We start from the raw sequence: 144179 nt of genomic DNA, 5'->3' as shown, positions 1-144179 counted from the left end.
CAAGTCTTTAACTGAGGCCTTAATGACCGAAATTGGTGAATTTTTTCAGAATTTTTCCATGGTTAAAAATAGCAAAAGCAAAGAGTTGATTTCATTAATGGCTTGGGAGGTTCAAGAGTCCGTTTTTAAAGAGCCAAATCAAGAAATTAACATTACGAAAGAGCATGTGCTTGAGCTAAATTTGGCTAAGAATAATGTTCCATGCATGGCTCGGGGGTCTCAAAACCAATTTTTAGAGAGTCAAGTCATTAAAATAACATATTTATGGGTGATTTTCATAAGCTATTAATGGCTAACATGGAAAAACAACCCACTTTGCTAAATAATTATGAAAATCTATCCGGCAAAAGTCATGTTTTTAAAACAAACATGGTCAAAAATAATAAATAAGCCACTGTTCATGAATTCAAATTTTTTGACATTTTTCAAAATGCTGAAAAGTATGAATTTTCATGGTCACACTATACCATGACTTTTGTTGTTCGAAATCCATTTTGGATTTGTGGATCACACCAAAATATAATTCTGATGATGTGGCTAATAAAATTAACAAATTATTTTTATGAGTTCGAAGCACTAAGAATAAGGGATGACCATTTAAAATGCATGAACTTGGCTAGGAAATGCCTATGCATTTAAATAAGTGGTTGAGAATGGCTTATCTTTTCAAATTGATGGCCAATTATTTGTATGTATACAATCAAAACATCGAAGATACATTCGAAGCATCAAGAGTTGTTTCGAAGGTTGATTACTTCACCTTTGAAGCTGCATAAAGCTTTGAAGATACATTCGAAGCATCAAGAGTTGTTTCGAAGGTTGATTACTTCACCTTCGAAACTGTATAAAGCTTCGAAGATACATTTGAAGCGTCAAGCCTAACCTTGAAACTTCATTGTAAGTATCATCATCTTATATCAATGCTTCCAACCTTTGTGGGGTGATGTTGTTCTTTCAAAACTGTGCCGCAAGACCTTCGAACGATGAATTTGGTCTTTTATACCACCTTCGAAGCTTGTTATTGATCATATAGTCATAATTTCATACTTATTTGAAGCACTTTATTAGTGCTATTATATCATTCGAAACACTTTATTAGTGCTATTATATCATTCGAAGCACTTTGTTGATATTATTCGAAGCATTTTATTGCTTAGATTAGTCATGTGCTTGGTTCGGCCCTTCAAAAATTCAAGTAAATATCATTTTTAAGGGGCGCGGGGGGTAATGTTAGCACCATAAAATATTATTATTATTATTATTATTATTATTTTCAAGACACATGGCATCCTCTTATTCATTTGGAAGTTAAAAGAAGTTATAGAGATGATGTAGAATATGAAAGACAAAGTGGATGAGTGGAATGACACATGGCAAGACAAGAATGAAGATGGAAGAAATTGGTAGTTACTAAGTAGTTATTACTGTATTTTTTCCTCTATAAATAGCCATTAATGGCTACATTGTAAAGGACCCTGAATTCATAATTAAAGACAATTGATTTCAATATTTCTTGTCATTTTCCTTATCTTAGGAGTAGTTTAACATAGATTTATATTTCGAAAGCATTTATTTTCAGCATTTCCATTTCGAAGCATTTTATGCACTTCCTTTTCGAAGCATAGAAGTAGAGGGTAAATAATTATTAATTTGATTGTTCACTCAATCGTCTTTCTCCGTCTCCCTCATTCTTCTTTTAATTTTTCTTTTCTTTACACTTGGCAATTTTGAAGTCTTTTTTGTTGAGGCAAAAGAACCGTTAACGCAATCGTTTGATAATTGGCTTGAATTTAATCTATAAGGATTTTTTAATCTTTGCTGACACGCTCACATTTATGATAACTCAACATGTTGGCTTATTTTTCCTACGAAGAAAAATATCATAAATGCGAGCGTGCCAGCAAGGATTGAAAAATCCTTATAGATTAAATTCAAGCCAATTATTAAGCAATTGCGTTAACGGTTCTTTTGCCCCAACAAAGAGGACTTCAAAATTGCCAAGTGTAGAGAAAATAAAAATTAAATGAAGAATGAGGGAGACGGAGAATGACGATTGAGTGAACAATCAAAGTAATAATTACTTACCTCTACTTCTATGCTTTGAAAAGGAATTGCATAAAATGCTTCGAAATGGAAATGCTGAAAATAAATGCTTCGAAATATAAATCTATGTTAAACTACTCCTAAGATAAGGAAAATGACAAGAAATATTGAAATCAATTGTCTTTGATTATGAATTTTGGGTCCTTTACAATCTAGCCATTAATGGCTATTTATAGAGGAAAAAATACAGTAATAACTACTTAGTAACTACCTATTTCTTCCATCTTCATTCTTGTCTTGTCACGTGTCCTTCCACTCATCCACTTTGTCCTTCATATTCTCCACCATCTCTATAATTTCTTTTAACTTCCAAATGAATAAGAGGATGTTACGTGTCTTGAAAATAATAATAATAATAATAATAATAATAATATTTTATGGTGCCAACAGAAACACAGAGTCAATTGCATCTCCATATTTTCACTATTACTTTCTCCACTTCCCATTGAATTCCAAATTTCATTTTTTTTATTGCCATAGCATACTTATAATATACATGGTATGACCTCTGATAATTTCAAATACTACTTAGAGGGTGTTTGGGAAGTGGGTTTTTATGTAAGTTTTTTTAGTTGTAAGATATTATTAGATAAAATTTTTTTAGTGTTTGGGAAGATAGTTGGGTTTTTTTGTGATTGGATATGATGGTTGTGAGAGAAAAAGTGAAATGATTATGGGGTTAGATATGATATTTTGTTTATATTTGTTTCTTTTGGTTTTGCAAAACTTTGTCTTTTAGTAAAAAAAATGAGAAAAAAATTTGGGAACCAAGTTCCCAAACACCACCTAATAACTTTAATTTTATTGATTGGATGTATAAATGTGATTTTTGTTTTCGCAATTATAAAATCATGGTAGTGGACTTTTTACTTACAAATTGTATTAATTAATAAAGTGTACAAAATAATAGTTTAATAAATTATACACTATGCTCCTAATTATACAACCACAAAATTATACGAAATAATTGAGATAAATATTAAGAAATGATGAATATATTTATTATTTTTTCTTACTTATTTTTCAAAACACTTATGTACAATATTATTATTTTTTAAAAAGTATCTCTTTTTTTTTCTTTTTTTATTTTTAATACTAAATCTCGATCCTACCAAGAAACTTTTGAAAAAATAAAAAGAAGCATAATACAATTGATTTTATATACTTGGCCCTGGTTTGTTTGACTATCATTTTGGAGTTAAGAAAGCACAAAATGATAAAATAGGCTAAATAAATTAATAAGATAAAATATCATATTTAATTCATAATCATTACACTTTTTTTTCTTACAAAAGTCAAAAAAATTAAAAAATTTAAACCAAACGAGGTTAAAAAAGTCAGGCTAAAGGTTACAACATAAAAAAGTTGGCTATATTAGCCAATGCGAATCAAAACTTTAGTTTTAAAGGGGACAATAATCAATTAATAATATGGCAACATAACAAGGGGCAGAATTATTTGATTACAATATAATTTTTAAATTAAAACATATTCAGAAAACGTATATCATGAATAGTGACAAGAATTTTGGACAAAATTTCAAATAGGCCAGCAATTTGTGCTTAGACATTTAAATATGAGTTCTTTCTTCTGTAATTATTGTGAAGGAGTTTTTGAAAAATGCAAAGGTTGTTTTAATACTACTGAAAAAAATTCCATCAATTACCAAAAAATGTAGCTTGTTGGGTTTGAATTTTCAGGATTCACTTTTTAAAAAAATGAAATTTTTTGTTTTCCATATTTATTGTTTTCAGTGTTTTTTTTTTTAATATTTTAAGCAATGTTTTTTTTTTTTTAAAATTTTTAGATACACACCTAGCATAAATACACTTAAAAAGCATAATGTTTGTAAAAAAAATCTTTAGACAATTCACTGAATACAAAAAATAGAAAAAAAAAATAGAATTCAGTAAATTTTTCGTATTCCTGTGTATTTATTGATTTTTAAAAATATTTTACTTTTTAGATACATTTAAATAAGATGTATCTAAAACACTAAAAAAATTGCTTAAAATTTTAAAATATTTACTAAAAATAAAAAAAACTTGGTTTCTAAAAAATAAAATTGAGAAAATTGAAACCAAATAGTTTAGAAATTAATTAATTAATTAATTATTATTATTATTATTATTATTATTATTATTATTATTATTATTTTTATGTGTATAGATTCTAATGTGTTTCAAAAAATTGAAAATTTTTGCATGTGAACGATTTTCAGGTCCAATAAAGAGCGCACTTGCTTGCTTGAATAGAATTGGGCCCTTGGATAGTGGCCCTTACACCACAACTCTCAAGCATGTTTGGTTTGTATTTGTGAATGTATTTTTTTTGAATTTTTTAAAAAAAATAAAAAATAGTTTGATAAAAATAAATATAAAAAATATATTTTTAAAAATTAATCCCCCCCCCCCCAAAAAAAAAGAAAAGAAAAGAAGATAAAACTATTTAAAAATGATAAGTTTTTTTTTTTCCTTCATGAAATTAATTTTTAGTTTTTTAGAAACATTTTCTAAAACAAATTTATGAAAATCAAACCAAATATGAAAAAAATTTTATTTTTTATTTTACAAAATGAGAGTTATTAATTTTACTGATTTTTTTTTCCCACCTCATACGTTGATTCACACCACACATGATATGTATTGGACGCAAACTATATAGAAAACAATGGAATCCATCATCATTTTTTGAATATAGTGGGCCTCTGAGACGGTGCATGAATTCATATAGAAAGTGAAAAAAATCAATAATATTCATCCAATAATCTATGTCATTCATCCATTTTTTAGATCTCAGTGTGTAGATTATTGATGAAAAACATCATATTGATTTAATAATCGTAACTATATGATTTTATTATATTTGTTTTCAAAATAATAGTTGGCCGGTATGATTTTAAAAATATACCTACCATTTCTTTGAAAAACAAGTATGACGAAATTATATGATTACATTATCAGGTCAATTTGATTTTTTTTTGTGTGCACGGATGATCTACAGATAAAGACTAAAAAAATTATTGACTAGAATCATCAAAGTGAGCCTTATTTAAGGGACCCATTAGAGCAAAATTGGACTAATTTTCCAAATAAAGTGAAGCCATTTCCTAAAATTTTAGTAGGTTGTTAGATAAAAGAATAAATTTATCAAACATAATTTTCAAGTTAGCATTGAGGTTTAAACACATCTACTGTTAATTCATCTAAAAATTAAAAATATTTAAAAATATAATAATTTTATTATTTATATTCTTCACATCAAAATGATTGCTAGATTATGTAAATCCAGCTCATGTAGATTTGAAGTAGAAAAAAGATTTTGGTGGCAATTCCTAGTATGGCAGAATGCTGTAAATTCTGCTTTGTTTCTTTCCATTCATAATTAATAGTATAAAAATTGAATTTACAGAATGAGAGTTGGCAAAGTAGTTGAGGAGGATGATGGTAGGTTAGAATATATGTTATGTAAAGAAAAAAACCAATCATGAACTTATCATTTTGTTGGTTTTCTGGCAAACATTGAATAATTAAATAAATCCCACTGATCAAGAGGTTCATGTATTCTCCCCATTTCTATCCACATTATTCACTAGAGATACATAAGACCATAATGCTATATTTGGTTCATTACAGTAGAAGTGAAATAAAATAGAACAGAATGTTTATTTTTTAGGAATATTTACTAATAAACTTCATCTCACAAATAAGTACTCTAATTAGTCCCAAGTTTTTTCTTGGAGTACTTTTTCATAAATCTCTTTTCACCTACTTATGTTCCACTTAGTTCACATTATTTTCTTATATTCTAATAAGTCTTATTTACAGTGTGAATGCTCTATGATGTGAATGTTCACACCATCAATGTGAATGTTAACATGTCAATGTGGATATTTACATTATAAAATATGAATGTTCACATCATCAAATTACTAACCGTTCAAAAAATATTTGGAAAGGTAAAAATATTCATAAAATACTTTAAATATGAGAATTAAGATTTAGTAGATCAAATGTTCAAATAATAGGACTTATTGGAATACAAGAATATCTTATGGACTAATTGGAATACAAACACTCGAAAAAGGATTTTCTAATAAATTTTTTTTTTTCCTTTTATTGATATGTTAAGTCTTACTAGTGGAGAGTTTCTTTTCGTGTGATCCTATTTTTTATTTTGGTAATATTTTGGTGGACAGCTATACCCTTTTATTAATGTGACAGACATGCAGTAATACTCTAATGTGACAGGTATTAATGTGACATTCAACAACGTAACATTCCAAAAAAATTTAAAACTCCTTAGTGTATTTTTTCTAAATGTAACAATGTGACAGGTATGATGTAACACTCTAAAACATTTACTCCAAAAAAATAAAAATTCTTTAATGTATTTTTCCTAATGTGACAACGTGGTGGGTATGACGTGACACTTCAAAAAAAAAAAAACTCTTTAATGTACTTTTCACTAATGTATGTGGCGGGTATAATTTAACACTTTAAAAAAAAATAAAAATTTCTTAGTATACTTTTCTCAAACGTGACAATGTGACAAGTATGATGTGACACTCTATAAAAAATTAAAAACTCCTTAGTATATTTTTTTCCAAACATGACATGTGACACTCCAACGTGGCAAGTATGATGTGACATTCTAAAAAAATTAAAAACTCTTTAGTGTAATTTTTCCAAATGTGACACTCTAACGTGACAGGGTATGATGTGACACTCAAATGTGGTAGGCAAATGAGTCATTACACATTCAAATGGACTAAATAGATCACAAAAAAAATAATAATATGAGACTATAAGAACTGCAAATTCAAAATATGAGACTTGTTGGTCAATCTCTTTATTTTTTAACCTTTTTATGAAATGATGACTTATTTATAATAGTGAATGATAGATGTATTCATTTTATATTTTAAATTTTTTTGAATGAACTAAATATAAAATGAATATTTTGATAAAATAGTTATGTCATTCCATTTTCATTCTAATAAACTAAACATTTAGCTAAGGGTCAACTTGAATGATAAGCCATCTAAATTCAATTCAAGAGGTCATAAGTTCACGCTTTAATATTTTGTTTCTCCTTATATGTGGAGAAATTTTTGTATGTCAATAAGGTACACGTGACACTACCTTTCACTAATCACAATGTATATACCCACTATTGTTCTCCAAACACTTAACATAAATGTAGTAAACTCTACTATCAAAGTCAATCACAATAATAGAAGGTATTACATGGCATATACCCTTTCACATATAAAAATTTCTCTTATATGTGAGATTAGCATGTAGGGACAGACGAAGTATTCTAATATAGAGGGGGGCAAACATATATTATAGCGGAAAATTTAAAAATAAAGTGTAAACTACAATATCAATTTTTATAGACATAAAATGGTAAAAAATAGCATAATAAATATATATAAATAAGCATATTTTCCTATACTCACATTAAATTATAAAAGATCAATTGTAAGACAGTCTATTGACATCAATTGTGAGAAATCAAATTTTATTATTATATTTTGTTAAAATTGTTAAATTTTCACATTTCATATATAAAAAAGTGTAGGTGGTGCAATCATTTATTTGTTTTCAAATCTGGAGGGGGTGAATATGTTTAATTTAAAGATAATTAATAGTTAATACTAATATATAATGGGTTTTTTTGAAATCGTGAGGCGATGATCGCCCCCTCTTACCACCCTTTAGGTCCATCCTTGATCGCATGTACATTGAGTTTAGGGATAAGTACAAAGGCCTCGACTAGGATTGATTATCAGTTTTTTTTTTTTTCTCTCTGTCTTTGTCACTTGAAATATATGATAGATAATTAGTCACTAATGGTATAGGTGCAAGTGCATACACATTAATGTGACATGATTCGCTTAATCATCAGCAAAGGGCATTTTTCTCTTGTAGACATTCTTTTTCAAGCATATATACCACTTTGACAAGTTACAAGTACAAGATGTTGTGCTATAAATGCATTTCATATTCACTACAATCCGGATTTTAATATTTCTATAGAAAGGATATTAGAATAGTGGATGGAAAAATAGATAGACAGATAGAGGAAAGAACACTTTGATGACGAGTTTCAAGTACAAGCAATATGTTGGGCTATAAGTCCATTTCATATTTACTGCTTTGGTAGTAGTATAGTGGATAAGAGAGCAGAAACATTAAATATGCTAAGTAAAATGCAAAATTCTATTCAAAAAATTTATACAAAAAAAATCTGAAAAATAAGAATAATATTATGGACATAGAATCTGTACATACAAAATTCTTACAAAAAATTAATGTGGTTTATATTTATTCAAAATGTGGGCTTGTCATATAAGAATTAATTTAAATCTGAATCACATATTACTTAGCTATCTACATTTTTGTGCATGAATTTTGTCCACATATTTTTATTGTAAAAATAATGGTTATCATTTTTACAAGGAAATTGCTATGTATCATGAAATTGTGCCCACAATTCTACCTCGAAAATGAGGTGGATGGTGTAGATTTCAAGTCGGTGGGATGTACTCAAAATGATTGTGTTACACAAATACACTTTTCTGGATAGTTTTTTGAGTATTTTTTTTGTGAATATGTATTGTTGTTTGTCACTAAAGCATAAACATCTCATCAAAATTGTGTATGAAAGTTGAACAAAAATCATATTCCCAAATTAAGTATGAATCCGTTTTTTCCATTTTCTTATAAGAATCTCATACTCGTTCAGTAATTTAAGAATGAACAATGATAATTGAGCCTAACAATATTTAAATGAGTGCTGTTATTAGCACCCCTATAAATTATTTTGGATCCCTCAATTTTTAATCTTTTTTTTTATTACAATAATAATCTCAAACAAAATTACTAAAAAGGACATCATTAATTTTAGGAGACCCCATTTCACAATTAAACATACACACCCACTACATCATGAATTATGGTTTATGAGAGCACCCACCTCCATCACCACCTATCCGTCTTTCCCAATCCCACCTTCAAAACCTACACACCCTCAAAACTTTGAAAACCTTTTGGCGGTAATATTCTGGTGGTAACATTGACAACCATTTGACAACTTACACTTCTCTGGCAATGACAATGAGTGAAAGTTTTTCTATAAAACGAGAGGAGTACAATAGTAAAAGCTTAGAGGAGGTTTATAATTTTGATGTTGTTCTTAGTTCAGAGAAGATTAGTCTTGTAAGGGTAAGTTTTTTGAAAAAAATGGAAAAAATAATAAAATATGTTCGTCATTTTTTTGAGACTGAACTCCCGAACATATGATCGAAATTTGGGAACACAAGTTCGAACATTGTTTATTTGTTCGGAAATGCAGGTCCAAACATGGAAATTTCTTAATACATTGAATGGCCAAAATTGTTAACACTCGCAGAATTTTTCATTTTTTCAAGTTTGGAAATATAGGTCTGAACATGAAAATTTCTTAACATATTGAATGGTCAAAATTTTTAACACTTGCACAAGTTATCGAAAGTAGCCCAAATCCATTATCAAGTTCAAAAGTTATTCCTTCATCGCGTAGCTTTGATAATATTACTGCGTAGTTCTCAACTGAACTCATAATTTTATAATATCTATCAACAAAACCAACCAAACCAATTATTATAATTTTTTCCCTGCAAGAGAAGAAATTATTACGAGAAAACTAAGAAATTATGTATATATATATATATATATATATAGAGAGAGAGAGAGAGAGAGAGAGAGAGAGAGCATACCAACTGTGACAATGGTGGATGAAACAACAGAAACAATAATCACATTGATTCTTCTTCTTCTTGGTGGGTTTTGTTAGGATTTTTTGGAGGAGAGTTTTTTTGGTGTATGGGGGTGTAGGGGGTGTGAATTCAATGAGTGGAATGTTTTCACAAGAATAATTTTAGTATTATTTGGAGGGGGAAAATAAATTTTGAGGGTTTCAAAATTTATAAGTGGGAGCCCAAAGAAATGAGAGATCCAAATTAATTCATCGGGTACTAATAGCACCACTCTATTTAAATTTCTCATTTTTATTTATTTATTTTTATAGATGATTATTAACAAAACCAAATGCTTGAATAATATTGACTGAACAAATTCATTATCAATAATCTTATCTCTCATTTTGCATTAAGATTCCTATGAACCAAACATAGAGCAAGGATATATATTCATAGTTTCTTACACAATCTAATGCTAACTGATTTGATACAAGGCTAGTGTATCTCAGCTTGCAACCACAAAAAACCACAATCATTATATATGACAATAAATTAAGAGTAGGTACCATGAACTTGGACTATTAACAGATAAATGGACTCAATCTCATACTGATAAAGGCTAATTAAGAACATTATGTTAAGCTTTTAACTAAACATGGGCATACATCTTGACCATATGATATAGTTAGTGATTGAAGACAAACCATATGGATCTTCCAAAGAATGATTAGAATCACCATGTGAAGTTGACTTACACTAAGAGATAAATAGGGTCCTGAAGATAAAATCCGATAAATCATGAGTTAATCAAATCATTGCAGAAGCAGCTAAATTCTCATATTTATGTGTCAATCAAATCTTGTGATTATTGACATAATTTATGCAATTGATATATTTATTACAAATTTCATGTAATATAATAATATGAATAGATGATGCTCATATGTACAAAACATCTAAGCCAATCGACAACAATAAATGATATTTGGGTTCATAGACAAAGACATCATGTGCTGAACCACATAAATGTGTTCTTTCATTCTCCTTCAATTTGGTTTTTAAAACTTGTCATATTTGAATCCATAACCAACTCATCTAAAAAGTTTGAGGAATCAAGAAATGCTTTCTTGGTTTTAATTTTCATGTAAGTTACTTATCTCCTACTATACAATACATCCAAAAAAAATCATGGTGTTATCTATTATTTTATATAAAGCACACCACTCAAAAGTTTTGTCACGCTTTTTGTTTACCCAAACTATAACTCAAATTGGTAACTGCTAAAATTCCACATTCAATAACTACTAGACAATTTTTCAATTCGATTTTCATTTGTTAAACTGCCTAAAAAATTTAGATGTACAATTACAAACGCATCGTGTTTATACCCACAACCTAATACTATATTTGTTTTCAGTGAAGAAAACCAGAGCTTGAAAACTATATTTGTATTGGGCCCCTACTGAAGGACATTGTTTTGTGTCAAGGTCTCCATGACCTTAGTTGGTAGCCAGTAACTGGCATGAGTTCTAGTGCATTTAGACTGTTTAATTTATGAATTTAGGTAAGCTTTGAAAAGAAATAGAGAAAATGTGGGTGAAACATGCATGAAATATAGTTACATTTAACACACTTTTTTCCTTTTCATTTTCAAATCTCTATCCAAATTCATGATCCAAACACAGTCTCAAAAACTTTCTTTTTGGAAAGTCTTATTTAGCTTTCTTACATATATACCTTTGTAACAAGGTTGTGGTTGGCTCTATGTCCTGATCAGCAGAAATGTATCTTAAAAAGTGAAATCATGGAACAAATCAACTGCACATTGTCCACAATTACACAATACTTTCTAGAGTAACCATTTGCAAATATCGAAATAGTTACTTATTAAAGAAGAATTGAATTCATTTCACAAACATAAAACAGAGATACAATAGGGGTTGTATATGTGAGATACTAACTCAACTAGAGTTGCTTAACAAACTAGAATACAACTCACCTTCTAACTAATTCTTGACAACTGTAGTTAATTGTAACTTCCTAAGTAACTGTTTGTTACAACCGTTTGCTTACATGGAATCAATAGTTAAGGCTTGGAATCCTAAGTTTGAGCTGTGATCTTATCACTTATGATGCTTATATTTTGTTAAAAATGACTTCATAGTCTGTATTTTTCTTTTCTTTGTTTGTTGGCCTACTGTTCTAATATGTGGGTTGTGCAACTCTGCTGTTAAATACTTTTTGTGCCCTATTTTGATAGTCTCTATTTGAGAATTCTAACTTTTTTCGGGGATATGTAATAATTGGATCTGAATTCAAATTTTAAAACACTTATTTTTAAAATTTTAATATATTTCTAACTATTTAAAAAGATAGTTTTGGAAAATTAAACATTTTTTACTTTGGTTTTTTAAATAGGAATAATATTTTGGGACATCCCAAAATACAAAAAAGGATTAACAAAATTAGATTGATTGCTTTGAGTGTGGTTTTCAGTTGGAATTCTCTTAAAAATTTGCTTTGTGCAAGACATGTCATATAGGGAGGAAGTTTCATTTTTTAATCCTTGTTTTCTCAATGTAATATTATTTCCAGTTAATAAAAATGTTCTTATTGCCTATAATTTTTTTTGGAGAAATTACAAAAAAAATAAAATAAAATAAAATCTCAAAGTTTGACTTTTATAATAAAATAAATTCTGAGTTTTAATTTTATAAATTTAAATTCTAATATTTTGATTTGTTTTTAATCTAAACCATCTGCTATTTTTGTTAAGTAAAATTTGATTTAAAAAAATAATATTTTAGTTATAAAGGGTATTTGAGACATTTTATGTACATCTATATTGAGTTTAATAACAAAATTCCTTTTTTTAATTGGTTTTTATTTTACAAAAATATACAGATGATTTAAATTGAAAATAAATCATTAAAAAATTGAAATTTAAATTGATAAAATTAAAATTTTATTTTATTACAATGTCAAATCCTGAATTTTTTTGGTTGTAATTTCTCATTTTTCCCTAGTATTTATGTGATGAGTGTTGACCCCATCAATTATTTTGGACCCCCTATTTTTTGGACACCCATTTATAAATTTTAAAACAGTTAAAATTTCTTTTCTCCCCTCAAACAATACCAAAATTATCCTTATGAAAACATTTCACCTATTCAATTGAATGTACACCCCCACACCCCAAAAAGCCTTTCTCCCCAAAACCCTAACAAAACCCATGAAGGTGATTATTACTTCATCTCCACATACTTGTTCATGACCTGAGAAAATTAATGTTTGGTTACTTGTTTCTGAACAAATAAACAATGTTCAAGCCTGTGTTTTCGAATTTCGGTCATATGTTTGGGAGTTCAGTCTCGAAAAAATGATGAATAGTTTTTAATAATTTTGTCATTTTTTTTTCAAGAAACTTACCCTTGTAAGGCCAATCTCCAATTTCATTTGAGCTAAAAACACCATTAAAGTTATGAACCTCCTCTGAGATTTTATTATTGTACTTCTCTCGTCTCATGGAGTTGTGGTAGCTAAAAAAACTCACTCATTGTCATTGCTTGCTGGATAAGTGTAGGTAATCAAATGGTTGCCACTATTATCATTGGAATTGCCGTCAAAGAGTTTTAAAGTTTTGAGAGTGGATAGGTTTTAAAAGTGAGATTTGAGAAAAATAGATGGGTGGTGATGGGAGTGGATGCTCTCATAAATTTTAACTCATGATTCAGTGAATGTATGACTTTAATTGTGAGATAAGATATCTCAAAATTACCGATAAAAAAAAAAGATATCTCAAAATTATTGATATATTTTTTAATAATTTCATTTAAAATTATTATTATAATAAAAAAATTAAAAAATAAAATATCCAAAATAATTGAAAAGATACTAATAAACATCACTCATGTGACCCTGCCAAAGGCTCTTGATGATGGAATTTAGGCACAAAAGGGTAGACTTTTTCAGGTTAGGCATGCATAAATATGCCAAAACAGCGAAAAGACTAGAGGTTGACAAAGACTTTTGTTCTATTCAGTTGGTTCCAAGCAAATGTGGAAATGACATATGCCCATTTGTATGAAAGGTTTAATGGGTTGATTATCACATTTGATCTTAATCATTTTAATTAATTATATTGGAAGAAGAAAGATATACCAAGAATTAGGTGCCGTGATTATGAATTTTTAAAAATTATAAGCTACGATAAAAGAGTTTTGTAATAGTCAAATTTGTAATGTCAATTGTGAATAGATTGTATATCAGATGTGAATTGGATAATAAATTAATTATGAGACATATTGTAAACCAACCAATACATATATGATTTTCATTCATACCAATATATAAGAGTGTTTCAGTATGAAGAGGAAAGAAAACCAATAATTATTCACTGATATACGTTTTAAAATCATGCTTGTTATTGTAATAAGGATTTCAAACATTAGGTAATACGTATCAAGATTTTTGACTTTTGATACTAGTATTCATGAATATATCTATTGATATTGTTCAAATTAATTAATATATGACCGTATTATTGTATCCCTATTTTGTTATTTAAAACTATCTTAGAAATTGTCTTAATGGTCCTGGTTAAAAAGTTGATAATCCAAAAGCACCTCTCAGCTAACTTTTAAAAATTATTTTCAATTTATTTAATCTATTTCTGTCCAATAAACTATGCATAAGCTGTAATAAACAGTTTAGAACATACTCTCAAAATAAAATAAAATAAAATAAAGCTATAAACAGTTCCAGTAAACTACACAAAAACAACCTCAATAGCTTGGTATCACACCATACCACAAGAGAACAAAGGATAAGGCAATGCAAAGAAATGAACATAAGCAGGTAGCAGTACACTATCCTTTTTTCCCTCTCTTCTTTGTTCTTTTCCCATTTAGATAGGATTATAATATGCGAAACCATTAACTACTCATCCATAATATTGCAGCTCTTCTGTCTAGCTTTTGGTGGAAAGTTTTTTTTTCTCAAAAATGTATTGTGGTTGGGAAAGTGACAGTCCTAATGTATTGTGTTTCAATTAATAATATGAATTGAAACACACATATGAGGTACAATGAACCACTAAAGTTGTTGTCAATCTTGTAATGTTGAAAATGGGTTCTAAAAGTTTTTGCCCATCTAGATGTCATAAGGGAAATGATGTATAAAATTGGTCACCTTGACAATTTTTCCATTTTGTTGTTGTTTTCTTGTTTGAATTGGAAAAAAAAGCTAGTCTGGAAAATTACCAAAAAATAAAGTGTGGTTCATAATCAAACTCTATATTCAGTCTCTATTTGGTTTTAGCAATAAAAAAGGCCACTTCTTGGCTATTCAAGTCATAAAGATTTTGGCGGTTTGGTTTAAGCCAATTTAGATGACTTTTAATAAAAAAATATTTGAAATTAGCTAATTTACAAACACACCATTTGAAATTTACTTAAATTACAAATTATCCCCTATGATTCTACAAATTATAAGAACCCCCTTATCAGATTTTTTCATTTAACAAAATTAACAAAAAAAAAAAAAAAAAAAAAATTCTAACTACTCTTCTTTAGAATAATAAAATTATCTAAATTGTTAATTAAAATATATTTCTAACAATAGTAAAAATTATTAATTGACTTTGATAATTTATTAATAAAATGAGTCATTTGTTATGCAATTAAAAATTTGAAGAGACATAATGTAATTTTTAAACCACATAAGACATTTCATATTTTAAACAAATCTCATAAAGTGCATTTATAATTTATTTATTCTCATTTCAAACCTTTCTAGTCTACAAGGATATACAAATAAATAACTAAATAAATGAAATTCCAAAATAAATTTTTTTAGCATTTACAACACGTAGCAACTTTTTTATCAACTTTATCATTAAAAAAAAAAAAAAAAAAAAAAAGTAAAAAACATATATCAAATAAGTTCTTTAAATTTAATTCTAAGGGTTTGACTCAGTGGGAGGAGATTCAGCTAAATGACTTACTATGGAAGTGATTGTATGGTTGAATTCCATAAAAGCCAAACATCCCAAACCTTGGGGTTATTGGAGGCTTGGTTGGTCGTTAATTTCAGAATTATGAAATTAGTCGAGATGCGTCTAAACTGCTCGGACATCTAATTATATAAAAAAAAAGTCCTATAAATGAATAGTCCACACATTTTATTTTCTAATAATTTTTTATTAAATTTTCCAAGCACAATAGGTAGATTTACTGATCAACATTTTCTGTCTATTCACCCCAAAAAAAACATTTTCTGTCTAAGCAATGTCGTTTTTCTTAAACTATAACCTTCGTAATACATCAAAATAGTATAAAAACTACAAGTATAAAATCATTGGCCCTCCATAAATCAGGCATTTTCAAAGGTTTTTTTTTTGATCAGCAAAAAAGAACTTTATTGATGAAAGAGGCATAGAACATGCAAAATTACATCAACAAAGCAGGGGAGTGCAGAGAGCATCATAGCTAAACTTAACAATCCCAACTAGGTTGGCACCGCAAAGAAAGCGCAATCATATGCTAGCACTGGACCCGGGATTGGTGAGGAGCCAACCAAGGGTACCCAAAAGAGGGAACCCAAAGCAAAAAATAAAACCTATGAAACCAGCAGACCAACCCAGCAGACTAAGCAACTAACCAGCAGAAACAACCCTGCAACAACTGTGACTCACTGATAACCTCTTCTGATATCCTCAACACAACAACAGTAGCATCACAACAGAAGAGATTAGCCTCTACTGATACACCTTCTAATCTGAGGGAGATTGAAGACAAAATCATGGATAGGATACTGCCACTGCTTAGAAGCTGTACTTAGCCAAAGAGCCACTCTATACTTAACTAGATCAGAGAGGATCTCAACATCAGCTACTGCGTTATTGAAAACACAGTCATTTCTTTGCTTCCAAAGAGACCAAAGGGTTACAAGAGGGATACATCTCCAAATCACCTTCTCCCTCTTCTGAAACTTACCACCCTCCCACCACTGAAACAAACCATCAACTGTGCCAGGCATTGCCCAAGATAGACCCCACCAATCAAGCAAGGACGACCATATGTTAATAAACCTAGGACAATCTAATCAAATCATTGCAAAAAAGCAGGATTATCGGATAAACAAAGCTGATTAATTTGCATTCTGATAAAAAGGAGAGACATCTTTTCAACATGGGCCAAGCTAGGCATTTTAGCTCAATCAGAACATATACAAGAAACCAGTTTTGCAGATGAACCAAATAAGTGCAGCCTAAACATAGTATCTAGAGCACAAAATTGCGACATTTTTTTGTCGTAACTGAATTCAATTGCGATCAATTCTTATGATGCATTTATCTTATCTTGATGTAGATTATTATCAAGATAATAAAAAATTAAAAAAAAAAACTTCAACTTTTTAAAAGCTTTTTTTTTAAATTTTTTTTTTTTAAAAACTTGCACCTTAATAACACGAGCAATGTGTTGGAACATGTGTGAAAATAGAGTCTCACATCCGAAAAATAGTAAAAGAGATGAGTCTTAATATTTATTAGATGGGCTCTCCACTTTTGGCCTAAGTTTTAAGTGGGTATGAGTTCCAAATAATGTATGTTGGGGTTTGATATGATGTTTATAGACTCTAGAGTTTCTCCTTAATAGATTTGGTCGGTATTGTTATGCGCTTGGCAAATGATATATGGCCGAACTCTCTTGAAGCGTTGATGTTGGTGGGCTTGGGCTTGGTCTTGCACAAAAACTCTTGATGAAGTAAGAAAAATCCATGATAATTCTTGATAGAGCAAAGAAAATTCGTAGTGCACGTGGTAAGGTTGGACCGCGACAAGTTGGCTCTCAATGGAGTATGGTGGCTTACGATGAAGTGTGTGCTAGGGATGACAATTTGAACCCGGCCCAACGGGGACCTAACTCCCCAACTCTGATTTGAGTGGTTTGTCCCCGAAAATATCCCCAACAAAGCGGGAATGGTATTCAAAAATAGTTCCCGATCAATTTCGGACCGGGGACGGGGATAAGTGTCCCAAACCCGTCCTGTCTCCGTTTCCATTTGTCCCCGAAGTGAAATTACTATATATATAAATGAAACCCTCACACACTTAGACTCAGTCTCAACTCATCTCTCTCTCGGTCTCTCTCTTTTCATCCCCTTTATCTCTCTTCTCGCCGTTGCCGACCACCGCTCCCGTAGTCACCTAATCGCCATGACTACCACCTTCACAGCCGCAATCTCCTCTTCGCTTCTGCGACCTTATCTTCTCTGGTTCGAAAGCACACAGCTGCTCTACCGAACACGCACAGCCGATGAAGATCCAGATCTAGATGCTCAGTCGCTGGAGCTGCTCAGCCACAAGATCCAGATCCACCACCACCATCGGCTGTGAGATCTGATCTGATCTAATCTGTGTGTGCAAGATCCAGATCCACCACCACCGCCGCCTTACTTCACCTCTCTCTGTCTCTCTCTCTCTAATCTGATCCGTGTGTGCATAACAATTTCAGATTTTTTTTTTTTTTTGAGTTGATGATTGTTATTGATGATGATGATGATGATGATGATGATGATGAAACATATAAAAAAAAAAAAAATTGTTCATTGTACACATTGATTTAATTTTTGTTTATCAAACATAATTTTTTCTTTTTCTTTTTTTTTTTAAAAAAAATCTGTTTTCATTATACACATATTTGCTGTTCTACATATTTGATCTGTTTAATCTATTTTCATTATACACTTATCTATTTTCTATTTGATCTGTTTCATTATACACAAATTTAATCTGTTTTCATTATACACATCTATTTACAATTTAATCTGATTTACACATATTTGTTGTTCTTGTGTTGAACAAACTTCAAGAGGAAAAAAAAAAAAGATTGGGGATTTTTCGGGGTAGGGGAAACCTGATCCCCATTAGGGGGCAGGGACGGGAAGGGTGATGGGTTCTCTACTGGAGATCGGGGGCGGAGATGGGGATTTTTTAACCTTTGGGATCGGGGACAGGGAGTATAATCCCCGACCCTGCCCTGCCTCGGCCTGTTGCCATTCCTAGTGTGTGCAAGTGGCCCAAGCTAAACTCGATGTTGGAGAGTTATGGATCAAGATTAAAAGGGGATGTGAAATGATATATGATGAATTTGCTGATGATAGATCAAGACTTGAGGGGTAGTATGGAGAGGCCCAATGTTTGGTTCACACGTGAGGAGGAGATTATTGGAGCATGTATGAAGGTAGAGTCCTACATTGGATAAAGAGTAAAAGAAACGAGTCTTAATATATATTAAATGCACTATCCACTTATTGGCTTAAGCTTTTAAGTGGGTATGAATTCTAAATGATATATGTTGAGTCCCATATTGGATAAAGAGTAAAAAAGATGAGTCTTAATAAACATTAGATGGACTATCAACTTATTGGCTTAAGCTTTTAAGTGGGTATGAGTTCCAAATAATATAGGTTGGGTCTTGATATGACATTTGTGGACTTTAGAATTTCTCTCTAATGGATTGAGAGTTTCTTCTTAATGGATTGAGCCGGTATTACTGTGCGCTTGTAAACTTCCTAATTTCCTAACAAACATTAAATGAACTTTTTTTTACTGACTTATATCACCGAAATATATAATATTATTTCCAAAGATTGAACTTGATGACCAGTTTAGCTTAGACAGCTCAAACAATGACAATGCTAGCCAAACACTAGCCCAAAATAGTGATAATGCTTCAAGGCCTGCTAAGTCTAGCAGTACAAGTACCTGTTGTGCCAGAGCTCTATAGTGTATGTAGGATAAGGGTCACTATGCTTCTAAGTTGCTTCCAAAAGCAGGCATGACTGATTGTAAGCCTGCTCGTTCTCCTTTTAGTCTCTCTTCCTCTTCTTCTATCTCTCAACGTTTCTCTACAACTTTTTCCAATCCCTCTCCCTACAGAAGTCTTGTTAGTGGCTTGCAATACTTGACTATCACTCGCCCAAATTTGGCCTTTACTGTAAATCAGGCTTGTCAACACATGCAAACTACTTCTCAAGATGATTTTGCTCTAGTTAAACTCTCGCTCCGCTTTGTTAAAGGGATTGTGCATCATGGTTTGCATTTCTCTTTAATTTCCTTTAATCTTCATGTTTTTTCATATGCTGATTGGGTTGGTAATCCTTGTGACCGATGATCCACTTTTGGTTTTTGTATTTACATGGGTTCTAATTTGGTTTCTTGGACTGCTAAGAAGCAGCCCATTATGGCACGGTCCTCTTCTGAGGCTGAATACAGATCTATGGCTCAAACTTAAAGGAAAACTGAATCTGTTTCATTTCATAAAACTTTGATTACAGTGCATATACATAATTATAGAGAATAACTGTGTAACTACTATTTAACTACAGTTTACATGTAACTGAAATATAACCAATCAACCTAACTCTGATTAATTCATTACTGCCTAACTAATTCTGTTTTGAGCTGACTCGTAACTCTCCTCTGCTTTGGCCCTGCTTTGGTTTTCTGTTGTTTGGCTAAGCTCCTTAACATGCCCCTGCAAGCTGATGGGAGAGGGATAGCCCAGAAGCTTGGTCTGAAGATAAAGAAAATGAGGGGAGACAAGAGGTTTTGTAAACAAATCAGTAAGCTGATCCATGGAGGAGATGTGATTGATGTGCAACTTCTTGGCTGCAACCTATTCACGAACATAATGATAATCCACTTCAATATGCTTGGATCTTGCATGAAAGACAGGATTGTTCGACAAGGAGATAGTAGACATGTTGTCACACCAAAGGGTAGAAGCTGACACAGAGATGGACAAATTAGAGAGCAGCATACCAATCCAGCTAAGCTCAGCAGCCGTTTGAGCAAGGGCTCTGTATTCAGCTTCAGTAGAAGACTTAGAGACAGTGGGCTGTTTCTTTGCTGACCAAGAGATGAGGTTTGGACCTAAAAATACACAATAACCAGTGGTAGATCTTTGATCAAGAGAACAACCAGCCCAATCCGAGTCAGAAAAGGCATTTAAAGTGAGAGGGCCAGGACTAAATTGAAGACCAAGATGAAGAGTGCCCTTAAGATACCTCAGTAGTCTCTTAACCAAAGCAAAATGACTGGTAAGAGGGGTTTGAAGAAACTGACAAGCATGGTTGACAGCAAAAGCTAAGTCAGGACGGGTTATAGTTAGATATTGCATGGCACCAACAAGACTTCGATAGAGGGAAGGCTGAGAGAAATGCAAGTCTTCTTGATCAGTAGAAGATTTAATGGCCATATGTGAAGGAGAAGACTTACAATTTGTCATACCAACCTTGACTAAAATTTCAGTAGCATATTTCTTTTGAGATAAGAAGTAACCTGAGGAGGAAGAGGTAACAGCAATGCCCAGAAAATAGTTAAGAAGCCCCAATTCTTTCATTGAAGTGTGGGTAATGAGAGAAGAAATATAAGAGGAGTCACTCCCTGTGAGGAGGATATCATCAACATAGATTAAAAGAATGGTGATGGAGTGAGAAGTCTTCCTAACAAATAAAGAAGAATCACAATGACTAGCTTTAAAACCTTGAGTGAGAAGAAAGGAAGAAAAGGTGGAAAACCAAGCTCGAGGAGCTTATTTGAGGCTATACAAGGCTTTATTGAGTTTGCAAGCCATGGAAGGATGTGTGGTGTTAACAAAACCAATGGGCTGATGCATGTAGACCTCCTCCTCCAATACACTATGAAGGAAGGCATTTGAAATGTCAAGTTGTTTGATAAACCATTAAAAGTGAAGAGCCAAACAGAGAAGAATGCGAATAGTTGGCTGCTTGGCTACTGGACTAAATGTCTCAAAATAATCAATACCTTCAGTTTGAAGAAAACCTTTGGCAACCAACCTGGCTTTATGCCGAGCAATAGTGTCATCAGAATTTTTCTTGAGACGAAATTGCAACCAATAGCCTGTTTGTTGGGTGGAAGAGAGACTAAAGTCCAAGTCCCTTGCCGGATTAAAGCATCATATTCATCCTTCATAGCAGCAGTCCAGGCACTTGATTGAGAAGCCTCTTGATAGGACTGCGGTTCAGTAAGATCTGTGGTGGTAAGTAAACACTGTGGCTGAGATTTGGATCGAGTAATCATAGAGTGAGTATTAGTAGAAGGAAGAGAATGAAGAAGAATAGATAAAGAAGAAATGAGAATAGAAAAAGGAGCCTGAGAAAGATAAGGCAGAGTAGGAGACTGAATTGGTACAGAAAACAAATAAGGAGAAACAGACTAAGAGGCAGACTGGTGTACAGACTGTAGTGCAGGTGGCTGAACAGACTGAGGCTAGACAGACTGTAGTGCAGATGATTGAACAGACTGAGGCTGGACAGACTGTAGGGCAGGTGACTGAACAGTCTGAGGTTGAACAAAATTAAATTGACCAAACACAATAGGAACAGATGGAAAAGAACCTTTGGAAGGCATAACTGCAGGTGTAGAACTTGTAGAAGGTATAGCTACAGATGCTGCAGGTGTAGAACTGTTAGAAGGAATAGCTGCAGGTGTAGATTCTGCAACTGTGGAGGAAATGACAGCAGAAGCAGGTTATGAAGGCCAGAAAAAGGAGTTAAGCTGGGAAAAAGAAGAGGAAACAGATGGGACTGTAGAGGAATAAGCAAAAGGAAAATTATGTTCATAAAAAACAACATGTCTGGAGATATACACCTTGCCAGTGGAAGGATCAAGACACCTATAGCCCTTAGTAGATGGAACATAGCCAAGAAACACACAAGGCACAGACCTAGGTTGTAGTTTATGAGTGGTATAAGGTTTGAGCCAGGGATAACATCTGCAACCAAACGTCTTAAGAAATGTATAATCAGGAGGCTGCTGGAACAAGACTTCAAAAGGTGTGAGAAAATTAAGCGTGTCAGTAGGAAGCCTATTAATAAGAAAAACAGATGGGGCTAAGGCATCAAACCAATAAGCAAGAGGTAAAGAAGAGTGATGCATAAGTGCAATAGTAGTCTCTATGAGATGTCTGTGCTTCCTTTCAGCTACACCATTTTGAGCAGGAGTATGAGGACAACTTAATTGATGCTGAATGCCTTTACATTTAAAAAAATCAAGAAATTTGTTACAAAAATATTCACCCTCATTATCACTTCTTAAAACTTGTAAGTGAGTAGAAAACTGATTTTCAACAAAAGCCTTGAACTCCAAGAACTTAGAGAACACCTCTGTAACAACCCTCGTACTGTTTACTGATTTATGACCGATTGATTACCGTTAATCACCGATTACTGTTAAACGAAGCTGATAATGACTGATAACTAACTGATAATCGAACTGAATGAAATACTGAACCGACTGACTGAAGTTGAAACTGAATTGACTGAGTATATGTTAGTTAATTGCATTCTATCTGTTTGATTGTCTGATTATCTGTTCATGTTTATATGTTTAAACTGCTATTTGAAGGCCTTATCGGCGGCCGAATCTGAAACCGATTGATGTTACGTGACCCTCATATTTAATGTGATTTTATGGTATAAGTATCTGAAAATTGATTAGGTATGATTAAATTAGATTAAAATAAGCCAATTGAAGAGTTGGACTTAATTACCGTTTTGCCATTGAGTGGCCCACTATCTCACACACATACTTGAGCCAAGAACAACATTTCCTCAGCCATTTTCCTTCTCATTGCCGACCAAGAGGGAAGAGAGGAGAGAGAGTGAGAGGAATTGAATTCTACCTTGGGTTTTGCTTGGAGAATTGAAGGAATTGAAGTATAGATTGCATATTTGAGCTCCTAGTCTTCTAATTCAAGCTCTAGGTAAGGATCTTATCTTCTTATTGATGCTATTGAACTAGTTCTTGCATGGTTCATGCTTCATTGTAGAACTAAGTCATGATTTGGGTCATTAATGGTGAATTGAAGCTCATTTCTTGCATGCATGGTTGAATTAATGAGTTTTGAGTTGAATTCATGGTAAATGGTTACATGCATGTCCATGTTGTAAGAGTAGACCATGTTTTCATCTTGTTTTGAAAAGAATGAGCTCATTTGAACAAGCTTTGAAGCTTTGATTTGGTTTAAATCCTTGCATGTTTGCATGTTCTTCATATTCTTGAAAATGGGTTTGTATATGGTTCTAATTGACTCACCTTTGGGGCTTGAATTCATAAATTGAGCTTTGAAACTTGTTATACATTGAATTTAATGATGTTTTCCAGAATTTGGGCCCAAGAGGTCGAGTTTGGAGTGGTTGAATGCTTGGTTTGAGCTTGGGAGGCAAATCTGGAAATTCCAGATTTGGCTTCCTCGCTCGAGCGAAGGATTCCCCGCTCGAGCGAGCACCTTTGTCCAGGGCTCCGCTCGAGCGACCATCGAGCGACCATCGCGCGTAAAACTTCAGCATCCAGTACTTTTACTGTTTTGCAGACCGCTCGAGCGAAGGATTACTCGCTCGAGCGAAGCCTTTGATTTTGGACTTACGCTCGAGCGTAGAAAGTCTCGCTCGAGCGAGGCTCCTATTTTCAGCAAACTTTACGAAATGTTTTCTAAGTGTATTTTTGCATCCTCATTCCATCCTAGGCATTCTTAGGCCTAGTTTAAGGCACCTTGATGAGGATATCATTGTAGAACACACCAAGGCAAATTAGGGATTAAGTTATGAGATTTCCCAACTGTGTAGCTTAGTGTGTTCAACCTGTGAACTGTGTAGGGTTGGCAACTGGGGAGACACGCTCTAGCATACTGTAGCCCAGAACTCTGTGAGTAACAATTGTGTAAAGATATGTTCAACTGATTATCTTCTGAATACTGAACTGAACTGTTTACTGAACTGGTATTATTTACTGAATGAATGTATGTCCTTTATTTCTGAACTGTACTGTGGCATCCTTAGTATCTACAGTTTACTGTTACTGTTACTGTCACAGAGATCTCTGTCGGTTTCCTTGTGGAACCACTACTGTTTACTAACTGATGGCCATCATTACTGTTCGGTCTTTTAAGACCTACTGTTACTGTTATGCTAATGGATGTACCACATATGACTGTTTACTGTACTGAGCAACTGAATTACTGATTGAAATGAACTGTTTTCATTACTGTAAGGACATTCATTCTAAACCCCTTTACGCTTTATGTTATTCACTGGGCTTTAGCTCACTGCTCATATATATATGTAGGTGTACAGGCACCAGACCGCAGCTAGAGGCGTCAGGGTTACTCCAGTTTTGTCAAGCCAGCCTTTGTGCCTCACTGCGAGGTTCCGAGCCTACTGTTAAGGCTTAGGGGTGTTTTAGAATTTCCCCCTTTTTGTACTGTTTCACTGTTTTGTATAGACTGACTGTTTACTGTACTGTTATACAGGGATTAGGTCCCTGTACTGTGTGACTGTTAATTTTGTATACTGTGTTGTACAGACGGAAATGTTTTCTGTACTGTTATGTGGGGTTGAGTCCCTAGTTAAATGGATGTGAATATTGTGTATACTGTTCTGTACTCTTTTTGTATAATGTATGAAAAGCCTTTTGCATACAGACTGTCACAGCTCAATGGACACTATTTATTTACTGTATTGGCTTCCGCCAGGCCCTGTACTCTGTTTCACTGTATTACTGTTCAGCAGGCCTTCGGTAATCTCGGATTACTGGCCGGTTACGGTGCTAAACCCATAGGGCCGGGTTTGGGTCGTGACAACCTCACTTTTGTAATAAAGGGGAAATAACAAGGTAAATTTGCTGTAATCATCAATGAAAATTACATAATACTTGTAGAGAGCAACAGTGGAAGTTAATGGGCCCCACACATCAGTGTAAATGAGAGCCAAAGGTTTATTGACAGTAGAATTTGACAAACTAAATGGTAGTCTATGACTTTTGGAAACACAACAATGGGAGCACATTTTATTAATATCAACAGATGGAGAAGACACCAGGTGATGTTTAACAAGATACTGAAGTTTTCTGGAAGATGGATGTCCTAATCTAAAATGCCAATTAGGAGAAGTAGAGCTATTAATAGCACAATGAAAACATGTTGCTGGTGAATATGATGCAGTAGATGTAGCAGCAGATGCAAGGACGAAACTACTAGGAAGGTGATAGAGACCATGGGAATGAAAGTCTTTATAGAGCACCTTCTTGGTACTTTTGTCCTGTATGAGAAACATATCTTTATCAAAAGTAATAGTGCAATTATTATCAGAAATAAGCTGATGAACTGAAAGTAAATTGGAAGATATTGAAGGAACATGAAGCATTTGGGATAGATGAAAAGGAAATGAGGGTGTAGGGAGGAGACCTTGACCAGTGTGATGTATAGGCAATGTATTACCATTTCCAACAGTGACCTGATCAGAACCATGATATGGTTGACATGAGGCCAGATTGTTCAAATCATTTGTAATATGGCTGGTAGCAGCAGAGTCCAGAAACCAGTTGGTGTTAGTGTTGATATGAGAACTGTCACCAATGACAGAACCAGGCTGAGAGGATGTGGAGGCAACATATGCTTGAGAAGTGGAAGCCCTGGCAGGCTGAAATAAAGTATCCAATCTATACCAACACTCTAATGCTGAGTGATTTGGTTTGCCACAAATCTGACAAAGTACTTCTGAAGAAACAAGTTGAGCAGGAGAAGAACGAGGTGAGCGATATCCTTGATATCCTCTTTGAGAAGAATCTTGATGTGAACTCTGTCCATAAGATCTACCTCCTCTGCCTCGAGAACTAGAAGAATTGCCTCTGAAAAATCTACTACCATCTCTTCCTTGACCTCTGTAAGAACCTCCTTTATAACCACCTCGAGAAGAAGTTCTTGAAGTATGATAAGCAAATGAAATCTCTGTAGTATGGCCTTGCTTGGATGAGGATTCAACATGAATAGGCTCAGAGTTTAGCAAATAACATAACTCTCCAATAGAAATGGATTCAGATCGAGTTCGGATGGAAGTTTTAAATGCATTGTACTCATCAGGCAATCCATTAAGAATCAGTAAAACCAGATCCTCATCACCTACAGGTGAGGCAGCTAAAGCTAGCTGATTAGCAATGGATTTGATCTGAGTCAAGTATTCATCCATTGTATGGCCTTTTTTGACAACTTGATTAAGTTTGTTCTTCAACTGGTGAATATGTGATCTTGATAAGGATGTGAAACGTTTGATAAGAGCATTCCACACCTCATGACTTGTAGAACAATAACGAACAGAAGCGAAGATAAGTGGAGAGAGAGTTGCAGTCAAACAACTGAGCAGATGAGAGTCAATAATCATCCATTGTGTATACTCTGGATTCAGAATCACATTATTGTGTTCATCAGTAACAGTAGATGATGGACATACCTGTGTGCCATCAACAAATTGGAAAAGTTGTGTAGCTTTCAAGATATTTTGAATTTAATTTTTCCAAATGATGAAATTTGTAAAATTGAGTTTGGCATTCACGAATGAATTCAGATTTGTGATGAGAAGAGCAAGGTTTGGAGGAATGGAAGATGATGTTGAAGATGGAGTTAATGCGATCGCAGAAGAAGAGAGATTCATAGATAGCAGCGAAGATGCCATTGATTTATCTTTCAAGAACAGTACTCGTAAGAGCTTGAATGTGGCTCTGATACCATAAAGGAAAACTGAATCTGTTTCATTTCATAAAACTTTGATTACAGTGCATATACATATTTATAGAGAATAACTGTGTAACTACTATTTAACTACAGTTTACATGTAATTGAAATATAACCAATCTACTTAACTCTGATTAATTCATAACTAAATTGTAGTTGAGGTGTCTTGGCTTCTGATGTTGCTTCATGATATGCCATTACAAAAAATTAAGGTTTTAGAGATCAAAATTTAAGGACAAAATTATTTTTTAGAAACCAAATATTTTTTTTGCGAAAAGTGTCGTCATTATATTTTTAGCAACGAAAATTAGACATTAGTGATGAATTATTATCATTTTGGGACCAAATTTTTTCTAAAAAAAAAAAAAAAACTATTTTGAGACCAAATTATTTTGTTCCTAAAAGTCGACTTATTAGTGATATTTTCAAAATTTTGTCGCTAAAAGCCTTATTTTTTACTTTTCAGGACGACTTTTTAGCGACTATCCTCACGACGATAGAAATTGGTCTCTAAATATTTTTTGCAACAAATTTTTCACTTTTAGAGACCAGAAAATCTAGTCTCTAAAACTCATATATTGTAGTGTGCATAGCCTTTCTTCTGTTTCTGTGCTTTAGTGTGATAATTTGTCTACCTTATCTTTGGCCTTAAATCCTGTTTTTCATGCTAGGACAAAACATATTGAAATCGATAATCATTTTGTCTGAGAAAAGGTGTCTGCCAAACAATTTCTCATTCAGTATGTTGCTTCTTCAAATCAGGTTGCTGATGTGTTCACTAAAGCTCTTCCTATTAGCAGGTTTCTTTTTCTCAAGTCTAAGCTTCTAGTTGATCTTCCCCCTATCAGCTTGCGGGGGGCTAATGACCAGTGTAGCTTAGACAGCTCAAACAATGACAATGCTAGTTAAGCACTAGCCCAAAACAGTGACAATGCTCCAAGGCCTGCTAAGTCTAGCAGCACAAGTACCTGTTGTGCCAGAGCTCTATAGTGTGTGTAGGATAAAAGGTAGTCTAGTGCATATTAGCGAAAGAATAGTGTATGTTAGAAAACCCTTTTAACAACTGTTTATTAATTTGTTAGATGGTTATCCTTTTGTATATAAATATATTAACCCATTGTTGTAAACTCGAAGTGAGTGAGTTCATTTGATTAAAAAAAATCAGTTCAGTTTTTTATCATTCTTTCTCTTCATAGATATTTTCAAGAAGCTGGTGTTGATTTCTTAGATACTTTTAGCCCTATAGCAAAGCAACTAGCCATCAAAGTTTTCTTATGTGTTCCTCTTCATTTTAATTGGCCTATTAAGTAGTTGGATGTCTCTAATGCTTTTCTTCATGGCAAGCTTGAAAAAGAGGTTTTTATGGCTCAACCATCTGGTTTTGAGGATCGTCAATTTCCTACTCATGTGTGTAAGTTGAACAAGGCTTTTTATGGTCTTAAACAAGCTCCAAGAGCTTGGTTTTCTACTTTCTCCTCTTTTCTGCTTAACCTTGGTTTTGTCAATAGCCACTGTGATAATTCCTTGTCTATTCAAATTACTGCTACCACTTTCACCTATCTCTTGGTCTATGTTGATCACCTGCTAGTTCTAATTTGAATTAACAGTATTTTGGTCAATCTACCTCTCGAAATTTCTCTTTCCAAAATAGAGGAGGCAATAGATCTCAAGGCTATCAGTATAGAGGTAGTAGATACAATAATCAAAAAGGAAGAAGAGGAGGCAGACCTCAGAGTTATGGATTGATCTATCAAATCTATGGAAAAGGAAATCACTCTGCCTTAGAGTGTAGGCATCAACTGAATACCTCTTTTCAGCCTGTGTTTCCTTCTTACACCATAGGACCTTCACTTTCACAAATGTTTTCATTTAATCCTAGAGCCTTTTATGGTCATACTCCTTTTCCTTCTATGTCTACATCTATGCAGTCCTCTTCAGCTCTATCGTATGTTGATTCTACTGTCATTTCTCATCTTATAAATGATCTGAGCAATTTTCATCTCTATCAACCTTATCAAAGACAAGATCAAGTCATGATTGGTGATGGAAATACTCTTCCAATCCATAACTCTGGCACTGGTATATTGATTTTTCCCTCTTTTCAATTTAGGCTTAACAATCTTCTTTATGTACCACAAATATCATCAAATTTGTTATCTGTTCATCAACTAACTACTAATAATAATTGTAGCATTACTTTTGACAATGAGTTATTTATGATTCAGGACAACTCACCAACAGGGAGTTATGTAGAGAACATTATCAAAATGGCCTCTACCAGTTTCTTTTTTCATTTTCTCCTAAAGTTTTTTCTTCTGGTACTAGTTCTCTTGTTACTATTTGGCATAAGAGATTAGGGCATCCTTCTTCTGATGTGTTTCATATTATTGCAAATAAAAGTGGTTTGTCCTTTAGTCATAAGGATTGTAATACTTTTTGTCATTCTTGCTGTGTGTCAAAGAGTCATCGACTCCCTTTTGTACTGTCAACAAATAAAACTCATGCTCCTCTTACTCTGACTCACTCAGATGTTTGGGGCCCTTTCACTCAAGTGCATGCTTCTTTTACTTACTATGTTATTTTTATTGATGATTTTAGTAATTTTACTTGGATTTATCCTCTTTCTTACAAAAGTGAAGTATATACTAAATTCTTAGAATTTAAATCATATGTTGAAAATCAATTTTCAACCTCTCTCAAAATTTTAAGAACTGATGGGGGAGGTGAATATACTAGTGGTCTATTTGAGGCTTTTCTTCGAACCTCTGGGATTGTTCATCAGCTTAGCTATCCTCATACTCCATCACAAAATGAAGTTATTGAGAGAAAGTATAGACGTCTTATTGTGACAACAATCACACTACTTGATCAATCATCTGTGCCTCTAAAATTTTGGTTTGAAGCTTTTGCTACTACTATTTATCTGATAAATAGAATGTCTTCTCCTGAACTGGGTAATCTCAGCCCCTATGAGGTGTTGTTCAAGATGGTTCCAGACTATGGTTTTCTCAAGGTTTTTGGCTGCAGATGTTATCTATGGTTGAAGCCTTATACTTCTCACAAATTGCAACCAAGATCCAATGCTTGTGTCTTCATTGGTTATCATCCAAGCTACAAGGGATATAGATGTTTAGACCCTTTTTCTGAGACAGTCTACATATCTAGACATGTTGTGTTTGATGAAAGTTCTCTTTCCTTTGCTTGTTCTGACTATTCTTCACCACCTCTACTTTATTCTAAATCAGCCATTAAGTCATTCTTTTGGGATACTTCTTATTTTCCTGCTTCTCAGGTTTCTATCTATTTCCCTTTGATTTCAAATTCTCCTTATATTTCTTTACCATCCTCTCATCCAACTGATCATTAAGGCTTTTTTCCGCTACTGATCTCATTTCTTCTTTAGCTTCTACTTCCCTTCATGTCTTAGATAATCCTGGTTTTATCTCTTCTCCTTTATATTCTTTTCCACCTGGCATTAATCTTACTATTCCTATTTTTTCTCAAAATCTCAATTCTCACCCTATGCTCACTCGAAGTAAGACAGCAGTCTCTTCAACATTTGGTCTTATTGCTTCATTTCTTAACACAGAGCCGAGAAACTATAAAGATGCCCTGCAATGTTCTTATTGGCATCAATCTATGCTTGAGGAATTTCAGGCTCTTCAAGCTCAACAAACTTGGTCTCTTGTTTCTCCTCCTGCTCAAATGTTGTAAGATTTAAATGGGTCTTTAGAATAAAAAAGAATTCAGATGGCTCTATTGCTAGGTACAAATCTAGACTTGTTGCCAAGGGATATCTTCAAGAAGTTGGTGTTAATTTTATAGATACTTTTAGCCCTGTAGCAAAGCAACCAACCATCAAAGTTTTCCTATGTGTTGCTCTTCATTTTAATTGGCTTATTAAGTAGTTGGATGTCTCTAATGCTTTTTTTCACGGCAAGCTTGAAGAAGAGGTTTTTATGGCTCAACCACCTGGTTTTAAGGATCCTCACTTTCCTCCTCATGTGTGTAAGTTAAACAAGGCTTTTTATGGTCTTAAACAAACTCCAAGAGCTTGGTTTTCTACTTTTTCCTCTTTTTTGTTTAAACTTGGCTTTGTCAATAGCCACTGTGATAATTCCTTGTTTGTTCAAACTACTGCTACCACTCTCACCTATCTCTTGGTCTATGTTAATGACATTCTTCTTACTAGTAACTCTTTTTCTCATATTCAGGTCTTAATTTCTTAGCTTCATTTAGTTTTTTCTCTCAAAAACCTGGGTCATCTCTTTTTTCTTTTTGGGTATTTCAGTTACATCTTCTTTTTCTGGGTTCTTCTTATCTCAGTCTCACTATGCTTCCAAGTTGCTTCAGAAAGCAGGCATGACTGATTGTAAGCCTACTCATTCTTTTCTTAGTCTCATTTTCTCTTCTTCTATCTCTCAGCCCTCTTCCACAGCTTTTTCTAATCCCTCTCTTTACAGAAGTCTTGTTAGTGGCTTGCAATACTTGACTATCACTTGCCTAGATTTGGCTTTTGCTGTGAATCAAGCCTATCAACACATGCAAACTTTTTCTCAAAATGATTTTGCTGTAGTTAAATGTCTACTCTGCTTTGTTAAAGAGATTGTGCATCATGGTTTGCATTTCTCTTCAAGTTCATTTGATCTTCATGCTTTTTCAGATGTTAATTGGGCTGGTAATCCTTGTGACTGACGATCCACTTTTACCTTTTGTATTTACCTGGGTTCTAATCTGGTTTCTTGGACTACTAAAAAGCAGCCCACTGTGGTAGGGTCCTCTACTGAGGCTAAATACAAATCCACGGCTCAAACTGCAGTTGAGGTGTCTTGGCTTCAGATGTTGCTTCATGATATGCATATCCCTTCTTCTGTTCTTGTGCTTTGGTATGATAATTTGTCTATCCTATCTTTGGCCTCAAATTGTGTTTTTCATTTTAGGACAAAACATATTGAAATTGATTATCATTTTGTCCGAGAAAAGGTGTTTTCCAAACAACTTCTCATTCGACATGTTGCTTCTTCAGATCAGGTTGCTGATGTGTTCACTAAAACTCTTCCTACTAGCAGGTTTCTTTTTCTCAAGTCCAAGCTTCTAGTCGATCTTTCCCCTATCAGCTTGCGGGGGACTGATGACCAATGTAGCTTAGACAGCTCAGACAATGACAATACTAGCCAGCAACTAGCCTAAAACAGTGACAATGCTTCAAGGTTTGCTAAGTCTAGCAGCACAAGTACCTGTTGTGCCAGAGCTCTATAGTGTGTGTATGATAAGGGTAGTGTAGTGCATATTAGTGAAAGAATAGTGTATGTTAGAAAACCCTCTTAACAACTATTTGTTAGTTTGTTAGATGGTTATCCTTTTGTATATAAATATATCAACCCAATATTGTAAACTCGAAGTGAGTTAGCTTATTTGATTAAATAAAATCAGTTCAGTTCTTTATATCTCTCTCTCTTTAGAACTAATCACAAAAGTTAAAAACTGCAACATGGTAATAAAAAGGGTAATATATAGGATTTTGCAATAATAATTAGGTCTTACTTAGCCCACACTCATTGATTAAACTACCAAAAATCAGAAAGAACAAGATGTTATACATGGAAAAGACAAAAACAACAGAATTTCTTTGAAATATATTTGGTTTGATTTTCTAAAATTATTTTACAATTTTTTTAATAAATAAAAATTAATTTAACAAAAATAAACATTAATAATATACTTTTAAAATTTAAAAAATTATTTTTGCCCTCCTAAAATATAAAAATCATAAAAAAATTATATGATTTAATTTTTTTAATTAAAATTGATTTTTAATATTTTTAAAAAATATAAAAATGAATTATAAAAACCAAACTAAACAAAGCCTATGTACAATAAAAGAAAACTACTTTTTACGTATCGTTTAGTAACTCAATATTTTAATGTAAAAGTAAAAAAATTACTAAAAATATTAAAAGTTAAGTTATATCAAAAAGTCAAAGATTCTTTTTCTCTTTATTTTTTTGTATATTTTTTTATAAAAAATTAAAAAGTCATAACAAACATTCTAATTTTTTACCTAATATTTTAGCCAAAAATAAAAAAATTACTAAAATAGTTGAGAAGTTCCAGCTGGTAAAGTAGACTTTAAAAGTCTCTATGTCTATAATCCATTAGGCTTCGTTTGACTAGGACTTTAAAAAAAAAAAAATTAAAATAGACTAAAAAAGTCAATAAAATAAAATGTCACATTCAAACCATAATTATTTCACTTTTTCTCTTACAAAAATTAAAAACAAAAAACAAAAAACAAAAGACAAAAAAACCAACTTAAACAAACTTAAATAAACTTTTTAGTCCTAAATTAAAAAAAAAATCTCAACTCAAAAAGCCAACTAAAAAAATCATAACCATATCACAACTAAATTCAAGCAAGATCTTATTATCTCTCCTTATATTTTATTAGTTTATGAAGTTATTCATGTCAACAAAATAATAATCTTACAAAGTAATAAGATTTAAATCAAATTCAACAGTACAGAAAATAGTATATGAAAAGACATTTTATTAATTCATGGAGTCATGTTTTTTTTTTTTTTTTTGAACGGCGAAGCAAATGATCTTTATTGATGAAACATACGACGTATGACAAAATACATCAATAAAGAGGAGCTTGAAGTTGGTAAGGAGCCAACAAGAAACAGAAAAAGCAAAAACAGAACCAGAACAGAACAACCAGAGCAGAACAAACTGCCAAAAACAAAACTGCCAAGAACCAGAACCAGCACCATGGAGGTAGAGACAAAACCCTGAACTAGAGCCAGCAACCAGCAGCAAACCAGCAACCATGAACCAGAACCACTGCTACCTGAATGAATCAAAACCTGCGGCCATGAAGCAAAACCATCGCTACCTAAAGGCACTATTGAAAATAGATAGAACCAAGATAAAACCAAAACAGAACCAAAAATAGAACAAAATTTCCATGCCATGGACAGCAGCAGCCAGATATCACTACCCAGAACCAGCACTTGAATGAATCAGAACCACGAACACTACTGCCTGAAGGCTTCACTGACAAGAACACAGTAGCCAGATATCAACATAACAGATTACCATACCAAGAGCATTATCAACCAAAGCAACTCATGAGCGAATGTAGTGCCTTACACCAGAAGCATTGAAGAGAAGATCATTAATGTAGAATGGAAAATGACTAGAAGAGGACTTTAACGAGATCGCTAGCCTAATGATGAAAAGATCCAACAACAACTGAGTGTTGAGTTGAGAGGCTTGAAAGAGACACTCGTTTCTGATCTTCTAGATGGACCAGAGGGTGACCAAAGGAATGGCACGCCAGAGTCTCCTCTTCTTTTTCTTACAGATGTACCCTGCCCACCACTGCAACAGGTCTTCAACAGGCAGGAACCACCCAAAGAATTCCCCACCATTGTAATAACCCAGTCCAAATTCTCCACACCAATGGGTAATGAATCAGGACATGTTGGACAGTTTCCTGCTGTGATTTACAGAAGAGACATGAGGTAGAAGCCCACCTATCCAAAATACCAATCCGTTGCAAGAAGACAGAAGTTTTAACCTTGTGTTTCCAAGCGAGCCAACCGAAAAATTGCACTTTGGATGGCAGATAATTGAGCCAAACCAAACCACTAGAATTAGCAGTGTTGCCCAAGGCAAGGTTAGAGTGATTATAGAGAGCGGAAACAAAAGACTTACCAGGATATAGTGCTGCCCAATCTGCACTGTCATCAACTCCTAAATTCAAGGAAGGGGGAGCTACTATGGTGGTAATAAGTCTGTGGAGCTCATCTTTTTCCCATTCAAAAAGGGCTCTCCTGAAGGTAAACGGCCAAATGGAAGCTGTATTTGACACAAAATCCTTGAGAAGTCCCTCCTTACTATTGAAAAGTTGAAAAAGTCTGGGGAATTCATCTTTGAGGCAAAGAAACCCACACCATTGATCATACCAAAACTCAATTCTACAGCCATTCCCCACTTTTAAATGGAGATTACTAACATAGAACAATAGGAGGGACTCATGCTTATCTGTTGCTGCCACAATGCCACCCCAGATATTAGAATGATGATTACTAGAGCAGAGGTTTAGAAGCCATAACCCTCCTAGAAACATGTATTTACTACATAAGACCCTCTTCCATAGTGAATCATGATCTAAGGCAAACCTCCACCACCATTTAAGTAGTAAGCACACATTCACATCCCTTATTCTTATGATGCCCAATCCTCCTTGCTTAATGCTCTTTGTTACCTCCGACCATTTAACAAGATGAATCCTCCTCTTTAGATCTGGGCCTCCCCAAAGAAATGAAGCTTGGATTTTGTCTATCTCATTAGCTACGCCTTCAGGTATCTTGAACAGAGATAAGTAAAATACTGGAAAGCTTGACAGCACTGCTTTCACCAAAGTCAACCTCCCAGCATGAGAGAGAAACCTCCTTTTCCACCAAGAAAGCCTCATTTTGAATTTGTCTACAACTGGTTTCCACATCCTCTTTCTTTTAGGGTTAGCACCAAGCGGCAATCCAAGATACTTGAGTGGTAAACTTTGGATCTTGCAATTCAGCAGATGTGCAAACTTCTCTAGAGCATTGCCAGGAATACCAACCCCACAAACCACGCTCTTATGATAGTTGATTTTGAAACCTGACACAACCTCAAAGCACCTGAGGATCCTTTTCAAAGTGAGGACTTCCGATAACTCAGCTTCACAGAACAAAAGAGAATCATCTGCAAAGTGGAGACGGGACAGCTGGACTTGATTATTTCCAATGGCAACCCCTTTGAGCATAGTCAACTCCCGAGCTCTGTGGAGGAGAATGTTTAGAGCTTCAACAACCAAATTGAAAAGGAATGGGGTAGAGGGTCGCCTTGTCTGAGGCCTTTTTGAGGATAAAATTCCTTAGTTGGAGAGCCATTTACAAGGATTGAAATTCTTGAAGTAGAGATACATTCCTTGATCCATGAAGTCCATTTAAGGCCAAAACCAAAATTAGTTAACATTGAGAGAAGAAAATCCCAATTGACAGAGTCAAAAGCCTTTTCAAAATCCAGCTTTAACAGTAGCCCAGATTTTCTGGATTTAAGCCAGCTATCCACAACTTCATTAGCAACCAAAACTCCGTCCAAAATGTTCCTACCTCCCAGGAAAGCTGATTGTGAGTCACCAATGATCGTAGGCATAACTTTTTTGAGTCTGGATGCAAGGACTTTAGATAGAATTTTGTACACAGAACCAACAAGGCTTATAGGCCTATACTCAGTTAAGGTGACAGTTTTCTCTTTCTTTGGAATCAGTGTGATGAAAGTACTGTTATAGCATGTTGGTAATCTGCCGCTGGTGTGAAATTCCTTCATAAAGTTGAGCACCTCCACCTTAAGCATCTTCCAAAACTTTTGAAAAAATAGCAGGTTAAAGCCATCCGGCCCAGGAGCTTTGTTCCCATGGAGCTTTGTTCCCATTACAATCAGCTATAGCTGCCCAAACTTCTTCTTTAGAGAACTCTGCCTCAAGCAAATGAAAATGGTCGCTAAACCTTACACTCTTGAAATCTCCAACAAGAACCGGTCTATGCTTCCAAGCTTCGGAGAAATGATTAGAGAAGAAAGACCACACTTCTTTTTTAACTTTTAGCTGGTTCCTCAAAGACTGTATCTCCCACTGTGATGGAATTGAGAGAATTTCTATTTTGCCTACAAGTAGCCATAACATGGAAAAATCTTGTATTTTTATCACCTTTCATATTCCAATCCTGCCTAGATTTTTGTAGCCTTTCCCATTCTAACTTCTTGCTCAACTTCCACCTTTCGTTCTTTTTCTCTCTTTGCTGCTTCAGGTCTTCCTCTACCAGAGGCCTAATCTCAGCTTTCATGTCCAATTGATGAAGATCATTTTCAATAACTTGCTGCTTAGATGAGACATCACCATATACCTCTTTACTCCATTTTTTTAGAGCCAACTTGAGGGCAAACAACTTTCTCTGAAGGGTGAAACCAGCAGGCCCTGAGAACTGTGAGTGACTCCAAGTATGTTCCACAAAGGATGCAAAATTCAAATGCAATGTCCACGCATTTAAGAACTTAAATGGTTTAGGCCCCCAATCTCTAGTTTCTTCCATAAGTACAATAGGGCAGTGATCAGATGAGGCTCTAGCAAGACCCCACTGGTTGAATTTAAATTTTTCTAGCCATTCAGAACTGAGCAGAAACCTATCAATTCGGCTCCACTTGTGACCATCAGTTGCATTACACCAAGTGTATTTTCTGCCCAGTAAAGGAAGATTAACTACCTCACATTTGTCAATAAAATTGTTGAAATCTCTCATGCCCCTATCCTTGAGTGATACACCTACTCTTTCCCGTATATTTCTAATCTCATTGAAGTCACCACCGATACACCACGACATAGAGAAATGGGCTTTCAAACTTAGCAGAGATTCCCAAAATTTCCTTCTCCTTATGATGTCAGTAGGAGCATAGATATTAACAGTAGCACAATCAAAGGAGTTGAGTAACTTACCAGATAGGAGAATGAAGTTCCTGCTGCAATAGCACTCAGAGAGCTCACATATGACTGGATCCCACATGCAAAGCAGACCACCAGCGAAGCCTTCAGCATCAACATTCATAAACTCAAGCCTTTCTCTTGGCTAGATACTCTTTACCATCGGATTGGTTAGGCTTGATTTTTTAGTTTCTTGGAGCAAAGCCATGTCAATCTTTCTATCAAATAACAGCTTTTTAATTTTGCTCCTCTTTTCATGTCTTCCTAGCCCTCTGACATTCTAGCTTAATGTCTTCATATAAGAAAAGAATAACTCTAATACCACCCAGTGATTGCAGATTATTCCACAATACCCTTCCCTCTTTCCAGCCTCACCTTGTCCCTATCCTCCATCTGTACTAGTTCTCTAATCACCTCGGATTCCTGACCCTTGAATTCTAAACCCAGTCTTTGCCCCATTTGCAGAATGGATTGAGGCCTCGTTTGGGAACATGCTAATTTAGTAACTTTTTGGCTATTTGGCTAAACTATGAGCTAAAAAAAACTAGTATGTTTGGGATGACTTTTTGACTTTTTACGAAAAGATGTGCAAAAAGTAGAGAGAAAAAAGAATCTCTGACTTTTTGGCTAATTTAGTAACTTTTTGGCTATTTGGCTAAAAATGAGGGTTCCCAAACGAGGCCTGAGCCTCTTGAACAGATCCATGATCAGAAGATTGTTGGAATACTAGACTGTAAATTAAAACAGGTAGAGCTGCAACCCCAGATTTGGAGCTTTTGGCGAGACCCTTATTTGAAGTTGCACCCTTCTGCACTATTCTTCTAGCAAAGCCAAAGAACTTACCACCTAGCAGACAGTGTTTGAGGCCTTCTCTTCTACTCCATTTTCTCTTACCTCTCTTCAATCGTTGAGTGTTGGAGCTAGAAAGAGTTGGACTGGAACTAGCACTTAACTTTGATTGTGAGCCCACGTAAGATGTTGCGCAAATTGGCCTAGCAGATGAGGACTTCAGTCCAGAACTGGAGGGCCCAATAGGCAGTGGCCCAAATGACTTATGACCCAATGCAATCTCCAACTGAATGCCAGGCCTATCTTTAAATGGTTGGCTTAGACTTTTAAGAAAGCCTGGGGGTAAGATTATGAACATGCACTGCAGGTGTAAGTGCACCATTTTGGACTTCATGAGTACCCCCTACTGGCTGTTGCGTGTTACCCACAAATGGAGCTTCTACACCATTCTGAATATCATGATTACACTGCCCCTGATGCTGACTAACCACAGGTAATGATGATTCCACAACACCTACGCCTGTTTCATTTGAAAAGCCCGCGCAATCCCTGGTCACGGCTTAGACTACCACCTTCATCTGCCTTGTCAGCATCCACGTGAGATGTTAAAGCCACGTCAACTGCCTTGTCAGCATCTTCCCGAACCAAGCGAGGTTCTGTAGGGAGGTAAAGCCCCCCATTGATGTTGGAGCAAGCTTCTTTGGCTGTGTTATTTTTTTCAAACCAATGGAGCTAATGCTATCCTCTTCTGAAATCGGCTCCTCCAAGACTCTAATAGAATAGATTCTACCTTTACACTGCAGATTTAGGCTGGTATTGATAAGATTCATAACATTTGTAACAATCTTGAACCGGCCACAGCGGAAGGATTTAGGGGAACTGACATCCCCATTCAGAAGGACTACCTCTCCCCAAAGTCGCCCAATCTAGAGAAAGTATCAGAGTTCCACAGGTTGAGGGGCACTCCATAGCAAGTGACACTCCATAGCAAGTGACACAGACACACCTCTCCTGTTAAAGATACATTCCTACTCTCCATTCTGTAATATATTCACACCAGTCGTGAAACTAAGATTTAAACAGAGTCAGTTTACTCACCATCTCTTCCTTGGAGCTGAAGGAGATGATAGCATCATGTCCTTCTCCCTCCCTTACCAAAATATCCTTCGTCCCTTTGTTAATGAGCTCATTTCTTACTTGCAGAACAGAATAAGGGGTTTTGAGCCTCATAATCATGCTTTCGTAGAGCCATCTATTCCCGATTTCATCTACTTTAATAGTCGTCACTGGTTGATAACGGGGTTCAGATCCCTTTATGACTTCTGCAAATGATCTACCATCAATGCGTTGTTACCAGATCTAATTGGGTGCTACAGTACTGACCTTCAAAGGTTCAAAAAATCTTGGTGGTAGCAGATTCTTCCTATGACCAGCCACTATTCCTTTACTATATTCTGCAACTTTCACTGAAAAAGACTTGTCATCAACCCACAAACCGTTGGCCTTTTGCTCAACAACATCAGCTGCAATAGAACAATCATAGCGGACGAAACCAAATTTGGTATTTGTTGTTTTCCTTCTTTTATGTGGAATGAAAACATCCTTCACCACACCAAACTTGTTGAACAAATCATGAAGCTTTCTGGGTACCATTGATTCAGGCAAGTTATCCACAAATAATGTAAACAAGGATGCTCTTTGATCTGCAAGTCGCGAGTTAGAACGCAACTGTCTAGCTCTTTGTTTGACCACTGGTATCCAGCCTTCCCTTGCTCCGTTCTCTCTCTCCTTGTTTTCAGTTCACTTACTGTCCTTAAGGGAAGAAGTGAAGTTGAAAGGGCTTTCTATGTCACTTTTTCACTTTGATTCTCAATTCATGGAGTTATGTAAGGAAGCAAAAATAAATTTATGAATAAAAAAATTTCTAAAAAAAATTTAAAAACCTATAACTTATACAAAAAAAAAGTCAAATTATCTTTTTTCTTAATTTTTTTGTACATTTTTTCGTAAAAAATCAAAAAGTCACTCTAAACATATTAGTTTTTTTTTACATCATATTGTAATCAAAAAGCTAAAAAATTACTAAAATAACATATTTCCAGACGGGGCCTTAAAACGAAGAAAAAAGGGTGGTCTAAATTCTACATTCAATTATGAAAAATGATAAATTTTATATGAATTACTAAATATTTCAAGAAAAATTACATTTAGAGGTCATATTTTGATTTTTCTGTCATTTTGGTTCCTATAATTATAATTGACTCGATATCAATCGTGAATTTATAATTTCATTTCAATTTGATCCAATCTATTACAATTTTTAGTTTTTTTTTGGATAAATTACATTGACACCTCTTGAGGTTTGGTCCAATTATATCACACCCATTGACGTTCTGTAAATTAAATTCTCATCATTGTGGTTAATAGTTTCATTTCACAAGCTCTCTGCTTATATAAAAGGCAACAACTTTTAGTAGAAAAACAAATAAAATTACATTGAAAAAAAATAAATAAAGTAAAGGAAAGGGAAAAAAATAAATAAAAGAGAAAGTAAAGCAAAGTAAAGAGTGTATGAGTTCAACGTTTTTGTTCCATCTCAATAACTACAATGACAAGGGTTAGTATAATTTTCCGAACGTCAAGAAGTGATATGTATTAAACCCAAACTTTAAGAGGTTCAAGTGTAATTTATCCTAGCTTTTTTTATGAAAGGTACGGACATAAGCAACATGCATCATGCTTTTATAGGTAAATTGTAAACTTATTCAACTTAATGAATTAATCTCAATCGACTAATTAATTATTTTTAAAAAATCCTAATTAGTGTTATCAATTGATTCAATTTAACACAAAATCTAAGATTAAAAATCAAAATTAACTAATTAAAATGACAGTGACAAAAATGATATAATAGATAAAATATAAGGGTTGTCGGTATCATTGGCCCAATCTAAGCAACCATATGAAGTTATTGAGCTATAAATTATTGCCCTACCACCATCCACACAAATTTTCTTGCTAACAATGGAAAGTGGTTCATCCCCCTTGCATACTGTAAGAAACAGAATCTGGGTAAAGGGTAAAACAGAAAAATCTTTCACCCAAAACAAAAAATAACATCACAGATTCTTGTGTTGAATAAATTAAAGGAATTCTGATTCTAGCGATGAATAGCCCAACCTACAATGAAAGAAAATGAGAGAGGGGGGTGGTTTCTCTATCAAAGGAAATGAAAGCACTTATTTTGGGTGTTCAATGCTCTCATTGTCACCACCCCTTAAATGGTAGTACATTCATCACCTCTTTTCATTCATGGTTATCTCATCCTTTGATAGCAACCCTAGAACAACCCAGCTCCCCATTTCTTGTGGTCCTCACTCTAATAAAGATGACAAACTCATTGGCAATACAAAAACAACAGAGAGAGAGAGTTGAGTGGGACGGGCGGCATGTAAATATGGAAAGAATGCAAACAGGGGGTTTCAATTGTGGATTGGACTATTACCATATTTTCAAATAAAGATGAGAGATGGGTAGTGTAGTATAGTACACCTTTTTTCTTTTCTTTTTTTTTTTAGTTTTTTTTTTTTTTTTTTTTTTTTGAACAGGTAGTATAGTACTCTAGGCATTGGAAAGAAGTGATTGGCTAGGGTTTCAAAGGAGGGTCTCTTATGAGAGAGTGAATAGCAGTGGCAAGTACAAGCATATGCTAAACCTTTCTTGACAATATGCATCAGTGTGTGAAGAGAGAGAGAGAGAGAGAGAGAGGGAGATTTTTGGCTCTCAAAAGAAAAAGGTAAACAAACAGATAAGCACGCGTCAGTAGAGGGAACCCAACAACATTCTCTCTCATATGATATATGCATTTATTGGGGTTGGGATATTTATTGTTATACATGTACATAGATTTATAGAGAGAGGGGAGGAGAGGAGAGAGAGGGGGGTTCTCTTTTCAGTGAAAGCGACCTATATAGCCACTCAGTCAAAGGATCAATTGCCTTACAGGGCAGGCCTCACTGTATTATGCCCTCCTCGACTTATATAATTGTCCTTGTCTAGGGTTAGAGGTGGCCACGTGGTGCCGTAGAAGATAAGGAAAATTACATTTCAGTAAATCAGTGGTAAAAAAAAATTACCATATTTTTATGATGGTGTACCTTTACTTTATGAATGGTGTAAATTCATTCGTATATATAGAACCATTGTCAGAATTGCACGAAAAAAAAATTCTTATTTATATTGTAGTTATTCTATGACTGTCCTATCTATATATAATTCCTCCTAAAAATGTGTTACTGAAAATAATTCAACAATATTATAAATTCAGAAATTATTCTCAAATTTTATTGAGGAAAAGGAATTAATGATTCAAGTTGATTTTACTCTTAAATTTTATATTTTATCAATTTAATCTCTACCATACAAATACTGAACAAATGATGAGTCCATAGCATTTTTTAAAAGAATTTTCTTCTTAAATAAAACTCTCAGCTTTAATTGGTTAGATGAATCGCATTTAAATCACTGAATTCATCTATTTTGATTAATAAAAATGAAGGGCTTCGGTGAGATGAACCAAGCCATTGCATAGAATCGGACTCAATTTTTGGCTTATATTTTTCAAGTTGATTTTTGAAATAAAATAATTTTCAATGTTTTTAAAAAAAACTAAAATTATAAGTTAAATAAACAAGCACACCTTGAGATGAAATTGCATGTTTAAATTTTAAAGGGTAAATTATAATTTTTGTATTTTGTCTTTTGTGTCATTTTGATTATTGTAATTTCATTTAACTTGATTTTGACCCTTAATATTAAATTTTGTGCCAATTTGGTTCAACTAATAAAATTAATTAAAAATTTTGAAGAAAAATGATCTTTGACTTTAACAAATTTTATAATTTTTCTTATAAAAACATAGCATATATCGCTTGTGTACATTTTTTTTATCAAAAAATACTACCAATTATAATTAATTGAATCAAAATGAAACATAATTATAAATTTCAAAATCAAACCAATTGAAATTATAAAAACTAAAATAATACAAAAGTGAAAGGATAGCGACTACCGATATAATTTGTCTAATTTTAAATTATTTCATTGTGTTTTAAATGTAATTATCCCAGGATACAACTCAATATTACGAAAAAGTACTGTATCTTGTCTGAACACTACATCTAAGGGTTGGCTTGAAAAGTAGGTTGGCTTTTTGACTTTTTTAGCTATTTTAGCTTGGGCTAAAAAGCTTGATTTGGGAAAGACTTTTTGACTTTTTGACTTTTTTGATGAGAGAAAAGTGTAATGATTATGGGTTCGATGTGATATTTTGTTTGTTGTGGCTAAAATAGCCTATTTTGTCTTTTGTGGCTAAAAAAGTCAAAAAAGCCCACAAAACCACTTCCCAAACAGTGCCTAAATTATGTAAGCACCAAATACAAGACCAACCACATATAATCCCAATACTGAAATGGCCCCGTTTGTTTTCAGAAGTAGAATGAAGGGGATTGTTAGTGAGGAGATTGTTAGTGAGGAGATTGTGTTTTCAGAAGTAGCATGGAAGGGATTCATAGTGAGGGGATTAATAGTGAGGGGATTGTTAGTGGGGGGATTGATAGTGAGAGGATTAAGTAAAATTGTGTTTGTTTTGATAATAGTTGTTAGTTTAGAAATTGTTACATTATTTTTATATAAACTAATAAAACAAATAAAAAATATAAAAAAATTAAAAATTAATATTTTAAAAAAACTCCCAATATATAAAAAATAAAAAAAATAACAAAATTTCTAATCCCCTCACTATTTTTCTAATACCATCTCTACCTCCTTCATCTCAATCTCCCTCCCAACCTCCATCTATATCACCTCCTCCATCCTACTCCTCTCTCCAACTTTACAAACAAACACAATACTAAATAACCTCACATCCATCCTAATCTCCTCCCATCTATTTAATCTCAAAACAAACTGGGACAAATAGGCCAGAGTTGAAGGGGTACCAACTCCCCAAAACCAAAATACAATTCAAGGTCTTGACGACTTTTAAACAGTTATTCTATGGTCCCAGAAAGCGATCTAAGCAAAAAAATAAATAAATAAATAAAAAGAAATATCAAATCTATGATTGGGATTTGTAGTTAGTGTTGTGACCTCATACCTTAAGTAAATCTAAACCATTTATATTATTTAGATTTTTATGTCTAGAATTGTAGTATTGCTCATTTCTTGAATGGAATTCATGTAACTTCGTTTGATTGGAGGAGGGATTTTGGAGGGAGAAAAAAAGAAAAAAAAAAAGAAAAAAAAAAAGAAAAAGTTAGGTGAGGAGTTCCATGTAATGTAAATCCCACCTGCAATAGCATGTGAAGTGGCACCATATCAAGTGCTTTCCTATCCACTCACTTCTAACAATATCGCTGCTGCTGCTTTCTCATCATCTCTTTCTCTTTCCCTTTCCCTTTCACGGTCCAATCCAACCACACATGATCCAACTAAAAACTATTGCTCTAAAAGTATAGATGTGGAAATGCATCGCTCTTTCTTTGTCTCCAATAATTTTTTTATTAGCAATCGAAGTATATTTTATTACTCATAATAATATACTTTACAACAGATAGCTTTATCTCCAATAAATTGCCCCCTTACCTTCTTTCTTTATCCTCACCATAACACTCTCCCTCTCTCTCTCTCTCTCAAAAACCCCATGGCAGTCTTTCTCAAAGTTCTAGTCCTTGCTTGAGGGAGGTGAATACACAGCCCATCTCTCTCTCTCTCTCTCTCTCTCTCATGAACACACAATCCCACATAACAGACACAAGTACATGTATTAGGCTAATAGGGCTGTCTTTCTCAAACTTTAGACCTTATTATCATACCTAATCATAAAAGGACTCCCTCTCACTCTCTCTCTCTCTCTCTCTCTAAACACATTCACAAGATAGAAAAGAAATTGACATATGGAAAATTAGTACATCTCAAGTCTTTGATATTTCTTGCACAAAAATGGAGAGTGTGGAACTATTTCAAGAAACTGTACCCTGATCCTTTGTTACACCAGTCTTTCTCAATCTCTAATCCCACTAACTTCAAAAACTAGGGTTAGTACACTCACAAAGGCATATAAATGTATCCCTCCAACAGTAATGGCAACAATAACAACTCCATCTCTTACTCTCTTTTTGACATCAACCCCAATTCCAAACAAGAAGACCATCCCTCTTCTTTGTTTCACTTGCCTTCTCCATACATACACTACGAAGACGACGTAGTTCTCCTCCAAAACCTCCATGACCTTCTGCTTCAGCAGCAGCAGCTGCCGCCGACAACCAACGTTGATGTCGATGACAATAATACTGCTGCTAAAGTAGAAGCCATGACTACTACTAACATGGCAGAATCAAGCAAGCAATGTCACAGTGTGCTCCCGAGGAAGAGAACTTCCAAGAAAGATCGCCACAGCAAGATCAACACCGCCCAAGGCCCAAGAGACCGCAGAATGAGACTGTCCCTTGAAGTTGCCCGCGATTTCTTCAATCTGCAAGACATGCTGGGCTTCGACAAGGCTAGTAAGACCGTCGAATGGTTGCTGACTAAATCAAAAGCCGCGATCAAAGAGCTCACCAGAAGCCTTCCTCACCACGTGAAACACAGCTGCAGTGTTGGTGGTGGTGCAAACAGTGCATCTTCTACTTCCGAGTGTGAAGTTGTGTCAGGAATGGATGAATCCGCTGGCATCGATGGAAACCAGCCAGTGAGGACGGGTAAGGCGAAACCCTCATCGGCATCTTTAGCCGCAAAAGAGAAGAAAGCAAAAGCATTGCGTAAGTCTGCATTTAACCCACTTGCAAAAGAATCGAGGGAAAAGGCGAGAGCGAGAGCACGAGAGAGGACAAGAGACAAGCGAAGATTCGGTGAATCAGAACAACCTTTGGAAGCCATGAATCATGACATGAACCGATTAGGGTCTTGGAGTCCCTTTGAAAATGGTGAAGAATCGGGCATCAATCCCCACCTTGATGTGCTTGCTGATGTTCATGAAGAGCTGAGCTCATCTATGATCTTCAACTATGATCCCCACAACAGTGGAATCAATTCTCAAGAGGTAAGTAAGATCTAAAACTTTACTGATTTTTCACATACCCACAAAAAAAGGACATCAATAATGTAATAACACACGATCCGGTTATGTATCGTGGGCATCAATCAAGAGGTATAATGTGCAACAAATAATTAATACCTGACTCAAATATATAATTGTTTGCAGCAGCAACAGTTCACAGGCTTTCAAGTTTACGGCAAGCCATGGGAGGCCTACATGTACAACAATATAAACCTATGCTAACTAGATTTTCACTTGTATTGTATCTTCTTTAATAGGTTGCTTTGAGTGAATTTCCATGATCTATTTGGAAAATGTAACATAGATATGTATCTATTGGTTAATTTGCATGTTCTATTGTGAACTAGTTTGTCAATGATTGTTATGTAACTTTTATTAATGGAAACTTCTATTTTTCTTGTTATGGAATCACTAATTTATGTACTTGTGAACCCTCTATGCCTATGATTTAAATGATAATACAGATGTACTTAGTCCAAACAAAAGTGGATAAACATAGTACTGCAATTATACAGTATATAGTTCCAATTGTAACAGTCATAGGTCCTATAATTGTCCATGCTTTTGAGATGAATTTATCCTAAAACTGGTTGATATTTCAAACTATTAGTTATCTAGTCAAATTAATGATACATTTGAAAGAGCCAATTTAAACAATAATGGCCTAGAATTTCAGGGTCTTGAATGGAGATTAATGGTTGTATTCCATTTCATAAAGTCAAAACTTGATCTTTGCTTCAAAACGCTATCATCGATGACTAACCGAGTAATTAATCTAGAGTGTATGCTATTTAATTTTAAACATGTCCTAAACTGAGAGTGAGATCGATGTGCTATGCTTCATTTTAACAAAGGATTAGCTTTAGGGTTTTTATCAATATTTAGAAAATAATATTTTCCCTTTTTTCTAATTGTCTAAACAGTCTAGGCAATTCGGTTATTCAGTACTATCACTTATGATGAGCCTGGGATGATTAAACAGGCAGTGGAGAGTCATTTCAAGTTCCTTTTCACTGAAGATTGGAAGAATAGACCAAAGCTGTCAGGTTTTTTCGACTCAATTAGTTCAGTTGACTCATCTGAGGTGTTAGAGGCAGAATTTCTGGAGGATGAAATTTGGGAAGCTCTTAAAGATTGTGAGGGAAATAAAGCCCCGGGGCCGGATGGTTTCAACTTGAAATGTATTCAAAAGTGCTGGGCCATCATGAAAGGTGAGTTTGTGCAGTTGATGAATGAGTTCCACTCTAATGGAAAGTTAGTCCAAGGAATAAATAGTTCATTTATTACCTTAATTCCCAAGAAAGAAAATCCTGTGGGGTTGGGGGATTACAGGCCAATTAGCTTGATTACCTCCGTATACAAAATCATAGCTAAAGTCTTATCAAGAAGGCTGAGGAAAGTGCTGCCTAACATCATTAGTGAAGTTCAAACTGCATTCTTGGGTGGAAGGCACATTATAGATGGGGTGTTAATTGCCAATGAAGTGGTGGACTGGTGGAAAAGGTCAAAGAAAAAAGGTCTCATCCTAAAGCTGGATTTTGAAAAGGCGTATGATTCCGTAAATTGGGAGTTCTTGTACTCAATGATGAAAAACTTCGGTTTTGGAGAGAAATGGGTGGGGTGGATGAAGACCTGCATATCCACAGCTCGAGTTTCAGTACTTGTAAATGGCTCACCAACTTCTGAGTTTTCTCCCATGAAAGGGCTTAGGCAAGGAGATCCGCTCTCTCCTCTTCTCTTTAATATTGTAGCGGAGGGTCTGAACATTCTATTGGAAAGAGCTAAGGAAGTGGGACTGATTAGAGGAGTATCCGTAGGATCATCTGAATTGATAATTACACATCTACAGTTTGCCGATGATACCATTATTTTTTGTGAAGCGGAGTGGGAGGAAGTTGTAGCCGTGAAAAGAATTCTAAGGTGCTTTGAGTTGATGTCTGGACTCAAAATCAATTTTCACAAAAGTAAGGTTTGTGGTGTAGGTGTGCAGGAGGATATTGTTCAGGTCTTTGCAAACAAACTAAACTGTCTCAGTCAAAAGTTGCCAATGAGTTACCTGGGGCTACCATTAGGTGCAAACCCAAGGAGAAAGGCTTCTTGGAAACCTGTGATAGACAAGTTTAAGAGGAAGCTAGCTGCTTGGAAAAGAAGGTATTTATCCTTTGCGGGCAGAGTAACACTTATCAAGTCCGTCCTGTCAAGTTTGCCAGTTTATTTCTTATCAATTTTTAAGCTCCCAGTGGGCATTGCAAAAGCCCTTCACAGAATTCAAGCCAATTTTCTTTGGGGAGGATCTGAAATCAGGAAGAAAGTACACCTAATTAACTGGAAGGAGATATGCCTAAGCAAAATTAAAGGTGGGCTAGGTGTGAGAAATCTTAGCCAGGTAAATGAATGCCTGCTAGTTAAATGGTGGTGGAGGTATGGCAAGGAGGAGTCAGCGTTGTGGAAACAAGTGATTTGTAGTAAGTATGGAGGTTTAGGTGGTGGTTGGTGCCCATTTCTTTCTAGTTCAGTGTGGCTATCACATACGTGGAAAGATATATTGTCAGTGGCTGTTGTTAACACTGCCCTGCGTGATTTCTTTTTGCGAAACTACAGGCTAGTTGTTGGAAATGGTAGAAGGTTGCATTTCTGGACTGACAGGTGGTGCCACAACCAAAATCTGAGTGTGTCTTTTCCCAGATTATTCACACTATCAGTTGACAAAGATGGAAAGCTGTTTGATTTTTTTCATCGAAGAGTGGCAGATCCCGACTGGAATCTGGTTTTCAGAAGACCTCTTTTAGCATGGGAAGAGGAGGAAGTGCAAAAACTTAATGATCTTCTGCAGAGTGCGCCTAGGCTCAATGAAGGGGTGGTAGACTCTTGTGCTTGGCTAGGTCATCCGTCTGAAGAGTTCACTGTGGCATCAATTTGGAAGTGGATGGAAGCAAGTCAAGGGGAGGATTGCACAGTCACTAGGTGCATTTGGAATAATATAGCCCCACCCAAAGTTCAATTCTTGAGTTGGTTAGCGTGGAAAGGAAGGATAAAATGCTCTGAATTCTTGCAAAGAATAGGAGTGTTGAGCCCAAATGCCTCGGCTGTCTGTGTGTTCTGCAGATCTGGGGTGGAGTCCGTAAACCATGTTTTTCTGCACTGCCCTATCATTTGGAAAGTGTGGGCCATGTTAGTGAATTGGTGGAATTATAAGTGGGTTATCCCTGGATCAGTGGAGGGATTACTCCTGTCGTGGTCAGGCATAAAAGTGAAGAAGAAGTTGCAAGCAGTTTGGAAGATTATACCTCTAACAGTCATGTGGTCTGTGTGGAAAAGCAGAAACGAATGTTTATTTAATAAGGCACAACCGGATTGGAAGGCATTGGTAGAACTGATAAAGGCTAGAGTCGCGTTGTGGGTTTCTACATCATTAAAGGGGTTTAATTATTCGGTGCAAGATGTTATCTTTAACTTGAGGCAAGTGTGTCACTGTGTGTAATTAAGTACTGAATTGCTTCTGGTTTTGTGGTTGGTTAGTTGGTCTGTTCTGAAGTCTGTGTTGAGTTTGTCTTAAATTGGTTCAGTTGGCTATGGAGTGTACTTTCAAGGCTCATAGCCAGAGGAGTGTCCATCTGCATCTCTGCTCTTATTCAAAGCAAGGTGTCTGGTTTGTTTGTTTGGGCTGTTGCTAGGCAATGTAGCTTAAGGCAAATCTGCTCCATCTGTATGCTCCAGCAGTGGTGACTTCTGCAGTTCTGTTGCAAGCTTGCAGGTTGCTGTTTTGTTCTGGTTTGGACTGTTTTTGGTCTGGTTAGCTCTCTCTGCTCTGGGCTGTTATGCATTTCTGTGGTCTGCTATGGGGGGTCTGAATTCTGGCTGGTCCTTTGACCTTGTGTGGGTTTTGGTAGAGTTTCTCAATACTGGTTCAGTGGCATGGAGATGCAAGGTTATCTGTTGCTGGTTTGCTTGATGCACTAGCCTATATCTGTGGTGCTGCAGTGCATCTCTGTGGGTGCTGGGTCTGCTAGATGATTGCTGTGCAAAGGATGAGTCTGGGTTGGTTTGCTTTTGGTTTTTTGTTCAGTATAGTGCAGTGTTAGCCCCTTGCTTTGTTGTTTGTTTTTGTTATAGTGCAGTGTAGTGCAGTGTTCTTGTTATCTGCTGCAGTTTTGCCCCTTGCTTTGTTGTTTGTTTTTCCTTTTTCTTTTTTGTTGGTCTCTCACCAACTGGAGGTTTGAGCTTATTTTAGCTCTTAGCTCCTCTTTATTGATGTTTCCCATTGTACCTTGTACGTGCTTCATCAATAAAGTTTTCTTTGCCGATCAAAAAAAAAATTTATATGGAATGTTTCATTTGATATGAAACATATAGTAAAAAAGGTAGTTCCTTCGTTGCCCCTTTGCCCTTTTCCTTTTGTCTACCGATAGTGTTGAAAAAAATAAACTTGTATGTTCACTATCAGAGAGTTATGTTTTTCTTCCATCCATTTGGTGGGTGTTAATTTTGTAGAAATCTTCTACTTAAATATTGTATGACTTGACTATTGTAGAAATGTATTGGATGATGACACTTCATAGATTAAGATTTGTCTTTGTTGATGTATCTTTTTTATTGAATCTGCATCTCATCTGTATGATTGATCCATAGTTTCATTGTTTAGTTAAAGTTTGAGACAGCTCATAAAAAATTTAAAAAAACAGAAAAGAAAAAGAAAAACGAATTAGGTGCTGTGAAAAGTGCCACGGCATAACAGTAAACACTATATCATTTGGGTTGGGAAGATGCAATATTGAGTGATAACTCATCTCTTCTTCTGCTCTACTACATTTGAGATCCACCGAAGTTCTAAAACATTATGATGAAGCTTCTTCGCATGTATTGTTGAAGATATGATATTAATAGCCCTAGCTACATTTAAGTCATACTAAACTCTAAAAAAAAAAAGAAAAAATTGGCCTCCTATTGAATAAGATCTGTGTGATCTTATCTTCCTGAATAGCATCTTTAAGGGTTAGCAATTTTTTTTGATTCTAGACTAAATGCTATGCATTTAAGAACAAACCTAGTCGTAATTTATGATGAAAATTCACGTAAGCAAGGCATTGTTCCATCAGCTGCTATTCTAATTCTGGCATGGAGATTTTTTTTTTTTAAGTGAACGGTGTTTAGAATCTGTTTATTAGACAAGTTGTGTTGCAACCTCAAACTAGCAATTGTTTTTATTGAAGAAGATTGGAGATGTGTTTGTTGCTAATTCTTCTTACAAAGTAAAGAATGCCTTGCTTTCCTCAGATTCTGGAAATGCAAATTAAGCATATCATAAGTTTCTCAAGATAATTAATGTCACATGGAGACCAAATTTCATAATTTCATGATTCATGTTTGTTTGAAGTGCCATAGCTAAAATAGACCATGTAATGAAAATAACCTTTCACTTTGATCTTATTTACATAGGCAAAACTAAACTTGACTTCACAAATCCAATTGTTGCTAAGCTCAAGCAAATTCAGTTACTAACTTGTGGCAACCTTGTGGATTAAAGTGATTTGCAAATCAAACATCAGCAAAGAGAAATCCGTGATAAAAAAATTTTGAGTGTTCAAGGAATGATCACGCCTACAACCAATGACTTTTCAAATTCAAATATAAAAAACACTTGGCAATCACAAATATTTTGATGGCATTAACTTGTTACAAAGAGTAATGATTATGATTATGTTTGCGAGATTAAAGATGGGCAATAAAATTGCTCATTTCATTTGTCACTAAAAGAGAGAGGTGCAAAGATTTTGACATGAGTGACTGAACTTCTTGGAGTGAAAGTTTTATAATTTGTTCCATATATTACATACAAACATTTTTTTTCTTGGCAAGAATACTAGCCGTCGCAATATCCTTTATGATTTTACTTTTTCTTATTTATTTTTGTTTGAAAGAGCTCCCTTTTTCATCATTGAAATAGATGTGGGATAAAAAGGAGAAAGATCAACTAAAGTGCTTTGGATGCCTATAATGATGCGTAAAGTGCGGGATTTTTCACCACTAGCTAAGTAGGAGAATTGAGAAAATGTGATTGATCTTCTAATTAGAAGACCTTGTTTGGTTATCGTCGAGCTACTAATTACTTATCATGCTTCTATTATTAGTTAGACGAGTTTGTTAGAGTTGTTAGTTACACACACACACACACATATATATATATATGACAAACTCTACTATACCACATTGACAATTGAATCTAATTAAATCTGTTACAAGAATTAGGCTAATGCATAACAACTCCACCAAACACTTGATACTAATGCATATTTGATCACTATTGATCATTGGCATATACTGAAGCAATTGTTGATGATGTTATGTATGCTGATGCAACTAACTCCACTACTGAGACTACTTCTAATGTTGAAGCAGTTGTTGCTATTGAGGTTGCGTTTTTTTTTTTTTTTTTTTAATCGGCAAAAAGAAAGCTTTATTGATGAAAAACATACAAAGTATGATAAAATACATCAATAAAGTGGAGCTTGGAGCTAGCTCAAGCTCCAAGCTCCTAGTTGGTGAGAAACCAACAAGCAGAGCAAAAGCAAAGACAACTACTTGAAATTACCAACTAGCTTCGTCCCATACAACAAACAGCATAGCAGACCAACTTAACAGCTCAGCAAACCTTTAACAACCAGCTTCTTCCCATACAACAAACAGCATTAAAAAACCACCATAGACAATGCTGAGGTTGCATTGACCACAACTAATGATTAATATTCTTATCATCCCCTCTCAAGCTAATAGGTGAGGGTAACACCATTAGCTTGTCCCTTAGATACTGAAATATGTATATGACTAAAGGCTGTGACAGAGCCAGAAAATTAAATTAGAGGAAGCAATTAATGATTACTGTTGAGACTACTAAGCCAACTGTCAACTGAACCAATACAGCCACAGTTGCAGAAGCACACCCATTCAGCTCATTTCACACTTCAGCCACAAGCCACGCCACCTTTCAGCCACAGTTATCAAAATAGTTATGCAGTCCACATGTGGCAGTTGTAACTAGCTTGTAATATGCAAATTCTGTTAGGTTGTTAGAGATTCTAGAATATTCTGCATTGATCTCTATATATAGATAAGTTGTAAGTATGAAATGTAGTTTTTCAATAAATGAAATATCTCTGTTTGTTCATAATTTTCTTCATGGTATCAGAGCACCAATCTCTTGCGAGTTGATCCTCATTTGTGTTCAATCTTGATTCATCTTCTTGTTTCAGTTAATTCAATGTCTTCAAATTCGATTCCTTCTAATCTTACACTTCTCATTTCCAATCTGTCTTCGTTTATCACTGTTAAGCTTGATGCCTCAAATTTTCTGATTTGGAAGAATCAAACTCAGAATATTTTGAAAGCTACTGATTTACTTGGCATTGTTGATGGTACTTCACCTTGTCCATCCGTTACAATCAAAGATGATTCTGGATCCGAGGTTGATAATCCTGCCTATTCTCAATGGAAACTTGTAGATGCACATCTTCTTAGTTGCATCACTGCAACTTTATCACCTGCACTCTATTCTACAGTTCTTCATCTTCACAGTTGTTCTGAGGTTTGGAGTGCTTTACACAAGAGGTTTACTGCACTTTCTCGATCTCATGTGCATCAACTCAAGAACAAACTTAACAGTGTTACCAAGAAAACTGAGTCTATGGAGGCATATCTCACAAAAATCAAAGAGTTAGTCAGTCAGTTAGCTCTTGCCTCTGCATTCATTGATGATGAAGATCTCGTGCTTCTGATTTTGAATGGACTTCCTGACGAATATGATGCATTTAAGACGACGATTAGAGCTCGTTCCGAATCCATTTCAGTTGATGAACTGAGTTCTCTGCTTATCTCTGAAGCCATACATATTGAGTCTAAACATCACAAAGATCCTACTGAACCTACTGTGGCCTTCTCTTCTGTTCGAGGTTCTTTGAATTATACCTATCGAGGTTCTAGATCTCGAGGAAGATACTCTAGAGTCGGACGAGGAGGCCGTTCATATGACTCAACTGGATCTCCAAATAGTCATTCACAGAATCAACATTCTGGTTCTTTCTATTCTTCTAGTCATCCTAAGAATTATGTTAGCCGTGGTTCATTTCGAGGACGAGGTCGATCTGCGTCTTCTCTGATCTGTCAAATTTGTGGAGGACATGGTCATGCTGCTTTAGATTGCTGGTATAGACTGGATCCACAATTTCAGTCTACCACACAGAACAAATTTCAGTCTAGCACTTCTCCACAGAACAATTCACAGGTTTTTGTTGCTTCTTCTCATCCAGCTTCTTCTACTTCAGCCCCTTGGTATCTCGACTCTGCAGCTACTGAGCATATCACACCTGATTTGAATAATCTCACTTCTTCTCATCCTTATCACGGATCTGATCAAATAACAGTCGGTGATGGTAATACTCTTCCTATTCATCACACTGGTAATGGCTTACTTCCTACACCTCATTTCTCCTTCCGATTGAAAAATGTTTTACATACTCCTTCTATCTCCTCTAATCTTGTTTCTGTTCACAAATTAGCCAAAGATAATAACTGTTCTATTACCTTTGATGATTCTACATTTGTGATTCAGGACAAGGTTTCGAAGCAAGTTCTTCATCAAGGTTCTAATATCAATGGCCTATACCATTTTAATCCATCTCTTTCTGCTGCTGCCATCTCACCACCTATGTTGCATGCTCATCTCAGTTCTTCTCATGCTACTGTACCAGTTTCTACTTCTGTTTGGCATAATAGATTAGGCCATCCATCTGTAATAAAGTTGAATCATCTCTTGCCTTACTTGTCTTGTTCTAAGTCTGATCATCAGTCTACTACTTTTGATTGTACTGACTGTTGTCTAGCTAAGAGTCATAAGCTACCTTTTCATCTGTCCAATTCTACTGTAAATGCACCACTTTCCCTCATCCATAGTGATGTTTGGGGCCCATTTGCTTCTAGTTCTGGTTACAAGTATTATGTTTTGTTTGTTGATGATTTTAGTCGATTTACTTGGCTTTATCCTTTGGCTTATAAGAGTGAAGTTTGTGCTAAATTCATGGAGTTTAAGGCTTATGTTGAAAATCAGTTTGCCACTCCTTTACATATTTTACGAACTGATGGAGGCTCGGAATATTTTACGTCCAAAATGAACACTTATTTAACTACTCATGGAATTATTCATCAGCATTCTTGTCCTTATACTCCTTCTCAGAATGGTATTGCTGAGAGAAAGCACCGCCATATCACTGAGACTGCTACAGCTCTTCTCCATCATTCTTCTGTTCCTTTGCACTACTGGTTTGATGCCATAGCTATTGCTACTTTTCTTATTAACCGACTTCCATCCTCCAAACTTGCTCACAAGTCTCCTTTTGAAGTTCTTTTTAAATTCATACCAGATTTTTCCTATTTTAAAACTTTTGGCTGCCAATGCTTTCCTTGGCTCAAACCTTATCAGTCTACTAAACTTCAACCCAAATCTATGGCCCGTGTCTTTCTTGGCTATCATCCTTTTGCTAAGGGCTACCGGTGTCTTGATCCTAAATCCGGCAAAGTTTATCTTTCTCGACATGTTGTTTTTCATGAGAATATTTTTCCCTTTGCTTCCTCCTCTTCACCTGCTCCTTCTCTTCCTCATTTACATTCTTTTTTCTGGCCTTCCTCCTATTCTTCTTCTTCCATTTCTTCAGTGCAGCCTCAGGTCCATGTTCCACATTCTCCTTCTCAGCTCCAACAGTCATCCTCTGCTTCACCAAATCAGCAGATTCAGCAGATTCCAAATCTGCCAGCTCCGAATCAGCCATCTGTCCACACTCAATCAATTCCAAATCTGCCAGCTCCGAATCAGCCATCTGTCCACCCTCAACCACCTGCACAGACTCCGAATTTCTCTCCACATGTCCATACTCAGTCTCACCATCAGTTTCAGCAGCCACAGACACAGCCACATGCCCAGACCCAGTATCAGTCTTCCTCTCAGTCACAGCACCAACAAAGAAGCCTTACTTTCACCCATCTGGCATAAGGCTATGCTTGACGAGTTTCACGCCTTGCAAAAACAAAACACTTGGTCCTTAGTGTCTCTTCCACCTACTAAACATGCTATTGGGTGTAAATGGGTCTTCAAGGTGAAACGAAACTCCGATGGCTCGATTGCCCGATATAAAGCTCGTTTAGTAGCCAAAGGGTACTTACAACAAGAAGGGCTTGATTTTCATGAAACCTTTAGCCCCGTTGCTAAGCAACCTACTATTCGAATTTTGCTTTGCCTTGCTCTTTCTCATAACTGGCCTCTTAAACAGTTGGATATTTCCAATGCCTTCCTTCATGGCATTCTTGATGAAGAAGTTTTTATGCTTCAACCTCCCGGGTTTATAGATGCTTCATACCCCTCTCATGTTTGCAAACTTCACAAAGCACTATATGGTCTTAAACAAGCTCCCCGGGCCTGGTATTCCACCTTTTCTACCTTCTTACTTTCCCAAGGGTTTGTAAATAGTAAATGTGATTCCTCCCTCTTCATTCACAGAACTTCTGCCTCAGTTACTTACTTACTCATCTATGTTGATGACATCTTACTTACTGGAAATAATTCTGTCCATATTCAGCAACTGATCACTCATATGCATAATGCCTTTTCTATGAAGGAATTAGGGACCATTTCCTATTTTCTTGGCATCTCTGTTCAGTCTACCAATACCGGATATTTTCTGTCTCAGCAAAAATATGCCAAGGACATTCTCTTGAAAGCCGGTCTTTCTGCTTGTAAACCTTGTTCGTCTCCTATCTCTGTCAAGCCCAATACTCCTCCAAATGCTTCTCTTCCATTTGATAATCCTGCTCTTTATCGGAGTCTTGTTGGAGCCTTACAATATCTTACCATCACTCGACCTGATCTCTCTTTGGCTGTTAATCAAGCATGTCAGCACATGCATGCTCCTACAGTGGGTCACTTTGCTGCCGTTAAAAGGATTCTGAGATTTGTGCAGGGTACTCTCCCTCATGGGTTGCACTACACCCCTAGTTCTTTTGATCTTCATGGCTTTTCCGATGCCAATTGGGCTGGTGATATTCATGATAGAAAATCTATCTCAGGTTATTGTGTGTTCTTGGGAGATAATCTAGTGTCTTGGTCTGCCAAGAAACAGGCCACTGTATCCCGCTCATCAACTGAGGCAGAGTATCGTGCTTTAGCACATACAGCGGCTGAGCTTAGTTGGATTATAATGTTGCTCACTGAAATGGGTATCTCTTCTCCAACCATACCTGTGCTTTGGTGTGATAATCTGTCTGCCATGGCTTTGGCTTCCAATCCTGTATTTCATTCTCGCTCGAAGCATATCGAAATCGATTGTCATTTTGTGCGAGATAAAATTTTGGCTAAGCAGTTTGTTGTCCAATACATTCCTACTGTTGATCAACTAGCTGATTTGTTTACCAAGCCCTTGTCTGTTTCAAGATTTCAGTATCTCAAGGACAAGCTAATGGTCTTTGAGCAGCCCATCAGCTTGCAGGGGACTGTTGAGACTACTAAGCCAACTGTCAACTGAACCAATACAGCCACAGTTGCAGAAGCACACCCATTCAGCTCATTTCACACTTCAGCCACAAGCCACGCCACCTTTCAGCCACAGTTATCAAAATAGTTATGCAGTCCACATGTGGCAGTTGTAACTAGCTTGTAATATGCAAATTCTGTTAGGTTGTTAGAGATTCTAGAATATTCTGCATTGATCTCTATATATAGATAAGTTGTAAGTATGAAATGTAGTTTTTCAATAAATGAAATATCTCTGTTTGTTCATAATTTTCTTCAATTACAACTTCAATTTTTTTCCCGTAACTAACAATAATAAGATAATAATAATTTTTAAATTGATATTAAGCATAAAAACTTAATATTTGCTAGTTGATTAATAGAAGGAATGTAGACGAGAACAAATTTTTAGCAAAAACCCTCTCCTTAACAAAATGATGATCCACTTCAATAAGCTTTGAACGAGTATGAAAAACTAAATTGGATGGAAAGGATATGGCAAAAAATTGTCACATCACACTAAAGGATAGGAATAGAGGAATGAGTGATGCCGCGATAAATAATACTCCAAAAAAATTCAGGATGATGACTTTCAAAGGACGACCAAGGATCAAAAAGTAGCTTCTGCAATAGTGTGAGTCAAGGACCCACATTCTGCTTTAGTAGAGGATCTTAAGATTGTGGCTTGCTTTTTTGTAGACCAAGAGAGCAAATTGGAACCAAGAAAGATATACAATAACTAGAGATTGACCTTCTATCTTTATAATCACCTGCCTAATTGGTGTCTAAAAAGACAATCAAATCAAAGAAACTAAATAGGATTGAATGAAAGGCCATTAGATAACATTCCTTTGACATATCTAGGAAGCCTTTTAGCAGAGAAAAAATGACCAATTGTAGGAGCATGTATGTGCTAACAAGCTTAAATAGTATAAAGTCCCCAACAAGATGTTTATAAAAGGAGGGCTATAGAAAAAAAGGAAGAGAATCATTTGGATTGACAAAGGAGTTTGCTGAAATACGAGTATAATAGAGTTTGCAATTTGTCATCATGCTTCGACAAGAAAAGAGCCTTGGCCTTGAGACTACACAGATATTTCCAGGAAATAAGAAATATCCGCAAGTTTTTTCATTGAAAATGTTGAAGGAAAATTCTGAAACAAAGCATGGATGTGCTGCTCATCATTTCCAATGATAAGAATGTCATCAAGATAGATCAAAAGAATGGTTATACATAACGGTTTCAATTTGTTAGTTGATTAAATAATATTCTTAAACAATTGGGCGGTATTTACATAATATATAACACTAATTTGCATAATATTTTTCATATATAAATAACACAAACTAATGTTACTTAACATTTTTCATATATATAACTACTACTTTGCAACAAATTTCTCATCTTAAATCTCACTCATACTCATTTTTACTTTGATGTTTCATTAAAAGTTTAAAAAAATATATGTATTAACTATAGTAAAGCGGAGTGGTTTCAAAGGCGGACTATAAAGTTTAATCCGCGGTTAGCAGATGGATCGGTGTGGATTGAATGGTATTTTGCACAACCCTAATCACTATGGCTATTTTTGAATGCTTGAGAAATGAAAAATAAAAAATGAAGAGAAAGTCAAATACCAAGCTCAAGGTACTTGTCAAGAGAAATGAAAAAAAAAGTAGAATACGAAGCTCTAGGTATTTGTTTAAGATCATAAAGGGCTTTTGAAGTTTGCAAACATGAGTAGGGTTAGCAGAGTTAGTAAATTCAGGCTGTTGAAGTATGTAAACTTCTTCTAGCTTACCATGAAAGAAAGAAATGTCAAATTGTTTTAAAGGCCAATGAAAATATAAGGCTACACAAAGAAACTTAGCAATTTAATTAAAAATCAATACCCTCTTCTTAAAGAAAATCAATGCCTTTCTCTTGGCGACCAACCTATCCTTATGTCGAGTTATCGTTCCATATCAATTCCTCGTCAACCTAAATACCCACTTAGCATTTTTTGGTGAAATGTAGAGGAACCGATGACCAAGTGCCTTGCTTGCATAGCTTGAAATTCATTCATTGTGACAACATCCTAAACAGGGAATTGGAGAGCTTCCTTGAAATTCAATGGCTAAATTTCTACAGAAATAGAGTTGGAAGAAGCTTTTATGGAAGTCAAGAAAATAGGATAAGAAAATTGGCGAAGGAAGTAACATATGAGAGAGGAACTAAATAGAGATTAACTAAATGGGAACAGGATTAGGAATAAAAATTGGTGAAGGAAGTAAAGAACTCCATGGAAGAAAGCAGAAGAAGAGAGAGGGAACATCAAAAAGAGAAGCAAAAAAGGGGAGAGGACTGGAAGAAAGGATTCAATTGTGGAATAGATGAAGAGGCTATAGCAATAGAGGTGGTGGAAAAAGGAAAAAACAATCTCAATGCATGTATAAGTAAACTTTACAAGTTTTAGGATCTAAGCACCTATACCTTTGGACAGAAGAATGGCATCCAACAAAGAAACAATGAAATGATTTAAGTTGAACTTATTTGAAGTGTTATCTACCTGATGGATACAATTAGTTTTTTTATTTGGGTGTTGCTGGTGTTGTAGATTGTTGATTGTTGCCTGAAGTTTATTTGTTTGGTCATGAGCTACATCTATGTGGTTTGGGTAACAACTGGGAGCTTCAGAATTAGTGTTTAACTCTACAATTTTGTCTATGGGCTTAGTGTTTGGGATTTACTACATCTTGTCTATTGTTGTGCTGAATCGGTATGCATTTCGGGTGTCTATTTGGTTTTTGTCTTCTTCCTATGGTTGTTGGTTGTTTGAGTTTATGCTACTACGAGTGAGAGATTAATGTATAGGTGGTATAGGTGGTAAAGGTGATGCATGATCTTAGGACATAACTTTTGATGGCACCTTGTGAATTAAAGGTTTTTCTTTATCATGAATTGAAGGATGTAAGTTTTGATGTAAGTTTTGTTGTTTTTTATCATAATAAATTGGTGTTTGTTTGTCATAGGTTAATGTATCGGTGTTAAAGATATTCCTTTGTCATAGTCTAGTTGTTATCCTAGGATGTAACTTTTGATGTATTAGTTTGAAGAGTTTTTTCACTATAATTTTTTTTTTCACTATAGTATCTTGTGTGTGTGATAGCTAATTACTTTACGGATCCATGCTCCTTCTCAATGCATGCTTAAACTTTTAATCATTCACATCATTATCAAATACCAAGTATTCAATCAATCTTATTCGAATTAAGAGTAGTTTTAAATCCTATAATAACTCATCGCAAGAAAAGAAACAGATTGTTTAATAGATAGATAGTTTCACTTTAACACCATTTGCATATCTTTATCTTTACTTTAGTTGTCTAATGCGACGGTTTTTATTTATTTATTTTTGTTATCTTTACTTTAATTGTCTGATGAGACGGTTTTTATTTATTTATTTTTGGTTAATGTAAATTATGTTTCATAATAATATTTTCGCTTATTCCCTTTCCATGTATGGTTAAGTTTATTGTATACTCTATCCTAAAGTTTCTTGTACAACACTTTTTTCCTAAGCTATAAATAGTCTCACTTTGTACAAATTGTAAAGATTATATGCTGCAGAAATTTTCCACTATTGTCTTTTATGCAATTCTCTCTTTTGGGTTCATTCTAACAAACTAGTAACTAGTAGTATATCGGTATTATGCATAGGATAAACATACACATATATATTGAATCCAAAAAAAAAAAAAAAAAAAAAACACATACACACACATATATATATATTTAAAAATTATAAAAATATATTATTTTAGCTTATATAGAATTTATATATGAACTATTACATTTCATAAAATCTAATTTTAATTTTATAATTATGTGAATTCAGTGATAAAAAATGTATAGACTATAATCAAAACCCCCCAAAAAACATGCAATGACCATTTATAGTTGCATTTTTTAATTGTGTTTGAGATTAACGTAATCTGTAATTCAACATGATTTTTTTACCAAATTCATGTCATCTAAAAGGACAAAAAGAAAAAAGAAAAATAACGAAGATATTAGGTTTAAGTGGCGTCATGACTTTTATTTTAAGGCCATGTTTGGTTTGGTTTTCAAAACTTTATTTTTTTAAAAAAAACTCTGAAAAACTAAAAACAAATTTGGTAAAAGAAAAAAAAACACTTTATCATTTTTATATAGTTTTATTTTTTGGGAGGCCATAAATAATTTTTAAAATTTTAAAAATATTTTTTTGATATTTATTTTTATCAAATTAGTTTTCTTTTTTTCAAAACAAAATTCCGATTTTTTTTTCTTAAAAAACAAGCCAAACAAAGCCTAAATTTTTAAATTTAGTTAAAAATATGACGTTAGCCTTGACTGTTAACTCTTTTTTCTTTTTTTTTTAATGGGAAAGAATGCAACTTTAGTGCATTGCTTAAGGCCATGTTTGGTTTGGTTTTCAAAACTTTATTTTTAAAAAAAAAAACTCTGAAAAACTAAAAACAAATTTGGTAAAAGAAAAAAAAACACTTTATCATTTTTATATAGTTTTATTTTTTGGGAGGCCATAAATAATTTTAAAAAATTTAAAAATATTTTTTTGATACTTATTTTTATCAAATTAGTTTTCTTTTTTTCAAAACAAAATTCCGATTTTTTTTCCTTAAAAAACAAGCCAAACAAAGCCTAAATTTTTAAATTTAGTAAAAAATATGACGTTAATCTTGGCTGTTAACTCTTTTTTCTTTTTTTTTTTAATGGGAAAGAATGCAACTTTAGTGCATTGCAATCCCTTTAATAAAATATATCAATAAAATATATAGAAGTACAAGATAGATCCTAGAAGGGATAAACAAATCATCCACATAAGGAGGATACAAGTCTTTACATGAAGAGAAATACAAATATCTACAAAAGGATGAGCCTTCCACATAGAGAGATATTATTATAACACAAAAATAAAAACACATAAAAACACATAAAAATCAAAACAATCACCACCAAACAAATATTATCAATTACTTTCATGATCCCTTCATCGTTGCAACCGCTAACTATGGTACCTTAATCCCCACCTCTATGTTACAAAATAAAATATTCTAGATTTGAACTGGTGCCTGATGTATAAAAGCGTGTTTATCACCGTCAGATCTCGATCATAAATCAAATACAAGTCTAGATCTAAAAGTTGCCGATAATGAAGACAAGAGAAACGGTGGCAGTTTGTATGGTGATGAATAAAAAATTAAGAAAAAAAGGAGAAACTGCTGAAAAAGAAACGAGCGGGATACAGAGACTAAAAGCTTCATAATCTCCCCCTAACGCTGTGTTTGGTTGGGGGATTTGGGAAGGGAAATGGAAAGGGAAATGGAAATGAAAGGAAAAGGAGAAAGAATTAATAGAATTTCAAATCCCAACTATGTTTGGTTGTGTTGGTTATAAAATAAAATTGATGTCCTAAAAGATCTCTTATTTCTTTATTTATTTCTCACCCCCTTTCTTTTCCTATATATTTTTTATTATAACCAAACATAAATAGGATTACATTTCTCATTCCTTTTCTAAATCCCACCCCAAAAACCCCAACCAAACACAGCATAAAGGGCAAAGAAAGAGAAAGAGGGACTAGAGTTTCTAGGCCACCAAGATTATGAATTGAGTTTAACCGGGACCTTGTTACATGAATTAAAAAAAAAAAAAAAACCCTATTCATCCCTAAATTAAACATATCTAAGAAAATATTAGCATGCCTTGATCTTATGGCTCTGTTTTATAAAATCAAGTCCATGAAAAATAAAATTGCATTATCTAAGTTGAGTAAGCCATTTGACTATGCTTAGGCCCATAGTTATTTAACTTTTTGTTAAATTAATTAAGGGCAAAATTCACTTTTATGTCTGGTTATTTTGTCTCAGAGCACTTTACCCCCCTTATAGTTCAAATATAGGCAAGGAATCTCCTTATAGTTTTGGACTAAACTGCAAAGTTAACTCTATTATAAATAACAACAAAATTACCTAAATACCTCCATGGTATATTCTCTTTCTCTCTTCCTTAATATATATAATTTCTATCTTAATAACATTTTTAACAAATAAAATCATAATAAACTAAATACCCTAATTTATTATCATAAAATTACCTTAATCTAATTTTTATTTTTTAACTAAATTTCTTATTTAATAACATTTTAAAATAAGCATATATATAATTAATTAAATCATAAATTAAACTAAATACCATAATTTATTACCAAAAAATACTTTATTTAATAACATTTTTATTTAAACATACGAATATATATATATATATATATATCTATTTAACAAATTAAATCTTAAATTAAACTAAACACCCTAATTATAAAAATTAACTTATTTAATAACATTTTAAATTAAACATATAATTATATATTTAACAACTTAAATCATAAATTAACCTAAATACCTTAATTTATTACCATAAAACTAAATCTTAAAATTACCTTAAGCTAGTTTTTAATTTTAATATATATATATATATATATATTAAATTAAACCATAAATTAACTTAATTACTCTAATTTATTACCATAAAATTACCTTAATCTACACTCCTGAGATTTGAGAAATTAAATTACCTTAAATTAAATTAAATTATGTTTTGAGTAAATTACAAATACACTCTAAGATTTGCTTAAAATACGAATTTCCTTATAGTTTAGAAAATTACAAATACCACACTGTCAGAATTTTTTATTTAATAAAATTAATTAAAAAAGTGAAATTTCTAATTGTTCACCTATACAATAATAAAATTATATGAATTATTAATTGAAATAGAATTTTAACATTATCAAAAACTGTTAATTAACTTGCTGATTTATTAATAAAAAGGCCTATATGTTATGAAATTAGAAACCTTAGGGGGCATAATGTAATTTCTAAAACTATAGAGAGTAATTTGTCATTTAAGTAAATCTCAGGGGATGTGTTTGTAATTTACCCTCTTTTTTTTATTTATAAAAGATGAGAATTAGAGTTAGGGTTTGGTTATGATTAATATTTAATTTGGAGAATAAGATGAATATGATGGTATCATTGATGTTTGATTCAATTTTTTTTTTTTTGGTAGTAAACTGGATGCATTAATAAAGGAAGTTACACAAGTCTAGTATAGCAAACATCCAAGCATTATCAAATAATTGAGTACAAACAAGACGGGGACGGTTGACAAAAATTTGAAAATTTTCAACTGTAGTCCCTATGTTTGCAAGCAAATCTGCACAAGCATTGGCTTCTTGAATAGATATGGTTAATTGTCGGTGCTCCGAGGCAGTTTAGAAGGTACCTATAATCATTAATGATGTACGGGGAGCAAATATTCCGCGAAGCCCGTACTCCTTTCGTCTAAGTTCCTTATCTATCCGATCGACCTGCGAGCACAACGGCGGTGAGCTACCCGGCAGTGTGTAGCCGGAAAACCCCTCCGACGGTCAAGTTAGCGCACATACTCAGGGAGAGAGAGAGGAAGAGAGATAAATCACAAAGAGTGTTTCTCACCAAATGATGTTCCATCCTCAGCATGGGAGGCGCAATCATGCTTATATACTTTCTGCGCTCAACTCTGCACCCATTAGTCTTTTTAGACGTGGAGCTGCTCTCCCATCTGTCAGCACAAATCCAGCGAACACCACCTAGCCAAACCGCCAGACAACATTAGCGGGAACTTGACAGCCCGGCGGCATCACCCCGGCCTCCTTCGACCGAGCTACTTAACGAGTCCAACAGTGCCACTCGCCGAGCTCCATCACAACCGAGCTCAGTAGCATTCCAGTACGGTCGAGCTCCAGACAAGCTAGGCTGGTCCGTGAGAGACCTTTCTGCCGAGCTACATACGCGAACAATAAGCCTGGGTTGACAGACGATCATCTCGGGCCAATGGAGAGATGCTGCCATTACCACGGCCTAAAGCCAGATTATGAAATCTCCCTCACAAATGAGATTATTAAGCTGATGTGAGTCCATGGTGCCACTTGCCAAGAGTTGTTTGAGTAAAGATTGCATCTGTTTCAATCTCTAAGTTAGAAAGATTCTTATCCAGAGCTAATTTAAGCCCATCCCTCAGAGCCTAGATTTCAACAGCATCACTTGAAGTAACACCTGCAAAAGCCCATAACCCAATGACCTAGATGGTCCCTGATAAGGCCTCCTGCAGAAGTTTTGTCTAAGTTTTCTTTTGAAGCATCATCCGTATTGAGCTTGAACCAACCCTCATTAGGTGGACTCCAACTAATAGACACAGATCACTAGACTTTTTGAAGGCGAGAATTGGAGAGATGCTGCCATTCCAATGCCAGAGTGATGGATACAAAGGGTTTGAAAGATACATTGGAATTGAAAACTAGAGAGTTTCGATTTTTCCAGATGAGCCAACAAGAGATAGAAAAAATGATAGACCACAAGGCTGAGGAAGGATGGATGAGGGAGGTTTGACAATTGAATTTAATCTAGTCAGTGAGATTGTAGTTAAAAGAATGACAGGTATCAAGAGAGATACCAATAGAATTCCAAAAAGCTTGAGCTCTTGGGCAATCAGCATAAATGGGGAATTTAGTTAAATTCTTACACAAGGACAGATATTATCTTCCCTAATTTTGCGATGAACCAGAAAGGTTTTGGTGCTAATCTTGTGTTGAAGTGTCAACCAGAGGAAGAATTTGACTCTAGGGATTGCTTTGACTTTCGAAACACAATTCCAATCATCCAAGGAAGGTGAAATGGGGAAGGATTTTAAGAAAAAATAACCAGACTACTAGAAAACCTGTCATTACTTGACTTGATCCAAATGACCCGATCATTGGTTGGGTTGAACCATTGGAGAGTAATCCCTTAAAGTATAATTAAGGCATCAGGGGAAAGAGTAAAAGAAAGGCAATCAAAGTTCCATGAGCTATGAGCCCAGCAGTCTTTGACAATGTAGGAGTGTTCGTGATGGGCTAAGGGTCTAACTACAAGGTTCCGGAGTGGTCCAAGACCTGTCCAGTTATCAAACCAAAAAGAGGGGTCCTCTTCATTCCTAACTGATATTTTTGACCCTTTATCAAAAAAGTCTTTCCTTTTCTCTAAACTTCTCCAACAAGTTGAAGGTTTATTGGTACGGCCGTTAGAGTATTTAGCAAGTAATACTTTGACCCAAAGGGTTTTATTTTTAGTGGCCAGTCTCCAATCGAGCTTTGCCATCGCAACTCTGTTGATAAGGCTAGCTTGACGAATACCAAGACCACCATGTCTCTTAGGTTTAGTAACTGACTTCCAACTAAGAAGATGGATTTTTTTGTTTTTCCTACGCTGACCCCCACAGAAAGTTCTTATTTAGTCTGTCCATGGCATTAGTAACAAATTGGGAAAGGAAGTTACACTACATCACATGGGCAGGGATTGCACTATTAACAGCTTTGATAAGGATGATACAACCTACAGAGGACAATAGTTTTGTTTTCCATCCTGTGAGTTTCGAATTGAGTTTTTTAATGAGGAAATTAAAGAAGCTCGTAGTAGGACTTTCATGGAAGATAGAACAGCCAAAATGTTTCCCTAAAGAGGAAGCTTTGGGAATCTTGAGGGTTTTAGAAAGGTAAATTTGATTCTCCAAGGATACATTGCTAGAGAAGATGCCTTTAGACTTGGAGTAGCTTATTTTTTGGCTCGACAAGAGACAGGAATCATGGGAGGATACTGTAAATGGTACGACAGATCCCCTTCAAAAACAAAATTTGTGTGGGCTTTCAAGGCCCAGAACTCTTCTTCAAGTTTGAGGATATTGTTAAGATTGGTGATAAGATCGTTTTCAAAATTGAAAAGAAAAGTTGAAGGGCCGTTATCTAAAGCTCTTTGAATACCATGGATACAGGGCATCAATTCTTTTCTTTTTGAAAAAGATGTTGCCGAAATGTTCTTTATTTCGAATGGAGACTTTTTCAACAAAAGTTGTGACGCAGTCCAGATAGGGAATGGTAGGATCACTCCAACTGGCCTAAATAATAAGGAAAATTGAGGGATCTGAAAACCACATGGTTTCAAAGCAAAAGGGGTGATTGGACTGACCAGAAGGGCTAGGTGATGTGTTTAACAGAATGGGGCAATGGTTAGAATAGAGGTGGAAAGGTGGAAAATGTAGGATTCAGGGTAGAGATTGTGCCAATTAGCATTACTTCAACACCTATCAATTCTTTCCTCAATGAGGTTGCCATTACTTCTTAGATTTGTCCGTGTAAATTGAGGCCCTGAGAAGCCAAGATTAATCATCCCACACTGATCAACACAGTTTTTGAAAGTCTGGGCTCTGTATAAATTGATCTCTTTTCCCTCAAATTTATCTTCTCCAGAGAGAACTTCATTGAAGTCACCAATCATAAGCCATGGTCCATTATGGACTTCAGAAATATTTTTCAAATTTTCCCACAAAATATTTCTTCGAGAGAAATGAGGACTAACATAAAAAAAAATTTTAAAAAAAAGAATTGTGAGAGGGGACCTGAATCCAAGCATGGTCTTCCTGCAAAGATTTGGCGAGGATGTTGCAATGAATCTCAGAGTTATTCCACAACAACCAAATGCTACCAACGAAACCAACATGTTCAGAGACATGCACAGAAGAGAATCCAATGATGGAGATGAGGGCTTTACCTCTATCCTCTCCCCACCTAATGTCCGTAATCATAAGAAGGTAGGGATGGTGTTCATTTAGCAGTTCACGTAGATGTCTGCAAAAATGTGGGTTTGTCGTGCCTCGACAATTCACAAAAGTACTTTCATTTGAGGGTTACGCTGAGGGAACAGAGGGATCACCTCCTATTGGAGTATGCCAACTTTCTCTATTGTCCCAACATTAGGAAAGTGCGTGTAGAGCTCCCCAAGTAATGAAAGTTCAGGTAAGGGGGGTCTGGCACGAGGAGAAAGGTCTCATTCATCAAATTTTTGACAAAACTGGAGCAGTTCAGAAGGAAACTGACAGTTGGGGTCAGAATTTGGTTGAGTTTGATGGTTTAGGTTAGGATGTCCGAGAGGTAAGTATATAGTGAGGTCAGAAAGTGGACCATCATAGTTGGTTGGTGAGGGAGTGGGTAAGGGGCTGGGATAAAAATGGAGACGTTCATCCAAATATTCATGATTCTTGTGTCGTACCAGCCCAAGATATGGGTTGGGTCACTCCAAATTAGAGGGATTAGTTCGCCTCTTACTCGGTGAATGTTGTTCGAGGTCTCTATGAACCACTCTGCTCAATCTTTGTTCTCTAGGTTGTGAACTCTAAAAGGGATGGATGGGGTTGGAAAGGGTTAAATGTGGTGGGCTAGTAAAGGATTTATGGATCTCCAAAATGAAAAGCAGTTTGAAATTGTGTAAGGCATGTTTGATGGTAGTGACAGTGTTAGAGTGAGATGGAATAATAAGTGTAGGAAGGGGGATGAAGAAAGATAAGAGAGGGGCAGGGAACAAGGTTTCAAAATAAGGGCAGAGCTATCAAGACTAGGTGCTAGTTGTTGAGGTTTTGAAGAGGGGGAGTTGATGGAAGGGATGAGGGAAGGCTTTCTTTCTAAGGTCGTACAAGAGGCAGAGGGGGTGGTAACAGGCATAGCATGGTTAGGGTTTTTTGCAGGCTGACTTTATGTAACAACACCAAGTGGTAGATTAGGGCTAGGCTCAAGACTTGATGCCACAACAATAGAGTTGGCAAGGATATAGAAAGGGTTGGAATCAGCAATATCAGCTTAATACGACTCCACATCAGTAGAGTTGGGGTTAAGGCTAGAAGAAGCTACTTTGGAGTTAGAGATTGCATGAGTTTGATTTATTGCTTTATGAAACTAGGAAAGTTTAGGGTTTGGCACTAAGTAAGATTTTTCCGGTGGATCATGCTTTGCCGGTGTTGATTTACTGTGTCTAGGACCTACTTTCTTATTTATGAGCATCCATGGACCAAATGCATCCTCTTTGGCCGATGTCAAAGATCCTAAAACTTACTGAGTTAAAGTGCTCAAGGGGACAAACGTTTTGCAATCCCCTTTCCTGTGGTCAACTCTCCCACATTCAAAGAAAATAGTTATTACACCTTCATACGAAACTTTTTGAATTATAGACCCAATCATAACTCTAGATAGTAATGGCTTATCTAGGTCAATCTAGACATAGAGACGTGAAAACTTTCCTTTATCACCTCTCAGAGTGAACATCTATCTTTAATAGATTGCCCAACAAAGACCCAATTCGTTAGAGGATGGCACGATTGAAAATTTCAATAGGTAAGCCCTTAAGGCGAGCCCAAACTACTATGGTGAAACACGTAGCAGTCGAGGTTTGAAATTCAAGTTCCCAACATCTAACCGTAAGGTAGTTTGGACCAATGAACCAAGGACCTTCGTTGAGGACTTTGATAAGATCTGTTTCTTCCATCACCTTTACAAGGACAAACTGATCTCCAAGCTCAATACCTTGGATGGTTCTAACAGGTTTCCATATGCTATTTAATCTGGAGAGTAAGAAAATCAAACCCACTTTTCGGCCTGTCAACTTGACTAAAAGAGATTCGCACCAAGGAGTTCTTAAAATAATTCGGTTCATCCTCCGATAAATCAACTCTCGGAATAGGTTCTTCATTATCATTTACCATTGCATGCCGATTAATGGTAATGGGTTCAAAAGAATACCCCCAAAAGAGGGGTGGCAAGTGCATCCTTCAAGGAAGCTGGTGGGTTAGGCTTACTAGAAGTTGGGGTAGGGTTAATCTTTCTCTGGTGGCGTGCTAGTTAGTCTTCTTCCTCATTCGTTTGTTCTTGATCTTCTTCAATTGGTTTCACCGATCGGCTTCCAGTTGATGTAGTTCGATCTTCTTCTCCGTGCGACCTTTTTGATCCACTCTCCACTCTTCGACAACTCATTTTTGAGAAGCAATGATTCAATTTTTGACTTTAACTTAGGACTTTTGAATTGCCCACTCTCAATTTGAGAGTATATGACACACCTTTCGTTATGGTTAACGAAAAAACTAACTGTAACACTTTAATCTAAAACCATAAAAGAGATATTTGCCTATTTGAACCATAGGGGTGTGAAATAGTCCAAGACAAAATCACAAGGGGATAAAGTCAATTTTGCCCATTAATTAATTAAAAAATGTGAACCTATGTTGATCCTATAGTTCAATATCATATAATCCAGTTGCAATACCTAGGTTGAATGTTCCATCCTAATTACTAATATATTACTATAATTTCGTAAATAATAGGTTGATATTTCATAAAAGGATTGGACTATCTTAAATTAGTTATCCAATTTGAGAGAGTATTTAGACTTAATAGACTCATATTTGGGCTGACCTTAGTGGTCTGAACTGTTCACATTTTAAGATTCAATGAGTAAAATATTCATATAAAAAATCAAGTTGATCGGTTATCAATTGTTATATGTTTGAATCACCTTCGTTGTAAAAAACAATGTACGACAATTATAATTTTAAGAGTAATCATTTATTTTTGTAATACAAATGTAATTTAAATATATAATTATCGATGTAGGATTATCTTATTTTTTAATATGAATATTCCACTTAATAAATAGTAAAAAGTGAACGATTCGGATTATTAAATTCAACGCTCTCTCAATTTGAAATAGCCAAACCCTTTTATAAAAATCATATACCCTTTTTAGCGAGATTTATTTATAAGGTTGTTTGGGATGTTTTAAATAAGTGTACTTTTTGACTTTTTATGAAATATGGATTGGGTATGGGTATGGGTTGGGTTGGGTTTGAAGTGATGTGGTAGAGAGATGATGTGACTTAAATAAGATGATGTGACTTAAATAGGATAGTGACTTTTTGAATTTTTAACTTTTTTAAGGGATGCCAAACAAGGCCTTAATAGACTTATAACCCAATAAGTCTACAAAGTTTTACAATATTTCAACAAGTCCCATATATTTAGACTATATTCCAATAAGTCATTTTTCTCATATTAGAATTGTTATGTAAACTATTTTACCCTTACAAACTTTTATTAAAAATATATATATATATATATATATATATATTATACCACATATCTAGAAGAGAAAATATCAATTCTTAGATATATTTTATTTGTGATATATATAAAACATTGTATATAGAATATAGAATATTATTATTCTTAATATTTTCTTTGCATCAATGAGAGAGATTCATTTAATTAAGGATGTTCCTTCACTATTATTTTGCATTAAGGTCCTCCATGGAATCATTTTTTGGAAGAGAAGGTTAGTTGTAGACAGATAATAGAAATGATGATGGACTTGCAACGGAGATGATGGTAAATCGGCGATTAACAATCAGTTTTTTTGCCACTGTTACACATAACTATAGTCACTTTGTCGATTTGTGCAATCACCAATATTGTGCAGTTTATTCACCGATATTATACTAGTATTGATTATATACATATTTTTTTAAAAATGTGCGTCAATATATATGAACTATTTGATGATTTTTTATATATTGTTTGATGATTTTTGTATATTGTTTATTATTATGCTTGTAATTTGAACAATTATTTTTTGTTGCTATTAAACAATCGGAATAGTCGAGTTTTTTTTTGTTCTTTCAATTTTGTTTCATGTTTTTATATTGTAATGTGAATATTCATATCGGTATAAATTTAGTTTTTTAAAAAAAAAAAAACTAGTTCTATGTTAATTGTGAACATTCACGTTATATTTTGGTATGAGTTTTTTAAAAAAAGTTTTTTTTTTTAGAAATTAGTTGTATGTTTGTTGTTTTTGTTAGTATGATTATTGGTTGAACAATTATTTTTATTCCCATTGAACAATTGAAATAATCGATTTTCACTTTTTTCAATTTTGTTTTATATTTTCACATGCAATGTAAATTTTCACGTTGGTATGAATTAATTTTTTTTAAGACTAGTTTTATGTTAATTATAAATTGTGAACATTCACATTATATTTTTTATGAGTTTTGTTTTTTAAAAAATTAGTTGTATGTTTATTCTTTATTGTGAACATTCATATTGTACTTTAGTATTTGCGTAATTTTTTCAAAAGTTAGTTTTATGTCTGCTATTTACTGTGAACATTCATATTGATTTTCGTTCAGATTTTTTGTTGCATTATTTTTTAAATTTTCACACTATAAAAAAGTTAAAAGTTCATAATTTGATATTTTCTCCGTGGAATAGGGAAGAGATTTTCTTCTTAAAATGATGGAGAAATTTTCTCATTAGAATGAGGGAGAGATTTTCTCCGTAAAATGAGGAACTATTATTATTTTTTAGAATAATGTTATATGTAGGGATGGCAATTTGAAACCGGCCCAACGGAGACCTGACCCCCCGACCCCGAATGGAATGGTTTTTCCCCGAAAAAAACTCCCCACGGGCCGGGGATGGTATTAAAAAATAAATCCCCGATTACTTTCGGGCCGGAGACGGTGATACCTTCCCCAGCCCCAGACCCGCCCCGGCCCCGTCCCCCGTCCCCGTTTCCCCGATAGGAAATCACAGATATAACCGTCCTATATATATATATATGTTTCCTAATGAAGATGTAAACAAACACTACACTAACAAATATTCTGAGTCAGAAACCCTGGCCTCCCTCTCTCTCTCAAACCCTCGCCTCCCTCTCTCTCTCTCAAACCCTCGCCTCCCTCCGATCTCCATCCCTCCTTCCGACCTCACTGCCTCACCCCGACCACACCATCACTGTCTCCGTCCGATCTGCCTCACGCCGATCTCTCTTCCTCCCTCCGATCGCCATCGTCCCTCTATTCCGTCTGAGCTCAGATCGTTGTCGTCGTCCCTCTAATCTGCCTCTCACTTTTGTCGCATCATTCTGCCTCACGACGATCTCTCTGCCTCCCTCCGATCGCCGTCGTCCCTCTATTCCGTCTGAGCTCAGATCGTTGTCGTCGTCCCTCTAATCTGCCTCTCACTTTTGTCGCATCATTCAACCATCTAAGCCTCTAATGAAGATGAAGAAAAAGATTTGTTAGATTTTTTTATTATTTTTTATTTTTTTACATTTGATGAATATAGGGATAATTTTTTAACATTTGATTAATATAGGGATAAAATGATCTATTTAGATCATTTTTTACAATTATTTTTTATTTTTATTTTTTATATTTTTCTAAATATAGGGATAAAATGATCTATTTAGATCTGTTGATGATTGTTTTTGTTGTTGTTTTTTTTTTTTTAATTTTAGCCAGGGAATTATCGGGGTTGGGAAAACCCGATCCCCGTTGGGGGACGGGAGCGGGGGTGGCGATAGGCTCCCCGTTGGGGATCGGGGACGGGGAGGGTGATTCCCGGCCCCGTCCCGCCCCGTTGCCATTCCTAGTTATATGCACCAATTGGTATACCAATTAGTGTACCGACAGATGATGTGACATAATTTTAGAGGCTTTGAGTTTTTTGTAATTTATATAATGGACAGAATCATAGTTTTAAAATGATAATATCATAACTATATTGGTACAGTAATTAGTATATCAATTTATGTATGTAGCACTACCGTATTTTTTATTGTGCATTAGTTTCAAAATAGAAATATATGCAAAAAATTAAAAAGATGATTTAATCATATTACATTAAACAAGATCTAATAGAATACTAAAAAAAAAAAATGAGCTAGACGGAATAAAACACTTTAAAAAAAATTATCAAAAAATGACCCATTTTTTACTCTTTAATTACTCATAAATTATACCTATAACAAATACGGCTTATCAAAAAATGACCCCTTTTTTTCCTCGTCAATTACTCATAACTATAATAAATAATGGCTCACGGAAAACTTATGGCTCAATGGGAACTGATGAAATTTTAAAAATGTTTCCACATATTAAAAATCTTGACACATAACTATGAATTCTTAAAATTTAAAAAACAAAAGAACAGAAATTCTGTTTAGTTTTGAATTTTAAAGATAGTTTTAAGTTTTTTATTTTTGATGAATTTTTTTTTTCACTGAACTTTTTTCACATTTTAGACTCTTTTATTTTTTATTTTTTAGATGCACTTAATTTAAATGTATTTAAAAATTAAAATATTTGGAAAGAAATCTAACTTTTTTTTAATAAATACAAAAAAAATATAAATTTATTTTTGTATTTTCATATTTCTCATACATTGTCATATATATATATATATATATATATTGTATTTAGTGAATTTTAAAAAGAAATAACAAATTTTGTACTTTTTAAATGTAATTTGATTAAGGGATTATTTAAAATGATCTAAATAAGTATACTTTTTGACTTTTTATAAAATATGAGTTTGGTATGAGTTGGGTTTGAAATAATATGATAGAGAGGTGATGTAACTTAAATAAGATGATGTGATTTAAATAGGATAGCGACTTTTTGACTTTTTTAGAGTGTCCCAAACAAGGCCTTAGTAAATTTAAAATAAAATTTTTTTATTTAAATATTAGAATATTCATTAAAAACTCAGATATATGAATTAAAGAATTCAAAATCAAACAGAATTATTGTACATATCCTTTTTTGTCCAATGGTTCTTCTCCATCTAAGAATTTTATTTTATTTTATTTTATTTTTTTTGGATTCAAATCTAAGGAGGTGTGCGTTCAAAAAAAAAAATCTAAGGAAGTGAGTTTTAGACATGGATTTATTTATGAGAATTTATTGTAGACCAATATGGGCAAAATTCATTGACCATCCAGGTTGAGAGGCGGAATTGGGGTGGTTGCTGCGCGGAGTGCACAGCAGCCGTTGTACCTGTAAAAAATCAAGTTAATTAGATATCGTTTACCTATTCATCCACTCACATTTATATTTATTTTAATACTTTAAATTACAATTGTTATTTATTTTTATAAATACAAATGTGTGAATGAATGAGTAAACGATATCCGATTAACTTAATTTTTTACAAATTATATAAACGATTTAAATTATCAAAATAAACCCCGAAAATGACCCAAATAACTGCACAGCAGTGGCGGCTGTGCACCCGCACAGCAGCCACCCCAATTCCGGTTGAGGCTTGACAGAGAATCTAAACAGATCTACTCCTCATTCTTCTCGAAGGTGAGTTTCTTTCAAAGATTTCTCTCTCACTGGCTCTCTCTCTTTTTCTCTCTGAGTGTGTATGGAAGAGAGAGAAGTGGCGGTAAACAAGGGCATCACAGAAAGCACTCAGATTCCTCGTCTAAAATGGTGCAATTCTTACAACTCAGACAACATACACCTACACGAGGCAAGAGAGGCAAGTCCGATACCAGGTAAAAATAGATATATATGTATGCATATGTAGATACAGAGAGAGAGAGAGAGAGAGAGAGAGAGAGAGATCACTACATAGGTTGATTGGTGATTGAGTTTGCCCATCAACAACATAAACCCTAATAATAATTACTGTTTTAATGGGCTGAAGTGTGGATATCCCACCAGTTTTAGCTTTAATAAAGATTTTGACCACCAGTTTTTTATTTATTTTTTTTTGTATTATCTTGTATAGATCAGATAAATAACACCCAGAAAAAAAGAAGAAAAAAAAAAAGTGAGAGAACAGAATAATCTTCAGAAAACTGCAAACTATCTGTCTGTGTGTGTGAGAGTTTTTTTTTTTTTGATCAGCAAAGAAAAACTGCAGACAATAGACGAGGGAACCCCCCAAAAAAAAAATACCTATCAAGAAAACAGAGAGCAAAAACATCAGCAAGCAAACGCCCATAATGAATTAAAAAGCCCTAGAAACAATATTGATCTAATGAATAACAAAGTTCAATTACAAATCATCCATGTTAGCAACCTCAACACCATCTTCAAGGGTCAAAAATCCTCTCTGTGTTGTGTGTGTGTGTGTGTGGGTGGGTGTGTAGAGGAGAGACTTAGGAATAAGCAAGGTATTTCCTTCTCCTATGAAATCCCACATTTACACTATCTTTGGGGTTCCCGAAAAGAAAAGAAATAATTATTTAAGTTATAGGAGAAAAAAATATTGTGATTTTTTTCTTTTTTATTTAGTTAAATTTTATTAAAAAAAATATTTTATATTATATTATTAAAATAATCTTTTTTATATTTTGTCAATCATTTTATTTTTTCTATTTTTGTAGGAATAAAATTAATATTATAAAAATATAAAAATTTGTTAGTTTTTTTTTTCTCTAAATCTCTCTATTTTTGAAAAGATTGAAAGTGTGAGTTATAAAATAAATATGTTTCTCTCCGTCTCTATTATTTTTCTCCATTTAAATTATTTAAACTAACAAGAAAAATACATATCACTCTATTTTTTTTTTTTCTAAATTACTTAATCCAAACATAATGTCAGAGACACACAGTAACATGAAAGACAGCTAAAAGAGAAAGCAAATAAAAAGATTGAAAGGTATCTGCAGAGAGAGAGAGAGAGAGAGAGAGAGAGATTAGGGAAGCTCCGGGTATCTGCACACGGTGAGAGATTAGGGAAGCTCCAATAATGGCAGATTACCAATGGATGCCATAATAAAACTGTTACATTTGTCTTTAATGATTGCTCCAAGTTTTTGGTGAGAAGTGGGAAACATGAAACACCCATTAGGGTACTGAAAGACCACTCAATAAATCAAACAATGGTACAGTCTTGTCATGTGGTTCATTTTCATTTCATTATCTAGTGCAGATGGAAGGGCACTCTTTTTCTAGGGTTGAGTGTGACATAGTGCAAACAAATATAATTGCAATCAACAGGTATGTACTATATGTGCGCTATGTTCAATGTTCATGCACCCAATTCAAAGTACTAATCCTTATCTTTTCTTTTCTTTTCTTTTGGGTTCAACCGTCAGGGAGTGTTTAAATCTGCTTACACCCATCTCGATTAATTTTTTTTCAAATTCGATCAAAGAAAGGCAGGTCATTTATGCACGCCGAGATTAAAGAATTCATGAAAAATTATTTTTTCTCAGACTAACTTTAAGAATTAAATCATGAGTAATTGTACGGAGAATATACCCACCAACCACTTCGGACAACCCTTAGGGTCAGTCCTTGTCCCTTTCAGTTTGCGGGCTCAACCACCTCTAACTCCTTTAATGGAGGACCACACAAAAAAAGTCATATCTATAGGATAATTAGAATGAGGCCAACATTATGAAAGGCTAATGTTAGTAAAGCAACATAGTACATGACTCAACTCGAATGTTTAATGTTCATGCACCTAACAAGTAGTTGTCAATTTACACAGGGAGAGGTCTAATTTTTAAAAATTGTATAAAATATATCCGACATTTTGTACCATACAACATGACTGCACTTAAATTTTATCATCGATCTCATGGACTATTATAGTATAATGACTTACACAATATGCACTTCTAAGAGGATAAAGGATTTTTCTCAACGGGATAGCTATCCGCTTATTTATCTTAATTTTAGTGAGATTGTAACTAAATACATATTGTGAAAAAAACAAAAAAAAAACAAAAACAAAAAGAAGAAGAGAGAAGAAATTAATGTCATTGTTTAACAGAGAAAATGCGAGTATTGTTCAAGTAAAGCTCGAACTTATCTAAATTTAAACAAGCCTACAAGGAGATAGCCCAATGCAGACTTTAGCTCACAAGCACTCATGTCCATTTGTATTTTGGTCTGTCAGGTGATTACGAGAGTGAAACATGAACACAAGGAATTCTATCAAGGAACAAATCTAAAAAATTAATGAGACCAATGAGAGAACATAAAAGGAATACTCAGAAGCAATAACAAGAAACAAAAATAAAATCAGAAATGAAAGGGGAAATAATTTATGAAATAGCGTGTCTTAATTGTCACACCCGCAAAATTTAATAATGTGAATCCATACATACCAAAAGAGAGTTGTTTTGAAAATAGAAACAAAGCCATGTTGAAAATATTTTAATTCCGATAAAAAATACTTACTTGGGAGTGCTGTAATTCCGCTTTTCGGCCAATGCTTTGATTTATGATTTATGACCGTCCCCTTGCCTTTGTTGCCAAATTCTTCTGCAAAAAGTTGCACAGTGTCACCTTCCATTTCTCATTTCTCTCGGACAAAGTGGTGATACACTTCAATATGAATAGTTATTAGAAAATATTTTTCTTAGCACGTAATAGAACGAAATTGTTATTTTGTTGCTTAAAAAAAAAATAAAAAAAAAATAAAAAAAAACTTTATTAATAATAATCAAAGAACAATGCATATGATTATCATCAATAAAAAGTGATAAAGAGTATCACAACATAACTAAACGATCGCATCTATGTTAATACCAAAATATCATGCCCAATCATATGCTAATACAATCCAAAGTTGGTAAGTCACCAACCAACAAGGCAAACACAATTACAACTTAAGCATTGAAAAACCAAAATACTAACAAATGATAAACTAACAGACAAACCCAAAGTACCCCCAAATAGTCTAAATGGTTGCTAGCAAAATCATTAGCCTGCTTAATGCCTATATATAAGCTACAGGTAAAGGAAAGGAGGGGGTTTTCTGCAAAAGAAGAATTTATTCATATAAAAAGGATGTACTAGTGCACGAAACTTTCGCTCAAGCAGGGTCTGGAAAAGAGTTGATATAGGCAGCTTTACCCGCAAGCGGAGAGGCTATATAGTTTATTCATGTAATTGAAAATATAATTTCACACACCCAAAACATCCCATATTACATCTACCCTTTAGTTAACTTTTTATTGCAGTCGTGGACATTGATGGATTTACTGTTAAATTCCAAAACTTGCTCATGAATCACACTTAAATCAAATACCCTTCTTTGAATAAATGATTTAGAAAAACAGTAATTTGTGTGTTTTGATTGTTTTATTTTTATTTTCATCAGTGAAAGCCCTATTTGTGAAAACAGAATCAGAATTGTAACAGTCAAGTATGAAGCAGAAACCCAAAAACAGTATTGTAACAAAATAGAAACAATACTATTAGAATAAAAGGAAATAGAAAACAAAACTTCTTATACTAAACAGAAACACAATAACACAAAAACTGTAAAATAATAGAACCCAGAGATTGGTCAAGGCTAGTATTAAATACTATGTTTTAGGACATAATTCGTCTCTCTAGCAATGGTGCTTACGAATTTCTTGAACGTCTGCCTTGCAAAAGATAATGATCTAAATTACATAGATGAAACACTACAATATGCGTTTGGCGGCAAACCCAAATAATGTTGCATTCTCTTCGTAAAAAAAGACTATGAATCATATGAGTGACCGGGAAACTGATGAAATGAAGGGAATAGAGGGATGGTATTTATAGCAGAGTCAATGATTGGTTTATAGAACTATTTTGTCCAACAGCAAATCATGGAACAAAAAGGTAAACAACTTAAAACAAATTTTGTCCAACAAATAAAATACTCAAATAGGGTCAAACCCGATCAGTTTTCAATAACCCAACCCAACTTGATTAGGGGACCCGTAAAGACTACGCATGAGACTCTCCTTGATTTTGGATCAAGATAATCACAAATCATGCATAAAAATAATTTTTTCTAACAACTTTATTGATGTACTTGTATTGTACTATGCTTGTATCGTTCCTCATTACGTCAATAATTTTATTTAAAATTTATTGGCATTGCTGATTATCATAAATGATGCAATATTGCACTACGCTTTTATCCTTCCCCATTACATCAATAAATATTTTTTTTTTACCAATAATAAAAATAAAATAAAAAAATTCTCAGAGTTGCTGATTATCATAAATGACACAAATGTAACTCAATGCTCCTACATCAAGTTTACTCCATTTTGAGTTGTAGCTTCACAACAATGCTTTATGACAAAATTTGAAACATCCATAAAATGATAAATAGCTTAACATATATATGGACTCTGCATATTGTAAATAAGTAGAAGTAAAAGAAATTATCAAAATATGAAGGCCTAAGTGCATTGGTACTTTGGTGTAATTAAAAAGTATGATCTTATTAGCACGTAAAAGTAACACCCTGTCCCACATCGGAAGTTATCAGAGCGGACCCATGCACACAACCATGTGGGCCACTTATTCTGGGCTGGCCACGAGCTTGTCGTGGTATTCTGATTGATTATAGACCCTCGCGAGGACGCGAGGATTTATAAGTGGAGGAGTTTGTAACACCCTGTCCCACATCGGAAGTTTGCATGGGTGATCTTGGGCATATATAGCACCATAGCACCACTACCTTGCTACTAAATAACTTGGACTTAAGCTTTTGGGTATTGTTGGTCAACTCACAAGTTATTTGGGCCAGCAAGTAGTGGGGCGTTACAAACGATTGAACTTATACTTTATAATTACTTTTACTTATTCTCATCACTTAAAAAGACCGACTTCATAGCTAAGATCACAGGACGATAAAATTATACAAATACAATTATCAAATCAATTTGATTTTTTTTTTCAGTATTGATCTATACACTGAAATTTAAAAGTGCATTGGTACTTTGGTGTAATTAAAAGGTATGATCTTATTAGAAGTAACAATTATGATCTTATTAGAATCTAAAATACCGATTAAACTTATTCTTTATAATTACTTCTAGTTATTCTCATCACTTAAAAAGACTGACTTCATAGCTAAGATCACAAGACGATAAAATTATATAAATACAATTATCAAATCAATTTGATTTTTTTTCAGTATTGATCTATACACTGAAATTTAAGAAAATGTACCATATAGATTATTGTTGTAGTATTGTTGTAGAATAACTGGGTTCTTGAAGGAATATCAAATACGTGAGAGATTGAGGATCAAAGCTAGTGAAATTGAGGTTATAACAGACTAGTTTCAAAGATTCTTCTCATGGGACTTTATGACACGACTTGGTTGGCTACAAAAAAATATTTTCAAGATTTCAGCTCACTACCAAAATATTTAAAAACTCTATATACTATACTAGTAATTAGTAATATAATTTCAAATTAGTATACTTTGTATCTCCAAAATTTTAGTAGTTACTACCCTCAAAATTATGAAAGTTCACACCCCAAATTATTTACATAACAATTTTTTTTTTAAATAGTTTGTAAATCGAATTTTATCAACTAATGATCCCTTTTGTTTGCTACCATGTTATTTGCTGTATTTTTTGTATGGCTTAAGATTACTTATATATATACATATATTTTTTGTATTGACAGAAATAAAATTTTAAATTTCAACAATACTTTTCTTTGATTAAAAGTTATTTGTCTTTTTCTCCAAAGTTGGAATCCTGAATCTGTCCCACTTTGTGTGTGTGAGAGAGAGAGAGACCATGCTTTTGGACTTCAAGTAGGCTGAGCAGCCCAGAAGAAAGCTGATCAAAGGTGTTTGAAGGTTTTCAGCTCAATAGCCCATAAAAACAAAATATGTTGTAATAATTTATTTAATAAGACAAATTACTAATAACTTCTAATAATTAGACTTAATTTTCATCAAGTTCTAGTAAAAATAAATTATAATACAATCGTCGCTACATATAATTTTTTGTGACGATTTTTTACATATTTCGCTAAAAAATGATAATTAATGACTTCTTTCCACGATTTTTTAAATTATCGTTAAAATATCATTAAAATTTACAATTAGTGACATTTTTCTATGACGAATTTTTCATACTGTCGCTAAAAGTTAAAAATTAGTTACCTTTTTTTGTAATGATTTTTTTAAACTGTCGCTAAAACTTATAATTAGTGACATTTTTTGTGATAAAATTTTTAAACTGTCATTGAAAATTAACCATTAGTGACTTTTTTTAATAGTATATAATAAAAATGTCATTAATTATCATAGAACCTATTGAACAATAAATTAGTAGGACCTACATGTAAGTTCCCCTAATTAGGGTAAAATGTCATATTTAAATTATAATTATTTTGTTTTTTTTCTCTTGTAATCATCAAATTAACTATAAAAAGAGCCCATTATCTTTCCAAATACAACTTTTTAAAATTATGTTAAAATAGTCAAAAAGTAAACTAAAATAGTTAACTTTTCAAACAAACTCAGAATTTGTCCATACATAGAATTTTTTTAGGGAAATTACATATCAATGGGAAGACAAAAAATATTTACAAAAAAGTGATAAATATTATAAATATTAATAATTAAAATTATAAATTTTTTCATTTTTTTATAAATATTTTCTATCTTCACAACTAATGTATAATTCCCCCATTCTTCTAACTTACACGGCAGAAGAAACTGATAAAAGAAGCTGAATTTATAGCGCCATCATGCATTTCCTTTACCATTTTTGACCATGTATTTTGAGTTACAATACCATATATTTCAAGTTGTGATCCAATCATATTGAGTTACTATACTTTAAACAATTTAAGGAGTCAAACTTGGTGAATTAGGATGTCAATAACGAAGATTATATCATGTTGTAAACTAATAATACTTCATTCGCCAAGAAGAGCACCTCAAAAAAAAAAAAAAAAACCTTAAATGTATAAGCCACATTATAAAGGCAAAGTTACCTCACTAATAAATTTTTATATGTTACAAAGTAATTTCTAAAGTTTAGTATAATTTTGTAGTTAAGTTTTTTTGAAAAAATGGCTGGTAGCTCGAAAAAAGTGGCCCGATTTTGGCTCGAATCGCAAAACGACGTCGTTTTGTGATTCTTTTTTTTTTTTCTTTTTCTTTTTCTTCCTTTTCTTTCTTTCTTTTCTTCTTCTTCGTTGAAGACAAGATAAGAACAGAGGGGAAGAGGAGGAGAGAGGGAGAAAGAGAGAGGAGAGGAGAGAAGGGCCTCTCTTGTGCCTCCTCCGCCGCCGATCGTCGCAGCAGCTCCGATCGTCGCAGCCCCGCCTCCTCCAGCCCGATTTTGATGGCCCCCTCCCCGCCAGTTCTCCTCCTTCCTCCTTCTTCTTCTTCTCTGAATTCGAACCAAATTCGAGCCTTCGAATTCAAGCTACGAATCGGAGTCGATTTTTTTGTCACAAAATTTTACAAGTCATATTTAAATATAATAATTTAAGCTATTATACTAAAGTTTAACTAAAATATTATAATAAATTTTAGGAATCACTTTATAGTATATGAAAACTTATTGGTGATGTGACTTTCCCTTGATGATGTAGCTTGTCCACATAATAATATTTTCAAGAGACTCTTTAAATGAGACATGTTGATTATTTTAGCTACCGTCATCATATTTTAATCACTTCAATGTATTAGTAATTTTAACAAAAAAAATTTAATACTAGATATATTTCCTTAAACAGTTTGTGCTAATAAGATAGCTAAAATATAGAGTAACTGAAGTATCTAGATTAAAAATTAAATATATATATATATATATATATACTATTTTTATATTTTAACTAACTTAAAAAAAATGTGATTGGAGGTGCTCTAAGTTGGGATCTTCCTTCTGGAATGCTCTTCCCGGTAGATGAATTATTATCCTTGATAGAATTAAATGTATTTTTTTTTAATTAAATTAAGGAATGTATATACTTAAAAAAATAAAAACCCTCAGCCATTTTGGGACCCACTAAAAATTTCCTAACCAACACTTCTATCTTCTATAATCAATCATCGTGATCTGATCGTTAACCTTATCTTCAGATTGATGTGATTAGTTTTGAGAAAATACGAAATCAGTTTTATAAATATTAATAATTAAAATTTTATTTTTTTATTAATTTATAATTATTTTTTTAAACTCGCACTGATATGTATTTTCTCCATTATTTTTCAGTCATTCGTTGAAATTCAAATATCAGTTCTCACATGGTGGGAAAATTATATTTTACACTCAAATAAAATTATGCCGTGTTTTAATTCAAAGTTTACTGATTGATAAAAAAAATTATTGGTGTTTTAATTTAAAGTTTACTGATTGATAAAAAAAAAATTATTGGTTAAAATCTATCATTTTTGTCTTTTTTAAGAGATAACAAGTTATGAAGACCACTTTAATAAAAAAATTATTCTAAAAAATTCATGCTAAAAAAATAACAAATAAAATATAATTGATTCGAATATGTGAATGGTATGTGTAATAATTTTACGGTAATGATACATCCCACTAAAAGTGGTGCTCTAAAGCACCACTAATGAGTTGACAAGCACTTTAAATAAAAAAAATAAAAAAAAAAAGACACAGGCAGTGGGCTCCGTCCACTGCCCACATCACTAGTGGTGCTTTTAGAGCACCACTTTTAGTGGTCTCAAGCATTATTGATAATTTTAAGGGTAATTATAAAATATAAAAAATGGCCCTTATAACAAAATAAATTTTAATTTTAATTTTATCAATTTTAAATCTTAATCTTTTGAGTTGTTTTTATCTAAATTATATATCTATTTTTTGTTAGGTAAAATTGATGAAAAAATGATATATTAATTATTAAACTCAATGTAAATATACATGCAATGTCTAATGACTAAAATATTATTTTTTTGTCAGTTTTACTTAATAAAAATAGATAAATGATTTAAAATTAAAAACAAATCAAAAATTAAAGATTTAAATTGATAAAATAAAAAATTCAGAATTTATTTTGTTACAATGAACAAACATTGAGATTTTTTTTTTTTTTTTTGGTGGTAATTATGCCTAATTTTAAAAAATGATAAGTCTCCTTATTATACACAATCAAATAAAAGGTGTGTGATTAAAAGGGGGATGTCAAAAAAAAAAAAAAACATATTAACTATTCATTAACTGAATTTGTTTATGTTTAACTCGAATGAGTATGTTCTTAGGAAAAGGCAGGAGACTCTTTTTGAGGAGAGACTAATTGGAACGAATTCGGATTAAATATATTTGGTGGATGTAATGGTATTAAAAAAAATTACAAAAAAATCATAAAGAATATAAATATTAATAATTATAATTATAATTTTTGTTATTAATGTATAATAATTTTTAAACATGATAATTTTCCCTAATAAATCAAATCCACCCAAATGTCCTGATTCTATTGCAGCGTGGGCAGATTTCTACCATCTATTTGCCCTTGTTTGTGCATCACATCAGCTTCAATCAATCGAGATTTGCAGCTAGTGGACAAAACGATCGTTTTGTCTCTTCAGACTAATATATAACATTTTATAGAAACGAAATTATATAATTACTGTAAAAAATTTACAAATAATACTAAGAATATGAATGCAGTGGCATACGGTTATGATTTCTCATTTGAATGAGAAAAAAATTTAACATCCCTTGTCAAGTGATGTGAAGAAAGAAATGATTATGATTTTTTATTTAAATGAGAAAAAAAAAATAATTATGGTTTTTCATCATTATATTTAGATAAATAAAAGAGGACAACTTAATTTTTCACCTATCTTGTTTGTAGTTTCGTTTGGGATGTGGATTGACTTTTTGATTTTTTTTAGTTATTTTAGCATGCAGTTAAAAAGGCTCGTTGGGGACAGACTTTTTGAATTTTTTATTACCTTAGTGAGAAAAAAAATAAAATAATTATGATTTAAATGTGACATTTTGTCTTATTAACTGTTTAACTTATTTTATCTTTTCGTGATTAAAATAGCCAAAAAATCTCTCAAACCCACATGCTTAACGAAGGCTATAGAGGGAAAAGGTCCCGTTTGGTATAACTATTAAAACAGATTATAAATTATAACTTAATAGATTATAGATTATGACTTTAATCAGAAATTATTAATCTGTTTGGTGTAACTGTTGGATTATAGATTTAAGTTGCTAAGTAATTTTTGTTAAACAAGCTGTGAACTAACTTTTTCAATTAACTTTTATTTTTTGTTATTCACTACTTGTCTACATTTCTTATAAAAAATAATAATAATATTTTTTTTTTTAAATTAAGAGTATAATCGTAAATTAACATGTCCACAGCAGAAACTGACAATCAAAAGTAAAGGGTGAGCAGCTTCTTAGAATCAACTTTTTAAAGTTAAAATAAGTTATTAGAATTAAAAGTTGTTTGAAATAAATTTAACTAAACAGTTCAAAATAACCTTTCAAAAGCTAAAAACTATAAGTTGGTTCAAAAAATCCCAAACAAACACAACAAAATAAGAGAAAAGAAAGGAAAATGTTTATTTTACCAAAATAACCTTTCATATTAATACTTTATATTTTTTCATAAAAATAATTTTGATATTTTAAAAAACTTTCGTGAAACCCAATATCTTTTTCACCAAATCTTATCACTTTTTATGAAAAGCAAAACAGAGATTTAGTAAGAATCATTTTCTCACTATCTCTTGTTATTTCTCACCGTTTTTCACCTAATTAACCATTTAAACTAATGAAGGGATTTCATATTCTCACTCTATCTTTTCTTAAAGAGAGTGTAATTAAATCTTGAACTTTTAGTTTAACCAAATAAAATTATCTGACTTTCAAAATCCCCTCTATCCCTTTTTTTCCACTCGTATCCCTTGTTCAACATCAAACATTAGTTTCTCCTAACAATTTAGTAGTCACACTTTAGAATTTAATAAAAGGGGAGGTCAAAAGTTCAAACTGATAAAGTATTAGTGAATCTTTTTTAGTAGTGTTCTCAAAAAATAGTTAAAAATTAATTTTTTTTATCTTTTTAAATTTTTTTTTTGAAAAAAAAAATTATATAAAATATAAAAAATGATACGACTCAAAATAAATTAAAAATTGAAAAGTGACTTTTAACACTATCTTTATAAAAAAATAAAAAAAATCCATTGTTCAACGTCACCCTTATCTCTTTTTCTACTCATTACATTTCTCTATCTACCGCCCCACTTCCTTCATTAAAAAGGTGGAGGGAGGGAGACAATAGCGAGTAGCTGTGGAGATTGGAGTCGCCATGGAAAGGGAACTGGGAGAGTGGAAGTGGCTGTTTCATTGTAGTTAAATGCCTGGTAGAATTGAGATGGATGCATATAGTTTTTGATAAAGGGTGGATATAATTTGATGGGAAAATGCTTGGGACCCCAGTGAGGGTGCTGGGGATGGGATCGGCTGTGATTAGCCCAAAAAAACTGTTTTTTTTTTTTTTTTTTTTTTTTTTTGTTTTCCATCAATGAGAGGTTGACACGTCACTAGGTGCCACTGGAGGTCACCCCACTAGGAGTCGGGGTGCCACTGGAGGTCACCCCACTAGGAGTCGGAAGCATTGTTGTAATTTGATGTGGTTAAAGTGCATGAAAATTGAGTTCGATGTCAAATTTTAAAAGTGAATTAGAGATTGCCATGTGTTACATTTTTTCTATAATAATGATATAGAACTTTAATTCTAAATTTTTAAAGAGAATTTTAATGATGTGGTAAAAAAAAATAAATAAATAAATAAAAATATAAACACATACATCATACCACATTTAAATTTCATTCTTTATTACATTATTAAAATTTTCTTTAAAATTTTAAAATTAAAACTCTCAAATATAGAGCTCTCTTTATTTATGTGTTATTTTTTTTTAATAGAGTTCAAGGTATAGACAACCCATAATGATAGAGTTCAGCACGTTTACCTTTAAATTCAGTGAGCAGTTCATGGAACTTCGTCAAAGTGGGCCCCAAGATGATTAAACATTCTGAAAATGATTACGGAGCGTTTTAGCAAGCTAGTAAAAAATCAATTTTTTAATTTTTTGATTTTTTAAAAAAAAATTAAAAAATCACAAAAAAAAAAATTAAAAAATTAATTTTTTATAAACTTTTCAAAACAACCCCATATAAATTCATTACTCTTTTAGAGGAACACTAGAATATGATTTATGATTTAAATAATTTAGACCCGTTACACGTATGGATTAGGGCTAAATTAATCAATAAAAAATAATTATTTTAATTAATTATTTTATTTTTTCATAATCATTAAACTATTAAATTAATTTTAAAAAGTCAAAAATTATTTCAAACAAAATTTTTTTTAGTCATGCTAAAATATCTAAAAAATAAAAAAATCAAGTTAAAAAAATTTATACCAAACGGGCCGATCCCAATTGTTTGGGATGCAAGATTTAGCTAATGGGTCCGTTTGGGAAGAACTAAAGTGGATTTTTTTGGCTATTTTATTTTAGCCACAAAAAATAAAAATCACATCCAACATCCAATCCATAATCATTACACTCTTCTCTCACAAAAAAAGTCAAAAAGGCCAAAAAAAACCCTTCCCAAATCAAGTTTTTTAACCCAGACTAAAATAACCAAAAAAAGTCAAAAAGTCAACCCACTTCCCAAACGGAGGCAAAGATAAAAAAAAATGTTATTTTAACTTATACGACAAAATATTAAGTTCCAAATCATAATTATTTTATTTTATCTTTTCACAACTACTAAGCCTCCGTTTGGAAAGTGGGTTGGCTTTTTGACTTTTTGACTTTTTTGGCTATTTTAGCCTGGGCTAAAAAGCTTGGTTTGGGAAGAACTTTTTGGCTTTTTGGCTTTTTTGACTTTTTTTGTGAGAGAAGAGTGTAATGATTATGGGTTGGATGTGATGTTTTGTTTGTTGTGGCTAAAATAGCCTATTTTGTCTTTTGTGGCTATTTTAGCCCAATCTTGCTTGCCAAACGAACCCTAAATCAATTGCAAAAGCTCGTTTGGAAAATTGACTATTTTGCTTTTTAGCTATTTTGTGTTTGAAAAGTTGGTTAACTTTTTTTTTAGTTAATATGATGATTGTGAAAAAAAAATATGAAATGATTATAATTTAAATGAAACATTTTGTCTTATTATTATTATAACTTATTTTGTTTTTATTAACTATTTTAGCCTCCAATCCGAAATCAGGTCCAAAAAAAAACCATCATCATCCCAAACATAATTTTTTTAAGTTAAAATAGCCAAATAATTAAAAATCAAATTTAAAAAAATCATCACAAACAAAAGCTGAATCTTTTCAACATGACCATTTTGAAATCTTTAACTATTTAACATGCAATCTATGATTGTAGTTCCAAAACAGGTACATCTATTTTATATGTTAGGGATTCTCTGTCTGTCTCTTTCACTTTGTTTCAAGAGAAAATTACAAGACAGGTGTACTTCTTAGAAAAATAATTATATATTTATATAAAACTTCATAATTTTAAATACTAAGTTTGTAAAATTTAACATGAATTTGTAATAATTTTTCAAAAATTTCATTGATTTGTTATTTTCCCTTGTTTTAAAATATGACGAGTCCTGCAATTTGGTAGGTAAAACTAATTTTAAAAAATTTCAAAAATAAATTGACATTTACTTTTAAAATAGAAATTGAGAGTTTTAATTTTAGAGTTCGAGTGGAATCCACATGTGACGTGATGTGCGTCTGTTTTTGTTTTTTTATTTTTCTCGTCATATCATTAGAGTTTCAAAATTAGAATTCTTTACCATTGTTGTAAATAATATTATGTAACTTCATTAAGATTAATGAATTAGTTATTTAATACACTTATGACTTTTAAATTTTATAAATGATTTTAGAAGTTTGTTGAAAATTAACTTTTTAATTTATTTTGTTTTTTAAAAAACGTAAAGAGGTGATATAATCTAAAAAAGTCAAAAAGTCAAAAAAAATTTACTTTTAACTTTATATTGTTTGGTAAATAGCAAAAGTTTGATTTTTTTTATTTTTTATTTATTTTTATGAGCTAGGTTTTCTAATTTTTAATTTTTTAACTTATTTTAAAGAATAAATTAATTGGTTATTTGGATTTTTTTGATGTTTTTAGTAATGACAAAACTTGTTTGGTACAAAAGTGTTTTACGTACTAGGAAAATCTGTGGTGTATTCTTTCAAGTGTGTATATATCTTGTTATGTATCTATGGTGTATCCTTTCAAAAGTGTGTATATAAATTGTCATCAGTGGCGGAGGGCGCATGTGATCAGGGGGTCACGTGTCTCCCTGAATTTTTTTTTTTTTTTTTTTGCAAATATAAAAAAAAAATTAAAATTAAAAATTAAAAAAATATTATTAAAGTGAAATGTCAATGACATTTTAAAAATTATGAAAACAATAACGATTGTTTTGATTAAAAATAAAGAGACTATTATAAATAAATCATAATAACTATGAAAATTTTTTAATGTAACGACGATGTCATTATTAGTGATATACGAGTATAAATAATCTCACTATAAAGATATGAAATTTATTAAATTGTTAGTTACATTTGACATGTGAGGTTAACTCTTTATGCATTTATTTACTATTAGTGGGTGATGTTACATACCAATGATGACGTGGTATTACCATTATATAGAATTTTTAATCAAATTTTGTATCAAAAAATAATTTATCATTATATAATTTATTTTAAAACTTATATCCATATTTTTTTTTTGTATTATTCATGATACACTAGTTACAAATAAATTTTTTTTTTTTTATGTTTCCTGAAATCAATCGTAAAAAATTTACATGAAATATTTTTGTAAAAATTATTATAATTAGTAAATACCCACTCTAAATTAATTTTTTGACTCCGCCACTGATTATCATGTATTTTTATGGTATATATTATATATTTTTATTACACATTTTGTGATTAAAAAATCTTTGTACCTCAAAATGCATAACATTATGAAAAAAATCCGTAACATTATTATAAAATATGTAATTTTAGTTTTTATTAACAAATTATCATAATACTAAAAAAATATATAATATTTATTAAAATAATATGTAATAAGGAGCATATAGTACATATATTTTATAAGATATATGGGTACTAGGTTAGATCATCTCTAATGGTTCATCAAATAGAGCATAGTATAAAATGAGGGGTCACTGCGGTGGTGTCCCCTGCTATGCTGTTCAAAATGACACCGTTTTTTTTTTTTTTTTTCTTTTTGAGGATTACATTAACTTCTTATTTCTTGCCATAAAAAAAAAAAAACATAATGAGAACATGAAAAAAACAAAAAAAAAAGGTGAAACTGTGTCCCTTCTTCTTCTTCGTCGTCTTCTTCTTCCTTTTTTCTTTCTTTTTTTTTTTGTGGTAATGAAATAAGAAGTTAATGTAATCCTCAAAAAGACCAAAAAAAAAAAAAACAGTGCCGTTTTAAACAGCACAGCAGGGGCACCACCGCAGTGACCCCTCATCCTACTTTTTACTATTCCAACAATTCATCAAATTTAAGATTTTTCAAATCTTTTATCAAACCAAGGATGTTGATGCCTTTCATGAAATTATTATTCATTGTCGTTAAATTTTTACCATTGAATGTCCCCCTCGAATGATCGCTTCAAGACAAAAATTTATACTAGCCAGTCAACCGATGGTTTGACGAGACTCAGTTGGATCACTTGATATCAAGAAAGCTTCTATTCAAATTTGGTCCCAAAAAAAAAAAAAATGACCAGTTGGAGATGCCCTTAAAAATTATTTTTTAATTTTTAACCTATTTTATTTTTTTATACGTTTATTCAATAAAAGTAAAAAAAAAAAATCAAAAATTAATTTTTAACTTACTTTTTAAAACAACCCATACTATAGCATATGAATAGAGATTGAGAATTTTAATGTTAGAGCTTTAAAAATAATTCTAATGATATGGCAAGGAGTTAAATTCATATATAATATGATGTGATGCGTGTTTATATTTTTGATTTTTTTTTCTCTTATCACATATTCACAACTCTTTTTAAAATTTTAAAATTATAACTCTATTATTATTTTTCCGTTTTAACTTAACGATAATGTTAATGTCACGTCACTTGTTTCATTATTGTCACATCACTTGTTTGATCATGTTCATATGTGAAATTCGAAATTACTTCGATAATCTAATTTTATTTATTTATTTATTTTGTTGAATATCGACGATTACACTTTACTATTTAATTTTTATAGAAGACTTAAAAGCTTAAATAGAAATAGAAACATTAATACTATATATATTTTAGAAAATAATGGTATTACATATATCAATTTTAATTAATGTATCAACACTAATTATGATATTATTATTGACCTTCACTTAGGTCAAGTTTGGCATATGGTAAAAAAGTCAAAAAGTCAAAAAGTTACTCAAAAAGTCAAAAAGTTAACACTATTTATCAAAAGTCAACAATTATGGCTGCACAATTTCCAATCCGAATTTTTCCCTACAAATTAATTTTTACAATTTTTTATTACACATTTTTCTATACAAAGTCAAAAAGTTAACTCAAACATCTATATTTTCTTCTTCAATTTTTAGTCTAAAAAGACAAAAAGTACACTTATTTAGGACACCCTAAACAACCCCTTATTATACAAATTATAAATATAAAAAATATCTTAAATTATGTCACACTATCAATTGGTACACTAGTTAGTACACTAATTAGTACGTATACCATTATTTTTTTTAAAAATTACAAATAAATAACCTTTGAATTGAGACAATTAATTACAAAAAGATGAGAGGTTGGCCAGTAGCTGAAGAGGGTAGTTGAAGGAAGAGAAAGAGGGAAGAATGAGGAGGGAGAGCTTGAGAGGCAAATTGTTAAAACAATCATGTTATTACTTTCTTTTCTTTTTTTGTTTTTCTACATTCATATGTATTGCAATTAAAATTGATTCTCCTTTTTGTTTCAAGTTTCTATTTATATTTAATTTTCTTCATATTTTTTCGGTCTCCAGGAGAGATCCCCAGCACCCCCCCCCCCCCCCACCTCCACGTGGGGGGCTGGTAATGGCCGAAAATAAAAAAATAAAAAAAATAAAAAAAAAAACAATTTTTTGGGCCAATAGGAGAAGACCCCCAGCACCCCAGCTGGGGGTCTAAGGCATTTTTCATATTTTTTTATGCAAGTATTATTTAGTGTAATAGTAAAAATTGGGCAGAAGGAAATATTTGAATATATTAGTCAAAAATCACTCTGTTTAAATAATAAGAGAATTCTTTTAAAGGTCTATAAAGTAAATGACATATAATATTTTTATAATAATAGAGATCCTTCAACATTTTTATAAAAAAAATTCGACAAAATTTTTTTTTGCCTCAACAGAGAGAAATTTCAATTTTCACAAAATATGATTACAAAGAAATTTTATCGAAAGATCTTAACTAATAAAAAAAAAACATATTAGACCTCTCCTACTAGTCAAAGTTGAAGAGAGATATTTCATTAATTTTTTCTAAATAATATTATATCACAATTACACATGGCTTTAGTTTTAATTTATTTTTCTTTGGTTTGTATCTTTTATCACCGTCTGTAAGAGAATATCAATCCTTTGTATCGTATGCTTCACAGGGTTTGAAAAACAAAAAGTACTTTTCATTGATTTTTTAAAATTTTTGTTTTTGACATTTTTAATAATTTTTATTGAATTTATTTCATTTAAAAGAAATTTTAGTGCCTTTAAATATAGAAAACCCTAAAAAAATTTAAAAAGATTGGCAAAATATTTTTAAAAAATTAACTAAATACCAAAAAAAAAAAAGAGGTTAAAACCAAATGTCAAAAAGAATTACAAAAGACCTTAGTTTAACGCTGGTAACGAACTAAACGTGATTTTTTTTTTTTTTTTTTCACATAAAACCCGGGATTTTTAAATTGATATCTATCTTAATCATGAATCCATCAATACTAATTTGTCTATTAGAGAAAAGAATAAAGATTGATAACTCTAATTTTAGAATTCTAAAAAGAAAGATTTAGTGATGTGATAAAGAGTAAGACCCACATGTAATGTAATGTAATGTAATGTAATGTATGTGCCTGTGTTTTTGTTTTTTTTTTCTTTTTTCTCTTATCACATCATTAGAGCTCCAAAATTAAAACTCTTTATCATTGTTATTATTTTTATCAAACTAGTTTATATTTTATCAAATTAACTACTTTGCCCTTAAAATGGAAATTTTTAGATATGTCTTCAAAACCAGTAAAATTATTTACCAAAAAAAATTTGTCCATATCTTTAAAAAATTGATATGTGGTGGTGCGTGTTGCAAGATCCAGATTTGCAATTAATCTCAACCATAACTATAAGATTGGTTTTCTGGATAAATTCTCTGAACGTTTAGTATTGTTATTTCAAAATATTCTACAATTATTTGAGAACATAAATACTTGATAATAGAGGAGGATCCTTAATAGTTCTTCTATACGTGTACATAATCAAATACAATAGACTCAAAAATTTCGTAAGATTTATCTTATGTGAATGAGGCTATGTTTGGTATGAACTTTTTGGGGTAAAATAGTCCAAAAAAATAAAATAAAATAAAATATACTATAAAACTAATAAGACAAAATGTTATATTCAAAACATAATTTCATTTTTTTTCTCACAAAAATAAAATAAAAAAAAATAAAAAAAAACTAAAAAGTCTATCTCAAACAAAGTTTTTTAACCCGGACTAAAATAATCAAAAAAAAAAAAAAAACCCAAAATGTCAATCCACGTTCCAAAGGAAGGCTGAATTGTGTCTAGTTAGATTCTAAGAAGAGTTTCAGATCAGTGCAAGTCTCAAAAAATAATTACAAATAAATGATAAATTTTATAAATATTAATAATTAAAATCATTAATTTTTCCATAAATTGATAATAATTTTATAAAATTACCATTAGATTTTATGCACTTCCAAATTTTTGAATGCTCTTCTAGATGTATAACATCCAATCAGATGTAAAGTCTTAGGTCTCGTTTAGAAATTAGTCACTTTAGTTGAATCTTAACGAAAAGATGTATAATAAAATAAAGAATTTTTTACTAACAATCTATCATCCCAAACAAGGCCTTAGTAAAGACCCACCTCGGTCATATGAACAAATTATGTTCAGATTTGTGATCAGATTTTATGCACTTAAAAAAAAAAATATTTAGATCCTTAACCATATTTATATATACATATGTATGAATGCAACATTTATTTTCTATGAAATGATGTTGGTAAATGAGAATTTTATTTGTTGGGATGAGTGGTTTTAGAAGTTTGTTTAGATATAATTAAACAAACATAAAGTTCCAAGACGTATAAGTAAATGCAGAGAGAGGATTAACAATAGTACAAATGAGATCAATTTATTTATTTTGGTGGGTTCTGAAGATTTTATTCAGAAAAAACAAAAAACAATACACAAAACATAAAAGTTTCAAGATATAAAAACAACCCCAAACGGCGAGAGAGAGAGAGAGAATGGAAAATGTTCCAAAGTAGGGTTTAGACAAACCTGGATTGCAACTTTCTTTTCCTTGCACGCATTTTCCTGGAAACTTTTTCCACCAAAAGAAAATTTTGGAACACACCCAAGAAAGAGCAAAAGGAACAGCATAGTTAAAAGAGAGAGAAGGCAAAAAGGTAGACATACCATATACAGTATATAGATATATTTATGTATATATATATAGTACTGAGCTAGCATAGCAAAAGTTAAAATAAGTTGTAAATTGTGATAACTAAGTGAGAGGCCTCAAAGGTCAATAGACTAGCAGAAAGCAAGAAATCCGGAAAAGAAAGATCACAAAAATTAAATACAACCTATTCCTATTCCTATTCCTATTACCACTTTTGCTTACACATGCACACCACTATAATTTTTTTTTTTTTTCCCCCTTCAGTTATGAAATTATTAGTATAATCGTATTAAATTAAAAAAAAAAAGTAAGATAAATTAAATTTATTTACCTCACACTATGATGATCAATATCATCACATTACTACTGTCACTCATTATTGCTGCCACCACTCTACCAACACGCTACCACCTCCACCTTCATTCCACTGCCATCACCATCAAACATAAAAAAAATATTTTATTTCAAAAATATTTTTTTAAAAAAAAACTCTATAAAAAATAATTTTTATTAAAAAAAAATTTCTACCCAAATAAACGGGCTCTTTTGGGAACAATGGTTAAAAGCCAAAAAGTTGGCTTTTTAGCTTTTTTAGCAAAAAAAGTCAACTTTTTTACCCAAAACAACCCAACTTTTTGTCAAAAAAATCACTAAAAAAGTCAAAAAGTCAAAAAGTTAACTTTTTACCAACTTTCCAAAACAACCCAACATAGCGTTAGTATCTTTAAGACTCTTTGTCAAATAAATTTTTGTACTATCTCTAAACTATCCACAATACCTTTATATAATTGACTCTTGTATCTTTAAGACTCTAGGTCAAATAAATTGTTGTACTATCGCTAAACTATCCACAATACCTTTATATAATTGACTCTTGTAATGGACTTGTCTACTGAAACTCATAAAATTCATATTCAAATCAAAATTTATATTTTATAAATTTAACAATTCACCCCTGGGGTGTCCTCGTGTGTATATATATGCTAGAAGGAAGACATACATAATGTGTATTTAAAGGCAGCAAATTCATCATTTTCTTTATATGTAGCATAAATAGATATATTTTTTACCTATACTATTATATATGTGAAAGTTTTTGATAGTGTTAACGTCTTATATTTTTAATTTTTTTTCAAAATAGCCCTATAATTGGTGTTTATATAAAAATTGTATCAAGAGAAGGATGATACTCAAAACCAAGATCATGAATTTGATATAAAAAAAATATATGCTTACCACTTAAACAAGGGATGAAAGCAGGAAAAAATATGGGAAGCCATGGCTCCCTTATTTTTGTAAAAAAATTTATTTACCATGAACACTTTTAAAATATATATCTTATTTTATAAATAAAATATCTCATGTTCTTTTTTTATTTTCTACCAAACCTATTAGAGATTATTTTTATAATATTTGAGTTTTTTTTTTGTGTATATATAGTTTATATATTATATTATACATAACATGTATGTTTATATATATGATAAAAAAAATTTATTTACCTTTTTTCCCTCCGATAATGAAATTTTAATTATGTCCCTACATTATTCTTATAATATATATATTTTTTGAATTACATAAACAGTTAGGGATTGTTTGGGATGACCTAAATAACTGTACTTTTTATCTTTTTATAAAAAGATGTGCATAAAAATAAAGAAGTGATATGATGAAGAAAAAATAAAAAGATGAATTATTTTAGAGTTGTCAAACTTGACTTTATAAATATATATATATATATATATATATATGTGTGTGTATAGCGGAGAGTGATTCATGATAGGTGTTAGTAACAGTGTTGATAGCAACTGTTGACATATTGATAGGGCTAAGGTTCGTGGGTTTGAAATGGATGGTTACATAGATAAGCGTGCGTGGCACAATTTGTGTGATCTTCTTGCGGACTGGTTCATGTACGGCTAAGGCTTATGAGGCTTTGGCTGTTGGCATATCATGTAAGGGTGCCCTAAAACACCAAGGATCCTGTAGAGTGAAATTTTCCTAAAGTTTCTTAGAGTGTTATATTGTATGGTTGAAATTTACTGGCAAGTCACATCAGAAAAATTGATGTGACTTGCCAATAAATCTCAACCATACACTGTAGCACTTTAGGAAACTTTAAAAAAAAATCACTCTAGAAGATTCTTGCTCGCCCTAAAATAGGAGAAATTGTGGATTTATTTCTTCAAATAATAAAAATAGCGTTATATATTAGTAATTAAATTACAATATAAATTAATGTCTTTTTACAAAGTCAAACTTAAAACTTCACCTCATAGGAACTTAGGCGCCCTCTTTATAATTAATTGGGCAAGAGTCCGAGTCGGAGAAACTGTGGATTAGGTTCGATCTATTAAGTGATTGATTTTATAGTTAAATAAGGACATTTTGATAAAAGTATTAAAATTATGTGTATTAATATTTATTATGTCATAAAGTGTTGCACTAAAAATATTACGGTAGTGTTACATGTACCAATTAGTGTATTAATTAGTGTACCAACCCTAATTATGATATTATTGTTGATTCCATTCATTAATTATATTATAAATATCAAAAACATCTTAAATTATGCCACATCATCAATTGGTATACTAGTTGGTATAATAATTAGTATATATAACATTATTCAAAATATTAAGGTATATGTTAAGAAAAAATACTCCCACTTTAATGTATTTTACAAGAATAATAATAATAATAGTAAAGCCTCGTTTGGAAACCCTCCATTTGAGTCAAAAAGTCAAAAAATTATTAAATTAGTCAAAAAGCCAACAACCTATACCAAAAAGTCAAAGATTCTCTTTCCTTTTGCACATCTTTTCATAAAAAGCCAAAAAGTCATCCTAAACATATTAGTTTTTTTTAGCTTATATTTTAACCAATTAGTCAAAAAGTTACTAAATTAGCATGTTCCCAAACAAATAGCAATTTCCTCTTGTTTTCTATAGGTGACATAGCAATTCAAGTGATTGATCAAGCCATAAAAATTTAAGAATAAGATTTAATATTTTGATCTATGTAAGGCTTTATTTTGGCTTTAAATAAGTCATGTGGGCCGGATGCTAAATTATCAAAAAAGAAAAAAAGATTTAAGATTTCGAGTTCGACTCATCTCAAAAGATCACTAGAAGTTTATTTGATTGTTAATTTCAAAATTTTGAAATTAGTCGAGATGCAGTTTAATTAGTCTACTCAGTTATATGAGGGGGAAAAAATGTGACACAGCTCCATCCATTTGCTGGTTTTTCTCTGTTCTTTCACTTTCTCTACTTTGTTAAAAACTCTTTACCATTAGCATCTAAATTAACATCTTACACTAACATGGTCACTAACAACTTTAATTAAGTATAAGAAATATAATTTTGTTTGCAACTAACACTTGACTCTAACAGATGCATTAACCAACTACTTTTGATTTTCTAATAAGAGGGAACAGATAATTATTTTATCTAACACATGAGAAAAAATTACTAAACCCTTTACAATTAGGACATAACACCTAAACTATAGGTCTAATATATTACAAAATTTCTCGATAAGTTCCTAGAATTTTTTTCGCCATTGTGCTAGTTTTGAGTGCAGTTTTTCCAAGGAGTCCGAATTCGGGTACATTCATTTTCGACAAATTATTCAAATCATGTTAGAAAATAAGTTTGCATTTAATTTATCTTTCTTAGATCCTATTTAATGGAGAGTAAAAATGGTGGTTTTTTCTTAGTTAATAATAATAATAAAATAGATTCATTGGGTAACAAAAAAAAAATACCAAAAAAAAAACTAGGGATATCCTAGTTTTGGAGGCGAAAGGTTCGAAGGATCCCTCATTTCCCGTCCAACACAATCTTCTGGAATTATTGCAGTGATCTCTCCACCTACTATTCTTCTCTCATTTGTTAGGGCCATCCCTCCATAATTTCATGGATACTGTTTTTTATTTGTAGATTCTATCAATTTTACTATACAAATTTACATAATTTATTTTAGGAAAAGTTATAAAAAGAATTTAGTGTTGGAGTCTTACGATAAAATAAATTTTAAATTTTAAATTTTTTAATTGATCTTTTAATTTATTTTTAATTTAAATCATTTTTTATTTTTGTTAGGAGAATTGCAAAAAAATAAAAATAAAATAAATTTTAAATTTTTTAATTGATCTTTTGATTTATTTTTAATTTAAATTATTTTTTATTTTTGTTAGGAGAATTGCAAAAAAAAAAAAAAAAATGATATCAACTCAATATAATTACAATGTCATGAAAGTACAAGCAATTCATGCATTAGATTGTGCAATTCTGAATAACTCTTGGTAGCTCAAATTGAGCTTGCCTGAATAGCCTAAATTTGTGCTTATCGGACGACCACCCAGACAATCAATGAAATATTTGTCTGCCGTGGTTGTCACCGTGTCGACCGTGACTGTTAACCTTTTTGCTGGATGACCAGCCGGTCGATTGGCAAGCCAAAATTCAAGCCATTCGAGGCAAGATGAAATTCGAGCTACCAATCATGGTTCTTAAATCTTGTATTTCCATCTCTTTGCAATTATTTTGAGTTTATATCATTTTATTGTAACTGCCCCATTTTTGTTAAGTAAATTAGAAGAAAAAAAATTTGATATTTTAGTCATTAAACTCAAAGAAAAATAGTATTTTAGACAGTTTTTGTACATCCACATTGAGTATAATAACTAAAATATCAATTTCTTAGTCAATTTTACTTAACAAAAATAGGTAAATTATTTAAATTGAAAATAATTCAAAATATTAGTATTTAAATTAATAAAATTAAAAATTATGTATTTATTTTGTCATAAGACTCAGGCCTTGTTTCTTTGTGAGTAATGTTACGGATCATGAAAACAATATCATGAAAATGATCATGAAAGATTTTTCACCTTTAAATTACACATACAATAAAACACCACACATTAATCAAAGGATAAAAAAAATTTATGATACATTTCATGGGATGTTTTTCATTTGTTTTTAGAGTTAAAGGATGAGATTGTACTACTAGTTAGGTGGGATTCAAAAAATCATATTTGTTTTGAAAAGTAGTCATGAGATTAAGGTGTCATTTGGGAAGAGCTCATTTGGGTTCTTTTGGCTCTTTGGACCACAAAAAACAGAATAGGCTATTTGCATCACAACAGACAAAACATCACATCCAATCCATAATCATTATACTCTTCTCTCACAAGAAAATTCAAAAAAATCAAAAAGCCCTTCCCAAACCAAGCTTTTGAGCCCAGGCTCAAATAGCTAAAAAAGCTAAAAAGTCAAAAAACTAATCCACTTTCCAAACGGAGGCTAAGAGCCTTATGAAATTATGAAACCCTTTTCCAAGAAGAGGACTAGGAATCTCATTTATTGATATTTAATCCTATGAAATTAAAGGTAGAAATTGTACTTTGACCCTCAATTTACAAAAACAACAAAGGCATATTTTATATAAGGGTTGGATTTCTCTCATGTTGGGATCTTAACACAACAGAACCTAAGGAGCTCAAAGGACCCAACATGGGCCTCATTTCGATAATCCGAACAATTCATTTTTAAGGCTCACAATGTATATTACCCATGAAAAAAATTAGAGCAATCCGATAATTGTAACATTTTTATTTTATCGCATTTGCCTCTAAAAAATAGATGGTCTATTTCAAATATATATATATATATATATATATATGTCGTTTACTATTTTAGAGACAAATGCAACAAAATAAAAAGTTACGATTGTTAGATCGAACTATTTTTTTTAATAGATAATATATATTGTGAGTCTTATAAAATGAACGGTTCAGATTATCGAAATGAGACCCGTGTTGGGCCCTACGGACCTCTCAAGTTCTGTCATGTTGAGATTCCAACATGAGAGAAACTCAACCCTTTATATAATAAGGACTTTTACGTAATTTTATAAATTTAATCCCAATCAACTAATATCACTGTGAGGCCAACTATTAGTATCTACCTAATTTCTTTGGACCTCCCCTTTCTTAAAACCCCCACCCTAAACTAATTCTTAATACCAATTTTGTCCTTATTCATAATATCATTACACCAAAGTACACACCCACATAATTTTGCACATCCTTTCATGTTGAAGAACGATAAATCAACTATCTCTTTCTCCTTCTCTCAATGAACAATGGTCCCTCTATTTCTCCTTCTACTGTTAGTTGAAAATCTTTCAATCAAAAATCTCGTTGGAAATCTCTTTAACAATTTCTTTCTCCTTCTCTCAGGTAACCTCTAACTCCCCATCACATTTTATTTTTTTAGGTTTTTTTGGAATAAAACCCTCAATACATGGAGTTTTAGAGGGACAAACCCTCAGAAAAACACAATATGGAGGAAATCCTATAAAATGGAACCGTTCGGCATATCAATGGCGTACAAAATATTACTGTTCAGAACCCACCTACCAAACTAAATATTTTTGTTCAGTACTATATTACGAAACAAAACCATAACAATCGGCAAACCAGTATCGAACAAGCTCAAACAAAACAGTAACCTTCGAAAACAATCAAGAATCGTTAATGCAAGATAGATAACCTACTAATGCAACGCCAACCTCATCAGAGTTGTTGTAATCACCATTTTTACAAAAACGACGAAGAGGAATAAGTTTAGGATTTAGGATAGTGTTTGCACCATATTTTATTTTTTTGTCAATTATGGCCTGATTGGTTATGGTCAAGTTCGATTATGGTCTGTCAATTAAGATCATAGACTATTTTTAAAAATAACCTTGGCCACATTTGTTTTTATTATTATTTTCTCTGTCGGCAAGCATGCTTACGTGGCGTGATAGATGTGTTAAGGACGTGGCATGATAACATGTTAAATGGAGAGCCAAAAAGTTAGCAATTGCAACCATTTGAAAGTTAGTTGTTGACATCAAGGAGCCAAGATCAAATCAAGCACCAAATCTGTAAAATAATTCCTATCAAATATGGGATATGGTTGAGTGAAGCAAAAATCAAGGAAGATTGTGGATTCTATAAAGAAAGGATATGGTTGAGTGGAACAAAGATCAAGGAAGATCATGGATTGATGGCTACAACATGAGGTAGCCAAGCAAGTATAAAAAGAGGACTTGAAGAATGAAAAATTACATCTCAATCATCAAAAACACTTGCAAATAGTTCATCTAGGAGTAGGTTAACTTAGCATTTTTAGGAGTAGATTAAATAAGTAGCTATTCCAACTCCCCACTTCTCTTCTTTCTGTCGATTACTATATTTTTCGTTTCTTTGTTCTTGTTTAGGTTTATGTAACTGCTAGCAAGTGACAAATTAATTGAATAAATATATATTCTTTAATTTATGTTTCAATTCTTCTTTACTAAATTACCTCCAAGGAAGTCCTTAATATATTTAAGACATAGAACTCAGCCACAAAGTCTGGTCTTTTTTGTGTTTATTAAAATTTGTTTAAGTCTATCGATCAATCACTATCGATTGGGCCTAAATTGAATTTTTGCTAACATAAATTGAATTTATTTAAGACATAGACTTTATCCTTATGGTGAAGAAGTAGACTTATCCTTATGGAATCATGCTTTCAACAGATATGTTTACATCTTGTGAACTTATGAATGCAAACTACCAATGGAGTGGCATTATTCCCATGGATACAGATTATTAATGGAATACCTTATATTCTAAAAATTGTCAGTGTTATGGTGGTGGTTCTACTGCTTATTGCCAACATAATGACATGACAAATGATGTGAAAAGAATGATTTGTCATTGTGATGATGAAATCTATTGGTGCAGGAGTGAAATCTTGGCCCTAAAAGAAGAAATTAATTCTCTTTGTAGGCAAAGATTTCAAATAATTTCGTCATCTCCATATTATTTTACACAAAGAGATTTAAATTACTACGATGAAAAAATTCATCGACTTGAAGGCCAAATTTTCCTAATTGATGAAGAAATTCTATATTGGAAACAAAAAATAGAAGGCATAATGGCCAATGAAAAATTAAGATATGAAAATAATGTGGCTCATAAAGTTAATACGTATAGTTTTGAAGAGCCAATCATTCATGAAGAGGCAAGGTATGTAGCTCGAAGAGTTAGCACACCAAGTCATAAAGATAATATGACTTTGAAAAATTTTCATAGGCCATTAATGGTTAAAATTAAAAAACAATCCCTTCTTTCAAAAAATATTGAGATGATAAAAGTTCACTTGGGGGGGCATGATGTTTTGCCAAAAGTGGCAAAAAATGACAAGTCATTAACGACTAAAAAAGAAGAACAACCTCTTCTCTAAAAAAATATTAAAAATTCATCACAAAATAATGGTGAAGATTCACTTGGGGGGGGGGCATAATTTTAAGCCAAACACGGCTGAAAATTATGAACGTGGGGGGGCATGATTTTAAGCCAAACATGGCTGAAAATTATGAACAACCCACATTTGTTGAATTTGAATTTTTGACATTGTTAAATTTGTCAAAAGTTTTGACTTTCTAAAACCATTTGATATTATGGTTTCTGTTACCCAACGACCACCATAGGTTTGTGGTTCACATCAAAAGTTTGTTTTGATGAACTGGTTAACAAAAATAATATCTTTTGTAAGTTTGATGGAGGGAAAAAATGGCTATATAATAGCCAATACTTGGTCAAACCAATAATGGCCAACGGCTAATTGGTTATGCTTTGCATGAGGGCCAATTTAATGGCTAATTGTTTAGTGTCGACACATGCCAGTTTAATAGTCGATGGCCAATTGGTTATACTTTGTATCGACAGAGAGCCAATTAATTACACATTATATTTTTCTGTCAATTGTGACCAATTAATTATGGCCAAGTTCGATTATGGTCTGTTGATTGAAATCATAAACTATTTTCAAATAATAATTTTGACCACATTTGTTTTTATTTCTGTCGACAGACATGCTAACATGGTTTGAAAAACAATAATGGTTGAAAAACGCTATATGTAGTGAATTCTCTTTAGTCAAAATATTGTTAAGAGAGACTTGTTTTGTTTTAAAAATAAGGGATGTGGCTCTTTGTTATGTCACTCGACAGAGCCAAAGATGGAGTGTTCCCAAATCGACAGTGATAGATTACTATAGGTATAATATAACTTTTCAAGAAGTCAAATTATTTGTACTATAAAATATTTTCTGTTGATTGTGGTAAAACATCTTATAAATTATTTAATTGTATTTCATTCTTCAATCCATTTAAATAGGGGGCATTGTTTGCACCACATTTTATTTTTCTGTCGATTATGGCCTAATTGATTATGGCCAAGTTCGATTATGATCTACCGATTAAGACCATAGACTATTTTTAAAAATAACTTTGGCCATATTTGTTTTTTTATTATTATCTCTGTCGACAAGCATGCTAACGTGGCGTGATAGATGTGTTAAGGATATGTCATGATGATATATTAAATGGAGAGTCAGAAGTTAGCAATTGCGGCAATTTGAAAGTTAGTTGTTGAGATCAAGGAGCCAAGATTAAATTGAGCACCAAATCTGTAAAATGGTTCCTATCAAATATGAGATATGGTTGAGTGGAGCAAAAATCAAAGAAGATCATAGATTCTATGAAGATAGGATATTGTTTAGTGGAGCAAAGATCAAAGAAGATCATGGATTGATGGTTACAACATGAGGTGGCCAAGCAAATATAAAAAGTGGACTTGAAGAATGAAAAAGCATATCTCAATCATCAAAAACACTCGCAAAGAGTTTATCTAGGAGTAGGTTAACTTAGCCTTTTTAGGAGTAGATTAATCAAGTAGCTATTCCAACCCCCCACTTTTCTTTTTTCTGTCGATTGTTGTATTTTTTTGTTCTTGTTTAGGTTTATGTAACTGATAGCAAGTGACAAATTAATTGAATAAATACATATTCTTTTTTGTTTCAATCCTTATTTACTTAATTACCTCCAAGGAAGTCCTTAATCTGTTTAGGGCATAGAACTCAACCACAAAGTCTGGTCTTTTTTGTGTTTATTAAAATTTGTTTAAATCTATCGATCAATCACTATCGATTGGGCCTAAACTGAATTTTTGCTAACAGATAGTGATAAAGAGGAATAAGTTTAGGGTTTAGATTGGCGAGGAATACATTTAGGCGGGGATGGAGGTGGAAGTGGGTGTATAATATTGTGGAGAATCATTTTAATTGTCTTCATTTGGTGGATGGATATTCCATTAAAGGTTGTCCTTTAATATAATTTTACTTCAGGGTATAATTGTAATAAAAAAAAATAGAAATGAGAGGGTCCAAAGAAATTAGGTCGGTGCTAGTAGCAGCCCTCTATCACTATATATTGCACAAACAAACACAATTTATCTTACATTTCCAACCTAATACCATCACATTAAAATAATCTCCTTACTTAATCTCACTGTACTAATAATTTTCTCACTAGAAAAAACGGGGCCTCAAGTCTTAAGATTTTTGATAATTACACTGACTTCCTTTTTAATAAGGTTAAAGTAATCGAAACTAATATAAATTATGTAAAGACACAAAAATAAATATGCAAAATATATATTTTATATAAAAGATATGACAACGTTATTTTTCTATCCATATAACTAACAAGACCAATGAAAATATGACTAAATATTATGTAAATTAAAACTTCAACAAAACTCTCTAGAGATATTTGGTCAAAAGTCCTTCATTGGTCGCCTTTAAAGTGAGAAGGACAATCCAAACTTTTTTAATTTGCAAGGGTCCTATAGAAAAAGCGCATCTTTCATCTAGTACAAATAAATTTGTTTTCATTTTCTTATGAGCGAATTACACTACTAGTCCCTATAGTTTGGGACTTGTGTCACTTTGATCCTTGACTTTTCAATTATGACATATTTGAATTTGAATTTTGAATCATGCTTCAAATAAGGGCAATTGAAGATACTATTACTCAAGTTCAAGGGCAAAGTCGTCAATTTGATAAAATATAAACTAATTTGACAAAAATAAATGTCAAAAAAATATTTTTGAACTTTTAAAAATTATTTTTACACACCAAAAATAAAATTATGTAAAATTGATAAATCTTTTACAAATTTATTTATTTTTTTACCCAAATAATTTTTATTATATGTTTGAATTATGATCATGTAATGGATGGTTGCTAAACTTTTAATGTGCAATCGATATATTTAATACATGAAATGTTTTTAGTTTTGAATTTTTTGATTTAATAATGATATCAAAGTTGTCGTCATATTTGATTTTTGAAAAAATCGAAACTAATTTAATGAAAATAAAAATAACCACTTGTTACATGATTATCCAAACATATAATAAAAATTAATTTGGTAATAAATAAATAAATGAAATGTGTAAAATATTTACCAATTTTACATAATTTTATCATTGGTGGATAGAAACAATTTTAAAATATTTTAAAATATTTTTTTGATATTTATTTTTGTCAAATTAGTTTATATTTTATCAAATTGATGACTTTGCCCTTGAAATTGAGTAATGGTATATTCAATTGTCCTTATTTGGAAAAAAAGATTCAAAATTCAAGGTCAAATGTGTTACAATTAAAAAATTAGGGATCAAAGTAACACAAGCCCTAAATTATGGGTAATTCTATTTACACACTATTACTTATCTTGGTGTACACCATTTACTCAGTTCACAACATAGACATATTAAAACTTTTAATTTTGTCTCAATACACCCCAATAATTTTTAGATAATACTAAACTACCCTCATCTTCTCCAACAAATCCTAACCATAACAATTTTTACTCCCATAACAATTTAAGCCTAGCATGTCATATTACATTAGATGTATAATCATCAAAGTACATATTGAATAAAAAAAAAAGGCATTTCTAAAGTAAAATACAAAAAATAAAACAAAATAAATTTCAGCTTAAATGTAAAATCTGATGTGTAGAAGTAAATGCACGAACAATAATAGAATGGAATGTAATTCTATCAAGCCAAGTAAAAACTAATACTAATATATAGCGTCATTAATTTCTGCAGCATTCACAAATAATCCATGGGAGCATTCCACAAAAAAGTTCTCTAAAAATATAAACGCAAAGTCTGGAGAGAAAAAAAAAACGACGCATAACTATCAAAAAGTTCAAAATTTCTTTGTAAAAGTTGACTAAAATTCATCAAGCAATTTAAAAGTCAGCATAACATTCATCAAATATGTTGTGTTGCTTCCATAAATTGTAAGACAAAAGGCATCCTTCGACAATGCTGGAATAACAACTTGAAAAAGAAAAAAAAAAAATTGTGAAAATGTAGTTATACCAATGTATGCTTCCTAAATGTATTTGTCTAACATATGCAGAACACATGGATAAGTCCAATTTAATCTAGTAATGATGATTGGAAGGGAGGGAGGTGGCTCCTGGTGGTCAGCAATGGCAAAGGTTAGGATTGAGTTGGGAGAGAGGGAGGGAGAGAGGGAAGGGTGTGTTGGTAATTTGATTGAAAGATAGAAATATAATAAAAAAATTTATAGAAAAGATGTACACTGAGTTAATCAAGTGTATAAAAATAGAATTTTTCTTAAATTATAGAGAACTTTAGTGTAATTCGCCTTTTTTTTATAAACAATCTTACCCTTAGTAACTACTTTTATATTTAAAATTTTGAAATGATATAACTTTTGATTTGTATATTGATTTTTAATAAAATTATTGTTTTAGAATCCTCTCCTTAATATCTATTAAATAAAATCTATGTTGGTTATGAAATTCTTTAAATAAATCGTAATAAAATACTTTAAAAAAAAGTCGTAATTTTTTTTACTATTGAAACTAACATCAACAGTAAAATTTTATTTTAATTCACTATAAAATTTTACTATTTACATCAATTATGACAGTAAAGTTTTTTTTAAAAAATACTTCATAGTTAACCTGGATATTATTTGATAGATTTTGATGAAAAAATTTTAAAACTACTAATTTTATTAAAATATATCATTTTGAAGTTTAAAATATTAAATTAGTTACTAAAAATATTTTGTTAATAGTAGTGTGTGTTGAACTTCTCAAATAATTTTTTTTATCATTATCCTTAATGCATTAAAGTTTTATTATGAAAGGTTTTGATTAGGGCTGGAAACAAATCGAGCCAAGCTTTAGTACATTTAATTTTTTTATTAAAATTTTAATGAGTTCGTACTCAAGCCTTAACAAGCTAAAAAAAATTATAAATTCATATTTGCATATGAAATTAAAGTTACAATTGAAATTTTAATTATAAAATTATATAATATATATATATAAAAACATACTAAAAAAAAAGTCAATATTTTACCAAAATAATAATATCTATTATCACTATTATATAAATGTATTACCTATAGTTAGCTATTACTTACAGTTACATTTTTTAAATATATAAATAACAAAATTATCTTATTTTTATACATATTCTTACGTTATTTAATATATAAATAATAAATGTCAAACGAGTTAACTAACAAACCGAATTTACAAGATGAATTTTAGTATATTTGGACTTGTTTATTAAAATTTTAATGAGTTCGAGCTCAAATGCAAAACAAAATTTAACGAACCGAGTTTAAACGAGCTTTTATTGAGTCAAGTTTGAATCTGTTCACGCACGGCTCTATTAATTTGTAACCTTAGTTTTGACCAAATCTCCTATGTAATTATACTAAACTTGTAAATCTTATTGTCTTGTTTTTGAATCTTAGGAAAAGTAAATATAATTTACCCACATTAAAATTGATAACAACATATCTAAAATCAACTCAAATGTAAAATAATAAAATGGATCAACCATAATGCCAATTGAAAGATGGACTTGCTAAAAAAAATTAATACAAAAAATTAATTAGTACTTCTGTGTCTCAAAAAATATAAAAATCAGTTTCATATAATATAAAAATAAATAAAAAATGTCACAATCAAAATTTTGAGATATTTACCAATCAATTCCATCTCACAAACAAGTACTCCAATTAGTCTTAAATTTTTTCTATTGATCTGTTAAGTCCTATTAGTGGAGAGTTTTTTCTGTGTGGTCCTATTTTTTATTTTGGTAGTGTTTTTGTGGATAACTTTACCCTTTTATTAATGTGACATGTATTAATGTGACACTCCAAAAAAATTAAAAATTCCTTAGTATACTTTTCCTAAATGTGACAACATGACGGATATGATGTAACACTCTAAAACTTTTACTCTAAAAAAAAGAAAGGCTGTGTTTGGTGTGGAGTCTGTTTGGTGTGGAGTTTTAATCATGACTCCACACCTATATTTGAGTATGGTGTTTGTTATAACTTTCAAAATTTAATTTCACACCACTTTTGAAAACACGTTTCAGGCAACATTTGAATTTTGAAATTTGGCCTATTCGGTCATCCTCCCAAACGTCCGGCAAGTTGACCGAGACAGTGCATTTTTTTTGGCAGTTGGCACCTGTTATTTTTTATGTATGAAATAAAAAAAAATGTTCCGAATTTTTTTAAATTTTTTATGAGTTTTGAATAGAATTTTGGATTGTGTATTTAGTTATAAGTTGTAAGTTTTTTAATCAAATATCATATTTCATATCAATTATTCCAAACTCAATTCAAAACTCATAATCAAACAAATTTTCCACACTCATATTATAATTTCAAAACTCATAAACTCAAAATACAATTCTATTCTCAAATCATAATTCTAAAATTCTGCCAAACGCAATACTTTTCCCTAATGTGACAATGTGGCCGACATGATGTGACCCTTTAAAAAAAATAAAATCTCCTTAGTTAGTGTACTTTTCTCAAACGTGACAATGTGACAAATATGATGTAACACTTAAAAAATTAAAAACTCCTTAGTGTACTTTTCCCAAACGTGACATTTGACTCTCCAACGTGATAGATATGATGTGACACTCTAAAAATATTATAAACTTTTTAATACATTTTTTCTAAATGTAACACTCTAACGTGACGAGTATGATGTGATGTTAAAAAATTCTTTAATGTGTTTTTTCCAAAATGACACTCCAATATGGTGAACAAATGAATCATTACACATCTAAAAACACTAAATAACCAAACCAAACCAAACCAAACCAAGCCTTAAGTCCCATTAAATGGGGTCGGTTACATAAATCCTTCTTCTCCACGCGGCCCTATCAAAGGCCATTTCATTAGTCAAATTAAGTAGATTCATATCTTTATTTAAAACGCTAGTCAACGTTAATCTAGGCCTACCCTGTCCCCTAACACTTCCATCTACCGTTACAGCATCGCATCTCTTCACCACTACCTCTGTTGGTCTCCGTTGAATATGACCAAACCATCTCAAACGATTCTCTCTCAACTTATCTTCTGTTGGTGCTACTCCTACCCATTTCCGAATACACTCATTCATAATCCTGTCTTGTCTAGTCTTACCGCACATCCACCTTAGCATCCTCATCTCAGCCACACTCATCTTATCTACACGTTGTTTCTTGGTTGCCCAACACTCCGTCCTATACAACATAGCTGGTCTAATAGCCGTTCTATAAAACTTACCTTTTAATCTAGTGGGTATTCGTTTATCGCACAATACCCCAGACGCACTTCTCCACTTACACCATCCCGCCTGAATCCTATGGGCCACATCTGCATCAATCTCTCCCGCTGTTGTGATAATCGACCCTAAATAACGAAAATGTTCACTCTTAGGCAATTCTAGGTTCTCAATCTTCACTTCTCCTCTGCTTTCATTGTTACTGTTACTAAATTTACACTCCATGTATTCTGTCTTAGTTCTGCTTATCCGGAATCCTTTAGATTTAAGAGTTTTTCTCCAAATCTCTAACTTTGTGTTAACTCCTTTTCTAGTCTCATCCACTAGCACAATATCGTCTGCAAAAAGCATGCACCATGGCACGTCATCTTGCATATTTATCGTCAATTCGTCCATAACTAAAGCAAAAAGATAAGGACTTAAGGTAGATCATTGGTATAACCCTACAGTGATAGAAAATTCATTTGTCTCTCCAGCTGGCAATCTAATAGTGGTCACCAACCCTTCATACATGTCCCTAATCACATCAATGTAACCTTTTGTCACCCATTTCTTCTCTAACACTCACCATATTATATCTCGGGGCACTCTGTCATATGCTTTCTCAAAGTCGATAAACACCATATGAATGTCTCTTTTCTTTTCTTTATACTTTTCTATTACTCTCCTCAAAAGATAGATCGTTTACATTGTTGACCTACCAAGCATAAACCCAAATTGATTCCCTGACACCTCTGTTATATTTCGCAATCGGCGTTCCACCACCCTCTCCCACACTTTCATTATATGACACATTAGCTTGATTCCTCTATAGTTGTTACAATTCTGGACATCACCTTTATTCTTATAGATTGGTACTAAAATACTCTTCCTCCACTCATCTGGCATGTTCCTAGTCAACAAAATTTTGCTAAACAACCTAGTCAACCAACCAACTCCCTTTTTACCCAAACACTTCCAAGCTTCAATAGGGATATCATCGGGTCCTAAAGCCTTATTTGATTTCATTTTCTTAAGTGCAATTTCCACTTCAAAGTTCCTGATCCTGCGATAGAACCTATAGTCTTGGTTTATCATGTTACTAGTTATTTATTCCCTTATTGTCGTACCTCCATGTTCCTCATTTAATAGTTTCTCAAAATAATTCTTCCATCTTTCCTTAATCTCATCATCCTTCACCAATACCTTAGAATCCTCACTTTTGATGTACTTTATTTGATTAAAATCTCTTGTTTTCCTCTCTCGTATCTTAGCAAGTTTGTATACCCTCTTCTCTCCCTCCTTACTATCTAGTCTAGTGTATAGGTCATCATATACTTTCAACTTGGTCTCTCTCACTACTTTCTTGACCTCCTTATTAGCTAATCTATAACTCTTAAGGTTTTCCTCAGTTCTATCCTTCTGCCACTTTTTAAAGCACTCTTTTTTTGCCTTAACTACCGTTTGAACCTCTTCTCTCCACTACCAAGTTTTCCTAGAGCTGGGTCTCGTTCCTTTCGACTCTCCGAGCACTTCCCTTGAGATTCTCCTCATACAATTGGCTATCGAGTTCCACATAGTGTTAACATCACCTTCTAAGTCCCAAGTACCTTCCTTATCCATTCAATTCTTAAATATTTTTAGTTTATCCCCTTTTAGGTCCCACCATCTCGTCCTACGACGCCCACCATCCTTCTTAGCTTGGTATTGCCCTCTAAAACATAAATCTAGTACCAAAATCCTATGTTGAGAGATTAGACTCTCTCCAGGAATCACCTTACAATCATTGCATTTTAGGCGGTCCACTTTTCTCACTAATAAGTAATCTATTTGACTCTTAACTAATCCACTCTTAAAGGTTATCAAATGCTCCTCCCTCTTCTTATACATAGTATTGGCTGCCACTAGGTCAGAAACCAACGCAAAATCTAAGATACTCTCTCCAGCCTCATTTTTGTCACCAAAACCGTATCCACCATGCACCCTTTCATAACCTAGTTTATCTGTACCCACATGGCCATTAAAATCTCCACCTATAACCAAGTTCTCTCCTACGGGTATCTCCTGTAAGATCTCATCCATTTACTCCCAAAAATCCCTCTGAGTCTGATCATCTAACCCTACTTGAGGAGCGTATACGCTAATAATGCTCACTATATTCCTTCCAATAACTAGTTTAACTAGCATAATCCTATCTCCTTTCCTAGTGACCGCCACTACAATTTCCACAAGACCCTTGACAATTATGATTCCTACCCCATTCCTGCATCTATCCTTACCACTATAATATAGTTTAAAACCAGTATCCTTAATTTCCCTAACTTTCTCTCCCGTTCACTTAGTTTCTTGTATGCAAATAGATCACAATAAAAAATATAAATCACAATAAAAAATATAAAACTAAATAAATTTCAAATCCAAAATATAAGACTTACTTGATCAATCTCTCAAAATTCACCTTCAATATACTCTTCATTTGTTACATTGTCATTTCCCCCACAAAGCAAGAAAACTCTATTTCGCAATTTTGCACCACCCACTAAATAACCTCAAATTTGAAAAGTTCACTTTCAAAATTAAAAACAAAGATAAATTAAACAATAGACAACAAGAAACAATATCACCTTTGGATTGATAATATTAGCCATCAATACAAGCAGTTTCTCACACTACCACCTACTTCTACACACATGCCCAAAAATATGAACATATACAACTCATTAGAAGTTTCAATTCCAATAAGACCTCAAAATTGCATTCATTACGATTTGTTGAGCGTTCGGTTTTTAATTTTAATTCGAAATTTGTGGGAAGAACTTGCTTCCGATGCGTCAGCTCGGCTATCCATCATCTTTGTCACTAAATTCGATCCACCACCGGTGTCGCCCGCATTCAATTGCACAATTTGTTCCTTACCTTGAATCTCCACCGATGATGATTTAGCCTCTTGACTCACCATTGTTGTTAACCTAGTTTCAAATTCAACTTTCTTTGCTTCCTCACCAAACATTACCAATTTTGTTTGGGGTTTACCTTTCGTATTTTGCAAATCTACCAAAGAAGATACCTTTGCCATCTCTTTTTTCTTCTGCTTCTTCTCCTTCTTCAACCGTTTCTGTTCTAAATACTCTGGATTGTCTCGGCGACCTTTGCGGTCGTCCCGTTTCCGTTTCTTCTCCTTGTCTTTCTTCTTTGCTCTCTCCTTCCCATGCGAATGAGTATCCAATGAAACACTATCAACACCGTGTCTTGTGACAGAAAGGGTTTGAAGACTAACATATTTTTGCATTTTAGTCGTCCCTCCGTTATCCTTTGCGATACTTGGTGAAGATCGATCATCAGTTTGAGGGAGCGTGGAAACTTTGCTAGAGTCTGCAGTGCACTGGAGTTCCTTTCCGAGTTCATCACCGCTCGCAAGTTTGGCACTGCCAATGCTGGCAGTCATCCGGGAACCAGGATCATGACACGAGTTGACTTCTTCAAGATTTTGATTGCTTACGCTCACAGCCTCAACAAAATTTCTTTGGGGTGCGTCCACAGAAATAGAACTGCTCGGCCCATGATCAGCATCATTATGCCCGCCTAGAGATTTTTCAACCGTTGCATTATCAACATCTTCAGCTCTACTTGATGCCACAGATTGTTTGACCCGAATCTTAACCACTGGTTTCCTCCGCTCATGACTGTTTGAAACAGTGTCAGCTTCCTTGGAAGCTTCCGGAATAACTAAACCGTCATGTGAGAAGTTAGGAGTATGCACGAGAGGATCTGCAGTAGGCTCTAGATGTGATGGGTTAAGAATGTCCACAGTGGGCTCAGGTTGTGATACGTTAAGAATGTCCACATTGGGCTCAGGTTGTGTTAGGTTAATAATGTCCACAGTGGGCTCAGGTTGTGATAGGTTAGACATGTCTGCAGTAGGGTCTGGACATGGGAAGTCAGGGATGTCCATAGTATGGTACGTATTTGGTGATGGGTTAGAGATGTCCACAGTAGGCTCCATGTGTAATATATTAGGGGCATCCATGGGAGGCTCCACAGGCTTTGATTGCTTAACAAGAGCTGCAAAAATATTTTTCAGTTCACTGCAAGTCTCTGCATGGCCCATTCGCATAGTTTCATCTCTTGGGACTCCGTAAAGTGTCGGGGGCCTGAAAAAAGATCAGAGTTCAAGTTTAGGAACATTGATGCAGAAGTAAAACACTGGCATCTACAACCACCATCGATTAAACAACACTTCACTTTACCTTACTGACGCCGGTTTTGGAAAAGTAAAACAATATCAACAAACGATTATATATATATAACTATATATGTCTACACATTTCATCTGAATGTTAAAATCTAGGCCTTCAATACTCTTCAGAATAAATTCATTTACAGATGTTTAAAGAAAACAAATATTGTTAAAATACACAATTTCTTCTTTCACTACGTAAAATGTGTTACATTGGAGTTATATAATGTAAAACTATAAACAATGTAGTCTTACATTGTGGGTTACACATAAGCATTTAGAATGCTCTTTCCAATTTTTTTGGAATTATAAAATAAACCTTGGGACGACTCAAATGATGATAAAAAGAGCAATTATGGACCAATATGGTGAATCGACACCGACTTCCGAATATAATAAGTTATTTCACTAGTTACAATCAACCATGACCAAAGAAACATTATCATAAAGTTATGAATTATCAAATCACTGAAATACCTCAATAAAAATGTTGAGTTGTAGATATTTTAGTATTTTGAGGGTAATGATAGTTTGATTACCTTCCTGAAAGGACTTGTAACACGCAAAACAAATAGTGTCGAAGATTAACATTGTTGAATGCCATAGGACTTTCAAGCAGACGGAGTAAAGACACAAGAGTTTCACTCTTTATATCGTCATCAGAATCAGATCCACTTCTTATCTGGCATAGACGCGTAACATGGTGACCCAACTTCGCCTGCCCTGTAATCGAGAACCAAAATTTTGGCAAGAATAGAACAAAGCAACTCATTGGTAAGGGGCAATTGAACCAGGGGAAAGAAGATTCATCTAATTAAAGAGAGTAGAGTAATACCTCTCAAGGATGGCTCTTCTTCTAAGTATTTAATGAACAACATTAATGCCACATTAATGCCTTTACAGTGGAACTCAAGATCAAGGAGAGCTTCACTTGCTTCAATTCTGACTTGCCACATTGTCTTTAAATCCCGAAATGGTTTGATTAGTTCAATCACACGATCCTGAACCAGAAACAGAGGTAAGAAGTAAAAAACCATTTTGCAAGTATTGTGAGAGGAAGGGGAAAATACTTACAAGAGGGATGAATTCAGAAAGCTTCAGTGCGACTTGAGTTAATGTTCGGATGCAGCTGATCATCAAGATACCATTGTAGCTTGGCATAAGCCTGGTACATGCCATTCCATATACATGCAATCAATTACAGGTATAAGTTGATATAATTCATTCTATCCATTACTCAGAGAGTGTATACACCTGTCAAATTGCAAAAGCCGATCGATGCGCTTGAGAAGAGACGATAAAAAGGGAATACTCTGCAACAGGATTTAAGAGCACCAAAAAAAGTTAGAAGCAAGATTTTAAAAAGCGGCCGCAACCGTTACGTAACGCCATTACGTAACAGTTTTGGTGGTTACCGCCACCCGTTATGGCCGCTTTTGCAGTGTGATTAAGATTCACAGGTGTGTCGGCTGTAGCGGCTGCCGTGGCGGTCGTAACGGTACCGTAACAGTCGTAACGACCTGTTACGCACCGTTACGTAATGGTTCCGAACTGTTTCTTTCAAAAAAAACACAAAAAACAAAACTAAAAATGCTGGACGAAGGATAGAGAGAAGTGGGAAGATAAAGAGAGGAGGAGCAAGAGATAGAGAGAAGAGGGAAGATGATGAACATATTATTGATTTGTTGAAACTGTAAAACCTATGCTATTCTGTTCAGCTGCTGTCACTCAACCATTTTGTTTGTGTGTGTCTATCTATATATTGTTTGATAATAATAATAATAATAATAATAATAAATAATGTGGTCATTATCGATTTGGCTTGGTTAAAATATGTATATATATATATTTAGGCTCTTATTTATTCTCTTTTGTCATTGTATATATATATATAATAGTTAATGATGGATTTTTTATATAATATAAAGTCATTAATTATTAAAATAAAATGTAAAAAACTCAGTTTATAGTGATTTAAAAATATAAAATATATTGGATCATACTTAAAAATTTACAAAAATTGATTAATATTTATTTTAAACCCAATAAATATGATCATGGAAAAAAAAATATGCATATTGGTAAGTTTTTTTTAAATTGTGCTAAAAATAAAAAAATTCACGGTTCCGATTACTGCAACCGTTACGCTACGGCCTTTACACCCCGCAACCGCAACCGCGCCACCGCCACCATTACGGCGACCGCAACAACTTTTCAGAACCTTGGTTAGAAGTGAGCTTCCACAAACAAATTGACATTCAGATTGTTAGTATTATTCACTACACTGGTCATAGTAATAGGTTATTAGCAGGTCAAATACACAAAAAGCTCCCCAAAAAAGACATAAGTGAGCTTCCACAAATAAATTGCAAGTTTTAGACTTGTAGAACTTAAAAATTGAAAAAGCCTAATGACGAAGAATTAACAGATGTAAATCACATTATTTTGATTTTTAATCATCAGTTCCTAAATCATTTTTCTTCAAACGTTCAAGTTTTGTGTCTAAGGGATGGAAAGTAGCTTGCCTATGCTTCTCAAGTGTGTCTTGTTTAAAAATCCCGCTCTCAAGGCCTGCTTGTCAGGTGTTGGCGTCCAATATGGTCACTATCAAGAGAAGTATTTATTAGTGCTTGAGGGTAGTTTAGTCTTTTTCTTATTCTTAGAGGATTATTGATTGTTAAGCACCTTTTTTTTTGCATTATTTTTTGGGTTAATGACATATTAACAGAGTGATGAGAATTTTCCTTTATCCTCATTGAGTCATTGTAATTTCAATCTTTGTAAACATGGTATTCTATGAAGCACAGATACTCCGAAATAGCTCCCGTACGCGTATCGGATACGTATCGGATACGGATACGCGCCCGATACGGCGGGATACGTATCAGATACGGGAAATGGAGTATCCAATTTTTTTTTTAATTTTTGAATTTCGGATACGCGAGGATACGGTAAGGATACGGTCAAGATACGATATGGATACGGCGGGGCAAAAAAATAATTTAAAACCTTTAAATTGGGGTCAAATTGTAAAATATGAAAAAAATATAAAATGAAACACAAAATATAGAGTTCTTCGTATAGCTAGGTCAAACCAAGGTCGAACCAAACCAAGGAGGAGGAGTTCGTCGTTGTCTCGGACAGCAGTCGCCGATCGTCGATCAAACAGGAGCTCCACGATCGGCTTTGAGGTTCGTCCCTCTCTCTCTCCCTTTCGCTCCCTCTGTCTCCCTCTCATCCCCTCCCCCCTCTCGAGTCGCGATCTCCCGAACTCTCTCTCTCTCGAGTTCGATCTGTCTGTCTGGTTGGAGATTGCGACTCGATCTCATCCCCTCCCCCCTCTCGACTCGATCTCATCTCATCTGTCTTTATTTTATTTTTTTAAAATTTTTTTTTAATTGTTGAATGTATACTCTGCGATTTGCAAATCAAATAAGATTTAAAAAAAAAAAAAAAAACTTATATATATTATTCGGTTTAAATAAAACAAACAAATAAATAAAACAAATAAAACAAATAAATAAATAAACAAATAAGGTAAAAAAACAAATAAATAAATAAACTTATTAATAAATAAATAAATAAATAAAATAAGGTAAAAAAACTTATTAGTAAATAAATAAACTGATTAAAAATAAAATTTGTCAACTTATAAAATTATAAACTTTGTAAACTTATTAATAAATCAAATAAGGTAAAAAAACACTTATTAATAAATACATAAATAAACTTATTGATAAATAAATGAACTTTGTAAATTTTTTCCCTCTTAATTTGGAATTGAATTGCATTATGGTTGTTATGGGTGATGTTATATTGTTAAAATTGTTGAAATTTAATTGAATTGATGAATTTTTTGTTATGGATGATGCATTATGGTTGTTATGGGTGATGCTACATTAATGTTTTGTTTTATTTGTTTACTAAAAATTGTTGAAATTTTATTTTTGTGTATGCTACATTACTAAAAATTGTGAAAAAAAATATTTTTTATGAACGTATCCCCGCCGTATCCGTATCCTACTTTTTCGAATTTTGCCGTATCGCAGTATCCGTATCGTATCGTACCCGTATCCGTATCCGTGCTTCTTAGATGGTATTAAAGCAATAAGAAATTTCTGTGTGTCCACATCTTATTTGCAATTTCATCGACCAACTGTGAAACACTAGTTGTTACTGAAAACTTTAGCATCATAGTTTAACTGCCAATTGATGAATATTTAAAAGTGAATAGTGATTCTATTAGTTTTTGGTATTATTGCACTTTTATTATGTTAATTTGGTCAATTTATGCTTATTTGTGAATTTAATGAATTAATTCAAATTTATAGGAAAAATTTGACAATTAAAATGATGATTGACCAAGAAAAGACAAAAGGCTCTGTTACATTTCGTGGGTGGAAGCCAACAGTAATGAAGATAACAAAAATCTGATATTGCAAAGATTTTTTTCAAGAAGCATAAGCGGAAGCAAAAGCTACAAATTATCAAGTAGCTAGAGGGATGCTGTTCAAAATCAGTGAAAAAAATAGACCACAGACCTGTTGCCCAAATTTAAGTTCTCCGATGGACTGCACTAACGCAGCAAGCCAGAACACGTCAGAATAGGGATTCCCATTGTTATCATTATACTGTACGACAGTGAAAGTAAAATTAAAAATGGAAGGCGAGAAAGGAAGAAAACTTGAACATAATAAGGACACAAAATGAGCACAATTCTACTAACAATTTTTTTCCCTTTTTACTTTCCCCTAAAAAGAGAACCAGATAAATAGCTAGTTTATTTATTTATATATAAGTGCAACATGAAGTAAAGTAAGGAATTGACAACTTCTAGCGTAGGAAAGGAATATGACAAAAAGACAGAACTTTATTAGTAAGAAAGCAAGTATTACAAGTAGCATTATATGCATGCATTTGTGGAGCTTTATCTTCCCAATCTTGCAATTTAAGTAGAAACATTTAGATAATAATAATATACATGATTTTCTTATATAATATGCATAAAGGAGATACAAAAATTTTAATATGTTACTGCCTCTGTGTCCTTTTAAAGGATTTGTCGTGGTAGCATGTCTGTAGCTCTCACGTCTGTGCTACATAAGCTAGAGGGCATGTTTCCTGTGCTTCTACCCCAATTTTTTAATCCTTAATTGTCTTAAGTATTAGCCTCATTATTTTTAGCTAATTATGTGTAATTAAATTTGTTCATTGGAATTTTAAATGAGCCCTTGATGTTAAAAATCACTTTTCTGTAACCACAGGTCATGTTGGTGAGACATTCAAGAAGTGTTTGACATGTTTGAAGGGGTCACTGAGAAGTTTGAGTTTCCATCATTTTTGCAAATCCTCTTGACAAATGCAAGCTTCATAACATATAGCATGGAGTTAAAGATCCCTCAGCATGCTTCATGCTAGGCTAGGTATAATTTATTTCAAAAGGGCAACCTCGTGATAACATTGAACAAAATTTCATTTCAACTTTGACCCCATTACACTACCCTATCCTCCATGGGGGTTTACATCTTTACCTTCTCATTCTCCCTTTTCTAAAAGCAAAAGATTTGTATGAAACCAATGAAATCACATTATCCTACAGCTTGAAAAGAGAAATTCAGAACTCTAACAGCAAAAACAAGGGTTCCATATCTCCATTGACATGGATAAATATACCGACAAATGAACAAGCAAAAGTTCAAATAGACAATACCCATGTTTAATTTTTAAAGGAAAACGATTAATATAAAAAAGATCATTTCTGAATTGTGTGCATTGCATGAACCATACAACAAACCGCTCTTTGGTGTGATGCACTTCAGAAGCAAACAAATGACAACATACGTTTCAAATTTCAATTATCAGCATGGGAAAAGAATGCATGAAAAAGACTGCAGAAGTAATTCACACTCAAGTTTCCAAGTGGAAAAAGAAGTTCAATAACTAAATCGCAAGTAGCCATTGTTCCAACTACATGTTACAGAACAACTATGGCATGCAGATAGGCAAGTTAATATTTCCGTTTTTCCTCATCAGTAGTAAATGTAAAGGAGAGTGCATTTGTACAACTCACAAAAACATATTTCAGTTTAAAATTGGTGTTAAAAAGTCAACAAAATCAAACTACTACCTTCAAAAGTTGTAAAACAAATTCGACAGCTTCTCTAGGGCTTTTCTTGTCTGCTGCTCTGACCAGGGCTATGGCATTTGGGATAGTCTGAACAGAAGACAAAAAATAGAATAATCAGACGCTTTCAGAAAAGGGAATTATGATATTAACTGTACTAAATAGAAAGGGAAGTGGTTAAATATTTATTTTAAAACGAACAATGAGCGCTATCAGAATCATGACTTCCAAAACTAATTAGAGATTCTCACTTTTTAGTACAGATAAATCAATAACAATAACTGCCAGAATATATTCTAACCTCATAAAAACACTTCTAGATAAAATTCACCTGCTCAACCATAGTACCATGCATTCACATGAAAACAAATATATAGCCCAAGATATATAGAAGAGTCATTAAAATATTGGTGCCCCCAACCCCATCCAAACAAAAACAAAAAATTATTGCATGAAGTGCCCTCTTTTGTACTCATCTTGATATAGCAAGTTTACACTAGGAGACTCAAATTTCTAGTGTTTCTAACCCAAAAAATAAAATAAAAAAAACAAAAAGAGTGGATTATGTAAGATTCATTTGTAAAAATCCCCTTATGCAAATGCACAACCACAGCATGAGTTTAGAGAAAGATGAAATAAATAAAAACTAAAGGACATCGACAAGGAAGAAACAAGGAAAACAACTTTCAATATGGAAAATTCAGACAGGTGCTATAGCAACTAGTAGCACCTTTAAAAGACACGGTCCACCTTCAAAACTTCACATCTAGAGCAACTATCATTTTTTCAAGTAAAATAAAATTTAAAAAAAATATCCCTAGAAACTAACACAGGCCTTCTACCACATCCTCATTTCAGTACATAATATGCATTATCAATAACTCCATATTCTATAATTCTGGATTGCTTATCAGTGAAGCATATGCAGATGGAAAAGTTATATTGAATTGATTATATAGCCAAAAAAAAAATTGTGACATGCCAATGGAGGAGAAAATATTGGATGTAACATTGATACCATGTGGCGGTATCACCATCCAATGAGCATTGTTGATTTGCAGTAGGGACCACAATGCAACTTTTTATTTGCAGATTCGTTGCAGAAGATTTATAAAAGCAATGAACCAGATTTCCAAGACCACCCATTAAGGTGGTTCATTTCTTCACCATCTCACTCCAGCAATACCTACCCTTCGCTTTGGTGACAAACCACCAAATCCAACAAGGCCCTTGGAGGCCAAGGCAATTTGTAAGGCTCATTTGTGACAAAGTTGAATCACCTCTCCAATGTATAATGGCATAACCGACAAATGGCACTCCGATAGAGATACAAATGAAATGTGCTAATCGTTATAAATCAATTGCTCAAAGCTAGGGAAATTTTCATTTCATTTGTCAAAATTTCCGAGCTAATAATGAGTCAACATCTCTGTAACTTTTTATTAAAATCATTTGTCAATTTAACATTTATTTAGAAAGCATCAGTGGTGAAAGTTACTCTACCTCCCTAGTTACCTTGTACTCATCAAGCATACTGTTTTTTCCCCTTTTGATAAGCAAAATATATTAAACTAACAAAAAAAGTGCCTTAAAGGGAAGAAGAGAACCCCGTATTTTTTTTCAAGCATACAATATTGATGGCACAAAGTAGTTATCCTCTTTTCTTTTCATTTTCTTGATTCTTTTGAGTAATGAATGGTTAATTTGGCAAAGTGCTTGCGAGATGGTCATGGTTAATTATTTTTAAACCAAATCTGAACAAAAGCATAAATGACACTACGCTAACCATCCATAAGTAGAAAATTCATTCACATTTCTGCAATCCTTCCATCAAGAATGAAAAATTTAAGACAAATTCAATTGTACATTAGCAAAGTTTAAATATAAATCACATATTACACATTTTGGACTCAAATTTATATCAAATATTTGTACACTCATTGCATCCTGGAATATTAATATTAGATCTCCATACGTTGGTGGCATCCAAAGCTATAACTATCATGGTTTTAAAAAAATTTCATTATATTAGAGACCTAGTATCAGATCACATCATGGGAGGGTCAGGGGCTTAGGGTAATGAAGAAGAGCAACTCACCTCCCCACCCCAAAAGAGAAGAAAAATCCAACTGCTTTTTTCCATTTTTCTTTCAATTAGGGGGGAGGGGTGGTTGGCATGGAGGACCACTAATTCCTTGATGTGAAATTCAAAGAACCATAAAATCGTCAAACAAGATAAACCTAATCAGAAAATAATATAATGTGACCACATACAACATAATACACATCCTACCTCATTGCATTACCTCAAGTACAAAATACTCTGGGATATCATGAAAGTCATTTGCCCTGTAAAGTAAAGAATATCATAAAAACGATACAGTAAATTAGTCATTCCACAGAACCATCATCTAAATATAAATTACGAGTATCAAAAAGCTCACTTTGGGAGACCAATATTTGCATCAAATCTCCGACTTTTATAATATTTTATCAGTTGAAGTAAGCCAGCCCAATCAGTTTCCTGGTATAAAAAACAGTTAAACATACAACTACATATAAAATAAGAATTAATTTGAAGCACACTGAAAAACATCTAGTGGGATTCCTGTTCAGATATGCAAAACCTTATATAATGTCAATAAAAAAGGACAGAAGGCTTTCATAATTTACACTTGCATAATTTTAATGTCGAGAAGTGCAGAGCATCTTGAATTCAGATAAGCGATAGACTGATCTCAGCGACATAAATCTAAAGATGACCCTCCATGCATGTTGTCAATAAGTATTACATTAACAAGACATGGAATTTGACTTCTAAGTACCCACAACATTGCATGGGCATGCATAAATCAATGAAACTGGGAAGACAGAATGATATGTTTAGGCAACGACAGTTAACAAATATTTACACACAAGCATGCATACAACGCCACATCTATTAAATTGTTAAGCAACTATAATAGGATTCAAAATCCTAAACAAAGGCTCTGAGGACTTATGACAATCAAGAAGCCAGGTCTAAAGTATCATATGTCAATGGCAGCATTCATTTATGGTCCAAATTTTTATGTTTATTTGAGATAGTTAGCTGCTGATAGTTCTATTTATTTAACTTTTCCTATCTTTAAAAAGACCAGGATATTTAGTAAACTCCTGTTTTGTTGGAGATGGAGTAGTATGGTCCATATATTTTAATCTAAGTCGAGCTATGTTATTGGATAAACATGTCAATTTTGTTCAATCTACAATATTCTTGGTGGTCAAACTGTCAAAATTTCCAATGTTGAAGTCTTAATCCTCCTTGAACTAGTAATTGCACTTAAGTTTATATATTACGTATTTAAGTCTTTCTATAAAATGAGGTTGAGTATATGAGGATATGAGATTATCCCCGTGTAGTCTGGTTAATCCTGATGAGATTGAACTCACCAGATAATGTTCTTCTTCATCTCCTTCTCTTCAACACACAAAATATTCCAAAGGACTTCGCAACCCAACAAGCCGTAACCAAATTTATATTTAACACCAAAATCTTCAAAAATAGTGTGTTTGGTTTGAGTTTTTTGGATTAAGTTTTTTGACAACTGAGTTTTTTGTTTTTTGTGTTTTTTTTGTTTTTTGTGAATATTTTTAAAATTTTAAGCTTTTTTTTTAATTTTTTAGATGCACCTTACTTAGAAAAAGTAAAAATTTTGTGAAAAAATATTTTAAAAAATTAATAAATACATAAAAATACAAAAAAAAAAAAAAATATACTGAATTATCATTTTTTTTTTTTTTTGTATTTTTGGTATTTAGTGAATGTTTAAAAGATTTTTTTCATAAAAATTATACTTTTTATGTGTATTTATGTTAGGTGTGTCTAAAAATTTAAAAAAATTGCTTAAAATATATAAAAAAAAATCAGTAAAAACAAAAAAAATACGAAAAGTAGAATTTTCTGAAAAGTGTTTTTAGAGAACCAAAAACAAGCAAAGTGAGTAGTTTTACAGAGAATTCCAGAAACAAAATGCTGAAAATTTGGCATATACTTGTCAAAAACAAAACTCCCAAGTACATTAATCAATCCAAATCCAACCCTTTTCAATCAATGCACATGTACGTATATGTACAATAGGAGCATTAATCCTAATTAAGAAATAATTCGGGACTTACCTTAATTAATAGTTAATCAAGGGTCTTATTGCAATTAAGAGTTAATTGTGATGAAGTCTATTTCTTGCAAGACAAGAAAGACAAATCCTTACAGAACATGTTTATGTAGTTCTATAAATAAGAAAATTTGCTTCATGGGGATACTTTTAGAGACAGGACAATTCAATGGTTTTGAAATCGAGCGGACTTGAAGGATTATCAAGCATGGAATTAAATTTTGCATTTGAGGTATTTATTATATTTATCTCTATAGATGGTTGGTTAGTGTTTTGTATACATCACAAACATGATAATGGGTATTACTATTAGGAATCAAATACAATTTTAAAATTCCATTGTGTATGTGATTTCTTTCAATTAAGTCCCACATTGCTTGGGTACAAATGGGATGTGTAGTGTATAAGAATGAGGGCACCCTCACTTTACAAGCACATTGGAGTTGAGTTCTACACAGCACCGTGTGGCGGACCTGGGTCTCCCTACTCACAAAAAGTAAGGGAACTTACATGTAGGTCCTTAAGGGTGGACTTATTGTCCAATAGGTCCTATAATAATTAATAGCGTTTTTTATCAAAAATTACTAAAAAACGTCATTAACTATTAATTTTCAACAATAATTTGAAATTTTTGTCACAAAAAATCACTAATTATAAGTTTTAGCGACAGTTTAAAAAAATTGTCAAAAAAAAATATCATAAATTTTCAACTTTCAAACGTCATTAATTTTCAACTTTCAACGATAGTATGAAAAATTCATCACAGAAAAACATCACTAATTGTAAGTTTTAGTGAAAATTTATAAAAACAGAAAAAAAATAAAAATAATAAATAAATAAATCACTAATTGTCAATTTTTAGTGATGATTTTACTATGACTTATTTTCAATAGGACTTTATAGGAATTAAGTCCAACTATTAAGACCTATTGGAAGTTTACCCTCAAAAAGTATCAGTTGCCAGTCGCGTAGATGGAACAATGTCTGACAAATATTCACGAGTAATAACTCAATTCCAGGGGGTTCATAATCATAACAAACATTGCAGTTTAAAGACATTCTAGAAAAGATTTCAAATATGACTGTTATATGGTGTACGAATCCATAAAATAACATGGAAGAAGAAAAGCTTCTTATTGAAAATAATGGGTAAAACTAGAATTAAATTCAAAAAATGGTTTGTTTGTTGGAAGCAAACGAAAAACATATAACTTCTGATGAAATCAGGAAATCTGATATTAAAAGATACATAATCTAGTGAAAGAAAAAGGACCATATTACCTCAGTTGCTGTATTAGCTAATGCAAATGCTGCCTCAATCCGGACTCTCCAGAAGGCCTTTTACACAAAAGAAGAAAATTCAAAATTGCAACTAGTAAAATCAAATGAATAAAAACAAGACTTCCTCAAAAAGGATTGTGTGAGAATGGGGAAGAGAGTGCAAAAAGGACAACCTTTGCGTCGCTAAGAAAATTATTCAGAGCATTAATAACAGAAAATGAAAGCTGCGGCAATCCCTCTAACATTGCAATTGCTTGTGCTTGAGCAACAACATCTTTGTCCTTCTCCAGTTGATTTACCTGATTAAGCATCGAGATGTAATCAATATAGCTAAAAAAACCAGGCAAATAAAGAACAAAGTTGTAATTTACTAAAGGATTATTTACACTAAGACCCCCAAAACTTTAAAAGCTTACAAATAGACCCCTTAAACTATTGAAAAATATAATTTTTCCCTCTAAACTATAAAAGCGAACAAATGTCCCTAAATTATAAAAATGTACAAATTGGACTGTTAACAGAAAGGGGTTCTAACACGCCAATAGCTTAGGGGATTTATTTGTATGTTTTTTATAGTTTAAGGGGCAAAGTGATACTTTTCAATAGTTTAAGGAGTCCATTTGTACGCTTTTAAAGTTTAGGGGGTTAAAGTAATACGTCTCAATAGTTTAGGGGATCTTTGTGTGAATAACCCTTTACTTAAAAAACAGCAGATGCATCTTAACAAGTATAACAGTAAGGAGACCAAACAATGAAATGTAGTTTGGTGCACTTCATGAAAGATAAGTATGCAATATATTATATACGTGTGTTGACGAAACTAACGCATCTGTTTAGCAGAGCCACCCAAAATGACATCCACATGGGTTCACATAGTTAATCAAGTGGCAGCATTTTTGTTATTTGGCATGACATTAAGGTACCCTAAACCCTTTTTTTTCTATGCTTGTTAGTTGTGCTCAGAAAAAGAAAAAAGAAAAAAAATTGCCTCACTTTTAAGTGGGTATTTTAGGCTATCCCAGTGGTGGTATGGAACTAAAATCAACTGCTAATAAAAGGTGAAAGAAGAACAAGAAGCAACATGCTGAACGTGAGATCTCCCTTAAGCAACCAAAGAAAAAAAAAGCATGCTCCTAATGAGCAAATGCAACACATAAAAGAATCGGCTGAAAGAAGAGTACGCTAAACAAATCAAGAACCACAAATCTCTCAGGGAAAAAATCAAAAACTCCATTCATGCTCCTCAATTATTATAACAGCCACCTCATCTGCATAATACTAAAACTCAAAGAAGCTGTTGATTTTCTTCTTTTTTGCCATATATGAAAGTGATTACAAGATATCGCTTAAAAGGCTAAACAGGCAGTGCTAAATAAATCGACTACATCTGAATTTTCTGAATAATGATGCACCTTCAAAGATCTTCACTGCCTCATTCAATGTCTGACTCAATCCTTATATAATTTGATCTTTTAAGGAAAGGAGAAACAACTATGAAAAAGAGAATCAAATAGAAAAGACAACAGAGAGATGATGCGACGAGACAAAGGAGGAGAAGATTTAATGCAGAGAGAAGACATATATATTATTCTCCACTTCACATGACATCAATGTGATCAGCTTGCTTGTACGTACTATACACTATAGTGGTTGTGACTGGACCATCCTCCCTAACTACACTCCAAGAAACTAAAAATACTGTAGTCATCCAATTCAAAACCAGTGCCTCGTCTCTATTACAATCCTTAACTGCTAAAAAATGTTCCTTTTCCATAAAAAGTCCTTCCAGCCTTCTTGTCTTCCTTTGTAATGAAAAGAAAAATCACTTCTCTAGACAAAACCTATCAACGATACTTCTAAACATAAGGAATGATGAAGACATTGCCATTTAGAGAAAATGAACCATCAGAGATGGGTCAAAACCACACCTCCAGCATTTCATCCAAACAACTGTGTAGAGAGCCAGGGGGTTTTGGATCGTTAATTACACCACAAATTAATATTTTGCATATATATCTGTTGATGGGCTCTTCCCAAATAGTTATGATGAAAATGCTGTATGAAAGAATTCAGCCTTCACCAGCATTCTGTCAAAAGTCGCTTCAAGTGGTGCATCAACAGATGCATCCTTGGTAATCATGGTTATAGGTGACGTGGGTTCAGTGTTGCTGACTTCCTTATATATTGTTTTAAAAAGCTGAGACTACCTACCAGCATCGCGGTTCATGCACACGTGAAAAATGTGATTCATCAACAGACCATGAATTTTCTCACGACCCCTGGAAATTTTCTCAGCTGTTTGTTGAGATTACTGGAATTGTGGAAGAGAAACATTATTCTGGTTACTATGTAGTTTAGTAAATGAGAATAGCAATTTCTTGGCAGACAGATGGTTGCCACACAAGATTCATCTACAGAAGACCATAATCCATTGAACAGGCAGACAAAAGCCAGACTTCCTCAACACGAAATATATATGTAGTAATAGTCTCAAAATAGAAATCATATAAACTAAAATACAAGCAGAATCAGCAGATCAATTAATATCATGACTGCAACTATCAAGCATCTAAAAGTTTGTAAAGGAGAAGTGAAGTATTAACAGATAAATACAAATTTGTATTAGGATTGTTATGGAGATAATTGTTGGTCAAATGTATACTACCCATGCACTGCAACTGATGTACCCATTGAAACCTTTTTATGCACAAGCAAGCACAATAAGATCCAGCAACAAATCACCAGAAGCTCATACGTACCCACATCTGTACTGGTTGATTGAAATTAATTTCAGCAAGATACTCCAATTCTGGGTCTGCCCTTAGCCATAGCAGGGGGGAATCAACACTGCAAAACATGTTCACACTCCAGTTATATCCACTCTTAAATATACAAATGTCACAAAAGGGCATTAATCAATACATACTTGGATCGTGTGTCAAGGGTAGATACAGCATCACCATTATCATCGGAGCCATCTGGTTTGGAACCCTTTTTAGGCTTTTGAAAGCGTTTAGCAGCAAGTTTTGAATGGCACTGAATCTCTAGCAGCTGCCAAGTTTCTCCAGCCATTGGTAAAATGGGATGGTCATACATGCCATCAAGTTCATGAACCCTTATGCTCATCATTCCGGGCCAGCCAACATCACCTTCTCGGTTTTCAGAGTCAGCGTTACCATTAGCAACTGCTGCAATTGAGTCTGATGTTGCTGTGCATCCCTGCATGACGGCCAGTTCGACCATGTTTTTCCGTTTGTTATAGGAAAATCCCATCCTTCATAGCATGCAAAAGAACGGTATCAACTTAGAAGATAAAATCAGAATAAGATGCCAGCTAGTTTGAGGCACGAAAACAGCACAATGCAACCACACAAATCATACCTCAGCACCGGACACCCACAAGATCCCACCCAGCGATGAAAAAATTCTTTAAGAAAAGGGCGCTCAAGATTTCCAAATTTGTTGGCAAAATGCCGAAACTGCATTTTTACGATTCAAAGATAAACAAGTGAACCTTTAAATCTCAAAATCAACTGACAAAGAACCCAACAAATTGCAAAACACATACAACACATATCTAAGAAAGAATACTGTAATGTCTGTGAGAACTATAACAGAAAGAACCAACTATTACAGGATTTCAGATTACAAACTAAGGCCTCGTTTAACTTTTTGGCTTTTTGGTTAAAATATGATGTAAAAAAAAAAAAAACTCATATGTTTGGAATGACTTTATGATTTTTTTACGAAAAGATGTGCAAAAAGTAGAGAGAAAATAGAATCTTTGAGTTTTTTGTATATGTTGTTGGCTTTTTGGTTTTTTTTAGAGACTCTTTGGCTTTTTGGCTAAAATCACCATTTGCCAAACGAGGCCTAAGAAATACATGAAAGAAAAGGAGTTTATATATTCCTGGCTGCACATGCAACTAGCCAGCCATATTGAAGACATATCCTAAGCAGCACAAACACTTCCAAGAAGGTAACGTGTCGTGTCCGACAATGACACTAACACTGACACGACTCGACACTCACTGGACACTTCCCAACACTTGATAAACACATTACAAATTTGAATAAAATATCTTGAAATCCGATGATAAAACAAAAAAAATGTAAATTTATACCTATTCTCCTCCTTTAGGCTTTAAAGATTATTATTTTTTACTCAAGTAGTCATATTTATGACATAATAATTATTTATCTTTACATATGACATAAACAAAATATATACAATTATATCTTTTGCATGTGTCCCAAGCATGTCGCGTCTTGCATTTTTTGAAAATTTGTGTCGGAGCGTCAGTGTCATGTCACGTTTCCATGTCCTTGCTTCTTAGACATCTCTTCTTAGATCTGTTGCAACTCAAGGACATGGCCAGTACAGTTTCTCTTGGTTTCTGTTTGTTTTCATTCCTGTCTTTCCCAGAAACTCTCCCAAATATTCATTTCATCACTCAATAAAAGGAAAAGAAGGGAGCGGGGAACAGTGCGATGTAAATTGTAAATAATCACCTCCTTTGTACTAAGAGTTCTCAAAGGACGAGTTGTTTCTTGAGCCCGAGAAACAATTATCTGCAAAATCTGCATGTGAAAAACCCAAACAAGAGCACATTTTTTTAAGCCAAGTAGAACATTATTGCCATGAAAGCTATGAAAAGGTGAATGTTTGAAATTTAAATAAGCAGGGTGAGACAATGGATTAGTTAAACCAACATGCAATACAATACCTTTTAAAAAAAAAAAAAAAACTCCTTCCTCAACCCTAGAAAATTAGCAAACATGGTATAGTACAAAACGGATGGACTCTTACTTTACGGAAAGACTCAGGTCCCATCTGCTTTTCCAACATTTGAAGGACTGCCACCTGTTATGCACGAAACCGTCAAAAAAGAAGGCAATCAGAAAAAAAAAAAAAAAAAAAAAACAAAAGAAAAAAACAAAAGGCAACTTACAGACTTCCAGGACCGTATTTTTCCATATAAACCAATGCACTGGGTTCCATACAAATCCTTAGAAGAAGCAGAGGAGCTTAAAGCAGTTGCACCACTGTCATCAGCTTTGCAAACAGCACAATTTGCCTGCACTTCAGAAAAAAAACCCACTAGTTAATCTGTTTCTGAATGTACAAAAAAAAACCTCCATGAGCATCCATGTTAACTAGTTTATCTTTCAGAAATGGTTTTCGAAATTTACATGTTTGGAAAAATGAGGGGGAAATTAAAACCACAGCACTCACTCACACGTGGGCGATGAAGCATGGACACGGCAAACTCAGTGCCGAAGCGGTGTTGGAAACAGGGACATGGGCACACACCATGGACACGTACGCAACACGCCATTTGGCATATCCCCCTTTTTTTCTTTTTTTTTTTTTTTTGGGGGGGGGGGGGGGGGGGTGTTATGGGACACAGCAAGGGACATCGAAGAGAAGAGAGAGATAAGAGTGACCTGGTATCTGCCCTAACCAGACGAGACGACAAACTCAATGACCTTCAACACCTTCTCTCTCTCTCGCTTCGCCTGTTTCACTCCTCTCTCTCTTCGAGCTCTATTACATATATATACATATATACTCTAGAATATTATACAGATATATGTATGTATATACATTCTTTTATTTATGTTTTATAAATTATACTTATATATGTATATATATATGTTTTTATTTATATTATATATTGTTAAAATTTACCATCACCTACCACCAATTTACCATCACCTACCACCACCTACTCCTCACCTACTACACTCACCCTCTCCTATATAATGAGCCACTCACCATTTGTAATATATCAAAATACAACAATCAATAATACACATCAATTTATTTTTTACGTGGCATCAGAGCTATAAGATTTAGGCCTATACTCTTTTCTTTCCGGCGGGCAGCCGGCCGGCAACCTTGCCTTCGCTGCCCGCTGGAGTTTTTCAACACCTCCACAGAGTATGGCTCAATCCCAAGCTTACTTCCATCAAACACAGCAGACCTACCAACACTCACCGACTCACATCGAGGATCGAAGAAATCATCCACCACCGCCACCACAGAACCTCCATCTCTGTCCTCACCACCAGTCTCCATACCAACTTTTCACGAATCCCTACCCTTCATCCAGAAGTTTCGTGGCAAGACCATCATCGTCAAATACGGCGGCGCCGCCTTGAAATCCTCGTCCCTCCAATCCTCCGTCATCTCCGACCTCGTCCTCCTCTCCTGCATCGGCATCCGCATCGTCTTCGTCCACGGCGGTGGCCCCGAGATCAACCAATGGCTGAGTCGACTCGGCATCCAACCCAACTTTCTCAATGGCCTCCGAGTCACCGACGCTTCCACCATGGAAATCGTCTCCATCCTCCTCCATTCACGCAATCGAAACCACAACCACACTGAGGACTCTCCACAAACCTCTCGATCGGGAAATCGGCTGATGCGATTTCGACGGAGAATTCGAGCTCGTCGTCGTCGCGAATCACCTCTCCGATGTTGAGCCAGAGGAAGAGAATCTTGACGCTGACTCCTTTCAAGTTCTTCAGCTTGCCCTTGGATATCACTCCTGTGATCGTTGACTTGTACTTGAGCTCGTAGTTTTGGATCGTGAAAGTGCACGTTTCGTCCAAATAGGCCTTAAATTTGCCTGTGGATTTGTCTAATTCGTGGCTCTTGGCTCCGATCGGAAGAATACCTACAGGAAAATCGTATTGTTCAAGAACTTGGTACGCTGTGAGGGTGTCATCGCTGGTGGCTGAGGAGGTTGAGAGACTGATTAGGAGGATCAGAACGACGAAGAGAATCGCCGGTGAAGACATCATCGATGATCCATCCCTCTCTCTCTCTCTAAAAGGAAACCCACATCATTGATACACACCCAGAAATACACCAGCTACATGTGCTCTCTCTCTCTCTCTCTCGGGTTAGAGGTGAGAGACAGAGTTAAGTAAAAAAAAAAAAAAATGCCACACTGCTTCTCCCTTTCTCTCCACTAGCCCACTTTAATCACATCTCATGATTCCCGCTCTTTCTTTTGTCAGACTCCACACCCCCCACAATATGCTGTCGCCAGAACCCACTATTCATCCCACTAGGAGTATATAGAATATATATATCTTGAAAAAAAAAAAAAAAAAAAAAAAAAACAACAACAACAACAACAACAACAACAACAATTTACAAATTTGCACAACACTCATATTTTATTCATCTCCGGGATCAACCCCGTTCACAATTTTACACAAAAAAAAAAAAAAAAAACAAAACAAAACAACAAACCACCACATTCACAGGCGGAATTTTTCTTCTCTACTCTACCGTCGGTCTCTTCTTCTTGCCTCCGTCCTGGGCGGCCCTTGACGGTGTTGCCTCAGTGCTTCCTCGTCCACCGAGCACGTTCACTCCCCCATACTCCTCCACTGCAGCATCTGGCGGACCTCCAAATCGAATCACGGTGGCCTTCCGCTTCAGCTCCTTGTTTTCCGCCTTTAGCACACTTATCTCTGCTCGCGCATCCTTATACATGCGTTGGAGCAGAGCCAGTTGGGCGTTTAATTGCTGCACCTCATTTGTCCTACTCTGCAGCCGGTGCGACAAGTTTGTGACCGCCGTCATGGACTCCACACATGCCTTCAAAGTATACTGATTAGCCTCCACATCCGTTTGCACTGCCATTTTTTGCTCCACCGACCGCATCGGAAAGTTCAACGGAGCAAACTCCGGGGCGCTTGGTTGAGGTTCCAGTGCCACCGCACCAGTTTTCTCTCTTGTTGACTCGTTGAGGTCTGGAAAGAGAGTGAGCAGACTCCGGGAAGACGAGGCCATTTTTTGGGCAACAGAGTGTTACAGACTCTCTCTCTCAGCACAACGAAGAGTTTTTCAGAGGATTTCGCAGGTTTTTTGCCTCTGCCTCGGCCTCAGGCCTTTGTCTTGATTAAATAGCCAAGGCAGCCACGCGCATCGCGCGCCTCTTGCCACCAGACGACAAAACGGGCGCGCAAGCCAAGGCGCCCACGTGCCTCGCCATCATGTCCAGCACGCCTTTTTATGGATTGGGCACGCCTTTTGATAGATTGGGCACACCTTTTGAGGGTGCGACTTTTTAAGGATCCGACAAGACTCTGTAAACTGTCCCGATATTAATTCCAGTTAGCTCCTTCATGGGTCCGACAAGACTCTGTAAACTGTCCCGACATTGATTCCGGTTAGATCCTTCATGGGTCCGACAAGACTCTGTAAACTGTCCCGACATTGATTCCGGTTAGTTTCTACAAGGGTCCAGCAAGACTCTGTAAACTGTCACAACAACTGTCACCACATTGTCTGCTACAACGGTCCGACATGACCCCATAAACTGTCTTCTACATCGGTCTGACACCGCCATCCAGTGTCCTCTACACCGTTATGACACCACCATACAGTGTCCTCTACAACGTTATGACACCCCATACAGTGTCCTCTACAACGTTATGACACCACCATCCAGTGTCTCCTATCCTCTTTTATTTTTATGTATTTTCTTGTTTTGTTACTCTCTCCAAACTCAAGTTGGTTAGTTTCTATCCTCCTTGAGTTTGCGGGGGGCTGTTAAAATTTACCATCACCTACCACCAATTTACCATCACCTACCACCACCTACTCCTCACCTACTCCTCACCCTCTCCTATATAATGAGCCACTCACCATTTGTAATATATCAAAATACAACAATCAATAATACACATCAATTTATTTTTTACATATATATATTGCCTTTAGAAATTATATATATGTTTTAATTTATATATTATCTATTGCCGTTATAAATTTGTGTGAATTTATTTATATATTATATTTATTGAATTAATGTTACTATGCTAGTTTTGTTAACAAATAAAAATATATATTAAAAAAATTTGCCGTGTCCCCCACCGTGTCCATGTTCCCATTTTTTGGAAATGCTATGTCGCATGTCCGTACCCGTGTCCGTGCTTCATAGAATGTGGGGCCCACAAATGTGAGAGTGAGGGATTTGGAAACAGCCACTAAGGCTGTTGATTTAGTAATTAAAAAAATAATTGGCCACAATTTTAAAATCAAATAGAGGGTGTTGACAATCAAATATTAGGCAGGGGAAGATCCAAATAAGATTCATAATGGACTCAACTTCTGGATGCACTTTAGAAGGATTATGATCCGCTGCTTATTATCTGATGTACATTAGTCATTTAAAAAGAAAGCAATTAAAATATGCAGCAGCCAAATAATCAGACCTTGTATCGCCGATAGCGTGCTTCATTGTTACCAAGAAATCGCTTAACAAATGAGTCAGTCAGAAACCCAGCAAGACCATCTAATAACCAATCTACCAATAATCATTAAGAATTTATGTTAGCACAAATGGATTTACCACTATTAAAACAGAACACTCTAAATATATTAGATCTCAAAGAAATAGCACAATTGTCTTTTAGCATCTTACCATCATTTGGCGACTCAGCAGAGATATATACACCGAACCACTGCCTTGCAAGGGCAAAGGCGAGTTTAATCCTGGTCTCTATGGTCTGTTACAACATTCAAAACTCATCAGCACTAATGTTTGGAAAACAAGTGAAATATGATGAATATCTTTCTGCCACATTTGAATTCACTGACCAAGGTGGCCACTGATATAAAACATAGCTCACTATGAATATTGCACAGGAGGGAGATTATGAGGTAAACTCATTTCCAAAATCGAGATATGTGTGTCATCGGCTTCTGATGGTCATAGCATCTCTCTTTCATAAATGGAAAATGGGCATTTTATTTTAATGATACACCCAATGGTACCATATTTATCCTGGCAAAAAATACTGTTGACTTGCTAGCTTCCCATCAGTGGATCTCAATTCATCTATACTGTTGGCTTATTTTAACAACACCCCCACTTGTAACATTCCTAGGAACCTCTCCAAGGCAAAAGGCCATTTGGACATACATGTGCAGAGGAAACCCCAATACCTATAAATCTCTCTTCCCCCAAGGCACATTCGGTGATTCAATCAACCCGAAATGGTGTGCCAAACAGACGCATGTATAATGACCGAGGCAGAATACTATATTTTGACAAGTTCTACCTAAAGCAGGCCATTAGTGTATTTTGGTGTATATAAACCTTCAGAGGCAAAACAACATCAAATTAAGTGCAAAGTAATCATAAACACAATCTGCCACTGATTAACCAATTACATTTACTTTACAAGTATACCTGATCAATAACCTTCTCGTCATATAGAACTTGAGAACTGAAAATGGTCATGGAGGCTCCCAAACTCATTGATGATATTGCCATCTCAGGAGCAATAAACACTTGTGTATATGAACCAAATGGAAATGATGCAGAAAGGTACTCTTCATAATGGCTGTTAATAAGTAGAAGAGACAGCAACTTAAGGAAGCAGTTATCAAATTAATTTGCAGAAGGTAACAAATACAGAAGTTGAAAACAGTCCTCTAAAGGAAACGGAACCAAATGCCAATCAATAAAAATAAATAACTATCAAAAATACCTGAATGCACTATGAAAAAATCCCACAGTATTTTGCAACTTTGACACGTGAGCTGGCAAACACATGTATGACAGAAGACCGCTATGGCGATCAGGAAAGATTTCAAATGGTGCAACTGCCAGAGAAATCCACTGAGCAGCAACTGGAACATTTAGTCTATAAACGAATGTTTTACGGGGTGGACCATCCGTGCTCAAAACCTGTAAAACCAACAAACACATAAGATAACACAAAATAATGATACGTTGCTACCTATGGTGCACGCTAATACAACATTGTTTCAGTAGATAAACCATTATTAAGAAACGCGTACACAAAACATCAATGGAAAGTACAATAAGACATACTAATTTGTCATGTTACAACATTTAATATAAGCAAAATTCAGTTCAGAGGAACAAAAAGGAAAAGGTGAAACGGAAAAACATAATTCATGCTTCAATTCTTTTAAACTACTGCATAATGAAGGTAAATGTGTCAGCATTATGGAAGTGTAAAAGGAGAGCAAAATTCAACTCAATTCCAAAAGATTCCCATGCAATACTAACATTGTGTTTGGATCTAGGATCTGAGCAGGGATCTATGAAGGGAAAGGAAAAGGAAATAGAAGTTTCATGAAAATTTAACTTCTATCTCATTCACTTTTTCCTTACTTTTTCCCCTCGCCAAATCCTTGATCCAAACACAGCCAAAGGCTTAATGACCAAATGTCTAGCTTTCTGAATAATAGAATTACAAATTTCATGCAGAAACATTACATATGGCATGGCTTCACAAAGATATATCAATAACACTAATGTTATTTGATAGTTTAGGACACATCTAGTTCAACCGAATCCAGAAAGCCTCAGAAACGAGAAACATGATGTAAGACAAGCTTCAGGATACTTGAAATAATGCTGCATATATGCCAAATCTGAGCCACATTTTCCTCAAGCAACATTTATCCCCAAACATGTAGCTAGATGACATGGACTATCGGATCCTCTTCCCAGAAAAACCAAAGAACTCCAAAATGCCAAAAAACGATAATATCCCAGGCTCCCAACCATTTGGAGCGGCCTAAAAATTTTTATCCATTTCTTCCTTAGACAACCCTACTCTCTATATTATCAGACCCTGCAATAGCTATTTGACAAGAAGATAAGAAATCCTCAGTGACTGGTGAGGTCATTACTCCTTTTGAACTAATGCTTCCCATAAAAATAGAAGTAAAAATGACTAACATCCTAGGTCTACCACCAAGTTTTTTAAACACATCTGAAATTGTGTCTCCTAACAGGGGAAAAATTAAAGAAAAGTATACTAGGAAAAAAAATTTGGATAAAAACCAACATTTTCTCAAACATAACTATGCTCCTATTAGCTTATGAATATACAAATTCTTTTGACTATCTCATAATTTCGTAAGTAAGAAATATTAATGACAGGCAAGCTACAAAGTAGAAACACTTTAAGGCCATGTTTATTTGAATCTAGATCCTCTAGACTGATTTTTAGGAGAGTGATCTTAGAGTATTTTTTGAATGGCAGAGATTTAATTTTACAGAAGTTGAAAGTATAATAGTACTAAGTTGAGGGTACAATAGTATTTGATAATCACTTTCAAAAAAAATTCAACCATACAAAAAATCATTATAAGATCACTGGTATGAAAAATCATGGATCTGGACTCTGTTTATTTGGCCTCTTAGAAGAGGGGATTGGATTAACAATTCATGGGGGCCATCAAAACCATGTTTAGTTGTGTTAAAATGCTATGGGACTACCAATCTCCCCAAGGGTGGGCTTGGCATTCCTGTTGGGGAGTTGGGATTGTTAATCCAATGCCCTTGGATCGAAGGTGAAAGACCATTTTGCCCTCTTTTCACAAAAAACAACAAAGTAACCTTTATATAATGAGAACTTTTAAGTAATTTTATAGATTTAATCCCAACAACTAATACCACCACACTAGTACACATACAAACACGCTTTATCTTACATCCCTAACTTAATACCACCACACTAGCAATCTCATCACTCAATCCCACCGTACTCATAATCCCACCCAAACTAATCTTCCAAACAAATATGGCCTAAGGGTGTCGTGTCCATACAGGAAACCAACACTCATCAGACACTCCCCGACATGTGTTGAACACACCTCCAGCGTGCGGACACACTTCGGAATCTTGGCGGACACACATGTCCATACCCAAACACATATAAAATTCAAAACAAGTTTGAAGGGAAGAAATTTAGGATCAAATTGTAAGATAAAAACAAGGTATATACCAATAAATCCCTACTCTTTTAGATTTTGGACATTTAGGACTTGGACCATGGCTACTGAGAAATTACTCAAGTGATAACAAGATCATGCATAATTTTCACAAGAGAGATACCACAAAAAAAAAGTCCTGTAGCTCTTCTTTTTTTTTTCTTCTTTCTTCTTCCATTGAAGTAGAAATGTCCAGTCCAGAGCCTCTCAAATATAAATTCCTCTCAAAACAATATATTTGAAGGCAAGAAAGTCAATTTTCTTTGAACTATGATTCCATCAAATAATTGATTCCAATCCATGTGCTGTCATGCAAAATATTGCTTTTACTTTTAACTGACACCACATAAAAAAGATGTTACATGATTTCTCACTGTGCATACACAAAGAATGATATTTATTATCCCACCTCGCATACAGAATACTGCCACTACATTTAATCTCACCTGACAAAGTAAGTTACCAGTACTGACTGCCACAAAATTGTTGGCAACCGTAAACTCCATATCATAGCTGGACAACAGGAAGATAAATCACATTAAAACATGAACAAAACTACTACTCTAAAATAACAGCTAATTATCATGGTTCATACCAGCAACGCTGAGAACTGTCATCCATACAAGGGAACCAACATCGTGCACGCCTTATCTGATTATCAGTGTGTAGAACATCATTGTCAAAATGAATTCCTGTTTCAGCTCTCTCTACCCAATAGTCAACTCGAACCAGTTTCACATTCTGCACCCAACATAACCTACATGAGAAACCAAGGCGTGTAAACTTCATCACCACAAATTTATGAAGTAGAAAAAACTGATTGAGGCTCAGTACAAGATGCAGTTCCTAAACCCGTTGAATAATTAATACAAAGATTAAGAAGGGATCATCCAAGTATAGCCTTGGAGGCATATCATCTTCTTTTTCTTTTTCTTTTCCTTTTGATGGATGAGGCTTCAATTTTGGTACAGAGTTCTGGATTTTCTGTTCTCTATGGGTGTGATCCCCATGTTTTCATTTTTTAACAGCAGATTTGCATGAAAATAGTTTCATTTGGATCATGTTCAGTTTCAAGCAACATATCTGAAGAATCTACAAATTTTTCACTCAAAACCAGTATAAACATTAGCCATACAAGTTAAACAGTAATGGGAAAGGAACTTCACATGTGTATTTGGGAATGTCAGTCTGCATAAGCACTAAAGAAATGTTGTGTGTGTGTGTGTGTGAGAGACAGAGACAGAGACAGAGAGACAGATATAGAGACAGAGAAGAGGATTCAATATCAGTATACACAATTTCACAACAACAACAAAATTCCACCATTACATACGAATGAAATTGAACAAAAGACATTGTATAATCCACATATATTGAGCCAAATGATGCCAAATAAAGCCATCATTTAAAGACTATCATAGAACTGCAAGGACTACTAAAAACAACGGTAACCTGATTGGGTTCTTCTGAGGAATTCTGTTGCTCTGGCTGTTCACTTGCTGACTTGACAGACTTGGAGCACATGATCAGCAAATTTGGAACCATTTCCCTTTCAAGAGATGACAAATAAACCGATCCTGCAGCATCAGCAGCAGAAATAGCTGAAGACACTGCACACCATCTATTTTCACTATCTAAATGCAAACAATGTGGGAAAACTTCAAAGTCTGCAGGCTCTCCGTCGACCATAACACTATCAATCGCCAAATTATCCGCATGTAGCCCTACAACCCCGTTATCTGGTACCGCTATTTCAAGCTCAGTGTAACTAAAAAATCCAAAAAAAAAAAAAAAACAAATAAACACCCCATCAATCCAAAGCTAAAACTACAAACGAAATCGCAAGGTATCAAAATTTTAACCTAATCCAAACTTCAACAACACAATTAATTCTCAATTTTTCCATTATTGAACAATTATAAAGTCTCCGAGCTGCTGAGCTGACTTAACCAATTGCCCACATATATAGACAGCTTGAATTTGCAAGAAATGATAAAAGTGTGTATATATATATAGATAGAAAGCTAGGGCTAGGGGAAGAATCAACAAGTATTCACTGGCTCCGAATTAAAAATGAGGGCTTTAACGAAAAAACGAAAGAAACTTCCGAATTGATTTGAAAAACACATAGGCGAATAGAAATTGAGACAGAGAAACCTCTGGAAAAGCAAAAAACAACAAATCATCAAGCAGCCATGCAAATTCAGATAGAAACTTGATTCTGAATCAGTGCAAGACTATCAGTAACAAAAACAAACACACACATATGATGTGTAGATATATATATATATATAGAGAGAGAGAGAGAAGGAGTTTCACCCGTAGACACGACGCTTGTCCATTTCGATTGAGAGACAGAGCTTCTGGTGACGAACCACTGCTTCTGAATTGTCTGCTTTCTGGTCTTCGTTCTTCGGCTTTCGAGGCTTCGCCATTTCTATAAACAACCAAAGCTCTCTCTCTCTCCCTCACACAAGGGAGAGAGGGCTCTGATTTATAGAGATCGAAGGGGGGTGAGAAGAGGACTCCAATCTCTGCTTTAGGTCACTTTTGGTCGCGACGTGCCCTGGCGTTGTTGGTTTGATATCAACCGTACACGTGTGGGGGTTTCTGATCTGACAGTGGATGGGTGCTTGGTTGAGTTTATTTGAAGCTGTGATGCTATCAGACATCAGCAGTTCTAGAATCAGATCAAAGCCAGGCTCACATGTGATGTTTGTTTCGGTAGACGTTTGTTTCGGTAGCCATGGGGTTCGAATTGGACTAATAATTTAATAAAATTATTAATTTAATTAAATAATTGAAATATAGATTAATTATTTTAAATTTGACTATTAATTAAGATGGAATACATAATTCAACAGATTCGTAATTCTAGAACTATTAGTTATGGGAATGCTAATCCAGTCCGCCCAAACAAACATGGTTATAAAGTTTTTAACTTTTTTTTTAGCCAAAAAAATTAATTTTTTTATCTATTTTTTTTTGGGTGAAGTGAAAAAAAATTAAAAATAATTAAAAATAATAGGTGACACTCCAAAATTAAGACTCATATAATATTTTGAAAATATTGTAATAATTTCAAGATTTTTTACTCTTCAAATTTTACAAATCTTCCACGCAAAATCCGCTTTGAAGAATCAGCCTCTAAGCGTCAACATCAATAATTGGTAGTCTAACAAAAGAAGACAAAATCCGTAGAAGATAAGGCTTCCCTTCAGATATCAGAGAAATGCGCGCCAAAATATTCTGTAGATTTTTTTTTTGTCTGTAATTATTTGTTTTTGTCGGTAATAAGGATTTTCCTTCACTCACTACTTTAATAGAGCAGATGACCTCCACCCTGCTCCATTAAAGAAAAGCTGTGAGAATCCTTACATGTGTCCTGTAATCAATTATAGTGTCAAAATATTATCAAAAAATGAGAATTGAATGATATGCGATGGAGCC

The 144179-nt window shown here is 33.4% G+C and overlaps 2 protein-coding genes and 1 long non-coding RNA gene across 10 annotated transcripts; 1 reads left to right on the top strand and 2 right to left on the bottom strand.

The window, feature by feature from the left end:
* Window positions 1–33974: 33974 nt before the first annotated feature.
* LOC114309206 (uncharacterized) lies at window positions 33975–96687 on the bottom strand. 7 transcript variants are annotated; one of them, XR_014357202.1, is made up of 3 exons: window positions 96518–96687; window positions 79352–79435; window positions 33975–34310 (listed from the first exon to the last, which is right to left on the bottom strand). It is a non-coding gene; the product is annotated as an uncharacterized LOC114309206 (long non-coding RNA). The 7 variants fall into 7 exon arrangements; XR_014357199.1 differs by lacking the exon at window positions 96518–96687 and adding an exon at window positions 80529–80786; XR_014357205.1 differs by lacking the exons at window positions 33975–34310; window positions 96518–96687 and adding exons at window positions 73640–74416; window positions 80529–80677.
* On the top strand, window positions 45180–47288 carry LOC114309205 (uncharacterized). 2 transcript variants are annotated; one of them, XM_028254903.2, is made up of 2 exons: window positions 45180–46859; window positions 47022–47288. In XM_028254903.2, the coding sequence occupies exons 1-2, from the start codon at window positions 45882–45884 to the stop codon at window positions 47097–47099; spliced, it is 1056 nt and encodes a 351-aa protein (XP_028110704.2). In that variant the 5' UTR covers window positions 45180–45881; the 3' UTR covers window positions 47100–47288. The 2 variants fall into 2 exon arrangements, with proteins under 2 accessions (XP_028110704.2, XP_028110705.2); XM_028254904.2 differs by having other exon boundaries at window positions 45421–46859; window positions 47025–47288.
* Window positions 96688–114750: 18063 nt separating the features above from the next.
* TAF2 (TBP-associated factor 2) lies at window positions 114751–143379 on the bottom strand. Its single transcript, XM_082909958.1, has 25 exons — window positions 143049–143379; window positions 142182–142497; window positions 141325–141470; window positions 141176–141242; window positions 138467–138666; window positions 138166–138319; window positions 137395–137479; window positions 137186–137277; window positions 132898–133023; window positions 132756–132809; window positions 132458–132526; window positions 131327–131424; window positions 130872–131219; window positions 130705–130792; window positions 128119–128244; window positions 127946–128002; window positions 124955–125034; window positions 124817–124859; window positions 122514–122600; window positions 120928–121017; window positions 117641–117699; window positions 117461–117551; window positions 117222–117387; window positions 116926–117109; window positions 114751–116300 (listed from the first exon to the last, which is right to left on the bottom strand). Exons 1-25 carry the CDS (start codon window positions 143162–143164, stop codon window positions 114911–114913), a joined length of 4332 nt encoding a protein of 1443 aa, XP_082766084.1. The 5' UTR covers window positions 143165–143379; the 3' UTR covers window positions 114751–114910.
* Between the last annotated feature and the right edge of the window lie 800 nt (window positions 143380–144179).

This window comes from Camellia sinensis, chromosome 15 (genome assembly GCF_055761805.1).
Source record: "Camellia sinensis isolate YWXY chromosome 15, ASM5576180v1, whole genome shotgun sequence".
Taxonomy (NCBI): Eukaryota; Viridiplantae; Streptophyta; class Magnoliopsida; order Ericales; family Theaceae; genus Camellia; species Camellia sinensis.
This window is presented reverse-complemented; position numbering and strand designations above follow the sequence as displayed.

Bases quoted from the DNA above. Each gene is read 5' to 3' on its own strand.
- LOC114309205 (XM_028254903.2), top strand. From the start codon at position 45,882: ATGTATCCCTCCAACAGTAATGGCAACAATAACAACTCCATCTCTTAC. The intron at 46,860-47,021 runs GTAAGTAAGATC...AATTGTTTGCAG, and splicing joins GTGGAATCAATTCTCAAGAG to CAGCAACAGTTCACAGGCTT.
- TAF2 (XM_082909958.1), bottom strand. From the start codon at position 143,164: ATGGCGAAGCCTCGAAAGCCGAAGAACGAAGACCAGAAAGCAGACAAT. The intron at 132,810-132,897 runs GTAAGTTGCCTT...CGTGCATAACAG, and splicing joins AAATACGGTCCTGGAAGTCT to GTGGCAGTCCTTCAAATGTT. The intron at 130,793-130,871 runs GTATGTATTGAT...CATGTTTTGCAG, and splicing joins ACCCTTGACACACGATCCAA to TGTTGATTCCCCCCTGCTAT.